The 144,179-nt window shown below is 43.9% G+C and overlaps 3 protein-coding genes and 1 pseudogene across 7 annotated transcripts; 2 read left to right on the top strand and 2 right to left on the bottom strand.

Moving 5' to 3' along the window:
• Positions 1-5,023: 5,023 nt before the first annotated feature.
• Positions 5,024-6,478, top strand: LOC149277436 (zinc finger and BTB domain-containing protein 34 pseudogene; annotated as a pseudogene).
• A 27,921-nt stretch (positions 6,479-34,399) lies between these two features.
• LOC149277434 (ras-specific guanine nucleotide-releasing factor RalGPS1-like) lies at positions 34,400-137,425 on the top strand. Of its 5 annotated transcripts, none has more exons than XM_089502856.1 (19): positions 34,400-34,450; positions 38,608-38,715; positions 39,095-39,145; positions 48,127-48,210; positions 52,142-52,231; positions 53,384-53,476; positions 61,659-61,785; positions 118,663-118,800; positions 120,607-120,700; positions 122,563-122,630; positions 130,438-130,564; positions 131,623-131,774; positions 132,025-132,076; positions 133,152-133,232; positions 134,904-135,009; positions 135,437-135,529; positions 135,776-135,857; positions 136,659-136,750; positions 137,396-137,425. In XM_089502856.1, exons 1-19 carry the CDS (start codon positions 34,400-34,402, stop codon positions 137,423-137,425), a joined length of 1,719 nt encoding a protein of 572 aa, XP_089358982.1. The 5 variants fall into 5 exon arrangements, with proteins under 5 accessions (XP_089358982.1, XP_089358981.1, XP_089358984.1 ...); XM_089502855.1 differs by having other exon boundaries at positions 135,752-135,857; XM_089502858.1 differs by lacking the exons at positions 131,623-131,774; positions 132,025-132,076 and adding an exon at positions 132,078-132,080 and having other exon boundaries at positions 135,752-135,857.
• On the bottom strand, positions 67,318-75,074 carry LOC149277435 (angiopoietin-related protein 2-like). Its single transcript, XM_089502871.1, has 4 exons — positions 74,261-75,074; positions 68,470-68,663; positions 67,706-67,976; positions 67,318-67,517 (listed from the first exon to the last, which is right to left on the bottom strand). Exons 1-4 carry the CDS (start codon positions 75,072-75,074, stop codon positions 67,318-67,320), a joined length of 1,479 nt encoding a protein of 492 aa, XP_089358997.1.
• Positions 137,426-142,527: 5,102 nt separating the features above from the next.
• LOC149277433 (beta-1,4-galactosyltransferase galt-1-like) lies at positions 142,528-143,880 on the bottom strand. Its single transcript, XM_089502887.1, has one exon. The coding sequence runs from the start codon at positions 143,878-143,880 to the stop codon at positions 142,528-142,530; it is 1,353 nt and encodes a 450-aa protein (XP_089359013.1).
• Positions 143,881-144,179: the final 299 nt, after the last annotated feature.

Below are 144,179 nucleotides of genomic sequence, written 5' to 3'. Positions count from 1 at the left end.
TTTACAGGGACGGCATCAGTAAAGACCAAGATCTCAATGTCTCTGTCTTGGGGGAGAGAGAGAGGAGGGAGGGCATGGGAGAGTGTGAGACAGGGAGATAACAGAGAGAGAGGGGTTGGGAGAGACCGGAATCTAACACTAGAGAGTCAGAGGCTGAGATGGAATGGAAGGAACTTTTACTTTACTGAGAGGGCGGTAGATAAGTGGAACAGCCTTCCGGCAGAACTGGTAGCAGGTAATACAGTGGGGGTATTAAACATGCATGGGATAGACATACGGCTCCTGAATCTAAGACGAGACCAACCACTGATTAAGGTTTGAGTCTTTACAGCAGGAGAAACGGGCGACTAGACGGGGGCCGGATGGGGCCGATCTGCCGGCAGGCAGTGGGTTTCTGTAGCTCGTATAGACGGCTGTACGTTGAGTCCGTGGGGAATCCTCATTGGCTGCCACTAACGCTGTACGTCTGAATGTACTTTTACTTCTAGTAAGCACTTTCTCCCCAGTGATACTGTTGCGTAATCCGCCGTCCGTTCGCTGGACAGAGACGCTATTTTGGTTAAATGGTTTGTAGTCTTATTCCGATGCGTTTTGGGAATAGTTTTTGGTGAAGAATGTTATGGATACGAGGTATCGCCGCGCCGTGTGATATATTATGGATACATTAAGGATACGAGGTATCGCCGCGCCGCGTGATATATTATGGATACATTAAGGATACGAGGTATCGCCGCGCCGCGTGATATATTATGGATACATTAAGGATACGAGGTATCGCCGCGCCGCGTGATATATTATGGATACATTAAGGATACGAGGTATCGCCGCGCGATATATTGTTGGTTATGATGCGTCTGGTTTCCACTCCTCTGCGTCCGGTATATCGATTCTTGCTGCCAGGAGTTGTCCGCAGTCTCCGGGTTCGGCAGGAATGGGCCAAGCAGGGGCCGGTGGGGGAGGGGGGAATTGGGAAATCCATATTTCTTTCAAGGAACGGGGAAGTTACATGTTCCCTTTGTACCCGGTCCCTGTGTGTCCGCAGGGGCCGTGAGCTAATAAACTGCCTTCGTGCCAAAGCGCAACCAACCAAAAATATCCCAAATTGCTGTTAGATCCTCCGTCTTGTCTTTGCGTCTCTACCCTCCCCGAGCCTCGTCTCTACCCTCCCCGAGCCTCTTCTCTTCCCTCCCCGAGCCTCTTTCCTCCCCGCTCTCTGTCTTGCAAGCTATCCTTTTAATGCACGATAAGTCCCCTTTCTAGTGAGTTAACCCTTTACAATAGACCTCTGAGGTGAGGTCTCTTCACACAGTAACCTAAAAGAGACCGCTGAGAATCACCAAAGACCCCGCAGATGAAGCGGGAGGGCGAAACCTGAGTGGATTTGCACGGCGCGGGTTTTCTGATTTAGTCCCGGGTGGATTGGCACGTAGCGTCTGAATACTGCTGCTCTGTGTCTCTGAACGGAGAGCGATCTGTTGGTTTTTACATCAGAATCTCGTTGGAATTTGGTCTCTTTGCCGCTTCCTCGCTTTATTTTTTTATTTCAATTGTTTTGCACGAAATGCAGTGACTTTTGTGAAACGCGGCGTTGCGTTGGCAGTAATTAATTTACTCGTTCTGTTTTGAGCTCTGGGAAAAAAATAATAATAATTTGCGAGCGCGGATACCACCGTGCTAATGAAATCCGGCTTTTCATGCGCTCAGCGGGCGAAATGTAAAGTTTGAAAGGCATTGCGTGTTATTCCACCCCGTTACGTTACCCGACCCGCACCGTCTGAGCCCTGATTGGCCGTGCCGAGGCCTGTAAACAGCCCTCCGATGTCGCCTGTCGCGCTCCAAAGTGATTCATTTTCCGTATAAACCTGAGATGCGCCGACAGCCGTCCCCGACAGCCTCGCATCCGAAATCTCCAGTTTGGGGGGGGGGGAACAAACCGTCTGCCCCCTTTCTCTTCATGTCACTTTTATTGGTAAGCGAAGTCAGACTGGATTCCAGTGCCTTTGCAAGTCGTAACTGGTAGAGCTTTAACCCCTCGAGAACCGGAGAGATATGCAAGCATCAGAAACGTTCGCCTTCCGCGCTCAATCTTATCTCGTCCCCCCCGCATCATCCGGTTATATGATAGGCGTTACGTGCCGCGTGTTACCTTTATGACATCACGCGTTTTGGATACACTGTATTCCTGGGTTTTAAAATTAATTTTTTTTTAAAGTTTTCGAGAAATCTGATCGCTCGAAGGTTTGGACTTCCAGCTTTTTATTTGAACGGAATAAACTGTTTAATATTCGGTATTTGCTACCTTGGGTGGTCGCGCGTATATTTACCTTTCAAATATTTTCCCAAAATGTATTTATTTGGTATCAGTCGCCTCTGTATCCCCATAGAAACGGACGCGGCTATATAATCCGGAGGAGGCTTTGGCGGGTATATTGGGGGGGGGGGCAGTAAAGCTACCCCTTTTTTCTGGTGTGGTTTAGACACCCCGGAATGTTTGCACTCGTTGACATTGCACTCGCACGCACCCGATCGGCTAAAAATAAGGTTGTCGGCGCGAGCTGTCGGAATGCGACTCGGGACAATAGACTCCGGCGGGTCGGACGCTGTACAGACCGGCATCTGTTTGCCCGGATCGGTTTGCAAGCAACTCGCATATTTCGGCACGAGGGCCTCTTAAGCCTTCGGAGAGACGAGCCACACGATGGAAAATAACTTTGATTACGGGTTACGTCGGAGACGGAGGGGGTGAATCTGCTAAACCCGTTCACAGGACGTGGCCGCGGCTCCGCAGAACGATCGTAAGTATGGAGTATCTTCTGGTCGCGGATTTAATGAGTGCGTCTCGTCACAATGTCACCGGTCAGCGGGGTGTTCATTAACATGGTGCGGCTGTGTCTGGGGACCCCGACGCGTTTCACACGGGCTGTCATCGTCTCGCTAATTGGACGGTATGGAGGGAAGCGTCTCGTGTGACAGCACGGGGGGGACCACGGAGGGTTACAGGTTAGAACGCAAGTAATTGCCGCAGACGGAGTAACGGCCGCTTCTTTACGTGATATATAAGAGTGCTTCTAAAGTGTCTTAGTTGTCGGGCATTTAGGTAGCAGGCACTCAGTGGCTTCCCCGGAGGTGAGTCAATACTCAACTCAACGGCACGCCTGGAATTTGCGAGGGGACTCCCGGCGAGGAGACACTTCTCCGGGTCGCGTGAGTGGCGTTACGACACGCTCCCCGTTCCCTGCCTGCTTCCCTTCCCAGCCGCACCAGTTTGCCTCCATGTGGGGCTCCGACCCCCCCCCCCGAACGCAATGTCAGTGGGACCACCTACCCACATCCCGAAAAAGAGCCTGTAATCTAACACTGGTCAGAGGCTTAGTTGGATTGTAAGATTTACTTTACTGAGAGGATGGTCGATAAGTGGAACAGCCTCCCAGTAGAAGTGGTAGAGGGTAATACAGTGAGGGTATTAAACATGCATGGGATAGACATACGGCTCCTGAATCTAAGACGGGACCAACGACTGATTAAGGTTTGAGTCTTTACAGCAGGAGAAACAGGCGAGTAGACGGGGGCCGGATGGGGCCGATCTGCTTTCAGCGTCTGGGTCAGAAAGCAGTGATTTCACGTTCTTTTGGCCATGAAGCGGTTAATACGCAGCAGATGAGGGTTATTTAAGTTCCGCGCGGATACATTAATGCGGTGCGAACGCCTGATTCCGCCGGAGCTTAGATTTCCATGAATATCAATGACTGTTCAGAAAAACAACGTTTTCTCCCTTCCTGATAACCTACTTTTACCAGAGAATCTGGGGCGTCTCTGCCCCCGCCGGTCCCGGGGGGGCAGTTCTCGTTTTATATATATATATATAAAGAAATGGTATTATCCGAGACAATAGGCCAATCCTTGAGAGGAGTCGTCGTTCGCTGGTTAGGACGTCGTGCCCCTTGCCATTGTTTCCCGGCGCGCTGCATGCGGTACGATGTAATAAATACATTTCATTCTCGCCGTCGGAAGATAAAATAATAGAATTACTGTCGGGGGGGGGTGCGGCTTGAACTCAGGTTTTTAACCTTCGGCGCTTTGATTATCACCGAAAATCCCGCTTTACTGCCGAGGATTTTCTACGGGGGAATTAATATAATATTTGTGATCACTCGTAATAATAAGAAGACGCTTTCTGCAACAGCCGTCCTGACATAGAAACCTAGAACCCGCCGACAGGACGGCCCCCGACGGCCCCCGTCTAGTCTAGGGAAGGAGTGTCATCCTTACTTGTTACACGAGATTTAACGTAGCCAACTCGCTTTGGCCAATGAGTGCTGACCGTTTTGCCTTCCTTGTCCGCCATTGGCTGCCCATTAGTCTGATTCGGAACACTGGACTGTAGATACGGCGTCTTCTAATATTTGTCCTGGGGTTCTGTTTGTGGGGGCCACACTCGCTATTTAGTCCTGTTGGTTTAATTACCCCCCAAATGTTCATTTATAAGTAGGCCCGTTGGTCGTTTTCTCTCCATTTTTCCCATCATCTTCCCTTTTTTTCCCTTCCCATCTTTTCCTTATTTCCCATTACCCCCTTTTTTTTTTTTTCTCCTCTTTCCTTTCCATCCCCTTTGTCTTTTTCAGACTTTTGTGTAATGTCCCTCTTGCCCGGCAGCGGACGCCCCCGTGCATAAAAAGATTTTACTATTAACATTTGCACATTTTTTTTGTATTTTTTTTTATTTTAATTGGTTTTGGGTTTTTTTTATTTCCGCTTTTCACTGGGATCCATCTACTTTGAGACTTGGATACAATGTATCTTAGACATTGTTCTAGGAACTGGTGGCGTAAATATGGAGGCTCCATCTAATCTTCATGGGTGAAGTCCCTGCCTTGGTCTTAAGAATGGTCAGGTAGACCCGTGGTATCCCCCGGCTCGCTCCGCCAGGCTCTGTGCTCCCACTTGTCTTGTAAGAGGCTCGTCTTTTCGTGATGATTAATGGAGAATTTCTTTTTGTGTTGTTTCAGTTTCCCAAACAGCCAAGATGGACAGCAACAGCTTCATTCAGTTTGACGTCCCGGAGTACAGCAGCACCGTTCTCAGCCAACTCAATGAGTTGCGCTTGCAGGGGAAGCTTTGCGACATCATCGTCCACATTCAGGGGCAGCCGTTCCGGGCGCACAAAGCCGTGCTGGCCGCCAGCTCCCCGTACTTCCGCGATCATTCGGCATTGAGTACCATGAGTGGCTTATCCATATCCGTGATCAAAAACCCCAACGTCTTCGAGCAGTTGCTGCTGTTTTGCTACACTGGAAGAATGTCCCTGCAGCTGAAGGATGTGGTCAGTTACCTGACCGCGGCCAGCTTTCTTCAAATGCAGTGCGTCATCGACAAGTGTACTCACATCCTAGAGACCATTCACTCGAAAATCAGCGTGGTGGGCGTCAGCGTGGAGGACGGGCAAAGCGATCAGAACGGGGTGAAGGACGACAGTTACTTTGCCAACCCGGGAGAGATTTCTCCGACCTACTGCGGCCAGGTGAGACCGTCTATCCTAAGCAGCGACTCCGTGGTCAACAAAGGTCTACGGAACCGCTCTCAAGAAGAAGGTCATTCGGACCGGGGGAGCAGCGGCAGTATTTCCGAACACGAGATACAAATAGAAGGAGAGCCGGAGCACGCGGAAGTGATCCGGGACAGCCAGATCACCGAAGTGAAAGTTAAAGCTGAGAAGGGGGACCGGCCGAGCTGCTCCGACAGCTCTTCCTTGGGGGACGACGGGTATCACACGGAAATGGTGGACGGAGAGCAGGTGGTGACGGTGAACGTGGGCTCCTACAGCTCCGTGCTGCAGCACGCCTATTCGTTCTCACAAACTGCTTCCCAATCTAGTGTTCCCGAGCCCTTCGGAGCCATAAGCAACTCGAGTCCTTCCAGGTCAATGCTTAGCTGTTTCAGAGGAGGAAGAGCGCGCCAGAAGCGGCCTTCCCACGTGGCCGGCGAGATGCGCAGCGTGATCCAGAGCTCGGAGACCGAGACCGCGCTGGGCACGCCAACCTACGAGACCAGTCCTCGAGAGCGCTCCACGCGGGGTTACTGGCATCCGTACAGCGAGAGGCTCATCTGTATCTACTGCGGCAAGACCTTCAACCAGAAGGGGAGTCTCGATCGGCACATGCGACTTCACATGGGAATCACCCCTTTCGTGTGCAAGTACTGCGGGAAAAAGTACACCCGCAAAGACCAACTGGAATACCACATACGGGGCCACACGGATGACAAGCCTTTCCGGTGCGAGGTGTGCGGGAAATGCTTTCCTTTCCAGGGCACTCTGAATCAACACTTACGGAAGAACCACCCGGCCGTGGCCGAAGCCAGGAGCCGCGTGCATTCGCCGGATCGCTCGGAAAGCTACGTGGAGCAAAGTGACGTTTCCGTGTCCGAAAGCAACCTGGACTCGAACGTCGAGATCCACAACTTGTCCACGACGCCCGAATAACCCCCCGCGTGGCCGAGGGGATACTGTATAAAGCACACATCACGTTAATCAATGCATATTTTTTAATATTCGCTTCTTTGGTAATATAACTCTTATAAGCCGAGAGAGAAAAAAAGCTGCCCTTTAACCCTTCGATCTTTGGAAATGCTTCTTACAGAGACTTTATAAAATATCTGGGTGATACACTAAACATAGACTTTTTTAACAGGGCTTTTTTTTTCCTTTTGTCCTTTTTTTTTAGCTTTTAAGGAGACAGGGTACTATTGCACTCCTGAGGAAGCGTATAGTAAGGGACAAAAATTGCTGTTTTTTTTTTTTACGACACACACAAAATCTGTAATTCTCTGAGGGTCGTGAATATCTGTGCCGTCAAGAAAAGAAGAAAACGTGGCCTTTATGGATAGCAACGATGCACATTTACTGGGTTCGTAATAATGAGGCATGTTTTGGGTGGGTTTGTTTGACAACGGTTTAAAAAAAGTGGATCCCCCCCCCCCCTTCATTATTCTTGCCATAAAACAGAATTTCAGGTTTTTAATGTTACCTCCACTGCATTTAAGCTCAGAAGCCGCCATATGATACGAGATAAAGGAGTAGTGTCTTCTTATACGTCCAGAAACTGGCAAAATGCAAACCCAAAATGTCATATTTCCACATGCGTAAATTGGGGTCATGCATCGAGGAGCTTATAAGAGGTTCCCCTCCGTGGACACGCTGTTTCTTAATGTATACTTTCCATATAACATACATAGTACGTGGCATCGTGCTTGTGTTCGAGTGTTTTCCAGACAGGCCTATTTTTTTTGCCCGTATTAAATAAATTAAGCGACTAAAAGTACCCGTGATACATCTAGAACACTACGGGTATATGACATCACCAGTCATAGGCCCATCGATCTCGTTAATATTTTTCTTGGGAGTAAAAAAATTCCAATTCTGAAACTGCCTGATGTTATATTTCTCCAACTCATTGCAATTTAAATGGAAAAAAAGGGGGATCTTAATGTTTTATCTCTGGCCCCCATTAGCCAACCATGTTCCGTGCGTAGAAGTTTTGATTTGCGGTGCTGAATTTTGAATCCTAATTTTGTGGATTTTAAGGTAGTTTCCGCTGTTTACTTTTTTTTGCTGTAGAATTTTCTCAGGCTGACTGTAAGAATTCACCCTACGTGGGGTTTCACGGATTTAGATAACGGGGAGGGACACCCCCTGTTACCCTTCCTCCTTTTCTCTCGACCCCCAGCTCTTCAAACCCGTTAAAAGGGGCTGTTTTTGGAAATACAATTTTGTTGTGTAGTTTAATTATTTAATAAGTTACAAATATCACATTTCTAAGTAATGAAAATGTATTTCTCTATTGAAGGGATACATTTTGGGTCTGTTCTCAAAGCATCGAGTTGAGTTCGGGCCGGCTGACAGCTCGCAAATCTACCCCGGGTGCCATAAAAAGTATGGCCGCTCCTCTGTTTACCGAAAGTCCATGTGACGCAGAAAAATTAATTCAAGCGGAGTTAGGCAGGCGGGCCCAAACTCAATGAGACTTGGTCGGTGACCAACTCAACAGGCTCGACGGCTGGCTCTCATGACCCACTCGGTTGAGACGCTCAAACTCAACTGGTACCATACAACCACCACTCGGGTCAACGGCAGCTCTGCTTCCTATGAATAGGTTGAGTTGGCGTCGCCGAGTCCGGCGGATTGCTTTAAAATGGAAACCCTTACAAATAGACAAATTATACGTACGCTGCTTTACGTAACAAAAGATTCCGATAAGTTTTTATTAGAAAAAGTAATAATTTGGGTACATTTTATTTTTTTTATTATTTTTTTTTTTTTTAGAGTTGTAAAAAAAACGAGCAATGAATAATTTAGAACAGAGCTGCCCCCTCTACACTACGACCGCGTTCACGTTAAACTATTACAAATTGATCCCCTTCCAAGTCTCGATGCTTTTATGAAAGGCCGGCGGACTTTTATTACGGCAAAAAATTTAGTTTTTTTGCATTTACAGTTTTTTACCTTTGCAAAAAAAAAAATGGACATTTGTGGTGCTACGTCTCGGTATATGTCGATACATTGGTTCGTCTTTAATATACAAATGTGAAACCTACTGCTATAACCGGTTTTTAACGTTATTTTATATGCACAAAGACCTCAGACGCACGTCAACACACGTTACACAGTATCATTTTTTTCCCCCCGACCTCTTCCGTTTGCTGTGGTTTTTTGTTTTTTTTTTGTTTCTGTTTTATAGTTTTTTTGATCGCGGCTGGCGTTTCGATTAAGGAGACATATTAGAATTTTCCGTTTGACGGTTTTACAAGCTTCATTTTGCAAAGTTTAAGAGCAAAGGGATATGTTCTGGTATTACGTTTACCAAAGATATGGATTTCAATATTTTTTTGTTTTTATTTAGTTTGTACTGTATTCGGATTACATTTTCATGAAACTTAAGCTTCTCCTTCAATAGACTTCCTCGTGTTTCTTTCCAACTTTTCGCTATCTCGTTCTAAGAATTATAAAGCCATAGAGGATAATCTGTAAAAGTTTTTTTTATTTTACATTTTATGTGTATTTTTGCTAACCTTTGGTCTGTTTTCCTTTTTGTGAAAAATCTTAATTTGGCCTCTCTTTGCCCAGGTGTAGAGTTATTTACCGAGTTATCCGTAGAACGTGCAAATTTGATACATTTTTATTAGAAATCTAATAGATTGCGAGCTTTTGAGAGGCTGCCTGGGTGTCTTGGGGTATAATGTGCCAAATTTGCCCTTTTTCATCCTTTGTATGGCGAATAAATGGAGGAAGGCTGTAGGATTATACCTAAAATTATCGGCAAAAGCTGCATTCGGTGATCGCCTCTTGTCTACAGAAGTGCGGAATTCTTCCCCATTCTGGTCACATGGTCTAACACTTTATCTTCGGGAAGGCAGAAAAGATTCTGTATGCGTTTTGACGCACGCTGACCTCTTCCGTACCGCGTTAAGTCGGCGCATTACACGTCTCTCACTTTCAGGACTTCAGGATTGCTAATTCCATCTAATTTTATTAATTTTTTTATCACCCCCTCGGTTTTTAGAGAAATGTGAAAATCGGCGTCTCCTCTCCCGCCCGTCGCCCTCCTCCTCCTATAAATATTTAACCTGTTACGAGAGACTGTGAAATCAGACATTTTATAAAGTTTATATAGATCGTGGTTTCAATTTTTACGTTTTTTTTTAAGCTCTTCTATAACATACAATTTATTACATTGGAGTATAGAAATATATATTATATATATTAGGAGATAGGATTGTAAATACACTTATTGTTAAGAGCGTTGATTTTTTTTTTTTTTTTTTTTCCCTCTCCCAATAACCAGTGTTCTGATTGGCTATTGAGAATGGCTGTTGACCGCCTACTGCCTGAGTGTTCCAGTCTGATATCACACAAGTTGTCAGACAAAGCAAAGCTAACTTCCATTATAAGCATGTTCATCCAAAGCCTGCAGTTTAATTTGAAGCCAAAACATACACATTTTTCCACATTTTTTTAAAACTTTTTTTTTTTTTTTGGAATTTTTGAAAAAAAAAATAGAATTTTTTTTACATTTTTTTTGGCATTTTTTTAAATTATTTTTTGAATGCAGGCAAATTCTAAAGGGCTGGGACAAACATAAACTTTAGTTAAAGACATATGTTTAACATTTTGAGAGCCAGAGGAAAGCCTCTGTTTTTTGTTTTTTTTGCACACCCTTTTGATCCTCAAATGGTTAATCAGAGTATTATAGTTTTTTCTATTATTATTATAAGTGTATATTAACTGTGATATCGTTTCACCTTCTTTTTCCTAAAACATGGGTTCTCTCAAAACCTCCACTGAAAGGGACTAAGATATGCAACCCTAATTCTATTTTCTAAGGGAATTTCGCCCTTGAATGGTGCTCTTTGACTGGTCAGGATTATTTATTAAATTTTATATATATATGAAAGTATTTGGAAATTTTACTTGTGTCATTTCTTTTTATGTGAATTCAGTTGATAATAAAACCATAGATTTCATATTACTCAGCGACTGAACGAACGTTCAGTAAAGTCATTCAGAATGTTCTAGATTTACATAACGAAGCCGTATTAATGCAGCCACCTTCCCACCCCTCCTCCTGGAAGCATTTTGCCCCCAGATGGTGGAGAACGGGGCTTCCCGGCATCTCTAATAAGCTTAAGGTGATGAGGGGGCTTATAAGGATGTCTTCCAGGGGGCAAAGTAATTGACTCTCTTAAATGTTGAGCTCTCGAGTATATTTGGGGGGAAAACCTTAGAAAATCAAATTTTGTTCTTAAGTTCTATGGAAACAACCTGTCGGTGCCTGCTTTTGTGAATATTAAGCATCCCCCTCAAAAAAAAAAAATTACGAATTTGATATTCGAATTTAGGGATTGAGCAATATTAGGAATTTTGTTTCTAATGCCTCCGTTTAAAATGGCTAAATTCAGCAAAGTGTGAATATTATTTAGAATGGTTTTATGTAAAACTGAAACATTTTGAATGGCGTCCGTTTTTTTCCGCCCGCTCCAGTGACGAACGGATGCGGCAAACGCCGCCGACTCCACTCGAAAGGGCTTACTTGCAATATAAACCAGAAACCTCACAACTCCACACTTCAGTATGAAGTAACTCAAGCTAGCTAGAAATATACTGTAACAACTAATAACTTGCCATTAAGGATTATTTTATAGCATGAATTTTAAAAAAAAAACAATATTTATTCAAATGATATTTTACACTTGTATTGGTTTTATTTTATTTTTTTTTAATTATAATTTTTTTTTTTTCCAGATTTGTGATATGAGTTTCAGTGCTGCTTAATTTGGTCAAATGAATTTATTGCTTGTAAAACAGCTTTTTTTAATGGTCTAAATAAACTCATTGGGGATTGCTGTTTGTTTGTAAATAAAGAAAAAATGCTGCTACAGCAAATCTGCGTCCTGTCTTTCCTTCAAATTCTACTATTTTATTTAATGGTTTTTAATTAAATATTCATATTAAATAATTAAAAATACAATAATTTAATAATATTGTATTTTTTATTTGATATTATATATATATTATTTTTTTCTCTCTTCCCTTTGATGGTATAAACACCAGGATTGGGCTGTTAAGTCATCTTGTGTTAAATATACAAATATTCGTAAAAATATAAAGAAAGGGCTAGACCCTACGCATTTCTAGGTATTATCCTCTGTATTTCAATGAAGACTCTTTATAAGAGGCGTTACAGTGAAACACGTCGGGTAATAGTGCAGCAGAATACATAATCCCAGATGCTTGTTCTCCATTGTGTGTTTCCTTTACACACCCTACCGTTACAAGGCTTCCATCTTTTTCTTATCGGCATAATTATCTAGTGTTAATCTTCTTGTTTTGGTGAAAACCTGGAACTTTACTAGGAGACGTGAGCCTAGCGTCTGCTCATTAATACGTTTCTAACATTCTCCGCGTGGGGCAGGGCTCTGGTGGGGCGAAGTCGTATAATATTTTAAATTAAAAAAAAAAATGAAAATAAAAGCAGGAAAGTTTAGTTTGTTTCTAAAAGCAAGTATTTGATTGGTCAGAATGTTTATAAAGGAGGATTTCTATCACGTTTTATGTTGAAGAATCTCCAAGGCGGATTCCGAGTAGAGAAAAGGAATTTTTACTTTAACCCAAATCCTATAGTTATCAGACGCGGAGTTTAGTGAAATGATCGCCGGGGGAAAGGCGTATCTGCGGCCTCTGTGATTGAAGTCCAAAGGGTGAGCGTACAGTTTACCAACCCGCAGAGAGCAAATATATACCTTGCCCCGCAGAAATATTAAAGTCAAGTTTAAATCCCAGCTGATGGGGGGGGGGGGTGTAACACAATGTAATGTAAGCAGGTTAAAGGTTCCAGGGTCCGTTGTGTTCTTTATTCTTACATATAAGTCATTTCTTATCAAAAAGCCAGGGAAAACATAAATGGAAACAAAGTCACCATTGTTGGTAAATAAGCCCCTCCCCCAGTTTATAAGAGCCATCAAACTACTACGAGGGAAAAAAGTCTAACCCAGTTGACGTCTGGAATAAAAGATTCCGATAACTTTACATTCTTAAATGTGAGAATTATTTATTTTCTGCGACTTTACAGACCCAAGAAATGTCTATCTGCCTTTGTTTCAGGGTCACGGGAGTTCAAGCGGCAAAGGTCAAAAACCAAAGGAGGGGGTGGAGATTGCCACCGCTAGACCAGGGTCCTTGGGACACCTATTGCTTCGCTACGTTGAGCTGCCTCTACCACTTCTACTGGGAGGCTCTTCCACTCATCTACCATCCACTCAGTAAAGCCACTGTTTTGATTCATGAAGTTTTTTAGTTACTATGCAGGAAAAAAATTCCTGGAATATTTAGATATACTGGAACATACGTGTAACACGCAAATCATTTACTCAGTGTGGCCTTGCAGAAATATTTGCTGTGCTCTTGATTCTAAGAAGCCCGCGCCGGTAGTATGGGGGTGAAGAGGGACGCTTTTGGTCATAAAGTCTGCTCCATTTAAAAAAAAATGGGGCTCCCTCCTCGTTTTCAGACGTTTCTACCAATGAAAGAATGGAACAAAAATTGGAAAAATTAAAATTCGTAGAAATCCAAATGCACAAGTCTAATAAAAAGTCGTTAGGCAGCCATCATCCTTAAAACGCCAGGACTGATCTAGAGAGAGAGGTCTCTTAACGAGCTCTACGGCGCCTTCGTGGCTTCGCTACCCGCAGCACGACCTCCAGCCAACTAAAAGGTATAGAAGTGGACCGGAGGATATAAAAATAAGATATAAATGCCCTTAAAATAAGTTATTACTTATTGTTATATATACGTTAACTTACACCATATATGACCTTCAATACCATGAATATTTGCCCAATGTGTAATAATTGTGACTAAACTAAAATGTTATATATATACACACACACAAATCTATATACATGTACATATATATATGAATTCTTCTGTCAGAAACGCATCCGTTTCTAGCTTGCAATCCCCCATTTTTTACACCAGAGGGCACCAAATGACCGGCTCGCCGCTGATTCTGTCAGCAGACGACGATTAGAGCGTTTCATGCTATGGGGCCACGTATTGGATTTTATTGGCCTGCAAAGGATTCTGGGACAGGGTAGTAGGGCATGTGGCTTAACCATTTCCAAATCTGTTTCCTCTGTGCCGGTGGCGGGGGGGTTGGGCTGTTTGGGTGGCTTCTAAAAACGCTGGTGTTTGGCAGGCATTATTTTGGATTTATTGGACCTACGGGAAATCTACGGGATCTCTGGAGAGGCTTGATTGGGAAACCAACGTTAGATCTAACACCAATAAAAATGTATCATATCTAACCGTCAGCCAATCCGGGATCATCATTACAGCGGGAGCGCTGTTCAGACACGCCCACACTGCCTTACCATACCATTTCCCCTCCCATTCCGCTACACAATATACAATTATCTGGAGATAGACCTGCTCCTCACACAGTCAACCCTGCCCATGGATGTTGTTAGCCCCGCCTCCTCATGAAGCCACTCCCTCAGAAGGAGTACTCCAGGTAGCCTAACCTGGGAAGCCCTCGGGTATGTCAAAGGGGGCAATTAGAAGGTATCTCCCTAACTGGCCCATTTATACTACAGAGGCCGCCTCAAGCCCTCACAGCCTCCATAGATTGCCTCCAAGGTGCTGCGAGCCTTTAGGTCACAGAGCGCCGCGGTATGACATCATTTACCACTTCCCTGCAGTGAGTATGGTGATCGTAGAGGGTGAGGCTGGGGTGCAGATATGGGCCAGGCCTAGGCCAGTTCCTAATATAAATACGCCTCCGCTTGTACCCTCCCCAAAACTACTCCAGCAGTACCAGGAATGAACACATACACTTTACTCACGTTTCCATGGAATGTCCACATACATGTTGGCTTCGGCTTCTCAATCAATAACCATTGGAAGTTCTAAAACTTTCCAGTAATTATAAATCCAACGCTAACGATCCGTGTCATAAACGGAGGAGCGGCGCGTTTCGCTTCACTGATTACTGTATTTCGCATCCAGGGGGAATGTCTGACTCACCGCCCCCGTCCCGTGCGGCTGATTGACAGGCGATTACTTCTCCCTCGACAATAGAGATCAGCAGACCCGGCTGAAGGGGGCACTTATTGTAGGGGGCGTGGTTAGAAGTCCTGCTATGGGCGGTGCTTTATCAAGATTTTTATGTAACTAAGGCTTTTAAAGAGGGTGTGTGAGTGTGTAGTGTTAACGTGTGTGTGGTGTCAGCATGAGTGTGTGTGTCAGCGTGTGGCATTAGCGTGTATGTGAGTGTATGGTGTTAGCATGAGTGCGTGTCAACGCATGGTGTTAAGGAGTGTCAGGGGTCAGCCGAGGGTTAGTGGTGCAAGAGAGAGGAGGGAGGGTTAGGGGCACTGAAGAAATACTGCACCCAGGTGCCACTAACTCTAGCCCCCCCCCCCGCTGTTTCTATACACATTATCAGGGATTTTAGGGCTGTAGAACCCCGTGATCCCCTCATACCCAGCAAACATTCTGACCTCCTAGAAAAAGAGGGGCATCAGGGGAGGTAAGAGGGGCATGAGGGCGTGTTCGTGTAGCGGACGGAGGGTTATTTTATGCAGTATAATCACCGCGTTCTGATCCGCACGTTTCCGGGTTCATTAAAGTTTTGGCATTCAGTTCACGGCCGGATACCTTTTTTTTTTTTCCAATTTCTGCCCCCGGGGTACTTGTTTGGGCTCAGACACCGCGTTAGGGAATCCATCATTCACCCTCTCAATTATTAATATTCAGACATGTACCGCGCGGTCACGCATTCCAACGTCATGTTTGTTTTTAAAGGAAATTTTTAACAGTTTTTTTACATAAAATATTATTATTATTATTATTAAATTAATAAAAAAAAAACAGAGAAACCCAGATCTCACTGCACAGTCCCGCAGCCAACACCAAAAACACAGGAACCTGCCAGCAGATCGCCCCGTCCGGCCCCCCGTCTAGTTGCCCATTTCTCCTGCTGTAAAGACTCAAACCTTGTAATGAGTCGTTGGTCTCGTCTTAGATTCAGGAGCCGTATGTCTATCCCATGCATGTTTAATACCCTCACTGTATTACCCTCTACCACCTCTGCTGGGAGGCTGTTCCATTTATCTACCACCCCCATCAGTAAAGCTTTTATATTGCAAAGTGTCCGAAGACATGGTGAGCAGTCACGCTCCAGGGGTTAATTAGTGATTAACCCCTCGGTCACCGGTCGGCCGTAAATAAAAAGTTTAATAAAATGTTTTTAAACAAATTCCGCTTATGTTACAAAATGTGACATTAACCGTTTGTAGACTGCGTGACCTTCGGATCATGCGCAGGGGCAGTCACATGGGGCTCTTTGTTTACTATATACACCCTCTGTGTGTTATATACCCCACTGCAGGGGATTCCCCCAGAGCTGCAACACTGGCAACAAAATAGTTAATACATGGAGGGCAGCCCCCTACTACACTGTGCCACCGTCTTCTGACACTAGGGAGCACACCACCCCAACCCCTGACACTAGGGGGTACACTGCACCCCAACGTCTGACACTTGGAGAATTCACTGCACCCTGACCTCTGACACTAGGAGGGTACACTGCACCCCCAGCTTCTGACGCTAGGAGGGTACACTGCACCCCCAAGTCAACCCCTGACACTAGGGGAGACACTGCACCCCTAACTCCTGACACTAGGGGGTGCACTGCACCACCAACCTCTAGGACCTGGGGGATGACAGCCCCCTCTGCGCCCTGTCACTCTACGTGCCCCCTTGTCCAAGCTGCCCCACCCCCGTCACCCCCTCTGTGACACCTCGGAAGGTCCCGCATCCCCCGCTGACTCCCCTCACTAAGCACCTGCGCACTCCTCCAGACAGCGGGATTTGCATACTCCCTCCCTCGCCGCCCTTTCATTGGCTGAGCCTTGTTTTACTGCCATCTTTCCCGCTGTTGATTGGTCCGCGGGGCTGTCACTCAGGCTGCACCTGACTCTTCCTGAAGTCGGGCTCGCTGTGTCGCTCCTGCCATGTTCCAGCTGGGAATGAAATGAGCAGAAAGGACGGGGGGCCCTGGAGCGAGGGCCACAGCCGGGGGCGTGTCCGCTGAGGTGAGTGAGGGCCCAGGGGCCCATCATTACGTCACATCCTACTCACTACCCTGTAACCCCAACCCTGCGCCTCAAGCCTTACGGCAGTCAGATAATACACCTGCCAATACCCGCCAAATAATACCCCAGTCACTGCACCCCCCATAATACCCCAGTTACTGTACCCCCCCAATATAACCCTAGTCACTGCCCCCAATATAACCCTAGTCACTGCCCCCAATATAACCCTAGTCACTGCCCCCAATATAACCCTAGTCACTGCCCCCAATATAACCCTAGTCACTGCCCCCAATATAACCCTAGTCACTGCACCATACAAATAATACCTCAGTCACTGCACCATACAAATGATACCTCAGTCACTGCACCCCCAAATAATACCTCAGTCACTGCCCCCAATATAACCCCAGTCACTGTATCATACAAATAATACCCCAGTCACTGCACTCCCAATAATACCCCAGTCACTGAACCCCATAATAACCTGCTAATACCCCCTAATAATAACTCAGTCACTGTACCCTCTAAAGATACCCCAGTGAGGTACTGCTCCCCCACATTATACTCCCCTATGTATATCTTTATCGTACGGCAATTCCCCATCCCCAATCCTACCTCCTCCTTCCAATTATACCGACCCCTATCCTAAAATATACCCCCCTCCCATCACGCACGGCCCCTTTACACCCTAATGCACCCCCTCCATAACTGAACCTGCCCCTGTATCCCCAGTCCTGCTGCAACAGCCCCAGTCCCCAATACCCTGCATTATCCCCAAATCACCCCAGCGCGTCGTACACTCCGAGTCTCCAAGCCCATGACAACAACCCCCCAGCAATCCTACAGCCCCCCCCCCCCGGAGTTACCCCCCCTGCCCCTCAGACGCTACCCTCAGGTCCTTCACCTCTTTATACCCCCAGTTCATACGAACCTTCAGATCCTGTGCTTAATGCCCTCCATATCCACGCACACTCTACTGGAGATGCTCAGAATCACCAAACTGGGCAATTCCTCCCCAAATCATACGTTCTTTGTTTAGTTTACATTTCACCAAATAGCCCCTTCCGTGACCCCCCCCGAGCCCCCTCTCCTGCGTTAGAAAGTACGTGATGCCATTTGTTCCAACGGATCTATTCCTAGTAACGATGTTTTAGAGAGTTTGGTGTTAAATCTTGGATTTTCCCACCATTATGATCTTCTAAATATTGTTTCTGTTTCTCTGTAAAATAGTCCAATGCTGGGAAAAACATATTTCTGGGGAAATTAAACAGAACTTCCCCGAATGTTATGCTTTAGAGCGGGTGCGGTTGTCATAGCAACCAGTGGAATGTCCTTGCTGATTTCAGAAGTTTGCACTGGAATAGCTCTTTATTAAAGTGCAGAAGTCTGCCGGTTGCTATGGTGATTGCACCACTTCACATCAAAATGGGTATTTTATCCCTCTGTGTATCGGGGGGCAGTTTCTGTGACTCCCCACCTATAGGTAGAATGTTGGCCATGACATGAGAGGCCCTGGCGCTGAAAGGGTTAAATAGCAATCTGTTTGGGTCGCCGTTCTGTCCCATGATTAAGAATGAAAATGATAGTTAAAGTTTTTATTGGCCCACGAGCTGCAGCCAACCGTGGCTTCATCTTTACTGAAGTATCCCTGCGCTGGTCACCTGTGTTCAAGGTTATATTCTAAATCTGTGCGATTATAGGATGTTACTATCCCAAATCTACATTATAAATTCAGAAATCTAAATCTATTTTTCTCTGAATCTGAATTACAAATTAGTTTCTGTGAAGTAGCGTCACTGACTGTATTATCAGATTGGAAAGATTTCATAAATATTCCTCGGTTTACTTTTTTACCCCAGCTGCCTAATGTTTTCAGGCAGCTGCATATCAACCGTTTGTATGATTCTCGCTCTGTAATCTGACCCCAATATACTAAACCCCCCCGACTCCTTATCATACTGCCTGTGGGGAACAATAGAATGGCTCAGTCTTAATCGCCAAGCCAGACTAATGAAAGTCTATGGAGAAACAGACTTCATTAGCATTGCCATAAAGCATCAGCTCGGTGTGGTGTTTGAGCTGGGAAAGTTATATTATTGTATATTACTGCATACAGCGCTGGGGGGTTATATTACTGTATACAGCGCTGGGGGGGTTATATTACTGTATACAGCGCTGGGGGTAATATTACTGTATACAGCGCTGGGGGTTATATTACTGTATACAGCGCTGGGGGGGTTATATTACCGTATACAGCGCTGGGGGTTATATTACCGTATACAGCGCTGGGGGGTTATATTACCGTATACAGCGCTGGGGGGGTTATATTACTGTATACAGCGCTGGGGGGGTTATATTACTGTATACAGTGCTGGGGGTTATATTACTGTATACAGCGCTGGGGGGGTTATATTACCGTATACAGCGCTGGGGGTTATATTACCGTATACAGCGCTGGGGGGTTATATTACCGTATACAGCGCTGGGGGGTTATATTACTGTATACAGTGCTGGGGGGGTTATATTACTGTATACAGCGCTGGGGGTTATATTACTGTATACAGCGCTGGGGGTTATATTACTGTATACAGCGCGGGGGGTTATATTACTGTATACAGCGCTGGGGGGGTATATTACTGTATACAGCGCTGGGGGGTTATATTACTGTATACAGCGCTGGGGGTTATATTACTGTATACAGTGCTGGGGGTTATATTACTGTATACAGCGCGGGGGGTTATATAAGAATTTGCTGCTATTTGATTTAAGTGATGAGAGGTCTGTATTATAACCCTGTTTGGAGTTCTGACACAGTCTGCAGCCCCCGATGTCCTTTAATTCCGGGGGCAGAACATCCTTGTGACCCCCCCCCCTTTAAAGTGAATAAAATAAGTAAACGCTCTGTTTTCCTTTTTCTCGTGTAGAATGTGTGACAGGTTTACAATCTTTTAAACATTGTAGCAAATTGTTACTTTCTGAAGAGTCTGAATATGTTTTGTGTTTTTTGAAACGTGTTTATTAAATCTCGATATTCTGGATTTAAAGCCTGAATTTCAGAGAAAAAGAAACCATTTTTTGATGAAAATCACGTATTATATTCTTACAGATTTGAAAACGTTACTTTTCTTCTAAAATCTCTGCAAAGCAGAACCATAAACGTTTACATTAAGTGTATTCTTCCAGACGGGGGTAACGCTCGCTTCCATACCAAGAAGGAACTAAACAATGAGGTTCCGGAACACCAAATATTTACGTTACCAAAACCGTTTCCCCAATAATATTATCCTTAAGGGGCTTTATTTTGGAAGCAAAAACAAAATGAATTACACGACGTTCCCCTTTCCTGTTTAAACCGCATGCGACATTTAACATTTCCAGATTGGGATTTAAATAAAAAAAAATAAATGTAATAAAATCTAAATGGTTTCTCCAGCTCCTCCAGAACGTTTCCTGGCATTTTACCCCAGTTGTAGTTTTTGCCCCAAATTTAATGTTTTCAGGCAGCTGCATATCAGCCGTTTGTATGATTCTCGCTCTGTTATCTGAACCCCGATCTACTAAACCCCCCGACTCCTTATCATACTGCCTATGGGAAGCAATAGAATGGCTCAGTCTTAATCCCCCAGTATTCATCACTGTATACAATGGTGGGGGGTTATATTACTGTATACAGTGCTGGGGGGTTATATTACTGTGTACAGTGCTGGGGGGTTATATTACTGTATACAGCGCTGGGGGGTTATATTACTGTATACAGCGCTGGGGGGTTATATTACTGTATACAGTGCTGGGGGTTATATTACTGTGTACTGCGCGGGGGGTATATTACTGTATACAGTGCTGGGAGGGTTATATTAATGTATACAGCTCTAGGGTTTAAGGAGAAAAATATATTTTTAGTCCTGGCTTTTTTTCTCATTTATAGTCTCCGTTTTAAATCTGTCTTCTGATGGAAAATTTGAGTATTTTGATGCCTTTTACTGGGCCAAAGTAAAAAAAAAAAGATGCAACGTTACATAAACATTTGGGGCCTCAGAGGTCTCTTCTTCAGATGGAAACCTGCGTAGTTGTATCTTTCTTCTTTTGGTTCTGTGCTATTTAAGCTGCTCGCTACGTATGTGAACGCCCCCCCCCCATTGTGCGTGTTTATATAACACCATTCAGTACCGAGTTCTAACCGATCCGTAATGAATGATTTAATTCTATAGAATCGGTGGGATTTGGGGTCCATCCGGTATCCTGGCCGGTAACCTGATCGCCGGGGCGGAATATTCTCGCGCTGCGCTGCTTGGGGCTGTCATATAATAGCGTGTGGAGTCACCCTGAACTCTATCCCCGGCTCCTACTGCTATAAATACACACGGCTGGGATAATCATCAGCAGGGACACGTGTGACGCGACACCTCTGCTGCTGCAGCACCCCTTTGAAGGCATTGCTGGTTGTCCTTTTCTTGCAGCGCTGCTTCCAGGGATGGCGTCTTATAGAGCTTTTCCCAACTGGTCCGGTCCAGCAAGCTTAGTCGACGGTCCCCGTCCGAACTTTACCATCTTTATGTGATAATTCTGCAGCCGGATCCGGTTCTTCTAAACCGATGGCCATAAGCAGCTCCTAGGAAGATTCTGCATTCTATTAACCTTTTAATAGCTCATCACCGAGACTCTATCGCAAGGACTAATGGCGGCAGCCACGTGGTTCTAATAACAGAGACTATGGCTTATCAGGACGTAAAGATTTTCTGGATGAAGTCACCTGTTTTCAAGCAGAGATTTCAGCTGTGATATAGCAGGGAGAAAAACACCAATCGGGATGAATCTGCCCTTTCACCCCTGAGATCCTGAGACTGGGTTAAAATCCTGAGGATCTGCCCGTTAGGGAGTAGAAGGGAGACTATCGCCTACTTCATCCTCTCCCCCAGATACCGTCACATATATGAGGCTGTCGGGTTGTCTCAGACCCCCCCCCCCCCGCTCTCACTTCCCGCGGTTTAATGTCATTTTCTCGCCGTGATGTAAGCGATAGTTACTCTAGAGCCGAGGTAGCCGAGCACAGCTCTCATTATCCTAATTCATCGAGAATAAGTAAAAGAACTGTTAAAATCGCATAAATACAGGTTATGCTGCTAATCCATTATTTAAAGAAAATGGTATGTATTTTTTTTTATATTTTAGTGGATTTGTGGAAATGTTTTTCACGCATGGAGTCCCCCCTGTAAAAGAAAACCCACATTAATGTCACATATACCCAGGATTACACCGGCGCGTAAATACAAAGAAAAACAATATGGATTAGTCCATTAAAAGGGACTACAAATCCCATCATCCTCAAACTTGCCTGGCTGACCATGATGGGATTTGTATGCGTTTTTTAATAAGACGGATCCTTTGCACCCTTTAATATCGCAGGTAAGGGCTGAAGAATTTTAAGCGCCCCAGACAGCGATAGATTTAGTGCATTACAAGGCATTGGATCGATAAGGATAATCAATATCACCTCCGATCAATAGTCCCCCGGGATAATTATAGGCCGGCTACCACGTCCACAGCCTGCGGTCGAGTGTTTTAGATTTCCAGCAGGGAAGAAAGGGTTAAACCGATGCCCATTAATGGGTCATAGAGAATATTTAATAATCACATCTGTGCTGTGGGATGCGCTGAATCCGCGCCGGATAACGAGGAATGATTGTTTAATTATAAAAAGAAATCCCATTCGCATCACTCGGCACGAACCAGACGCCTTTTTTTTTTGTCTTCATTACTTTATTTAAACTGAAGGGATTCCTCCTCAAAATTTATAGCATACCATCTTTTCATCTTTATATATATATATATATAATTTTTCTGTAATGCAACTTTCTCAAGGACCCTACTTTTTATATTATAAATAAAGTGAAGTTTTGGTAAAATTTTGGGTATACTTCACAATAATCAAAACCCTTCAAGTTTCAGATGGTTGGCCTTTCTGCCCCGTCAGATCTCCTGGCTGCCTCCAGATTCACGTTTGGGATTTTAACCTCCAGGCAGTGGGGCGACTGTCTCCTCCGTTCTCTTATATTATTTGCCCCTTAAAGACCCCGTAATGAAAATCTGATCTCTGCTGGGTGCCTTCCCAGGACAGCGGACGGCTCCGAGGCGTCTAATCACAGATTGTTAGTGGTAACGGAACCGGAGGCTGCCATGGAACCTCCTTTTTTTTATATAGAAGCCCAGAACCTGCCGGCAGATTGGCCCCTTCCGGCCCCCCGTCTAGTCGCCGTTTCTCCTGCTGTAAAGACTCAAACCTTAATCAGTCGTTGGTCTCGTCTTAGATTCAGGAGCCGTATGTCTATCCCATGCATGTTTAATACCCTTCTAGATATCGTTTGTTACATTTCCCCTTTTGTTACTACCCAAAAGTCGTATTTTATCCACTTTTCAAGAATCTTAACTTTTATTGTAAATTTTTTTTGTTTGTTCTTTAAACCCGAACGGTGAACGTTTCTCCGGATTGTGGGAATTATAGTTCGTTTCCTTCTCTTTTTACTCTGAGAGCTCTATGTACATACATGATTTAAAAAAAAAAAAATCTCGTCCTTAATGGAGATTTTTAGAAACTTCTGAATCTCCAAAAATAAAATGTCTTTTGGGATTGTTTGCATCTGACTCTTTACAAAACCGCAGGGGCCAAAAGATGAGCTCCCTCTGCCTGTCTCTATTCAGCGCCTCCTCGAAATTTATTGTTACAGTCGCCATGGCAACTGGAAAAATGCTCTCGGCTAAGGGAACATGAGGGGGTAGCGGGAGAAGCTCGTGTCTCCTCCGCTGTATAAATTATGGAAACACAAACAGGAGGGGGGATGCATCTCTTTGGCATTACCAGCATGTACATGCCTTCTAACAGGGGTACATGTTGGCATAGCTCCCATGTGTCCCCATGTGATTAGGGACTTGGGGTACATGTTGGCATAGCTCCCATGTGTCCCCATGTGTTTAGGGACTTCTGGATGTCTACTGCTTAGTTGCTGAGAGTTCCCCGAGACAGCTAGAAGGAAGCAGCATAGTTTTTCAGCCAAAGTCGTTCAGCTTTCGGTAAAGATTTACTGATAGTGACAATGGAGATAAGACTCGTCAACTCGGGCGCTTGGATAAAATCTTCAACAGAAGAAACGGTCATAAACATATATGTTTCTGTAACTGATGACCCGATGGAAGAAAATGTTATGCTTAGCTGTACAAAGATGTGTTTAACAATTAGAGCGTTTAGAAGCTCATCAATACTGTCGAAGTCACAGAGCTCCGTGGCCTCCATTGACTGGCGGCCACATGGTCTTTCCAGAAATGACCCCCTCCGAGGCTGCAGAACATCCTTTTCCTCCCAAAGAACCAAAGCTACTAAGACGTACGTGCTGATCGAAGAGGGTCTAAGCAGTTTGGGAAATTTGGATTAGATCGAAGCAGAATCTGATGTCAAGAATATTTCTGGGACTAGATGACCGTTCAACGACCACGACCAGACATGCACAAAAGTCTTCGGGTTTAGGAGTCTCCGATTAGCCAGTTTTTAATGAATTAAGCTTAAATGTGCTCAAACAAGCTGTTACGTGGCGCCTGCGTCAGGGGGATGGGTATTGAAGGACAAGAACTCACATCAAAGGGCGCTTACAGCAGAACAAAGCATCCAAGGTATCCTCACGAGATCCCAGTAATGGTCTCGTTATGCTGGATTTCAGAGTGTTTTGAAAATCATTAATTCGTTTGGTGTCAACGTCCCGGAGATCTTTGTTTCTAGACCCATCCGAGAAATTAAGCCATAAAAGTTACCGTTTTTCACCCCTTCTTTGCCGTCTTCTGGAGCAAAGTGTCTTCTACTCAATGAGTTTTCTTGTTGCCTTGAAGTCAATGATTTTGGACAAAATATTGGACAAAAGTCTAATTTGGGGTTTTCTTGGTTTTCTACGGGGTCAGCATGGTCTTGGAAAGGTTGACTGTGATTATTATTTCACCCCGTGTAACTATGTCTCGGGGTAAGTGGATGCAGGTGGTTGAGGAAAGGGGTATAACTGGGCAGGACGACCGTGGGATCAGCTGCCGTATCTAGCGCCTCGGGGGGCAAATCCCGTCTGTTCCCAGCAATGGCAGTATTTCCAAGTTTTCTGCCATCCCGGAACTTTGTGAAAGAGACCCTAGGAATATTAACCCCTTCATCTCTGTCGTGGAGATTCTATGTAGGGACTCGCTGTAATGGCCCTAATACCGGTCGTCACCCAATCCTTGACTAGTGGTTATTTACACCTGGAATGCGTATTTATTTAAATGTAGTTTTTATGTTACTTTTAAGACGTTTCGTTTGACGGAGCAGAAGGTGTGGGTCGCCCTGTAGACGCGGCGTGGCCGGTTTTATCAGACCGTTTGCGATAAGTGTCAGGGTTTGTACCAGGACACGCGGAGTCCTGTGTGATGTATGACCTGTAGCAAAGTTCACGTCTTGGTACTAGACAGTTGAGCTACGGTTTGCGTGTTACTGTTTGCCAATCGGCTTAATTGTTTTGAAAACACTTGGTTTACACGTTGATTACGGCTGAGATCGGTGGCAGTCTGTGGCAGAGCCAGCATTATCTGATCTAGTTCCTGTCCTGAAGTCTTCTCCCTTTTTCTCCACCGCCCTTACAGAGGCTTAGATGGAACAGAAGGTTTTACTTTACTGCAAGGGTGATAGATAAGTGGAACAGCCTCCCAGTAGAAGTGGTAGAGGGTAATACAGTGAGGGTATTAAACATGCATGGGATAGACATACGGCTCCTGAATCTAAAACGAGACCAACGACTGATTAAGGTTTGAGTAGCGGGCATTGAGATCCATGCGTAACGGACACGCGTTTTACTTAAAGGGATATCCCAGTTCTAGTTCTGCGGTGCGGAATGTGACTTGTTAGACGGCACCGGTTTGGAGAAGACAAGGATCGTGTTCTGGTCAAACTGGTTTAGCAGATTTGCTTCCTGGAGAGTTTTTCGCGGCTGGTCATCCGGGTTTCGCTCATCGACTTAGCTTGCCTGACGTTTCAGACGTGAGATCCTGCAGAGAAGTTTTTATTTAGTGACCTAAAAAGACTTCTATACGGTGAGAACCCGGCTGGAAGCGTGGACTGGGAACCCAGCAGGAGAGGGTCTCACAGCCGCGCTCACAGAAAATACATTATAAAGAAGCCCTCTGATCGGTGAACCTTTTGTGTCTTTTGGTGCATAAGTAACATTTCTGCATAGATTTAGGTCCGTGTCAGCGGCATGTGGATAATTTGAGGTATGGAGGAATGTATGGAACTTTAGCAATGAGGGTGGTTTGCTCGCTGACCGTAGGCAATGATGGTGGCTGATAAGGTTGATAGATAACATCGGCGCCTCTCTTGCTACCTGCACTGTTATAAATAACACATGACTCGGGGCATAGTCTCATATTCACAATGAGCACCATGCGATCGTCTATCCCTACACATTAGGCGGGAGCACGAGGGCCAAAAAACGGCTATTTTTTTTTTCTTCAACTTTGGTCCATTCGGTGTTCGACTAATTTCATTTACTTCCCATTTGGTTCAGAAAACATTGGTGTTTTTTTTTTTTTTTCTTGATCACTCTCACTTTCTTCGAGGAGAGAAGAATGCAGACAGACGGGGGAAGCAGAGACGCTGTAGCGGTTGTCTGAGACGGAGCTTTCTCCTTCACTTTGGTTCATTTTGTTGAGGCTTCCTCCCCCTTCATACATGCGTACGAATTAATGAAATTTACAAAGTTCGTTAGAATTTGTACGAATCCAAATGTGCAAAAAGTGCAAATTCTAACGAACTTTGTAAATTTCATTGATTCTGCTTCACTGCCATCTAGTGGTGAACGTGTGCGACTGCAATTTCCAAAGACATCCGCAACCTTTTACATATATATATATATAAATATATACCTTGCGGTGACACATGTAGTCGATAAGACCTTAGGTTTGGGTTGTCGGAGGCTGTTATTGTAACATTGTATCGTCTGAATGATGTGTCTTAATTCAGGAAGCTAACATTGCGTTGGGTATCGCGTCTTGACTCTATTAAAGGCGAAGTGCCACTTATATTTTGCAGAGCTTTTTGTTTGTGACTTTATTAGCGTTCTCCGACTCATTAAACCTGAAGGTTGAGTCAACACTCAGTGTTACGGGTGGTGGAATGAAAAGGCGAAACTCGCTGCCCAACGCGTTTTCTGTTAAATGACTTTAGGACCCGCGAGGAATGTATCCGTCGGGTGTGTGCGACGTGCGTCCGCTCCGAGGTTACCCAGGTCTGGAAGGACTGCTTGTTTTGTTCGCTCTGTCGGAATCCGGCGGCTGCGTCGTTTTTTCCGCGTCGATGATTAGATTTTCATTGTAATCCCGAGTTAAGACAATCACGGGGGATTTCAGAGTCCGGCTACCGTCCAGACTAAAGAGAGATTATTCTCAGAATGGAAAGAAAGAAGAGGGAAAAAATCTGGAATTATTCTTTTTAAAGTAAATTGAGTTTTTTTGTCTATAATTTTATATATTTATCATGTGATTAGAGACTATTTTACTCTTTAAGGTGTCCGTCTTGAGCCTGATTGCATAACCGTTACCCCTGTTTGTCTTGTTTTCACCTATTTTCTTCTCCTCCTCCGCCAGGTCATAGCTTCCACCACAAATGGCAAATTATTGGGGAGGAATAACTATGTGAATCAGGTCATGATGGACAACTCCAGTAAAATGACATTTCCATTTAATTAACGAACCGTTAAGATCCTCAGCATTTACTAATGAAAGTTAAATGAATGGGGAACAGACAGAGAATAAAGGGATGACTTCCATCCATCTACTCTATCCGCCATCTCTCATGTTTCATAGAAATATAGAACCTGCCTGCAGATTAACCCCATCTGGCTCGTTCTTTCTTAACCAGTCGTTGGTCTCGTTTTAGATTCAGGAGGCTGTTCCACTTTTTTTATCCTTACAAGACAACATATAAAGAAACTCTATTTCCCTGCTGGCTCCGGGTCCGTTAAACGATGTGGTAGGTTTTCGGAAATATTTAGAAATACGCCAGAAATCTGCGGGGCTAATATCCCAGACTTTAAATCTTTTTTCCTCCCCCATCTTTAATGGCAGGCGAGAGGTAAATGGCTCCAGTGTGTGCGGCTCTGCTTACTTATAACGGCTATAAAACCTTCTCCCTGGGATACCCGCAGCGCAGCGAGAGCCGACCTTTAACACCTTCCACGCCTCACTTTACAGACTGCAGTTCCACCGACTCTGCTGAATTTAACTCTTTTACAGCCGGATGCCGTATTCCAAATACATCCCTCGCGCTGGTGGATGCCCCAAACCCTTCCCAGAAATACTACTTTAATCACATAAAGGTTGTTCTCATTCATTCATTTTCCGGGAATGCTCAAATGTCATGTGACACGTACGCAGGCTCTGATAGGTTGATGCTGTAGAAGCCAGAAAATTAGTTTTTTAGGTAATAAAAGCCTGGGAAAAAATAAAAAGAACTCACATCTAACTGAATTGCGTTAAAATAGTATTTCTGATGCTTCCTTTAACCCCTTCCTCTTTAACTCTTAAGGGGTATTTCTCGGTGTCCTGCATGAATTTAGTTATTTATTTTTTTCTCCTGGACTCGTAACTCTTTTCTCATTTAAACCGTTTCCGTGTGGAGTTAAAATGCGGGCGGAGCCAGTGGGCACAGTTGGCGTGTCCTTCCTGGTAACATTGTTACTATGAGGTCATGGCCATCGTAGTTTCTGTCTTTGACCGGTGAAAGGATCTTATCCTTAAGTCATCTTGAAGAAGGAGGGTTCTGTTTACACCGAGATCTGTGGGGCGGAACATGTCTGACAACAAAAACTTGTTTAAAAGGTCTGGGGATTGGTGCTTATCAGTGTGTCTACCGGTGTTTGTACAGGAAACATGTTTACGTGCAAATATATGTAATACACGAGGGAAAAAACATACCTGCCAAGTTTGATCAGTCTTTCTCCCAAAACCCTGTGCCCCTCTTTCTTTCCTTGATGCCCTTCTTTCTTCATCTCTGTCCCTCTGTCCTCTCTGTGCCTCCCTTTTCTGCTCGGATGCCCCTCTTTCTTCTCATGTGTACCTCTTTCCTTCCCCTCACGCCCCTCTTTCCTCTACAATGACCCCCCTTCTCCCCTGATGCCCCTCTTTCCTCTACAGTGCCCCCCTCCTTCCATGTGCTCCCCTCCCCTGATGCCCCCTCTTTTCTAGGAGGTCAGAATGTTTGCTGGGTATGAGGGTATCACAGGGTTCTACAGCCCTAAAAGCCCCAATCGTGTGTATAGAAAACAGCAGGAAACGGCTTTATAAATAAACCCCATTATTCTTCTTGTAGATTCCCCACTCTATTATATTTAATAGCTGCCAAAGGCCACAAATTCACACAAAAAAGTCTTGGTAAATCCTTGTCTTTGTTGTCCAAAAATAAATCAGGCATTCGACTTGTTAAGTAAAAAATATTGAGTGTTAATTTTTCAATGTATCAATAAATATTGGATTGGCCCAATTATTCATCTCATTTTTTTTCTCGGGGTCCGTCAGTCGTGTTTTTAGTGATAAATCACTTGTTTTTTAGTTGAAGATTAAGATCACTTGCCAGCCGTTCCAGTCTTTGAAACCCTTCCGTAACCTTCTCGATTTCGACTTCCAGAGACACTGTCGCCACCTTTCTGGAGGTAGCCGGGTCGGTGGTTAAGACGATGGTGTACAGGTCCCCCAGCTTGTAGGTCACCTGCCTCGTGTCGAGGAAACCTTCGTAATGTCGGATTCCGGCAGTTTCTAAAAAGTCCCTCACCGTTGTTACATCAAACTCTCTGTCGTGACCTAAAACCCTCGACAGATACTCAACGATCTCCTTTTCGTCCAGCAGCTCGTAGCAGGTCAGCGAGTTTCTCGCCTTGATGTCTCCACCTGCCGAGACGTTGCTGCCGTCTGTCTTGGAAGTTCCTTGGCTGCGTTGCGTCTCGAGGTCCCGTCTTGGTTGTTTTCTTTCCATCAAATCTACTTTCTTGCCTGATTTTCCGTTAATTTCCGAATTCCCGTTGAGAGGGCGGTTCCGGTTGGTTTGGTCAGTAAAAGGTGTCTTCTGCTGCCCACTCTGGTCCACAATCAGCCTCCAATCTCCCCCGATCTTACTCAGCCACGCACCGTGGATGGCGAGGTCATACGTGTCCGTGTCGTGATACTCGACTTGCTCTTGCACTTTAGCCACGCAGGTAGCGCCCTGCTGGACCATACCATCTTCAGCCGTGTCTCTCGCCCAGTATACCTGCTGTATCTTCACCACGTGGGCACCGGAATCCCTCGGGGGATTTGCCATATTCTTCCTGTAGAGGGTTGAAGAGAATAGGGTCTGGATAAATCTCACGAATCCCAAATAACTTTATTTTGTGATGTCTTTGTGGCTTTTAAATTCAGTTTTTTTTCCACCCATGACATTATTGAAACACCCAGCAGTTCCTCGGTTAACTTCCATTAACTGATCTCTGACTGCTATGGGCGCCCCCTGGTGTATGTTTGTGGAACTGAAACAAATAATCCCATTTATTTCTGCCTCCTGTTAAAATTGTCAGCGCGCTGCCACCCCCTGCAGGTGGAGGGTAGAACTGCAGCCGGCCGACATGTACATTACTCATTGTGCTTGTAACTGGGTTTTTGACAACTTGAAAGCAATGAGATTGTATCCATAAAATGTTATAATTAAGTGTTATTTTACTATTATGAAGCTGTGAGAGGTCGGAGACTCTGCAAGTTGGCTTACCAATAAGAAAGATAATATAATAATAATTAATACAACTTATTTGCGTAGGGACCAGAGAAGACAAGTGTGTAGCTGCGTCTGTGGCTCACCAGAGCATAATACGGGTGTAGGGCCATAGAGTTAGGATAGACGATTATTAAATCATCCGGATTGGAGGTTTTTGAGTTTATTCATTAATAATAAAATGGTACAGGAGAAGCTCAAAGAGATTAAATCTTCACAATTATGGTTTTGTAGATGAGTTGAAATCTATAGATTATTGAACAAACCTCTTTGTTTTACCTTTTGGAGGAGTTTCTGGGTTCCTTGATGTTCCAGATTAGAACCTTCTGCAGAGATCTGGCCGTGCCTTCTGCAAAAGGGTCTTCGTAGTCCGCGCTCCGTGTCCCGAAGCCCAACAGAAAGCAGAGATCCGTCTTTATGTTTAGTGCCGACGATTAGAAAGCCGTCTGCTGGCTCTTGGGTGTCGGGAAAGTTTGCTTAACAACAGAAAGCGCTTCTTACCTGCAAACCTTGTGTTGTCGGTCTTGAGGTTGTCATGGAGCTTCCAGATACTTCTAAGGCTTCGGGTTCTCGAGTCACTTGAAAGAATAATATCCTCACCTAACCTGCTGAGATCTACTGCAGAATTAGACAGCCCCCCCCCCCTTGTCCCAAATGGATTGTAGCAATTTACCAGGAATAAATGTATAGCTACACACATAGAGAAGAGAGAGAGAAGGGATAGGAGAGAAGGGATAGGAGAGAAGGGATACGAGAGAAGGGATAGGAGAGAAGAGAGAGAGAGAGAGAGAGAAGGGATAGGAGATGAGAGAGAGAGAGAGAGAGAGAGAGAAGGGATAGGAGAGAAGAGAGAGAGAGAGAGAGAGAGGGATAGGAGAGAAGAGAGAGATAAGGGATAGGAGAGGAGAGAGAGAGAGAGAGAGAAGGGATAGGAGAGGAGAGAGAGAGAAGGGATAGGAGAGAAGAGAGAGAGAGAGAGAGAGAGAAGGGATAGGAGAGAAGAGAGAGAGAGAAGGGATATGAGAGAGAGAGAGAGAGTGAGAGAGAGACACACATTTAAATACATAAATGGATTTAATAAAGGACAGGAGGGAATTTATTTCAAAGGAGGAGAAAAGTTACAACAAGAGGCCGGAATCTAACACTAGAGGGTCAGAGGCTGGAAGGAAGTTTTATTTTACTGAGAGGATGGTAGATAAGTGGAACAGCCGCCCAGCAGAGGTGGTAGAGGGTAATACAGTAAGGGTGTTGAACATGCATGGGATAGACATACGGCTCCTGAATCTAAGACGAGACCAACGACTGATTAAGGTTTGAGTCTTTATAGTAGGATATATATATATATTTGTAGGTAATTACACAGCCGCGCTGTGCTGGGGGTAGTTTGTTTCTTAGTGAATTTAAGAGACTGAAACACAAACTGATCCTGTTTTCCAGATCACCCTGACGGCCGCTCGAGACCCTTACAGATGCCTCATCGCTTTCCAGTATAAAGATTTACGATTACTTGCCAAATCACGTCATGGGTGAGTGCTGGACTAGCCCTTTCTGCACCACATATCCGTCTCGCACGCATATCCCCCCCCCCCACAAAAATCACTGCATGTTATTACCCTGTATGACCACTAGATGGTGCTATTGTGAAACAGTACGATAAACAGACGTTCGGATAGCGCCGTTCCCACCGGTTTCTGTGCGTTCGTTCCCCCAGGTAGAATAACACAGAGTATCATTAGCTGAATGTCATTTAATGGAAAAGCCGAGCACGAGCAACTTTATAACTTCGGGGACAGAAATGGGTTAAAAGGGGCTTTCTAGGTTATGATGTATTTGGATTATAGTGGGATGCAGTAAGATAAAGCCTTGTTGGTTTTATTAAACTTTACCGAAATAACGGCAGGAAAAATGAAATTAGACATTAATAAAAATCACGGCAAATATGGGAGAAATGGGCTCCGGAAATCCCGAGGCGCTCTTAGAAGTGGGGTAGGTGGAATTGGGGGGATTTGCCTTTAAATGTACCTCGATGCTGTTAGGAGGGGTATTTGACGCCATGGGGGGGCAGAGAGACAGCTGTCTCATGGCCGGTTTTAGGGCTGGGAGGGGGAACTTTCTAAAAACAGTAGCTGATAAAGTTGCACCTGTTCTCGTTTGGCATCCATGCGCGATGCCAAATGCTGCTCTAGCCTTAAAGGGACACCACCAGGATTTCCATTGCCTTGTTTTTGGTTTAATTGCACCCAGAATTGTCACAGTTCACAAAATTGCCAGTTTAGACCTTTTTTTAGTTTCCCCATCAAGGTGTTTTCCAAATTACTGGAAAAAAAACCCCGAAAGGTTTCCATCAGGCGCGGGTCACTTTATAGACGGACGAATGACCAATGACTGACTAAGGTTTGAGTCTTTACAGCAGGAGAAACGGGCGACTAGACGGGGGGCGCCGGGGGCCGATCTGCTGGCAAATATTTTTTTTCCTCCTTTTCATCTTCTCTCGGTTCCACAATGCGTCGAGCTGTTTAATTCGTATCTGGTGCTCCGCGCAGGGTGATGGACCCTCCGTATGGGATTCATTTATTGGTGTCAGAAGACTGGCGGGATGACGGTCGGGGGGGTCATGTGACTCGCTCGGCTCAGCAGGTCTGCGGGTCTCCTGGTCACATGATCTTCTATTGTTTTGGAGAATTGAGTAACTTCTGGCGCAATAAGTTTATTTTTATTTGTTTTGTTGCGTTTTCGCACCTTGGGCGACCCCCGGATGAGCAAAACAAAGGCTTACCGGCTTTTAAAAATGTAGGAGCGTCGTGATAGGTGGGTGGTGACATCATGTCATGTCCATTTAAATACCCTAGTACCGCCCCTTTTTGTGCATGCCAGCGCATCTTCCAGAAACCGGTCACATTCAGGACTGCCTTGATAAAACCATGACTTTTGGCAACTATGTTACCCGTTCTGGTCTCGTCCCCCACGTTTTGCGTTTTTAGATATAAATCTTGATTTCCGAAGGGGGGGTAAACAGCCGCGCCCGGTCTGCATGCCCGCCGTTTGCCGGTTATACCATGAAATTCACACTGACGAGATTTAAGTTATTAAAAAACACAATTTGAGGCCATTTACCCAATAGGCACCTATAATTAATATTAGCCTCTACCACCTCTGCTGGGAAGCTGTTCAACTTATCTAGCACCCTCTCAGTAAAGTAAAAGTTCCTTACATTACTAAATACATTACCAGCTGTAGATCCGAGCGCCTTATTTTTTTATTTTTTAAGTTAAATTCTATACGTTTGTCGGAGGCCACGGGGTCGCAGGCGGTCATACATGCTGGGGGAATGGTTAGTGTCTGGAAGGCTCCATACGCTGCGCAGACCCCGGCTGGGAATCCGCTATGTTTGATGTATTCATGTGTTTCTCATTGTTACATCGGGGTCTATAATTAAGTCCCATTAACCCTCTATGTGCCTGATGGGAGCCCCGTACATTTTCTTTCCCAGTGGAGTATCTGATACTCAACTGACAACACTTGGAACAGTTTTGGTGGAAAGAAGGAACGACCAAGAATAGAAACCGTTGGCATGTAAGCTGACAGCTCTGCTGAGCTGCTACGGCCGTTTTTCCATTTAGCTGTAGGGAACTTTACCGAGAAGGTAGTAGATAAGGGGAGCAGCCTCCCGGCAGAGGTGGTAGAGGGTAATACAGTGAGGGTATTAAACATGCATGGGATAGACATACGGCTCCTGAATCTAAGACGAGACCAACGACTGATTAAGGTTTGAGTCTTTACAGCAGGAGAAACGGGCGACTAGACGGGGGCCGATCTGGGGCCCCCCGTTGAAAAACTCCTGTGTCTGCGCCACTAACAGCCTCTTTTTATTTTTTATTTCATCCTGCAGGTAATCTCCGTCTGTCATGGTCCGTCAGCGCCTGAGGTCTCTGTAATCTCCCGTCGTCCCCCGGGGGGAGTATGTATAAGAGGAATGAGCTGATGGCCGGGGTGACGGTCACCTCTGCAGAGGTACGCCGAGACGCTCTGAGCCGCCGAGGGCAAACATCGGTAACAAGCTTATTTTGGCCTCCGGCGAGTCCGAAGGTGCCAAGGGAAACGCAAAACTAAAAATGATTTACAGCCGCCATTCTCCCGGAGCTCTGAATAATAATAATATCCCGAACGCCACTGGCTTTAATCCGCTCAGTATTTCTGTATATTTGTATATTTACTTTTACCAACATAGGATGTACTGAGCACCCCTTTTGTACATAAAGGGTTCCGCACAGGGGTGGGCTGGCCCAAGGATGGGGTATGGAGGCAATTGCGCCCATGTTTAAGGGATGAGGGGAGGAAGGAGAGAGTGAGAGAGAGGGTAAGGGTGTGTGTGTGTATGTGTGTTAGCATGAATGTGTAAGTGTTAGTGTCAGTATGTGTGTTAGCATGAGTGTGTGTGTAAATATGTATGCTAGTGTGTATGTGAGTTTCTGAGGGGCAGATAAGGGCCGCTTGGTATTACCTGCCCTCTTGGCACCCATAGGTGTACGCATTACTCTGTAACATTGTTTCCGGCCGGCCGCGTACACTTGCAGAACCGTAAATCTCAACGCATGCATCTAACCAATGAACACGCTTGTCTTTGGAGTCTATGTAAATAGAGGGATGCTTTACTGCTTCTAAAACCCCTGCTTTATCCTTCTTTATTCGACAATAAAAGGGCGAGAAGTCCAGAGAGAACGTTTTCTCCTCTTAATGGCCGACTAGGACCTTCTCGATATTTGAGCTACTGGATCAAAAGGCCCCTAATTTGGAAAAACTCTGTGAAGTTATCCAGAACAGAAGTTTCTCAGCTTGTGCTAGAAGGAATACCGTCTAATCTTATGCCTGAGATTCCTTCGTTCTTGTAAACAATATGTTACTTTTATTTAAATAACGTTTTGTTCAGCACAGCTGCGCTCGGAATGAATGTTCGTTGGGATCCACGAGAGAAACAAAGTGTTCCTCGGAGATCTGGGCCAACTGTTGGCATTAATGGGCAGTAATACCTCCTTAGATGTTAGCAAGAAGCAGACAAGCAAACCCGGCAGGGAAAATTAAAAGCGTAATCATTAGTCGTAAATAGGGCTGCAACTAACGATTATTTTAATAATCGATTAGTTGGCCGATTATTTTTTCTATTAATCGGATAAAAAAAAACAATATGCAAATTTTTTGTTTATTTAAAATAATTTAATGAACTGGATGTTAAAAAACAACTTAAAATTTACATTAACATTCTTATTTTGTTATGATGTAATAAAAAACAATATTTTCAAAGTACAAGAACCCAAACACAATATTTATGAAACAAAATAACCCCAAACATTCTGAAAAGAGGTGGACTATTACTGTTCAAGAAACTTTGCACCCGGCACTTTGCACCCAGCCCTGGCACTTTGCACCCAGCACTTTGCCCCACCCCTGGCACTTTGCACCCAGCACTTTGCACCCGGCACTTTGCACCCAGCCCTGGCACTTTGCACCCAGCACTTTGCCCCAGCCCTGGCACTTTGCCCCAGCCCTGGCACTTTGCACCCAGCACTTTGCACCCAGCACTTTGCACCCAGCCCTGGCACTTTGCACCCGGCACTTTGCACCCGGCACTTTGCACCCAGCCCTGGCACTTTGCACCCAGCACTCAGCACTTTGCCCCAGCCCTGGCACTTTGCACCCAGCACTTTGCACCCAGCCCTGGCACTTTGCACCCAGCCCTGGCACTGTGCCCCTGCACCCAGTCTCCAACTCTGCACCCCCACCCCCACTCTGCCCTGCACCCAGTCTCCTGCCCTGCATCCCCACCCCCTGCCCTGCATCCCCACCCCCACTCTGCCCTGCACTCAGTCTCCTACCCTGGCCTGCCCCCCCACCCCCACTCTGCCCTGCATCCCCTGAAACCCCACCCCCACCCCTGCGAATCGCTCTGTGCCAGTGGCTCCGTTCGCACATCGCTCTGTGCGAAAGGAGCCACTCGCACAGAGCGAACCGCTCTGTGCGAACGGAGCCACTCGCACAGAGCGAACCGCTCTGTGCGAACAGAGCCACTCGCACAGAGCGAACCGCTCTGTGCGAACGGAGCCACTCGCAACTAGAAGAAGGCGGAGAGTGCAGCGCGTGTAGCGGAAGCGGGGAACGCTCGCGGAGGTAAGTAAAAGGAGCCGAGTGCTCCAACAACGAATCGATCACTCGATTAATCGATAACGGAAATCGTCGACAACGATTTCCGTTATCGATTATTATCGATTTTATCGATTCGTTGTTTCAGCCCTAGTCGTAAACCTAAAAAACCCCCAAAAAACTAGGATTTCCCAGCAGATCGGCCTCATTCGGCCCCCCCGTCTAGTCACCCGTTTTTCTTGCCGCGAAGACTCAAACCTTAATCAGTCGTTGGTCTCGTCTATAAAATTATTACAGAAAAATAAAAATGAACAAATATTAACAATAAATCAAATAAAAAAATAATGTACATCAATATTACATTTTTAAGAATTTTTACATATATATTATATAATGTAATATTGATATATATACATGGTATATGAATGTGTTATTTATTATTTGAATTATTGTTTATACTTGTTCTTCATTTTTATTTTTCTGTAATAATCCCCTATTAACAGATTTCTGAAAACAATAAAGAAACGGCACCAGGGGAACATTTTGAACGGTGAATGGATACCAACAATTTTTTTTAAAAAAGCTACTGTTGCTTTAAGAAAGCCAAGATAGGGCAAGGAAAACCTGATTTGATGTAATAAATTTATATTTTCTCTTATATATATATTACATATTTTATGTATGTGTGTGTGTGTGTATGTGTATATATATATATATATATCTATTATATTATATTTCCCTGCTCTTTCATGGGCGTCCGCGTTCTTTCCTTTAGAATTCAGGAGACGGGAATGACGTGCTCTTGAAATGCAGGTAAGGTGTACTTGAGCCGCTGCCTCAGATAAACCTCAGGCTATTGGGGGGGGGAAAAAACCCGAGCTCAATGAATGTCCTATTGACGTATTTTTAAACTGGAGAAAATGACTGTACGGGAAAGTGCAATTTGCCGGTCGCCGCATGACGTCTCAATACAATGTGTCGCTTCACGGTGCCGCCCTCGTGTGTAAACGCACACAGAGATTCACTCTTCCTACCCGAAGACAGCTTTTTTTATCCTAAACATTAAATTTAATGTCTTCCCCCCCCCCCCCCCTATCTTGGGATTGGCTGACAGAGGCTTCATTCTACAAGCCGTCCATCTTGATGTTGCGCGGCTATTTAAACTCTTCCTTTAATGTAAATTCCAGGAAGGCTGCTGATGCAGACGCCGCCATATTGGAAATATTGACGTGGGAATCCATTTTTTTTAATGTGTATTTCATAAGATTTGGCAAGTCGCCTTGTGTTAAACATGGCGAGCGTAAGAAGAACCGCTTATACAGATGGAATGTTGACTCACGCAAAGTTCTTTCGCAATGTCGGCCCATGGGAGCCCAGGTTAAACCAATTTAATACACAGCGCATAATTTAAGCCGGTTTCTAAAGCTCTATTCAGTTTGTCACGAAGGATCCAGCGCTATCGGAATGCCAACATGTCTCGTAATTTATGTGCGAAGATTAACATTTGGATGTCTTCAGAATTCCAGTATTGAGGGAATTCTTTTAATTGAGGGACTCTTTAATGTTTAACATTTTCGGAATCCGTCTGCTAGAGACTTTTTTTATTTTTGCCGCGCATTAATTTGAGAACGTTCTCAAGAATTTATAAAGTCTGCGTAAGATCAGCTTCTCCTACCTTGGTAACCAATAACGCCACTTTTTCACAGGTGCAGTTGAACAAAGCACCACCCCACAATATCCTGGTAGTTTAGCCTTCATAATCCCCCAAAAAACAGGTTCTAGGTGTGTGAGCCAGAATTCCGATACAGCTCCGGTCCTCGTCCAATTGTATCCATTGAAAGTGCTTAACATGATCCTTCTCCATCTGTAGATCCTCAGATTTATAAACCTGTTGAATGATGGTCCTTATTCTAGGTGCAGAACCCCTTTGGGAGAACATTGGGTTGTTGAGGGTGGTGGAGATGCCTTCTAATGTTGAGTGCTGACATGTCGGTGTTGAACCCACCGTCTGATGTCTCCTTCTTGACTTTCAGGAAAGCAGTAGCTCAGACTCTGTGGACGGGCAGAGCTCTGAATACGCCAATAAGAGCTACGATGCCGTGGTGTTCGATGTGTTGAAAGTGACTCCTGAGGAGTTTGCTGTAAGTTTTTATTATTTACTTTTGTATCGATCGACATTTTTCTTCTGTTCTACTGAAGCCCCGAGGTTCTGGTTCACTCCTTCCAGAATTCCGTTAGCATAATGGCCAGGAACACCTTTTCCCAATCCAGTCCCATTATGCCCTGCTGCGGTATTCTGTGGGGGTGTGGGGGGGTTAGTGGGACTCCCCAATCTCCTGTACTTATACCAGTCCCCAATTTGGGTGGCATGTTTCATTGGAGTCCACGCTAAACAAGAGGCTTGTAGAACTTGGGACTTTCATTGTTCTCTTTATAGTCTTTCAAGCGTGCAATGTTTTTTTAAAGTTGTTATTTTTGTAGATTTCACAGAAGGAGTCTTTTTTTTCTTTTGCCTTTCAGAGCCAGATCACATTAATGGATGCGCCGGTATTCAAAGCTATCCTTCCGGAGGTAAGCGTGTATCCCCGCACCCCAAGCTTTTCCCTCTTTGCTTCTTATTGTTTAAAAAAAGTATTTAAAGAGAGCATACAGTCGATGCACTATATTGGGGAACGATTTGTAACAGTATGAAAGTTACACAAATATTTTCTTTACCAATGGGGGAATGGCTTTTCCTACGGACGCTGCACTTCCTGTGAGGTCTTGCAACAACTTCCTGTAGCTTTCAAAACAGAGTCTCTGGAAACATGCCAGACTTTCACTGCATGGTACGTTTAAAATGTTAAACCCAATTTAACTGAAATTAACTTAAATAAACAAATTCCACCCCCAGACCAGAGAAGAAGCTCTGCGATTTAGGTCCGCCTCCGGGGGTCACCGCTCTGCTCTTTATTAAACCCGGGATCATTATATCTGCCCCATTTAGAATTTAATTAGCTGGAACAAACTCTTAAGACAAGTTTTATATTAAAAGTGAAATCAAAAAGGATTCCAGGGATTAGCGTGCCGGATATTTCCACGAATTTCAGTGGCGCTCAGGAACAAATAACAGAAGACATATATTTTTTTAATTTAAAAAAAAAAATTACTTTCTAGGAATTTTTCTGCTGATTTTTATTAAATTCAATGAACATAGAACAGGTAATTTATGGGACATGGCTGATTTAAGATGAACCACGCATATAGCGGTGGAACCGGTGGCGGATTCTGGCCTGGCCGCTTAGCGTTGGTTACCGCCATGTCCTGCGGCTCTGCACCAGGAAGCGCCTTGTGACGTCGCCGGTACTGACCCCACCGCCTCATAGGGCTTTTTTCTTGCTTAATGTCTGTACGCTGCCATAAAAAACTGGAAAACCTTCAATAAAAAGGAAAATTCTATATTGCGGGAATAGAGCGGTTTCAGTGCCGGCTCCGAGGATTACCTATCAGTTTACGCAGTTACTAATCTAATTTAAGGATATTTTCCTTGGTTTCTGGGAAGCCCAGACCTGTCTACCTCTACATGGACCCCCCCTGATTACGTACGGCGGTAACGCGGTTTAACGACCAAGGAACTGGCCAACGGAGACTGTTTAACCAGGCGTCTCTTTCCTAAACACGGGGAAGGTGACATCGGGAGGTACGGGGAAACGGTGCAGACTGTGATTCCGATTTTGGCAGAGATGAAGGAAAATCGACATCAGCAAAACCTCTCGCTGCGGCCGGCGTGTTTCTCGAGGATTAGAGCGACTCATTTTATCATCTCGCTGGCTGGTTTAAGTCAGATGTCTCGGAGGTCCTGCGCACGGCTCCGAGGATGCTTAAAATCCTATCGCGTTACTGATTGGACGAGAGTTTCCAACGCTTTTCAGCCTCTGTGATTGATACTGATTTGATGCGGCGCAGGCGGCGGCGGCTTTCCGTGTCATCGCTATAACACAAAAGCAGGGCTCTGAGCTAATTGATAATGATAGAGGAATTTTATATATTTTATATATATATATATATATATTGCATGTATGTTTTTTTTGTTTGTTTTTTTTTCCAGATTCTGAACCCTTAAAATCTCTGAGCATCGCGTTTCACCCCTCTGACTCTTAAATATTCTACAACTTTCAGCCTGCAAACCCTTGGCCTCCTTCCTCCCCAGCGCCGGTGGAATACAGTAGGGAGCCCTGCAGAGTTCTGATGGACTTCTTAGTGGCATTTTGAGGCCAAGACTCAACAGGGCGAGGGCTCCGTTCAGTAGATATTAGATGAACTTCAAAAGTAGCAAGCTAGACACATTGCATCTTCTGAGACTTCCTAGCTCTCATTTATGTGTCACAAATAAAGGCTTTAGCACATAAAACTACAGGAAGCACATAGAACTTTACAGAAGACTTAGTAGATACGTGGAATAGACTTCCAGTGGAAGTCTGGATACGCATAAAGCTTTCCTAACTTATTAATATGTAAAAACGTGATTCATAAAGGCCAGATGAGACGGGCCAAGCGGTTCTTTTTGGCCATCACCATGTATTTATCTGTAAATGGCCTCGTAATACTCTCCTCTTGTTTTTAATGCCGTAAGGTACTGCGCAGCTCCCGATTCAGCCCATTCTCAGACAGAAGACACCTGGGCTGAGTTGAGCAATGCTCTCGATTTTGAAGATGATTATGAAATTCGGGAATATGTTCCACCATGCGTCTTTTCCTTGTCTACACTTGTTTTTCCTCTTTCTCGGCTCCCATCGCAGCTTCCATCAAGAATTTCATTTTCTGTCAAACTCCGCTCGTCTCTCGTGTAACAGCTGCCATGTTGGGTTAGGAGTTTAGAGAAAGTCTAAGAGTAGGATGAATGCTTAACTCATGCATGAAGGACGTGGATGGGATTCCTGACCCATATTATGGGGAGACACTTGGACCTCATTTTAAAGGTGTATCAAGGTTGGTGTGGAGGTCTCCTAAACCTTTCTGCAGGTCTCGTCTTCTCAGTTGGCCGCTGGGTTGACGAGTCTGTGATACCACCACGGTCCTTCTCAGATTCCCATTGGCTAAGCATGTCTGGACCTCTTTGGTGGAAAGGATCGTCGTCTGCCCTTGCCGTCTAGTCCCCGAACCATTGTGAAACTCGCATAGACCATGAGATTTCCATCACCACTCTTCGGTATCCTCTTCTTTTTATGTTTAGTTCCAGTTGAGAGCTTGACGCCAAAACCTCAAGACCCAATATATCAACTTCCGTAGAGTTTGCCGGAACCCTATAAACCGTAATAATATCTCTTTAGAAACTGCTTTACCGGCCCATGTTAAAGAACAAGAGAATCGGAGTACCTTTTAATCTTCATTTTTTTCCCATGAAAAAAAAAAAAAGAAAATGAGCGCCTGTAAATCCTGCTTAATCCTCTAAACCTGGGAGAGGCTAAAACGGTTTAAGAGTTTTTAATTCACGTGCAAATCATCCCCTTAGACAATAAGAAAAGGAATTCTAACAGTTTTTACATCATTTTTGAAGATTCCCCCCCCCCCCCTTAACCTAAGAGGGCTTACAGATGAAGGGGAAGAAGGAGATGGTGACCAAGTCAGGATTTTTTACTCGGTTTTATCATCGCTTTGTCGCAAAACTTTGTACAGATCACCCTGTCAGGGATTTGTTTCTGTGTGAAAACAGCTGGAACGGACAGTTTTATGAGTGGCGCTTTATTGAAGCAGCCGAACGGGTTTAATAAAGTCTAGCCGCAGCGCACACGAGGACATGTATAAAGTCTCACTAGACGGTGTCTTCCCTGCAGTCTGCCTCAGATACAAAGATGTCATTATTAAACAGGGGGAAAAAAGTCATCCTTATTTAACAATTTCTACCTCTAAAGGAGGCAGAGAAGAATTCCAGCGCCCGCCAGAGTGTATTGTCAAGGGGCCCAGGAGCTGTTTGCATAGACGATATGAAAATGACTTATTTATGTGTCTGCAAAAAATTAGGTGAATATAACATTAAACTCGATTAACAGCCCCCCTCGTCTAGGACTGATATTCTACATAATCAAATAATATGCACTTTCCTTAAATAGAGAGCATATTTTTTTGTAGGTCCGGCCAGCGACCCCCACCTTATCATTAATCCTTAAAAACCTTCACGGCATCGAGTACTCGAGTAATTCAATACTCCAAAGGGGCCCAGGGGATCGAGTCAAAAGAAAACTATTACCCAAACGCCTTGTTTATATCCAATTTACCCCAATTCAACTCCTAATTGGCTTGTTTTTAGTACCCAAGTGCACTACTTTACATTTATCAACGTTGAACCTCCCCTGATATTTCTCCTTATTTAATTAAATCGCTCTGCAAGAAACATTCTTCTTACGATGAATTTGTAACCTTATACAGTTACTCCCAGGTCATTAATATTCAATTTAGAAAAAGCAAGGGGCTTGGAACAGATTATAATTTTTGGTAATTTAACGAATAGACATCGTGTTGTCAAATACTTCAAATATACAGATGTCCTGATTGATAAGTCAGAATGCTTCATAAATATGCTTTAGTCACAAATCGAGGGAAAAAAATATCACTTATTAGGTGGAATTAGGGTTTCAGCATGCGCAAAGCTGTGAAAATAAATAAAAATGATTTTCGTCCAAACGCGTGTCTACTTGCGGTAGAATTTGCATGGATGCCACCATATGTCTTCTTTCCGATATGTATGTTTCCAATATCGCTTTTCTTGCAATAATTGTCATTAGGAAACAATATTTCAGAACGATATTTCTGTACGTGAAGAAAAATAAGCACTTTCCAAATTTCCTGCGAATGTTTCCCTTTTGCCCATCTGCCTGATACATTCGCACCTATTTAATTTTCTATATTTTTCTTAAATTCTGAATAATTTCCACAGAAAACAGAGGCTCTGGAAGGAACCCTCTATCCCATCGTCGTACGGCCAAATATTTTCTTTTCCAGTGACGTTAAGCTTAAAGACACAAATAGTTAATAAACCCGTAAAAAATCAGTGATAAGCCTCACCTTTCAAGTAAATTTTATCTTTAAGCCATAATAAGAGAAAAAAATAAACCAAGTCGGTAATGTTCAGGATCCCTATGAAGGGCAAACATGTTGAGATATTTTTGATATCTCGCTGTAATTCGGTTTTACCTGTAAAATTCCAAGTAGCGGAATTTCGCTCGGGTTGTTTGGAACTCGGCCAATCTCGGGGATTAGCAGTTTTAACAGGTGGAACAAGTAACGGAATCTGGAAAATATACGGTCCTGTCGCAGGAGGTATTCGGGTTGAGTTTATATTTTTCGCCGATGGGATTTAGGCACGGCAGTGCTGGCATGATTTGGTCAGCGAGTCCTCCCGAAGGATTAATGTTTCGCTTGGTAATGAGTATGAGTGGCTCCTTTCCCAGGTTTAGGGGCTCCTCTGGACCCTCATTAGCGTCTATGAATGTTCACGTGGACATCGACGGTGTTGAGTTCAGAAGACAAGCTGATCGAAGTTCGAGGAAAGTACCTTGGAAGCTGAATTTCTGGAATCTTGGAATAATTCCTGGTGTATAATGTGAATACTTTGTATCCGTTTGTGTTACGTGTCAATCCAGCTGTTATTTAGGCCAAGCTAAAGGGAATACGCATGGTGCGTGACACCACTGACCCCAACTCACCGACGATTGCCCCCTCATCCTCTATAAGCTTTCCTCCCAAGACCTTCATTATACTTCAACCTTTTTGCCAAAAACCCAACTCTCACACGTTTTTATTCTTCATTTGGTATTGAAAATAAAATAGATTGGATCTGATTTTTTTTTTTTCTTTTTTCTTTTTCAAGCCCACCTCACGGCCGAGCTACGCAAGCCATAAACTTCGTTAGTTCGCGAGAAGCCCCTGTGGCCGACGTTTGGATGCGGTCGGGTCCAGGGTGGTCATGTGACCGCTCAGTAGCTGGCAAAGGAAAATCAGATTTATAATTTTTTTGTTTTGGAAGACCGCGGAAGGAAAGAATGTTTCCGTAATTTTGCTGTCAAGCCAACGTTTAAACAATATTGTGTGATGCAATTATCTTACTTTGTGAACTTTGGTAAGACTTATTTGGTAAGACAGCTGCATTCCTCCGAGTACAGATATCTCCTGGATCTTTTTCAAAACTGCCTGTTTTTTGTAACTTTTGCCCTTCAATTATTATAATTTTTTTTTTAGCGTTTTCCAGACCCTGATGGCTCTGCTTCCAAATTGAAAGCAAACGTATGTTCGGAAGGGAAAAGATCAAACTTTCTTAAAAATGTTTATTCCAAATGTTTATTCCTCAGTTCTTCTACGGTAGACGGAACCCAATTCCATGTTATGATCGGGGATTTTGGTTATTTTCATGACTGTTTAAAAAAAAAAATGGCTACATTTGTCCAACTCTGAATATGTTTTTCGTTGGCTGCTTTGACGTGCCGTACCTTTACAGCTTATGACATCCCAAGTCCGATTCAATCACCTAGGATAAAACGTATCGCTGGTTTTTAGTAGGAAGTTTCCCTCTTGGGAGAGTCGATTACATACGATAAGTGAATCGCTGGTGATTGAGTGAATTCCCCGGGGTATTAGTAACCAGGCGGTTTTCCTAAAGACACGTGTTGTTAATTTTCGTGCTGTAAGAATGTGATCGGAAAAAGGACAACACGGGGGAAGATGGTGAGAACGGTGACTGGATTCTTAGTCATGTAGGATATGGACTTTATGACACCGAAATCAGAAGCAAGTGGGGTTTTAACGATCTTTTTAATGTTTTGGGAGAGTCCTGCTTGCATTTTGGCTATTGGGATAACCATTTGATGTCAAAGTCTTCAGCCATACTTCCCTTGATGCCCCCCTGATGCCCCTCTTTCCTTCTCTGATGCCCCTCTTTTCTAGGAGGTGAGAATGTTTGCTGGGTATGAGGGTATCGCAGGGTTCTACGGCCCTAAAAGCCCCAATAATGTGTATAGAAAGGATCAGAATGTTGGGAAGTGCCTTGAGCCCCTTGGTCAGATGCTGAAGTCCATCCATCATGATGTCAATGACTTGGGAATATATTTTAACAGAATGAGTATAGCCGCGTGGTCGACTTCTGGTTTTTGACCCCGGTCCACTAGTCATGGAATTCACTTTAATAATTCTACTTTATTTTTAGTAGAGTTATTATTTCCCGGTGTGCGAGGATTATGTTTCTGCCGTCATTCTGTTGGCTTGCTCTCCCTCTCTCCAGTCAGAACCTTTTTTTGGAAAACGAATCCAGGAAAGCCATTTACGAAGAACGGTTCTGCCACCTTTTGAAATGTAAAACGGTGGGAACTTTGTCACATTGTAAATGTCAGAGCCGAGCAAGCAGAAGCGCTGTTGTGAAGATAACGCCGCAAGTGTGTCCGAAAGACTCTCAGACTGTTTTTTTTCAGTAATTATTCTTGATATTTAAATTTTTTTTTTGAGACATTTTTGTACGTGAGGAAAAGCAGCTGGAAAAGCAAGAAAGTCCCAATATGGATATAATTGGACTGGGTTAGGATCTGATACACATTGCATGAACCTCCCCCCCCTTTTCCTTCCAGCTTGGTATGGTCCATGGAGTGAGCCACTTCATGTCAGATGGAATCCAAGTGTCTGCCATTTGGCACTGAAAATGTTAATGGATTTGAAACAAAGTCTCATACTTTCTCCGGTAAAATCCTTCCGCGGATCCGATAAATGGATTTTCCTGGCCTTGTAACTTTTTGAATTATGAGACCCGGTCGTTTTGCAGAATTGCACATATTTTGAATGCGCCGTGCCGTTTAGTCGCCGTGTCCTGAGATGCACTTTCCCTCCAGCGTCCTTCCTTCCCGACCAGAGAATGCAGCCTCCAAAACCACATTTTGATCGAGTTTCCAATCGACAGGTTCTCTTGATAATCGTGTACTGGCTTTCACGTGGCCGCGATTCTCCTTGTCTCTACCCGGCGTCGGATGGAAACCACTTGTCCGTCCAGAATGGAAAAGCCATAAACTCTTGTTCCTTCTTTCTAAGATATTCCTGGAAAAATAAAAAAAAGGGAAAAATTCTGTTTGTATAAAATTTCTCATTAACCAGAACAAAATGTATATTAATCAGGGCGGAAGCTTATGTTTCATTTTAATAGAAAATGAATAGAATAAAATAATTTGCTCAAATCTTATTAATTATGTGACATCACGCGCCTTGCGGGTCCAAAGATCCCATAATCTTAATAACTGAATAATTTATCATTATATATAATAATATGATTCATTAATATCAGTATATTGTAATATATTATAATTTATAATAGCTGGGGGGTATTTCAGGGACTCTCCAGCCGTCATGCAGTTTAATACCTATGGGTGGTCCCTTATAATTTCCATGGTGTCCCTCTTGCAAATGCATGGGACATAAACCCCCCCCCCATAGGCATCTACCCCTTTCTCCACGCGTGATACACTTACCGCTAGTCGGCTCCAACAAGGGCTCGGCGAGTGTTTAGGGGGTCTCACGAAATCCCCCTCGTGATTAACGCCGTCATTGATTTCAAGGGGTGAGCTTTCCCGCCGCTGATTGGCTGCTTCAAGTAGCCAATCAGTGGCACAGATCTCTAGACTACGGTGACGGTGTTTGTCTGTAGCTGTGGAGCTACAGCTTCTCCCTAAGGAATCTTTGTTTGTTGCATATAATAAAGTCCATCCTACCCCACAAGTAACTATTTCTATTCTACAAGTTACAATGTAACGTATCACCGCGAATAAATCAACTGCTGCTCCGGGCAGCTTCAGCGCCATCCGGTGTAACTCGCTCTTCCCATCGCTAAATGTTATAAATCCAGCGCTTTTGGGCAACTCTTCCAGGGAGAGGACTCTGTGTTATATATGAATTTATGTTGAATGTTCCGTCCCGGAATCCATAAGTTTGTTTTTGGGCAGAGAGGAGAATGTGAGTTCTGAGCTGATGAAATATTTGACCGGGAAGCAGACAGTTTTTTGGATCCCTCCGTGTTTGGTGTCTGGAGACGTCTTCCATCGGTTTATCATCAATCCGGAGCGGAGGGGCGACCGCGTGCGCTGCCCCGGCGGGGGGCTTTAAACAAACTACCCACGCTTTCCTCCTGTCTTACCTTAAATATGGAAAATCTTACAAACATTAGGAAAGTCACATTTTCTTTAGAAATGCTCTCTGAGACCTTAATTTAGTAAAAGTAAGTTAGTTTTATCATCATTGTCGATGGGGGAGAGACGTTTAAATACATAACGGGATTTAACAAAAGACAAGAGGAGTAAAGTCACAACAAGAGACCGGAATCTAACACTAGAGGGTCAGAGACTGAGATGGAATGGAAGGAAGTTTTACTTTACTGAGTGGGTGGTAGATACGTGGAACAGCCTCCCGGCAGAAGTGGTAGAGGGTAATACAGCGAGGGTATTGAAACATGCATGGGATAGACATACGGCTCCTGGATCTAAGCGGGAGATCTGACAGCGAAACGCGTGGGTCCCAAATACTGATTTGTGTGTCTGTTCTGTTTGCAGGAACTCGCCAGCTGCGGATGGAACAAAAAGGAAAAACATATCCTCGCCCCAAACGTTGTCGCCTTTACACGGAGATTCAACCAGGTAAAGATCCCTTTCGGGATTTCAGAGTATCAATCACGGGGTGATTCTCAAACAACGGCATCTATAATGTGTCTGATATGGTTAACCCGCTTTAACAAAATAATCCTCAAAAATCTTTCATAACCGTCAGATTATGAAAAATCTGCATTTCGCGTTCATACTTTTGGCAGCTTTGGGGCCGTTTTTTGCGTGCCGGCGCATGAGCTATAAAAACATCTCTAAAAACTGCTAAACCGTTTTATTTTAAATCTAAAGCGCAGACCGGTTCGTATGACCCGGCAAATAATGTATTTCTCCTTTCTCCAGTTAAATATTTATAAGAGGGACCAGGAGAACGTAACTCCGTAAATACTGTCTGGTAAAAACACAAAAAAAAGCTGACACAGAGGTCTCCTGTACGTTGCACACCTTGGCCCCCAGGAGGTCTCAAAGGGCCAGTTACGAGCAGATTTTGGTCGTGGGGCGAATGGAGTCATTGCTTGGCCGCGCGTGTCGTAATCAGGATTCGCAATGGTCTACGGCATGGCGGCTGATCCGCGGTAGGCGTCTAGAACCGGTTAGCCGACCCGATCTGTCTTGTGGAGTATTTCATCAGGCTTAACGAGCTCTGCCAGGGCCGGGCCAGAGGGCGGGGGGGGCCGATGTCCCCGCGTTGGCACCGCTCGGATCTCCATGAAAGCCCCTTTGTTGACGAGCGGAACCTGATCTTCCGGCTCTCTCTTTGGAAACAGAGCTGTTGGTCTGACTTACGCTCGAGACGAATCCCCCGAAGACAGACGCGCCAGTAAGAATTTTCTCAGATGCGGTCCACGTTCAGGTTTCATGGAAAAACATGGGTGTTAACAGCGCGCGGCACTTAACCTCCATGTCCATGTGGCCCTCGCCGCCCTATAGGTCGTACGCCACATTTCATCAGCCGCCCCAACCCTCCAGGCTGTCAGAGCCGTTGGGTTTAGTTGGCCGTAGGGTGGTCTTGCGGGATTTCTCGGTGGGGAGCCAATTTGTAAACGGGGCATTGTGCGTTGGGTATGAAGCGATCCGCCTGCTTTACATTCGCTCGGATATACGCTCCGCTCAGTCACTCCTCTATCAATGCTTTTCTATGTAGCTACAAAGCCGTTGCTATATTAGCTCGCCGTTCCGAAAGAAGCACTTTTTGTAGGTGTTCTATTCTCTTTTTAACTTTTTTTTTTTTTTTTTTTAATTAAACAGTAATAAGGCTGCTCGAACCAATTAACATCATTCTGCGACTTAATAGCGAGACGTAACCTAATGGGGAGGACTAATCATGCAGATCCTGAGAACTGGAAATGAAGTTGGCTGCTCCCATAGAATACACATAGGGTTTCTAATAGTTACATTTAGCTTGTTTTATTTTAGCTTTGTTTTATTCTTTAATGTGGTTCTATCTTCTTTTATATCATGCGTGTAACGTAAGGAAGTTTTGCTTTACTGAGAGGGTGGTAGATAAGTGGAACAGCCTCCCAGCAGAGGTGGTAGAGGGTAATACAGCGAGGGTATTAAACATGCATGGGATAGACATACGGCTCCTGAATCTAAGACGAGACCAACGACTGATTAAGGTTTGAGAAACGGGCCGATGGCTTTGTAGGTTGTCCCTCAAGCTGCCACCCAGCCAAAGTGAAACCCGAAGTAACGGGGGTCCAAGACGAGGCAAAGAGGTTACATTTCTCTTGAAGCGTTTGGCATTAGAATCCCGAACCATTTGCTGGATCCCACCAGAAATCTGGCTCTGTGGTTGGACGGATTAACCTGATTAGGTCATTTTCAGATGGATCCAATTACTTCAACTGGAAAACTTTTATCATGCAGCCCTTGGAAGGAGATTTCACCACCCCCCAAAAAAAAAAAAAACGAAAAAAAATTGTTTGGCTATTTAGAAAAACAGATGTTAAAGTAAACAGCCCGACACCCTGGGACTTGGTTTTTATTCCCAAACAAATAGTTGGTGCTTCGCCAGCGTAGCGGTCTGACACCGATAACCGGAGACACGAATGGCACAAATCCACAAGAAGAAAGGGGCGGCAGAACGCGCCGGGTGCGCAGTCTGAGCGAGAGGCGACACTGAGCCCCGGACCCCCAGAATACCCCTGAAATCAGACACAAGGAGTTGGTTATTAGCGTTGGGAGGTAGTAAGAGCTCCTCTCTGGTAGTGGAGTCCAGACATGGATGCTGCTTAAAGATTTTATAGATATTACAGATCTTTGTACATCACCTGCCGAGTGCCTCCGTTTACTTTCACCAGCTCCCCTTTAGGTCCTTAATCCCTGATGCCCCCTCTCTCCTCCCCGATGCCCCTCTTTCCTCCCCTGATGCCCCTCTTTTCTAGGAGGTCAGAATGTTTGCTGGGTATGAGGGTATCGCAGAGTTCTAATGCCCTTAAAGCCCCGATAATGTGTATAGAAACAGCAGGAAACGGCTTTATAAATTAAGCGGGTAAATAAACCCCTTCTGAATGCTCCACCCTGTTACACAAATAGCCCCACCTGAGCCACACCTCTAACCACACCCATAAAAAAAGTGCCCCTCTTTGCCCATTTAAAATGATAGGAGGCTGCATTAATACATAAATTCCATTTAAATATAAAAATCACAACATATCTAGGAAAACCAGGCGGCTGGAGAAACATTTACGCTCCGGGAGGGTTTATGCCACGTGAGCCCATGAAGCTCAGGGTTACATAATATACCAGGGACCCGAAATTGGCCCCTCGGGCCGTGAAGGAGAATGAACCCTTTGGGGAGGAGGAGAGGGGGGGATGCTGCGCATGTTAATCTGTGGTTGGCTCCTCATCCCGAATATTACCTCATTTTTTTTTCGTACATCGCTTGGAAAAAATGAAAGCGCTGTATTAATGAGCGACGAGGCGTCTGGAGTGTGTAAAAAAAAAAACAAAAAAAAGTGCACTAAGATTTTGCAATATTTAGCATTCTCTTAAAAAAACATAATTTTCACATTAAGTCAAAACTGACATTAACCTTTTACATATCAGGATTATTGATCCAAAATGATCACATTTGCCCCTTTTTTTAATGCGTGTATTTTGTCTCCAGCACCTAATGCATTACACATTTATTTAATTTTTTTTAACACGTCTTTTTGGGGGGGCTGATTGAAGTATATTTGCAATGATTTATAGGCCTAAGCACTTAGTTAATTTCCAAAGAAATTCTATGCGCATTTTTTTCCGCGACTAAATCATGTTTGGTAATCCGAAGATGGAAAAAAAACCCAGAATGACAAAACGTCTTCCTTTTTAAGAGTTGATACATTTAATTTAATTTAAAAAAAAAAAATAGATACTTTCTCTATATGCTGTGCTAGAGGTATTTTAGTCTATTTTTTGTCTTTAATATGTTACGGCTCCTAAAGCCATAGAAAAATATTACTAAATATATTAAAAAATAAAAATAATAAATAAATAAATAAATATATATTATTATTATTATTATTATTATTATCCTTTATTTATATAGCGCCAACAGTTTACGCAGCGCTTAATACAATACATAAATTCAAGGGATATGACAAGACAAGAATTGACAGACTAAGACAAACCGATACATTTGGTGGAGAGAGCCCTGCTCGCAAGCTTACATATATATATATATATATATATATATATATATATATATATATATATATATATATATATATATATTTAAAAAAAATAAAATACTATTATTTAAAAAAAATATTTTAAATCAGCCCACAGACCATTTAAGGTGGTTTTAATAATTAAAATGCAATTATAATTTATAAAATAAATATAAAAATAATAAAATAAGGGTCCCTCTACAGCTCTGCAGATCGCACTGCCCAGTTAGAGGACTTAATACTAAACACGTGTGATGTATATGTACGTATATAGTCCAGGTATATAACCTGATTCTTTTTTGTCGTTATAGGTCAGCTTCTGGGTGGTCCGAGAAATCTTAACAGCGCAGACATTAAAAATCCGAGCCGAAATTCTCAGCCATTTCATCAAAATCGCCAAGGTGAGTGCAAATGGTTCGGAGCTCAAGAGCGAGTAGAGGGTCCGGATGACCCCTGGCCATCATTACCGACACGACGGGCCCACCTTATCATAAATCTATTGGGTGGGAACGTCTTAGAACCTTTCTCCATCGATGGTTGGAGAAGGGGCAGAGAGACCCATCACCCTTTCTGTATAGGGTTTGAGATGTCTACGTGGTCTTTACAACCCAAACGGCGGCCATTAGATCCTTGGGTGGTCCTAGAAGATGTGCAGGATTATCTGCGGAATGCTTTGTGGGCGGGGCATAAACAGGAAGTGAAGAGCGCGAGAAGACCAATGGCGTGAAGACCTGGCACACGCCAAGACTCGTGTTAGGCGCCAGTAGTACTTTTTCTTTTTTTTTATATTATATGCTATAAGGTGAGCAATATTCAAGATTCTATCTAAAGAATTGGAAATTTTGTTATTTGAACCAAAAAAACTGTTTTTAATTTCCTGGTAACATTTTCAGTTAACATAAAACAAGATTATTAACTCCGAGTGATGTATAAATCAATTTTTTAAACAATATAAAATGACAAATATTTAATAATATTGCATATTTATTAAAATATACCATATATACCATAAATTGCATATTTCAGCGTATTTTATGAATGGTGATTTCTTTCTACATCATATCACAGTAATAAAAACCCTGAAAATTTAAAAAGTTATTTTTTAAAAATAAATATTAAAAACAAAGTTATTTTTTTAATAATTTTTTTTTTTTTTAATTAAGAACAAGCTTTAGAATATCTGACCTTTCTGTAGGATTCCACCGATAATAAAATGTATTTAAAGGGTCCGTGTTGCCCCGAGCGCGTTACGGCATCCTCTACCAGACAAGATGAAGGACTTTGTGACCTTCAACTATTGACTGAGAACTATTTGACAACTCTTTTTTTCTTTTCTGGCTAATTTTTCTGCACAAAAATATATAATCCTATCTGTCGGGAATCTTCGCCGACAGCTGAAATAATAAAAATGTGTTTATTCTTATTAAATATCTAAGTGGGTTCTGAATGACCAGCAGAGTATTTTATTATATTAAAAAATGTTAAAAAAAAAAAAAAATTGGGGAAAAATCTTATTATGTTAAGATAATGTTAAATATATGATTTTTTTGCAGAAACTGCTGGAACTGAACAATTTGCATTCTCTCATGTCCGTCGTGTCAGCGTTGCAGAGCGCCCCGATATTCCGGCTCTCCAAGACTTGGGCGGTAAGTGATCGTACAATTTTTTTTTTTTTAGACAATTTACATAATCTGCTGAATTATAAATATTTTACAATGCACAATGGGAAGGAATGTTTATATATAAAATTACAAATGTTTATTTAGATCGTTTTTTTCTAATTATTATAAAATTTGTGTCCATTTCTACACGCGGGGGATTTGTTTCAGTTCCACTAATCCTCCTGTAATTGCATTCTTCCACGTCATGTATTTGGGAGCTGATTGAGGTTCCAGGACCGACTGGCTGCAGAAAGTCTCCGGCGTGTTGTACTTAAGTTTCCTCCGGGGATGGGGGTCCGGCCACGAATCCCCCCCCCCCGAGGTTATGTCCTGATTAGAGCACGGTCAACCGTGATAGAAAAACCTTACACGTTATAGAATTGGACGCATAGAGAAATTGTCCCTGACGTATTCTGGGGATAATTATAATTTTAAGTCTTCTGTTTATCTGCTCTCAGAAATGCTTTTTATAAATCTTTTATTCGTATTAAATAGTTTAATAACGTTAAATGTGGGAAAAAAAAGGTAAAGCGCTCCATCTACGTCCCGTCTCCAGGGGCCGTTGTGTATTTGTAGGACGCCTGAGCTCGGTTTCCGCAGAGCCGTCCTAGCGCGGCTTTACACGCAGGCTGCTGACGGGATCGAGTTGCTGCCTCCAGCTAAAACTTTTTTTTTTTGGGTCCCGTTTGTTTAGTCTAGTGAACATTTGATTAGTACATTTTATGGAAACATATACTAAAACCATATGTGCGAAGACTGGGCTCTGTGAAGATATAGAAGAGCTTCTTTGCATTCCGAGGGCGGAATATTGACAGAAAATGACCCAAAATGTAAACGCCGCTCTCAGTGTCTCACAAGGCAAGGTTGTCTTTTATTTGGGTCGGTTGTACAAAGACAACACAATGTAGAGTGTTCAGCCACCAACAATTGTGGACTACAGTTCCCATTATGCTTTGTCTCCTGGATCGTCTAGCTGGTGATCCACAACAGCCGTGGTGTTTCAGGGGGTCTATCCCAGCTTGTGGGCTATCAATACGGGGGAAAAAACACGCTCAGGCAATCGGATTCATGGAGAATTCTATTGATGTTACATGTATAAGGAAAATAAAAGTGTAAAAATGGAAGGTTTAGGACCAGAGAGTTCCTGTGTTTTCTGTGATCTTTATTTTGTCTTTGAAATGTCTGTTTGTCTAATAAATAAAAAAAAACGGCAGAAATTTAAAGAAATCATTTTTTATGACATTGGTGGAATGAACTACAGAAGACTGGAGCAAAATAAACACAAAATTCACAATAGCAGTTGGAGGAAGCAGTTTTGTGTTGCACCCTTCACTTCCTGTTTTCACGTACCGCAACACCATGCTGAAAAGCTGCTCAAGAGAAGGTGCAAAGGCAAATATCTTCCCCCTACTCAATAAAATGGAGTCAGTGCTTTACGGGCGATGGGAGCCTATGAGTTTACTGAAGCCTGGTGCTCATTTTAGAAACTTTTTTTGGCTAATTGCCTTGGCATGATTTTAATAGAAACTTTCAACCTGCCGGCGGATTGGCTTCATCCGGCCCCCGTCTAGTCTGCCCGTTTCTCCTGCTGTAACGACTCAAACCTTAATCAGTCGTTGGCCTCGTCTTAGATTCAGGAGCCGTATGTCTATCCCATGCATGTTTAATACCCTCACTGTATTACCCTCTACCACTTCTGCTGGGAGGCCTCTGTCAGCATTCAGTATCCCACCCTGCGTAAAAATAATCAGACAGCTTCCATGTTACTCTCTTGGCTTCTCTCCCGGGCAATGTAAATCCAGGTTTCTGGTAGACAAGCTCCTCCGAATGTATGATCCCGATAAGACAAAATACAGCAACATTCCACCGAGAGGAGACCTCAGATAATGCAATCAAGCAGAATGACCTTTAGCTGTATCTTTGTAGGAACGTTTATTTCAGCTCGTAGGCCTCTATGAATGTAATGTCTCACCTTTCAGCTGGAGTATGTAGATCGTGTCCTTCCGTTATGGTTCCATTGGATGGATTTTCTATAAGCACCGTGCATTGCTGAAGCTAGTAACATAGTAACATAGTTATTTAAATCCATCATGTTAAACCCTTCTACCTATCCTTCCTGCTTTCCATCCAAAAGAAGGCAACCCCCCCCCCAAAAAGAACGTTAATATATCATACGTTCAAATAGCGAGTCAACATTTGAAACAAAAGCTTGTGTCGCGTCACCTGGTAGACCGCCGGGTCTCATATTCAATGTTTGGGGCGTGCAGCCCCACCGCCCGTGATATCCAAGCGTGTCCAGACACCGTGGCTGTACACGGATCACGGTATCTGAGAGCGTATCCTCGTTTTAGTTTTCAGGCTGTTTGAAGATGTTGCTGTTCATGGAATGCGATCTAAGTCCCATAAACCATGTGCTTTCTGGGCATTGGCGTCTCTGTCCCAGCTATTAGAAATTTTACAGCTATTATAAAATAACTAGAAAAAAGATGTTACATATGTATAGAAAACAAACACTATTAGATCATGTATGATGTTTTGATACAAGGTCTACTTTGTAACTCGACTAATGACATGATGTCTCCCCGAGCTCTGTAAAGAAGCCACCGCAGAAATTCACTCCAGACTCATCAGAGTTTAAGGAATTTGCGGCTTTTCTTAAACCAGCCCTCATTGACATTTTTAAAATATTCTAAGTAATCTGCAACATGCAGCCGGTCCAGAAGAAGACATCTGACCAGGGGTTGGTTTACGAGGGGTCTTCTGCCTGTAGACCCTACAGCCTCGTCAATGTGATTATCTACAATCCCCAGTATGGTCATTCTTTTAGGAAGCTGGGAATATACAGATAATAAACAGTCCTCCCAAATTATAGTCCATATGATGGTACCTGACATCCTTCGCTAACAAACGGATCGGTTAAGATGCTCTTCCGTCAAACATCTGCCATTTGATTTTTTCCTCCTGACGTTTACAAAGATTTTTCAGGTGCTATGGCAACAGCCTATAAATGTCTGCTTTTGTGTCACGCGGCAATTAAGTATTCTCTACAAAATGTAGCTTAAGGCAACACTTGACGTGATTGATATCCAGCAGTCAGTGGAATAACACCTTTAAGGTCACCAAACGTTGACTCCAGAATCCTTCTTGGAATACGGAATTGCGGTTGATGCTTCTACTAAACCAAACATCTCCTTCCAATGTTCCGATTGTATATCATCAAGTAAGAACATGACCTTGGCTGAACTTCTTCATCAAAACACTCTGTAATTATTAAATTACTGCTGTAGACAAACCCCTCACCTGCGTAAGGGTTTCTGCAAAGTTTTTTTGAAGGAGCGCCACGTGGAAGCACATCAAACCAAGTTCGACTGACGAATACCATGGGTCTTGGCAACCCTTCACCTGTCCGTTCTCACAGCCATCCCTTTTAGCCCTGGAAACGCAGCCATTTTGAGAGCTGTCAACGTCTGCGCGAGCAAAAATTAAGCCAAAGAGTTAAATCACTTCATTGTTTTTCTTCTAAATGTTGAAACTGTTTTGGAAGGAAATCGAATTCTAGATAAGTTTTTGCCAGTTTTTTTAACAAGCACCAGAAGCTTCGTCGTTGGAAGGAAATAGAATTTGTATGTTGATTTTTCTTTGTAATAAATCTGCTTATTTAGATGCAAGGTATTGAGTTTAAAGGTTACGCGATCGGGGAATTATCCGGGACTTTTCCTTAGAAAAGAATACACTTTGGAATCGAATTATCGTTTTCTCCAGCCACTGAGCCAAAGGGCCTGTGGGAAGACCACTCGTTGCTATGGGGCTGTTTGGGGTCAAACTTAGGTTTATGTGGAATACAAATTAGATTTGTGGTTTGTAATATCAAGGTCTCGCTGTATAGATGAGTTTAAAGTAGTTTCCGCAATGAGATCTTGTAAGACCGCGTTCTAATTGGGCGGTATCTGAAGAAGAAAGGTTGGCGGACGTGGACAACAGGTGGGTTTTTAAGGCTAGAAGGATGACTAAGTCGATTTTGTAGACATGATGGGCTTGAGAGGGAGAAATAGGAGAGAGAAGGGTGGCAATCGGAGGCTGGATAGGACACAGTGTGGTGGATGTGGTAGACAGGATGGGAGCACATGGAGGACAGGGCAAGCACTGGAGGGAGGAGAGCTGCATAAAGGGGAATATGGGTATTGGAAATAGGGCAAAGAACATAGAAAAGAGGTTGGTTGGAAGATATAGAAATGAGGCATGACAGAAGACAGTAAAAGGAGGCTGGTCATTGGTGGCTTCATGGAAGACAGAGAAGAGGGCCTAGCAATTGGTGCCAAGATGGAAATGGGCATTGGTGGCTGGACGACAGACTGGATGGAAGGTAAAGAAAGTTGGCTGGCCGTTGGCGGGTGGATGGAAGACGGAGAAATGAGGCTGGCCGTTGGAGGCTGGATGGAAGACGGAGAAATGAGGCTGGCCGTTGGAGGCTGGATGGAAGATGTAGGAAAGAAGAACGGTCAATGGCAGCTGGATGGAGAACTGGGAATTGGAGGCAGGATAGGGAGAAAAAGTTAACAGAAGAACCCTTCTTTTCCCACAGCCTATTACGCTAGTATTGGTAAAATGTGTCCACATCTTCATTTTATTGGTTGTGTTTAAATATTTGTATCTTTGCCCAGAGGCTCTAAGGGGCTTAAAGCAGGATTAATTTTTATAGCATTTTTTGTACCATAAAACATTTTTTTCATTTTATCTCCTGCCACGTTGACCACATAAAGCCTTTCTTGCAACTTGCTGATTATTATCCTTCAAAGAACACATTCTGTGTTTTTTTTCATCCACTCCCTTTTGAAAATGTAAAAAATTATAGTTTTGTATTAAAAAAAATATAGGTAAAATAATCTTATGGGGAACAATTTTATAACTAAATGCATCATTTGAACTCCTCAGAAATAATTCTTCAATCATGTCAAATGTTTCCATCATTTTTGTTGGGAACACTTAATTATCACGTGACACAAATTCAGCCACTGATAAGCGGTTGCCATAGAAACTAAAAATGTTTCTTAAAAGCTTCATTGTTTTAATGTGATTAAACCTTCAGAGGAAAGAATAAAATGACAGATCAACTAGGATCTGTTTGCTTAATTTTACTTTTTAGTTCTTGCTTCCCATTAGGAAAAATGAAATATTTTTCCATTTAAAATTAAGAATTATGGGTGTTGGTTCACTAATATTATACAGTTTTGGAAGTTTTTAAACGTTAGAAGTCGCCTCTCACTGTTTCTCCTTAAACAATCTTAATACACCAATAAGCTGTCACAATGTAGCATATGGAGTTTATTAAAGACATCTTTGGCTCGCATAAACTGCTTTTTGAGATATATTTTTCGATCTAAAATTTGTACAAAAAAGAAAAAGGATAAATAATTTCTGTTTGGACGACGCAAATACTGAGAGCTTTGTTGGTGATATAAATGATGTTTATTGCCCGCTTGAAAAGAAAACCCCAAATATTTTTATTTTCAGGCTCTTCCAGCGAGCGGATTTAATTTTTTTTTTTTGTATTTATTATTGAATTTAAACGAATTTCCAGCTTCTCAATTACAGACCTCCGCATTGTGCTGGAAAAATGCTCTGAAATTACCCCAAGTTTGGGCTCGTCCGCATGGATATATAATCAGGAATAAGAGACGGCGACCGTGTTCTGCTTCTATAGCGTGACTGCACGCAAAACCTCCAGTGCGTTTTATTATAGGGTTCCTCGGCTAATAACACAACATGGAAAAACCCCGTTTCTAATGAGCCTCGCGGAAATATCTGGGGCTTTTGTTTAATTTCCCACAAATTGGAAAATTGGTCTTTGCTGCGTTGTATAATTTAATTGTGGAAGCCGCAGGATTTTATATTTTGATGTTTGGCGGCGGGAAGACTTTGACTGTAGCAGGAGTTACACGTGTCCTCTCCCCGGCTCGCTCCATACGCAGCCTTATCAACCGCTGACCGTATGATAGTCTGATTCCGCGAGGAGTGATGAGGATTCTGCCCTGGCACATTTCCTTGATCAGAAACCCCAGCGCTGTATGCATTAATAACCCCCAGCCCTGTATACAGTGATGTCAGTCGGTGACAAAAACCTGGTTTTATCTCATTTTGTTCCAATAAACTCCCTTTTATCTGTAGATCTGGAGCTGTCAGTCATGTGATATTTTGGGTGACTTTCCCTGCCCAATCACCACACTGAGCTGATGCTTTGTGGCAATGCTAATGAAGTCCGTTCCCCATACACTTTCATTAGTCGGAGAGTCCGACCTCTACAACTGGAATAAACTGAACTAAGTAGCAGATTTAAAGTGATTCACAGAAGCTGAATTTAAGAATCTCTCGCCTCTGCGGCACGCATTGGGTTAACCGGCCCGTTTGCTCCCAGCTCGGGTCTTATATCCAGCAGAAGGACCTTTTCAGGAGAAGTTCATGTTGACAAACTCTTAACCCTGGACGTCTATTTTCTGTTTGATGACAAACACTGACGTGGAATGTAAAATATTCCGTTTTCATCCTTTCATCAGTGGAACTTTTTGTCTTTTTTTCGCCCTTTTTTCTTTGGACGTTTTATATCCTTTTTGTTCACTGAAAAGCCAGCGGCCGTCGCTCTTCTCTGAGCACTTCTGGCCCTGCGTTCCCCAATCGGGTATTTTTATAAATCTTGTCGAGTTCTGTACATTTTTGTCTAAGAACATTTTTAGGCGTGTAGACGCATTTTTAAGGCTTAGCAGGCCGGCAGAGCCAAAAGCTGAGGCAGTGACAGAAAGTTCAATTTTCCGTTCTGCTATTGAGCTTTTCTCTCTCTCCTCGGCACGTGTTTGTAACGTGTAACGAAGACCCGAGCTCCATGTACAAATACCCAAATATCACATGTTACAGCCAGACATTCCTAGGAAACCTGGCCTCCGAGGTGTTAATTGGGGAGCAAAATTCTTTTTTTAGGCAAAACTTAAATCTGCCGTCCCACCTACGCTGCCAGATTAAACATTTTCTAACTAAATGCCGCAGTAGAACCATCCCTCTTCTAACGGTTGAATTCCCAATCCCTCACCCCTAAAAAAAATTATTTAATCAAACAAAATGTCGCCTCATTCATAATTTTTGCTGGCAATCCTTAATTGTCATGTGACACAAAAGCAGGCACTGATAGGTCGTTGCCGTGGAAACAGAAACATTCGTAAACTTCTGTGGTTGTACGTTCCACGGAAAGAATACAATGGGGGTGCAGTTATTTTTTTTAGTGGAACAGCAGCTTTAGAATATATATATATTTTTTTTTTATTTTTTTTTTCATCTAATTTTCTGATTTTATGTGATGAAATGTATTTAATCTAATGTATTCTAGAGGAAAACCCTATAATTTAAATATTAGGCATCAAAACACTGGTTTATATAAAAATTCTTTGACGCTGGTTATTATGTCTCATCTGTCGTTTGTGATTTAATAGTTTGGGAAATTAGTTGAGGGTGGGGAGAAATAATATGTTTTCCATTAATTCAAAAGTGTTTGTGTATCTGTGATCGGACTGTTACTTGGATATATGTCTGTGATATTTTTGCCAAAATACTAAAAAAAAAAAAAAATGTTCTAAAACAAATATTTGCAAACAGATAAAACAGAAAAAAAATCATTAAAATACTTTAGAAATTCAGCTTTTTTCTTGCATGTTTATTGCACATAAATAAGTGTTTTATGATTAAATTTGAATAAAGCGTTACTGTCGACAACATTACACAATTTTACAAGGATAGAAATGGGCTTTAGTGAAACAGAACATTCTCTTAAATATGTCATGGAAATGTTATGTAATCCTATTTACTTTATATGGAAGAATCGCATTTATTGGAAGGATGCATAAAATTGCGTGCTTTTTAATGAAAAATAAATGTGTATTTAATGGTGACGATTGGCCAAAAATAGTCACCTTTTTTTACGTAAGAGAGCTTTTTTTAATAAAATGATCAATGATTCCTGGCAGAAGTCCTTGTTCTAGCAGCGGGTGACTCTCCGACGTCGATTGTCCCTTTAAGACCAGACTGATTATTAAGATATCGGTTTACATCAGTGGGTTATTTTTGTGATGTCATCGAGCGGATTCCATGACACTTTAATAACTGTTTCTCTCGATGTCTCTTGTAGCTTTTGAACCGGAAGGACAAAACAACGTTTGAGAAGCTCGATTACCTGCTTTCCAAAGAGGATAATTACAAGAGAACGCGGGAATATATCCGGAGTCTGAAGATGGTCCCGACCATCCCTTACTTAGGTAGGTGGCCGGCAGAAGCTGGTTCTTCAGAAACGCCTGATCAATGCAATAAAGGCTCTGTGATCCTCGTATTAACCCCGTTGTTTGTAACACGGCCGGGAATTCTCGCAAATATCTTCCTATGCAAGTACCATTATATTGTAGAACTCATGAAACCTAATTGTTGCGTCGGGACCGTTGCTTCATGTCGGCGTTCACTCGTTCTACCTACAGACCTAAGGCTTTCATCAGCTTCTCCTTCTTAAATATAACAAGAGATGGCATCAGCCACATTGTAGCATAATCACCAACAGTCTACCCCACTCTGCCAGGCTGTCCCTTCCTTGTCTTCTTAATGTGAACTTGGTATGATGGTTGGACCTCCATCCTGTTGAGATGTCGGCCAGGTCAGGCCCAAGCAAAACCAACAAGGTTGACAACTGCTGAGAAGTTCCATGCAGAACATGCAGAAAACCATTAAGAAAAAAATGATGCGGTTGGTGTACGACCTCCTTTACTGTCTCGAAGAAGTCGTGGGATTCTACTGATGTCCCCCCCCCCCCCCCCCCGTCTAAATGAAGGGTTTCTGTAGACTTCAAACGCCTAAGAAGGCCAAAAAGTGGTAAAGGTTTTGTTAAGGGTTTCTGCCAAATGACAGCTTCTTGTTTCTGAGGCCGGTAGGAAAACCCTTACATCAGCAGAACCGCGGTAACCCCTGTCCCGTAAATTATACATTTTGGACGGGGATTGATTTCCAAAACAGCAGATAATTGCAGGTTTTGGGGGTTTTCTCTTGTGTGAGCGCCGGAGCTGTCGTAGATTTGTCGTAAATCGTCAGGACGGATTTATTCTTTTTGGTGATTTTGGGATTTGAGGGCGTGGTTTCGTATTGAAAAGCTCTGCGGAGAAGGATTTGTTGTGACCTGGTGTCCCTGTTGAAAGAAACGTGTTTTCCCCGCTGTAGGTACAAGTTCTCCATTCAGGACGTAGAAAACGAGATTATACGTGTCAGCGTAACGAATGATTTCATCTTGATAAGTTGCCTTTTTTCCAGCCACAGATGTTATTGATGTCCAAATCTTCATTTGATGAACTCACTCTTGCGTGTTGTTGCCAATGAAAAAAATGGCTACGGCCTGATACATCGTATCTGCAATTCACAGCTCAAAAGATCTTATTTATGACAGCAGAACAAAGACGCTCGGCTCCTTTCCAAGTCAGGCTGCTCATTCCCTGCGGCTCGTGGGGGTCTCGTAGGAGTCTTGTCCTGCAGAACTTTCCAGAACAAAACACATTTCACGTTTAATCCGAGCTTGACATCTGTTTCCACGCGGGTCTGACGCTTGTCAGATTTCGTGTCTTGGCGATATTTTGTACGATGTAACAAAGAACAAACAACGAACACGCAACATTCCATCAACTTCTTCATCTGAAAACACTCAATGTTTCTAGCTTAGTATACATGTTTTGGGGAAACGCTTTGAAATGATATCGTCTATCGCAGAGTATTGTAAAGAGGCTCTTCTTAGATATCTAAATCTATGTTAATGTCCATGCTCTCAATTGGAACACCGAACAGCCAATGGGAGACGGGCAGGGCAACGATTCCATCTCCCATTGGCTCCTCTCTGCATGCACGATACATTGTATAAGCCAAGGTTATTCTAGAATTATTAATTGTCAAATTCTATATACTTATTAAAACTTAACTTCCTACTTCCAAGTGAATGTTAATACTTAAAGTTTCATAGGTGGGACTGAAAATGCACAAAATCCCAAATTTTGCTAATTTCCCAGATTTGAGAATTTCTGTATCTGTGTATATATATATATATATATATATATATATATATATATATATATATATATATATATATATATAATCTCCCTGAGCAGCTGCTTCTTCTTAGTGCCGTCATCCAGCCTCGCAAAGTTATATTAACTGGTAACACAAAATACAGATCTCTGACTCTCTGATCATTTAAAGTCCTTGACTTTAACAATTTGATTTATTTACAGAAGGCGAAATCTCCTTTCCTCTGATCTAAGAAGACTTGGATGCAGAAGCTTTCTCTCAGGGTTATTACGAGATGTCCTGGGTTTAAAAGTGGGCCAAATCTGCCCCGATCCAGGATATATAGGCTCTGTTGGAAGAATCCACAGCTTGTTGTAATGAAAGTTTTATGCGGGATATATTATTATTATTATTAATATTAATACAATTTCTATTTCTTTTTTTTATTTAAAGTGTAGGTTTATTACAAATCAAATTTTTTTTTTTATAAAAAAAAATGGCTTGAACCTTAACTTATGAAAGGTTCTTCTCCGGAGAGGCACTTCACGTGATAGAATATCTCGGTATATGTACCCCGGCGACGTTAGCCTAAACATTTGCCGGATGAAAGGAAAGTTCAGCATCTTCCTCTTGCTGTATACAAGCTGTTAGTTGGGAACTTGATTCTCCGTTTGGTAGAGTAAGAAGCCAAACAGAAATTCTGGGAACCGAATCAAAGTCTTGGATGGTGGGATTGTCATATTTTAACTCTGTGTTGCTAGAAAGCCCTTTGATATCATAGTCCGAAGACTGCTGACAGAGCCACGTTTGGTTAGTCTTAGCCTTTCTGTCTTGGGTTCCGCGTCTTCTTGCCGGGTCCCGAATGCTTGGCTTGCGCCAGCCTCGCGGGGATGTTCTCCGTGACCCATAATTTTCTTTGTTTTGTTTGTTTTAAAGTTGTTTTTTAGCAATCAGAGACCTTAATAACCGTATCCTTAGCCAACCCGGCCGGATGAATCCAACGGCAATATAACTTACGACCGTAACCCAATAAACGGTTTTCTGTACAATATTATAGGATGAAAAGCAATAACTCTGGGTGCAATTAGAGATTCCGCTCTCCCTGCCAATAAAACACTTTTATAGCTCATTATAACAAGGTCTTCTCTGTGACTTTTGAATAGAAATGATTCTTTGCTCGAAGGAAGGGATGGGGATGAAAAGGTAAACGCTTAATGGGACACAGCGACCACTTAACCGGTTGGCCATGACTGCGTAAATTGTTGGCGCTATATAAATAAAAGAAAATAATAATTCTATAATTTGTTGTCATTTCCAGCCAATATTGCTCTGTAAGATTGAGGGTTTGAGGTTGGCTGAGTGGTCTCATCAATTATAGGAAATCGCCGCTATTTTTGTATAGATTGGGAGGTCTTGAAAACGCTCTTAATTGGAAACATGCCCTACGGCGTCTTCGCGGACTCCATTAAAGCATCTTCTGTTCTCCGGTTGACTACTGAGAACCTCGGCATAAATCTTCCCGTTCCTTCTAGGAAAATCCCAGCTGTCAAGGAACTTGGTAAGTGGCCCTTTAGGGATGAACACAGTAGGCTTTGAAAGTCACCCGATACGTTTCTGGAGACAGGATAACGCTACTTATTCCAGGACTGGAATATTCCGATGAATCGACAGTCTCGTCTCGGGCAGAGACCGGTCCAAGTCACCTACTGTTATTAGAACTTCTCCACCTCCATCGTAATCCGAGACCAACGTGAACGTTCCGATTAATTACCACGTGCGAACTATTACAGCAGAGAGATCGTTTCTCGCCATTCATTAACCTTTTAATAGTCTCTGAATGCTAATAGTATTAATAATAATAATAATAATATATTATTACAGGAAGTTTCTCCTTCGATCTCCTGACTCCCAGCCATTTCTCACCTTGGAGCTCTAAACCTTAAGAATTATCAACAAAAACACAAATTAAAAGCAAGAATTTTTTTTTATTTTTTTCGTACTTTATTTAAAAAAAAAAAACCAGCATAAAATTGCCAAAATGGTGGGAATAGTACTTTTCTGTTATTGCCTTTTTTTTTTTTTTTTTTTTTTTTTTAAGAAAAACAAATCTTTACACTACTCTAAAACATTATTTTCTTCCGGAAAATGTATCGTGGTTTTAAAAACACAGAGGATTTGAACGCAGGATTCAGTTTTACAAAAAAAAAATTGTACCAAATCAGAGCCTCAAGCTGTCCAACATATCAGATACAAAACAGAAAAGATTATTTTCCAAATTTTGTCCAATGTTAGATTTTTTTTCCTTATTATTTCTCAATTGAATCTGCCTTTCAATGTGCAAAATAGGGTAACAAAAAAAAGAGGGATTTCCATTAAAATAGGGATCTGAACCTATTTATTTTTTTATACTAAAAAGGACCGTATATGTTACATATATTATGTTTGCCGAACTAGTTATTATTACTGCATCTTATGGCTGAGCTTCAGCAGAGTTTTCACATAGAGGCCAATGGTCAAAGGAGCCCTTTGTATATCCAATTGTGTCTTTAAGTAGGGTTTCTGTTTTTCTTTTTTGACTCTTTTTGCGTATTTAAGGACCTGGAAAACTTTTAATGTTCCCAATATTCGCCACCCATCATTTGCCTGCAAAGGTGGATAGCAGGGGCCAGGTCATTTCGCCATGGCAACCGGAAAAATAACTTGCAAGAGTGACTAACATTTGTGAATACGGAGAATAATGGTGTGTGTGTTTTGACTGCAAAAATATATATTTACATAAATCTCTAAATACTGTACAGGTAGGGTGTTTGGTTTAAAGCGCGAGGTGTCCTTCCCTGATAAAGGTACATGTGTATCAGAGGTCACGTTCATTGGGCTAACATAAAGATACAGTACAATGAGATTTAAAGCACTTTGAGATCAAACTTCTACAAAAAAAAAACAACCTGTTCAAATATTGATATAACGGGAAATGATTTAATCGCTGACAGCTGGAATTCTGATACATTGATCAGCTCTCCATGAATGGTGTGCAGCTTCACCAGCTATTCCATATCCCAGCTCTTCCCAAAACCCAACCTCATGAGAGGATTTACTGTTGGTGTCAACTATGGGGGTCCAGTTCTCCATTGGGGCAGGTAAAGGGTACTTGCCCCCCCCCCCCAGTCCGGGTATTAAACCGCTTACCTGCTGTACCATAACCATCTCACCATCTCACAAACCCATCGGTTGGAAATCTGTCTTTTGTCTCACTGTCCTGACAGGCCCTCTTTTTACTATTTGGGGGTAAATGTGAGAAATAAAATCTATTTCTTTTAAAAATCTGAAAAATAGACATTTATACGAGTTTCCGCATTTCAGTTCTAAGCTGTCATTGGATGTTTTCTCCTGTGTCGTTGTAACCCAAAGAGTAATGCTACATTCTATTGTTGTACATTCTACTTTATAGTACGTTGAACATAGACCTAGCGGGGCATTGTCGATAGTTACCCCCCTCCACCAGTGGCCGGTGGTTCTGTAAACTGGTTCTGATTTAATGAATGGTTTGTAGTAGAGAGATATATTCGGCGATCCCGGTTTGTCGGAGGAAGCGCGATGGACGCGCCTTCGCGGAAATGTCAGAAAGTGTACGGCGTTCACGGACAAGTCTGTGCAGCTCTAGTAGAAGACACGGTCCTCAAGCCCTTCCAGTACCGGTCGTACAATAGTACCAGCACTGAAAGGGTCTTTCCTTTTCGCGTGACGGGTTGAGTTTATTTTCAGTGAAAAGTGTTCGGATTGGGCCTGATCATCATAACCACCTTCTTTAAAGAGTACGAGCCGCCTCGGAATTCCGCCCAGTAGACGCCGTCTTGATAGCGGCTCCTGTAGTGTCCTCCTCGGTACCAGACGCCGTTGAGGTTGGAGTGGGCGCACGCGTTGTACCACCATCCCCCCTTCTGGTAATGAGCGCAGTTACCTGGAAGAGGAATGCATAGTGAACGAAAGAGGCCAACAGACCAACCGGTTAAAGTGCGTATGAAGTTGTTGATACATTTTAGAACGTTCCAGTTTGTAACTTTGTAACCTGCGGACTGCATTCTATACCATGTTGGTGCACCGGGGTACAGGTGCTTCTCATTCTACCTGCGTGTTCTTGGCCCTTACCTGAGTAAACGTCGTGGTCCCTGTCCAGTGTGGTGAACTGCTTGCCGTTGTGCCAGGTGAAGGAGTCTCCGGCGTTGCCGTTATACCGGCCCAGCCTCAGCTTGTAGTACTCGCTCTCCGGCTCCAGTCGGAAGCTGGCGTACTCTGCAAATACTTTGCGCCCCGACCAGTCCTCCATGGTGACGAGCAGCTTGTAGTTGGCCTGGTTGGTCAACCAGTAGATGTTCTCGAGACCCAGCCAGTATTCTCCGTCGATGTTGCCGAAGCCTTGCTACACGGAGATAAACAGAAGTCGTCTTAACGCGGTTTCACGCTCTACGCTGTAAGGACCATTTCTAGGAGTCTTATCGCCAAGCTGCCCCTTAGGAGGTCTCCAGTGAACAAAGATGTCCTCGTCGCTCATTGGGTGAACCCTTCGATATGCATTAGAAGAAGTACACATCTGTATCATATGTGTAGATCCAGTGGCTCTTGGGATGATTCAGCTCTCTCTGATTTTTAAAATGGGCCCCCAACTGAAAACCCATTTTCCTAATTTATGACCTTTCACTACATGATTAGCAGCATCTCCAATTACTGCACCCAATTGGCCAGACTAGTTTGGTTTAGGTAGAACTTTTGTTCTGTATTAATCCCACCACCCCTGCTGAAAAGGTGTGCCGTGTACTCATTGTCTGAACTAAAAAACTAGATTTTCTAAGGATGCCCATGATGCCGGGGTCGGCGCTGCCACCATGGCCATTCTCGTATCAGTTATCACTTACTTTATAAGTCTCCCAGTTCCTGAAGAAGTTAACAGACCCGTCCAGGCGTCTCTGGATGACGGTCCAGCCGCCGGGGTCGTGCCTCTGGTCACACCACACCTGCATCAGTCTGTTTGTGTTCTCGGGCTTTACTAGGTAAATGGTGCTCGTGTCGTGCCCGTCCTCCATGGCCTGCAGACAATCTTTCCATGGACCTGAGAGCAAGCAAAAAGGAGTCAGCCGCCATGTCTTATCCAAAAACAATACGGAAAGCAGGTGTGTCCGTAATAATAATAACAACAATAAATCCACTTTATTAAACATTCAAACAACCAAGTTAAATACAGAGTCCTGCTGAGAATTGTACGGACCTCCTAGAAAAATAAACACCGTAAAAGGGTAGTAGATAAGCGGAACAGCCTCCCAGCAGAAACGGTAGAGGGGATCTAAACATGCATTGGCATATGGCCCACAACCAAGAACTGGTTAAGGTTTGAGTCTTTACACCAGGAAAACCCGGCAGACTAGACGGGCCGGATGGGGCCGATCTGCTGGCAAACTCTGCTTTTCGCAGGGATAGCAGGAAGCCGCGTGAGTATTTTGGGAAATATCCCATTCTTTGCCCCACGTGCGCCCGGCCACTTTGCAGAAACTACAGGCGATTCCTGAAATTACAGAGTTTAGCAGAACGGCCCCATGGAAAGTCCGAGCTCGCGCCAGAAAAAACATCGCAAAATGAATCAAGGTGCGGGTACAGACACCCGTAAACGAACAGAACAAACCACTAATAATGTTCTTTTCCACGGAGGAGCGAGTTCCTGCCGCAGAACTAATTTTAGCCTCGGACCCTCCGGGCAGACGGTCTGAATCACGTTATACAGCAAAATCCCTACCTATAAAGTCCCAAAACCTCCTAAAAAGCCAGCAGCCTCACATCCATCCGGTTTTTGGGGGTGAATGCAACTTTGTAACAACTTTGTTACTATTTAGTTACTTATTGTAACAATTTCTTACACTTTCCTTTGTATGCAAGACAGTCCCGACCTGAGGCTGCTGCCCACCGGTGACATTTTATAACGGCTGTATTATTAATAAAAAATAATTATAATTAATAATAATAATTATATTTAATTATAACTGAATCTCAGACCCCTGGCCCACCAATGAGTCCTTACAGATGGGACTTTTCTGGTAATCTAGCAAAAATACTAATTATTATTATTATTTATTTTTTTGTTTTATTTAATTTTTGCCTATTATAAAAAATGGCTTTTTGTGCTGAAAATACCATTTCTGCAGGTGAGCCCAAATGCCCTAATAATGCAAATGGATAATATTATTATGGAAATATATGCGAAAAAACCCGCAGGAGGTATTTCCGACGTTTCTCGTCTGATCAGAGGAAGGGCATTAATTCCATCGTCTCGGTTACTTCAGTCCCCCCCCCCGGGCATGTGAACCCCCCCAACAAGCCGCTCGGTTTAATCGCTAAATGAATCCATGATGTAGAACACAAGCCCAGTTACTGTTGCGCTTCTGGAAAAATAATAAAAAGACGCAGCTGGACATATTTGTTCGTTGGAAAGGAATAAAAAATTCAGATAATTTTAAAAAACATTTTAAAATTATTTTTTATAATGAGAAAAAAAAGATGTTTGCGTTAAACTTTACTGGGCAATAATATATATTTAACACATGTTTTATTCTTTAGAATTTTCATGCTTTTTCTTGGTTTTCGGTGAATTTTTTGGGAAGTTTCTCTTGGAAAAAAAAACAAAAAAAACTACCAGGATAATGATGTATTTTCCCTTTGAAATAAAGGAAACGCAAGCAGCTTGTCGTCTGCTTCCCTCGCAAGCGATTATTTCCTTTTAAGAAGTAAACGTTTAAAGATTGTGCGTTGATAGGCGGCCTTTGGAAACAGAAGCCGCCTTTATGGTCGACGACGCGGCCGGGAGTCAGAAGGACAAAACTCTTTTCTGTGCCTCCAAAGCCGAGCGTCCAGAAGGCATGGACGTCCCGGGATTCATTAGAGATTAGAAAGGTCAGGTTTCCATGGATCACGTGAAACACGCAGGGAAGTCGGTCAGCGTAATACCGCAGCGAGCGGCCGCTTGATATCTGCCACCCCGGCTGAATGGGTATCGGAAACAAAAATGGAAACAGTTGTAGCTCAATTTGTTAAAATTTGGGTTTTTGTTTCCAAATCATTAAAAAAACATTACCAAAAAATATTCAATTTCAGCCGTGACCATTCAGCAGATTCCTGAAGTCTGTTCTGATTAAACTGGAGGGAGCAACTTTACATTTAAGAAGGAAATTTAAAATAGGTTTTCATAAATATCGCTCTGTTTCCCTTTTTACCCCAGTTGTAGTTTTTGCCCCATAATATAATGTTTTCAGGCAGCTGCATATCAGCCATTTGTATGATTCTCGCTCTGTTATCTGATCCCCGATCTACAACCCCCCCCCCCGACTCCTTATCATACTGCCTGTGGGGAACAATAGAATGGCTCAGTCTTAATCACCTGATGGGACTCTGACTACTGGAAGTCTATGGAGGAACGGACTTCATTAGCATTGATGTGAAGATTTTTAGGTTGCTTTGCAAATAATCCTAAAATGTATGACCCTCCAGGTGTTCCTCAGCTTATGGTCAGCACCTTAGGGCCACAGCCCTTCTACCCTCCCACAGGCTTTTAGGCTACAGAAAGCTCCGTGTCTCGCTAAGTTTATGCCACTGGAGAGATTTGGCTCACTGCAATTAAATATTTTCCTCCGTATCCAAATTCAAGTAGAGACGCCGGGTGGTTTACTGTTAAAAACTGTTTCTTTATTAAAGCACAAAATATTAAAAATAAAGAATATTACATTTCCCTTAATCTCCTATTTTTATGCGATGTCACCTCCCTTCTTCAGAATGGATTTCACCTTCCCAGACACATACTGTGGCCTGAGATTTGGCAGGGAATGGGTTAAGGCATGAAATTAACGCGATAAGGGCGGCTCTGTTTAATTGCGTTTTGGCTGCTTTGCATCTGTTCGGCCAGGAAATCCATTGCACAGTTTTGGCTCTCGGCCCCGGGCTGCTGTTTGGCAGAATAACATCTGTCGTTCGGCCTCCGCAGGGTGACCTCACAGAACCGAATGCGGGCGTTGATGTTTTGTTCCGTGTTACCCGTTACATTGTATCCACATGTGCAGAAATGTATCCCCGAGAGGACACAGGTGCAGGATATAGTGTGGGAATACTGCTTGGGCTTTTCCTGACCAACACGTTCATATAATTTAACCCGTTGATTATATGTTTTGGGGGGGGGTGGCTAGAGGCATGTATGGGGCGGAGCTTTCTCCAGACTTTTTAGGGGACTTTGTGCCCTATTTCTGGGTATTTGTGTTACTGGGTGAGGCCTTTAGAAGAATAATGGGCTTTATTTACCCCGTTTAGTTTATAAAGCCGTTCCCTGCTGTTTCTATACACATTATCGGGGCTTTTAGGGCTGTAGAACCCTGCGATCCCCTCATACCCAGCAAACATTCTGACCTCCTAGAAAAGAGGGGCAACAGGGGAGAAAAGAGGGGCATCAGGGGAGGAGAGAGAGGGGCATTGGGGGGGAGGAAAGAGAGGGGCACATGGGTTTGGGGCACAAAGAGAGACTAATTTAATAGGGACACATGTAAGATATGCATCATTTTGCCATGATTTGTTGAGATGATGTCACTCACTTCTTTCTGTGAAGTGATGAGAAGTAATGCATGTGAAATATATCCTTTTTATGAAATATTTCTCGTCTCCTTGGTAGGCGTAGTGTTTGCAGACATCTCCCGTTGCCTGCCCGCTCTGGGTCTGCTCTCGCACGTCTCCCATTTATTTCGAGAGTGTGCGCGAATTTGGCCGCGACCCAAACGTTTTACCTTTTTGGAGGCCAGGACCGTACCTGAGAAGGTTTCAGAACATTCCTGCGTCGGGGTTTCTATGGAGGTAACAAAACAAATCCTGCCGCTCGATGGAATGGAGAGATGAAGGCGGCGTGCGAACGGGGGGGGGGAATGTGAGCTCAAGGTGCCGAAGAGCGTCACGCGTTCCAAACGACTACATAACACATCTGGGGAATTCATCACGTGTGTATAATGTTTGCGTGTGTGCTGAGTGTTCGACTTTATGTAGCGATTAAGCACCAAGGATTATAGACCCCAGCCATAAAAATGTAGGGGCCACATTATTTTGTCTGATTATTCTGATGAGCTTCATGTGAATGTTTAAAGGTCCGGTATGGAGTCCTACATGTGTGTAAATGTCACGCGTAACCTTATCGTCCGATTTTGCTGCCCCCAAGACTGTCTTACAGGAGAGAGACGTCTTAAGATGCTGATCGTTCTGCTTTCCCTCGTGGACGGCTGGGCAGCGAGTCTTTTACTTTGTAGGAGGTAGAAGCACAGAAAAGGCTTTACCTGCTAAACGCTAGCAGCGAGAGCCATCAGAAACACTAAGTGCACTTAAAATACTGTGACCGTTTACTTAAGAAATAAATACTTACCCCTCTTTTTTAACAGTTTCTGCCAAGATCCTCGCCTCGCTACTTAGAGTATAATTACGTTGTCTAATTAATTTTGAACTCCGGTTGGTTCCTTGCGACCGATGTTTGTCTTCTCAACAAGCTGAGAAGAATGTTTTCCTCTTGCGTTATCCGTAAGGATAATGGAAAATTCTCCGTGGGACCTGGTAATGGTAAATCCTCCTGCTAAGTCTCCATTCGTCAAACTGTATTACAGCCAGGTGCCCGTTTTTAAGGCTTCCGTGTCTGACGCTCAGAAGTACGATGTTTGACAACTAGCCATCTCGATTAGAAGGTCTCACTCAGCCCATTGCAAGTGCGGTCGTGTTTGCTACAATGTATCCTAGTATGATGTCAGAAGCATCTCCTTGGTGGAAAGACCACCAGCCGTGGTTAAGTATTTCTCTCATCACCTGTGAGATAAGCAGGGACTCATTTTTAGGGTAGGGACATGTCAGGCTGTTAGTGTGGTATTGGGTATGGACAAAATAGGGTATTGTCCAACCTGTGTCTGAAAATCCCTCAAAATAACCCCCATGTCTGAGCGTTGGTAGCAGCTCTGCCAGTCAGCCCGACAGTCACACTAACCCATTGCAGCCAATAACATGCCCGAGGCAACCAGTCCATGCCTCGTTTGTGACAGTCAAAGTATTGGAAGTATTTGGAGTATTTCAGACCGTTATGTCATGCTTCTGCCCCCCCGTCTATATATTAATGCTATAGTGCTATTACACTACAGGCAGTGAAAATCAGCAATAACATTAAAATTGACAATATACAAAATTGACAATAAGATTAAGGTATTGAGGCATATACTGGTACAGAAGGAGTAGAGGACCTGGCCCTAGGAGCTTACAATCACTGTTTGTTCCAGATTTCCATATACCTCATTGGCTTCTCTGTATACATTGCTAATTCCCAGGTCCGCACTCACTCTGAATCTGGAATGGAAGCTAGAAGATATTTCTTTACTCCTTACCTTGGTTCTGGGTTCATTCCTAAGCTTCACTCTGACTCTTCTCTGGCTACCCTGACCTTCATCCACTAATATATTTTCCTTTCCCATAATTAGTCATTAATCACACACAAGGAACAATGACTTCTTCGGAACCTTGTCATTAAACTCTCGTACTTCAGGGACCAGAACATCTTTTTAGAACCTAGCATTGGAACGCGGCTCTTTCCCATGATTCTTACTTAAATACCATTTAGACAATCCTTGGGTCGTTTTACAGACACACACATGAGTTACTCACCGGACGGCTTGTCTGTTGATGTCGGGATGCTGGTGACTGTTGGCATGGTGGGGAGGGGATGCGGAAGGACCTTTAAATTCTGATCTCCTTGAATCTCATTGGTAGATATCTGGTTGTTGATGCGGTTGTAGTTTGGGGGCTGGAATACCTTGTTGGGTGGTTGTTGGGGTGGAGGTTGAGGGATCGGCTTGGTCTGGGGCAACTTCCGACACTGTTCTTCCAGCTGTGTGATAACTATTGACTGGTTACTCGCCAAGGAGGCTAAATGTTGATATTTGTGTTCTAGGTCCTTGTACTTGTTAGTGAGCTGCAACATTTCGGCCGTTTGGTTTAGAACCTTGTTCTCTAGCTGAGAGAGCTCCAGAGCGTTGTCCCTCTTCCTGATAATTTCGTGGAGGAGCTGCATGTAGAGCTGCGTCACCCTGGAGTTCATGTTGCGGCTCTCTTTGCGTAAGAGTTTGACCTCGTTGACGATGCCGCCGTCCACCTCCACCAGCTGCTGCAAGGCCTCGATCTGGCGCTTCTGCTTGAGAAGCTCGCTGTTGAGAACCTCTATCTCTTGCTTGTGCAGCCGGCTTTCGAAAACCGTTTCGGGCTCCTTGGAGTTGACGCAGATGGCCCCGGTGACTTTTTGCTGGGGCACGATGAAAGTGTAGGTGCATTTGTCCTGCGTTTCCGCCGCTCGTTTCTCCCTGTTCATGTAAATAAATTCCTGTTCCGTACCTTCGCTGTTCTCAAATTCCTGTGCCTTGCTCCCATCGCTGCTCCATAGAGACACGGCAAGGAGAAAGAGGCTGATCCTAACAAAAGTCATTGTTCTACGGATGGAATTTCCAAACACCTCGAATTATCTTCGTCTTTCCGCTTCTGGAAACAAAAGAGACAAATTCCCAATTAATACAATGTATATAGGATAACACCAACTGTCCAGCATGAAGCCCAACGCATGTTCTCCCATCACGGAAGGCATTGCCACGGCATTAATGTTCTAATAACTGTGCTACATGTCCATACTTTTGTATGGTTTCGGTAAAACCAAAGCCAAAGTAGCAGGTGTGCCTTGGAACAGTCAAAGACATGTCTAGCCTTTGGTGGTCCAATAATCTCGACCGGCCTGGCTAATTTTCGCTTTGAAGCTAACCAAGTGCATGCGCCTGACTTTTCTGGCCTGGCGTGGTCAGGATGATGTAGCTGGTTATAGACACAATGTTGTTATGTAACCTTCTAAGGTCTTTGACGACCACGTTTGTTACAATTAGTATCGAGAAGAACTCTTGAGTCGATGTACCAAAGAGAGGTCCTATCAGACTGGATAGATAGGTTCCCCAAGTTGAATGGCTCCCAACCTATCTGAACAGAGGGACTTCCCAAAACAAGTTCACCCATTAAGGGTAATTGATTAATTGCCTCCAGCAAGGTGGCTTTTGAAGAGAAACCCACCCTCCCCGATCGGACCCTGTCTTTGCACAGGAATATATATATATATATATATATAAATTTTCTATAACATTAGCGTCAATAAGTCATCAATACCCTATTGTTAGGCAGGTACGGCTCCCGTCCCAGACTTGTTTGAAGACCGCAGATAAAATGTTTGCGACGTGATTTTGAAATTCCGTCTGCTCTGAAATTTATAGTGTGGGAAAAATTCATCAAAATCGCCAATGAAACGCTGCGGAAGGTTTATTTATTGATGTCACCGTGGGGCTGTTTTTACTGAAGGCAACGTTTAGAAAAAACAAGATCGTCACAAAAGGCCCATTCATCACCGGCGCGGCGAAGGTTTGCCTGTTTTTTTTGGAAGTGTTTGGGCTACAATGAAATCTTTACAATCAGGCACAAGGCTGACACAATCTCTAACCTCATCGTGTTAGACCCTTTGGCTTCTGCTGGTAACATAAACGGGAACTCCGGCCAACTCCTTTTTTTTTTTTTTTAAGAATATATTTTTCAGAATATTGCGCTGCTTTCTTTTTTACCCCAGTTGTAGTTTTTGCCCCCATAATATAATGTTTTCCGGCAGCTGCATATCAGCCGTTTGTATGATTCTCGCTCTGTTATCTGATCTCCGATCTACTAAACCCCCCGACTCCTTATCATACTGCCTGTGGGGAACAATAGAATGGCTCAGTCTTAATCACCCAGCCGGACTCTCTGACTAATGAAAGTCTTTAGAGGAACAGACTTCATTAGCATTGCTGTATACAGCGCTGGGGGGGTTATATTACTGTATACAGCGCTGGGGGTTATATTACTGTATACAGTACTGGGGGTTATTACTGTATACAGCGCTGGAGGGGTTATATTATGGTATACAGCGCTGGGGGTTATATTACTGTATACAGCGCTGGGGGTTATTACTGTATACAGCGCTGGGGGGTTATATTACTGTATACAGCGCTGGGGTGTATATTACTGTATACAGTGCTGGGGGGTTATATTACTGTATACAGTGCTGGCGGGTTATATTACTGTATACAGCGCTGGGGGTTATATTACTGTATACAGTGCTGGGGGTTATTACTGTATACAGCGTCGGGGGGTTATATTACTGTATACAGCGCTGGGGGTTATATTACTGTATACAGCGTCGGGGGGTTATATTACTGTATACAGCGCTGGGGGTTATATTACTGTATACAGCGCTGGGGGTTATATTACTGTATACAGCGCTGGGGGTTATATTACTGTATACAGCGCTGGGGTGTATATTACTGTATACAGCGCTGGGGGGTTATATTACTGTATACAGTGCTGGGGGGTTATATTACTGTATACAGCGCTGGGGGGGTATATTACTGTATACAGTGCTGGGGGTTATATTACTGTATACAGCGCTGGGGGTTATATTACTGTATACAGCGCTGGGGGGTTATATTACTGTATACAGTGCTGGGGGGTTATATTACTGTATACAGCGCTGGGGGTTATATTACTGTATACAGCGCTGGGGGTTATATTACTGTATACAGCGCTGGGGGTTATATTACTGTATACAGCGCTGGGGGGGTTATATTACTGTATACAGCGTCGGGTATGAGAGTGGTTGCTCAGCTCTACTGTCCCTTTAATAATCTTTTAGTTACTGTATTAAGTGCCCCTTTCCAGCATAAAATCATTAACTTTATTTTGGGGTGGAAATGAAGTGTTTGCTTTTTCTTTGCGGTGCAAATTGAGTTAAAGACAAGAATCGCATTAAGTGGAAAGTGATTTATAGGAAGATTCCCAGAATGCCGCGCTGCGTTTACGAGGTCTGTCGGGATTACAAAGCTGTCGACTCATAAGAGGCTACGATCCACCGCAGGTAATGTGTGAGTAATCCGGGTTACCGACGGCAACCGGGGGGTAAAAAAAAAAAGAAATAACAGACGCGGCGGAAGCCATTTCTTAATGATCTCAAGAAACAAAAATTAGGAGTTTGGGGGAAAAAATGCGATTCTAGAAAGCGGCAAAACTGAAATGAAAGAACGAAAGACCGGAATCTAACGCTAGAGGGTCAGAGGCTGAGGTGGAATGGAAGGAAGTAGATACGTGGAACAGCCTCCCAGCAGAAGTGGTAGAGGGTAATACAGCGAGAGGCTTGTGGCTCGTAAATGAATTCTCACATATAGGAAGGAAGAACCTGAAGTAGCTGGAAATAAACTGTAAATGACTTTATATTACATCCTTTTTGCTTAAAATGCTTTTTAGTGAAAAGTCCTATTTTTGGCAGCGGCGGCCCCGATATTCTGTGTTCAGTCGCAGCCGTAAATCTTTACCGTACTGAGAGAGTGCCGAGTATACCGCCGGCTCGATTCATGTCGTATTAAACCTTCGTTATAATAAATTACCAGGCATTGGGGAGAAAACATTAACTCTGCAAAAAATTAAATAAAAATATCGTTTTATTCTAAAAAATTAAAGAAACGTGGATATCGTTTTATGCCAAAGGGGTTAAAAGCAACTTCCTGCGGAGAGGTCATCAAGGAAATGCTGCAGCGTTCAAGTGCCCACCTTTCAGATTGATGGATACCCCCCCATATGCGTTTGCCCCTCCCCCATCAGGGAACACCGTGGGCCAAAAATGCTCCCATTGATTTAAATGGAAGGGCTTTCCTGACACTAATTGGCTAAACCGACCAATCAATGGCAAGAACTGCCAGTCCATGGAGGAGGAGCAGCTGCTGCAGCAGGGCTGCAGCTTCTATCTGAAATTCCTAATTTTTCCTTTTAGTTTTTAAAGAATGTATACATTCTTCTCCGGGGGGGGGGGGGTTGGGCAGTAAATAGTCCCTGTAAGATGCCGCGGCTCATGGCGCATGTTCCATAGATCGTGACTGATGCACAGAAAGGGGTATATTTGTTTTTTTCATATAAATTCCGTCTTGCGCCCGGCGGCTGTACGATCCCCGCTGCTGGCAGTGTGCTCTGAAAATTAATTTCCTGGGGCTCAGCGGTCCCGTCCTCAAGAATTTAGATGGAGATTCCGGGGCGTTCTCTATGTTAAAGGCATTCGCTATGAAAGCAGTTTGGGCGTGCTGTCGCTATGGAAACACGCAGAACGCCAGTACAGATCCATGCGCGGACAGCAGATATTATAGCGCGATAATAAAAATTAAGTGCTGTGCACCGGAAGCTAAAAAAAATCCTCAAAATATTAAATTATATTAAAAAACCCAATATCAGTATATTTTAAGACTCATGTTTTTGTCTGCCAATCAGACACAGGATTATGATGTCATACCAAGGGGCACACACGATTTTCAGTTGTCTTATATTAAAAGATTTAAATCAGCCCCATCTTAATCACATAGAAACCCAGAATCTGCTGGCAGATCGGCCCCATCCGGCCCCCGTCTAGTCGCCCGTTTCTCCTGCTGTAACGACTCAAACGTTAATCAGTCGTTGGTCTCGTCTTAGATTCAGGAGCCGTATGTCTATCCCATGCGTGTTTAATCCCCTCGCTGTATTACCCTCTACCACCTCTGCTGGGAGGCTGTTCCACTTATATACTACCCCATCAGTAAAACAAAACTTCCTTACGTTACCTCTAAATACGCAGCAGATACTTGTGAATGATACACAGACTCGGGGATACTTTTTGTTTACTTTTGTTTGTTTGGTGAAGATACATTGTAGCCGATATAATATACTATGCAGCGCTGTGACAGTAAAGGGGGATTCATTCCCTGGGGGTCTCCGGTGACGCGCACGCTGATGACCGGGGGGAGTCTGGGTATGTAGATGGATCATTAGGGTAGTAGTACTTGCAGGCAGCCGATATAAAGCGATTCTCCCGGGGGGAGCTTTTATTTGCTTTCTTTGTAAAAAGGCTTGAAATAAGCGCGCAGGGACTGTTTACAATGAAACTGGCAAATCGTGTGCTTTTGTCCTCGAATAGTTTGTGATGATCGCGGATTGTCTGGCGCGGGCTCCAAAACCGAGCGAATGAATCACGGAGCCGCGCACGTGCTGCTTTGAGGAACGGTGAGCGGGGGGGGGGGTTTGTCTGGCCGGGGTTTTAGGATTATCTGCATCTGGGTGCTAAATAAATACCCCTCGATATGTCACATGACCAGAGAGGGGCAGTTTTGTTCTAGGGGTGTGGCTAGAGGTGGGGCTGTACCCAGGCTGTGCCTTTATACCCTATTTGTATTTGTGTAACTGGGTGGGGCATTAAGAAGAATAATGGGGCCCGCATTATTATTACCCCAAACTCAATATTTAATCGGGATCAAAAGAAAGGACCGTGCTATGGGTGGCAGGGAGACTGCCGTGTCCTGCATTTTTCAGTCTTGATAAGAAACAGCGAATTGTAAATATTTGTTGTTCTCTTTTATTTCCCATGGGAAGTTCCGAGGTTCTAACGCAGGGACCTTGGCCGGCGGGGCCGGAAACCAGGGAGAAATGTATTAAGATATTTTGTGGTTTCTTGTTGCTTTTCTTCACCCGAGTTTTCCCAACCAGTCCTGTGGATGTCCCTGTTAAATATATATATTGAAAAATTCTGATCCGATATTCAGTGACCCGTGGAGGGGTTGTAGGGTGAGTGCTGGTCCGTATAGCGCCCCATTGTCCTGCTGAGCTGATAATGCAGTATAGATGAGGATTGAGTATCTGCTCAATCTAAACAATCAGGGGTCTTTATCCTCTATCTCTGCGGTACAATCAGGGGTCTCTATCTCTGCGGGTCGCTGCCTCTGAATCACTGAAAGGAAAGGCCCCCTGGATGACAGATGACAGACCACCAGAAATCTGAGACATATTTGAAACCCTGCTTCCCAGAGACAGTTTGACCTTTGACACCGGAGGTTATATCAAGATAAGAGAGGTCTTTGGATACATGAGAGTTTGGGGCGAAGGTCAGGGAGGAGAAGGCTGGGGGGTCCCAAAGACTCTGCTATCCAGAGGGGTTCTGCCCCCTCCCGGCACCCATAGCCAGCAATAGACAGCCCCTGCAATCCAAGCCGGGGTAGTTGGGAAATCGGCAGTCGCACGTTCTGGCTCTGTAATGAATTCGCTCTTTTGCCAAAATAAACTCCGCATCGAGCCGCGGTCTCCCTCCTATCTGCGGCGGAGATACCGGCGAGCCGTGGCTGCACCAGACGTTCCGATCGTACGGATCCGGGTTTAATGGGTTGAATCCGCGTCGATTCCCCATTCCCTGCGTGACAATCACTAGAGCAACAAGCACTAATCAGATCGAAAGCTCCCAGCACTTTTCAATAGGGCTCTGTGACAGGGCCAGGCTAGCTGGCTCATATGAAGTTTAGCCGGGTCACGGAGCACTTTTGTGTCCGGTTCTGTATACTGTGACCCGGTAATATATTATATTGTGTTTATTGTGTAACCGGCCCAGAGACTGATGTGGCTTCAGCCCCAGCCTTCAAAGAGACGATCCTATAATCTGGCTGGGGCTCTTAATCAGCCAACACAGCCCTGTCTGCCCAGACGGCACCCGCACTACAGGGGGGATAACACAGGTGGGGGAACTCATTGTATTCTGTAATCCCCTCACCTGATACATCCCCTGTATACTGATGGGATTTGTGAGGGGATGTGAGTGATGGGATTGGGGGTTGGGTTCGGTACACATTGCATTGAGATTGTATAAAGTTCTGTGTGTTTGTAATAAAGAGAGTTCTTCTTGGTTTGCTACGAATGGTGGTCTGGATGATCCGTGGATAGCTGAGTGCGATCCGTATGAGGGACTGACTGGTGATTCCTCAGCCCTCAAACAGGGGTACCCAGCCTTGGGTACGGTGACCCTGTAACAGGCTCTCTGCGCCGTCTGTATCTGTTTTAGATTCTAGGTTTGGGGAGTAGGGCTCTCTGCGCCGTCTGTATCTGTTTTAGATTCTAGGTTTGGGGAGTAGGGCTCTCTGCGCCGTCTGTATCTGTTTTAGATTCTAGGTTTGGGGAGTAGGGCTCTCTGCGCCGTCTGTATCTGTTTTAGATTCTAGGTTTGGGGAGTAGGGCTCTCTGCGCCGTCTGTATCTGTTTTAGATTCTAGGTTTGGGGAGTAGGGCTCTCTGCGCCGTCTGTATGTGTTTCAGTGCTGTTGGACCAGTGTTAGTAGATACAATGTAAATGAGGAAGAGAACCGGCTTCATCGCAGGTTAAATAATCTCCGCGTCCAAATGCGAGCCGCGTGTTAATTGGAAAGTAAACGCCGTCTGGGTGAGTGACAGCCCTCGCAGTTTGTCCCCAGCATTGCTCAGATTCTTTAGCCTCGTACTGAGAGTCCTGCCGCAAATAGCCTTGCCGGGGGCGGGGGTCCCCGCGCTGCCCTCAGGCTGGCTTTTTCCTTGGGATTTGTCCTTAACCACTTAAGTCCCGGGACAGGGAATGCCATTCCCCCCCCGGCACTCAGGGGGTTAATTGTTTAAAAGACCCACAAGTCACTGTGCAAGGCTTCCTACAACCCGTGTGCTAGTGGACTCCTCGGGTTGCCATAGCGACAGCAGCATCACTTGGATGAGCCATTTAACGCTTTGGATGCCGGCGCAACCCTCTGGCACATAAAGGGTTCTAGTTACATCGACCCGGGAAAGTTTTATAAATAAGCCAACCCTGAGCCGATCATTTCAATGACCCATAACCTGCCCCATTTACCCCAAAAACCGCCCCTTCCACCCTGAGATTCCCACTCATTAAAAGGAGAATAAGCCCCACAGCGGAGCACTGGCCCTGACTTACTAACTGTGCCTAGAGGCTCTGCCGGAGGTGAAGGGTTAATGACGTTTCCTCTCACCTGTTCTTACCGGACTCTCCCAGTCCTCCCCGGCGCTAATTGCAACAAAAACATCGGTAATTCGCGTTCGCACTCTGCCTTCCAACACTTAGTAATCACCCTACAAAGCAGTAGTCAATACCTGGAGTGTCTTACCTGCCTCCGCTGGGAGAGTTCTTTGTTCTCTTCAAGCGCAGGATAAAACCATTTCTTTAATTGTTATTTTTTTTTTGTTATTGAAGCAGAAAGTTCCCGTTTTCCAGAAAACCTCCCAAGCAAAAAAAACAAAAAAAAAAACTTCCAAAATCTGCCAGAACTTTTTCTTTTCTTCTCATAAAACAAATAAATCAATTTTCCTTCTTCTCCTGCTTTTCTTTCTTTTCGCTGATTTCTCTCCTGCTACTTTGTAACAGTTTGCGGGGGTTCAGTGCCTTCTCTGCCCCCCTCGCTCCGGACGCCGGTTACCTGCTCTCCCCATGCGCTGCGATTCTAATTTCCAGAAACCATCTTCTCTTTCTTAAGAGCCTTATTTGAACTTCAGCCTCTCTTGTGGTGAAATTACATGCTGGGGAAAGGGGGGGGGGGGCAAAGGAAGGGGGGGGGTAAAAAAAGAAAAAGTAAGGGGAAAGTTACAAAAAAAGAAAGCCCTCTGGTTGGACGAGACGTTTTTCCATCCACTCCCACTGAATGCTGAGAGATCCACCAGCAGGAGATACCATCCGAGCGCCTGCCTCCCCCCCTGACCACAAACACTGGGGGCCGGCCGTATCAGGACCTTAACATGATGATGTCATTGCTCATTTGGCATGCAGGACGCCCGCCCCTCGGTTTCCTGGCAAGCCGACTGAGCCCATGCTAGCGTCGACCTGCGCGATGAAAGATATTTAGTTAAACCCTTTTTTTTCCCTCCCCAGATTGTCCTCCTGGCACTCGGGGGGTTAACAGAGTTTTATGGCGCTTTAAGCCACGTTAGTAAAGAGAACACCCTTTAGTAAATGTCTGGAGCACATTAGATTGCAAGCTTTTGAGGCAAGCGAGGTCCCTTCTGCCGGCAGATCATTTTATCTCACTTTTTTTGAAAAGCGAGGTCTGTGAATGAAAAATAACGCGGCGTCTAATATTTCTAAATCCGACTATAAATATTTGGGTTATTTTGTAGCCGGTAGGAGTCCTCGGACTGATAGATCCGGGCTTTTTATTTCCAAACAAAGGATTGCAACATCATTCATCATAACAACCCAGATAGTCTCGCACGGTTTTTCCTCCCCGATAGGAATCTGTGTCGCTCTCTTGATGCCGTTTTTTTTTTTTAGATTCCCCTTTAACGCCCGTAACTTGTATACGTGCCGTTTAGGCGATGAGACTCGTATGCGTGTAGACGATACAATGAATCTGTTTCTTATGTTCTAGAAGGAGAGCCGCTATTGATCCGAGGGTTTGTGGACCTTTTTTAAATTATTGATAAACTGGATGGAGGGAAGTTCTGGATTTGGTCAAATCCAGCTCGGGGGGGGGTGATCAGTGGAGGAAATACTGGTGTCCCGGCTCCAGATCCGTCGAAATTAGCTGCAGCCGCGATGCGCACCTGACGCACCCACACGGGAGCTTATGCTACGTCTCTAACGGTCTCCTGGCGGAGGTAGATGTTTTATTTCCAGTTTCCACGACCCTTTTTGGTGACAGCGACAGGGTGGGGGGGGAGCGGAGGTTTGAGTATCGCAGAGGAGAGGTCCTGAAGTTGGCTTTGTTTGCGTTGTAACTGGGACAGGTCCTTTAAACCATCTCCTTTCAAGCGCTTTAATCACTTAAAGGAAAGCATGAAAGCCGAGGGTCCCTTTACGTTATTCGCGGTGTCCACCTAGCTAATCTGCAGACCCCCCCTTCGTATGTATTTGACCCTGCCCCCCACCCTGGGGAGGGCACGGGATATACTGAACACCAGTCAGCCCCAGCACTCAACGAAAACTGCGGCTGGGGGGGATCTATTGAGACCCCTGAGTGTTCCCCCTGATTTTAATGATAACGCTTTCCTGCCACTGATTGGTTGGTTGGTTCAAGCAATCGGTGACACAAATGTTCAGATCACAAAGCGGATTGGGAAGCTGCAGCTTGGTTTGTTCAGGGGGCTCCATGAGTATATAAAAAAAAAAAAGAATAAAAAAAAAATTAAAAAGTCATCTAAAGTTTTTCTAAACACTCGATGAGGCGCGTCCTGGGGTCCTGTAGACAAACCTTGCAGTCCGGCCTAGCTACAAAATCTAAAGTCCGCGTCAGAAATGGATGGAAACGGGAGCCGTGCCACCAAGCACATGCCTATTCTCCAGCTCTGAGCCTAACCCTTCTAGTTTTATTCTGAAGCCTCCATAGCGTCCCTTTAAACAACACTTTTTACCAAAATCCTTGCCTTTTCAGATCATTTTTTTTCACTTTGTCAGGAAGGTATGGCTCTTTACAGCGCGGCTGATCTCATGGAAGACGGAATGAATTCCCCATTGTAATCGGGGTTGATAGTAACGCCTAATGCTTCTACAGATGCTGATACTTTGCTGCGCTGCGAGTGACGTCCCATCCTCGGGGAGTTATTCCCTTCCCCCGGTTTCAGCATCTTCTGTGCCAAACGCAATCTTAAAGATTGTAGAATACTCAGCGATTTTTCAGAAAGTCCACGTTACACACAGCGTATTATAATTTGTGTCCTTCAAATACGTGGCATGGCTTACAATTCTAATCTTCCCAACAGCCAAGGAGATCTTTATCGTGCATGAGGTTGGAGTTATAATTAAACTCTCATGTTTGGTTTGTATATATACAATAATGTCCAATTAAAAAAAAAACCTAAAAGATTTAAATGTAAAGCCCCAAAACACAGAAGAAAAGGCTAATTTCGGGAAAGTTCATCTTTAAGCTGCAGCTAGACGATGATGAGTGATAGGGTTAAGTTCGACAAATACCTGTTTTTTCGCGGGCCCTTGTTAAAGGAGTTTGTGCGGATGTCTCTTTTTGAAGTTCTCTTCTCACCCCTTTGCCCAGACTCTCTATTGACAAAGGGTGGATTCGTAGATGATCTCCCACTTGAGATTTCAAAGAAAAGAACGTCCCTCAAAGGAGAAGTTCTCCCTTCATCCAAGGTGGGATTTCTGGTAACAACAATTTACCGAATGAACATTTAAACATAAGGTGTGGGGGTCACCTAATTATCCTCACAATCTCAGAGAGTTCCACCTTTCCCCATCCTTAGCCTTTCTAGTTGTGGTGGCCTTTGATACTTTGTTTCTGGTTTATTTTGTACTTAAAGACCAACCAACCAGTTATAAAAAATATTACAGTTTATTAAAAAAGCTCCTCTGCTGAAAATTAATTTCAATAAAGGGTCTCGTAAATCTCCAATTTTGTCCAACCGGCGAGTGTTACTTGTGTAAAGGGTAGTCCCTTTTTGGAAGCGCAGCAGTTGGCCGTGTCCTCTAAGTCAGGGGCTTGTGTCAAACCTAAAAGTCTTCATACCGCGCTACGACAAGAGACACGATGAACCCTACCTCACTGTTTTGACCCTTTTTGAGATTAACGGTGGAGCATTAGATGAGGTCCCAAGTGTTGGAATCATTATGGACCAAAGATGTTCCGTAGAACGTCCCGGTGATTTCCCACCAATGTCCTTGTGGACCCAAAGTTCTATCGCGGAGTAGACTGTTTCCGGTTGGTTGGAGACAATTATTGGTTCCTGGCTTCTAACAAGAACATCTAATTACCTGGAATGCCGAGCTCTGCGCGTATGTACAGTATACCGGTGTTCGTGTCGGTTGATGTCCGCCGCGTGCGCCCTTTCCTTGTTCTTCTTAGGTTTTGTTTATTTTATTCCGTCAATTCTCTAACGTTTTGCTTGTAGTTACCAAACCTGGAAGCAATCCATGGGTGTCTCCCACAAGCCGCAAACTCATCCTTCGGTGCAGTTTACGTTATTTAATCAGAGCTTCGGCTTCTGTACTCAAGGATTCCATTAAATGAGCCCTCGGGGCCGCGTTCAGCACAGTAGTCACACAGAAATGGGAATATTTTTCTAAATTAATTAATTTAGCCATCGTGCGTTTGTGTAACTTCAGATCCGTCTCTTAATACAGACTTTGTCGTCATGAAATGTCAGTCCCGTCTTCTCTTAGCCGTCTTTAGGTGTCAGTCATGGTCTGGAGAACTTGAGAAACCACGTTGTTGCCCTTCTTAACCCACTGGGCGTCTTTCAGAAATTATTCGAACCTTACCATTCAAGTTTTTTTCCCCAAAAAAAATTCTATTAATTAAATGCAATCCGCGTATTTAAAAAAAAATGTTTCACGCAAACCACAACAGACGTGGCGGTATTACATCAGCTGCTTGACATCTGTCGGCACCTGCCTGCTGAATGTTCACCCAACACATTGTTACCTGTGGGCTCAATTTAGTGGGAAATCACTCATTTTATTGAGCCGCGTTCAGGTCTTCCCGCTCCCATTCGTCACTCCGGGAGACCGACCGAACCCATCTGTTTTTGGACGGAGAGATTCTAAAACGTTTCAAGATTAGATCTGGATACATTTGTCAAGTCTGAGTATAAGACCCCATGAACGACTTTGATGTCCACCATCTTGACCTCCAGATACCTCTCCTGACCTGTAGTTTAACATTTCGATGTACTAAGAATTAACAAATAAAAGTCATCATGATTCATGTTTGTCCAGGTTCCTACAGAATAACCTGACAATGGACCCGTTGCTACATCTCAAACAAAGCGATAGGGTGTTCCCCGACGTGGCACCGTGGTTGTGTTGTCTTAGCTGGCATGCTAGGTCATGCCCGCCTGGCACAGAGGACGCCTGGAGATTTCAGAGATTAATCTTCTCATGCAACTTGTGTTTTTTACGAGCTCAGCTGTTATTCGGTCCTCTTAGAAAATCGCTTGTGTTTCGGCGTCTGGTTCTTTGAGAATATTAACCATAATTCCCTAAAAAACAGTAAACTCGGAATTTCTTCTGAATACGTAAAAGCCGTACATCTCGGTAGACTTCTCCTGGTGATTGGCCATTACCCAGGATCCTTTGACTTGTCACAAGCCTTGAATTTTGTAACATTCTATAGGAACCGTCCAGCGGAATGTTAACGTTTCCTTATTGTCTCATTCAGAGGCAGAACTTTCTCCTGCTTATATTCGATCAAGTTCAAGCCACGTGTTATACCCGTGAACAAGATATATAATATACGAACGAATAGCGTTTCTGATGGTCTCCTCCGAGCTGCAAGGGTCTCGCGCCAGTCGCAGGAGGCAAGCGGTGGGGTGAAAGCCCAGCTGCCATGCATGAGATTGTCGTTGGCACGGCCATCTGGGAAGGGTTTGGCTGCTAAGGCGAGGAAGTTTGGCTGCCGCTCGGTGTCAGAACCTCGTGTGAGAGACGACTGAATGGATCGGAGCCTGGAATTGTTTGGGCAATCCTGAGAAAATCTCCGGATGAATCATAGTAATGATTTCCAGAGCTTGCGTTATGTACCCAAAAGTTTGCTGCCGTGAACAAGAAATATTCACAACAGAAATAAGAGTTCTCTTGGCTCATCAAGAGAGACCTAGCCAAGAACGGCTGAAGTCCTCAATATTAGACAGCCCTTGTAATGACAAGAGTTTAGATCTTGGTGTCATGGGTCAGTCACCGGCCGGCTATGACGTACAGCAGTTGGATGCATGTTACCGGTCGCAGCCTCTGATACCTCTCTGAAAGCTGAGGTCTCAGCAAATTATTTCCCCCCTTGATACAGTAGCATTTTGTAAAGATCAAAGAAACCGGGGGAATCTCCCAAACGCCGTTAATTGCCTGTGAATTCATCCCGAAAACACGACCTTTTCATCCACTCGAAGTAGGGATACAAAAGGACTCGAGAGAGCTTCAGGAATACAATGCCCTCTAAGACAATGCCGTATAATAAAGAGAGGAGAGCTGGCAAATGTGTCTGTAATTAATCAGACGCGGGGTTCAATGGATCAAAGAGAGTAAAAACACGAGCGATGACACTGGCAGGGAAGGGTTAAAAATTGCTTCTAGCTTGGAATTCAAGAGCATGGGATTTTAGCTTTTTGGGTTTTTTTATGAGTCGATGGAATTGCATTTTCCCCACCAGTTGTATTTCCATCAATTACCTCTTTTGTTTCTTTCCTGTTAGGAGCCCAAACTCCCCCAACCCCGGCTTTGTCATGTAGACTCCGTGGGCATGACTCGCTCGGGTCTGCGCCTCTTGCCAACTCACGGGTTCAGTGGTGAGACGCCTTTCAAGCTCTAAATTGATTGGCCGTTGGAGGGAAAATTACCCGAGGCTTGGTCTCCAGTTAGAAAGATTCGGCAGACAGAACGGGGGGAGAAACGGCAAAATAACATATTATATATTTCCCACTGTGAAACAGCTCAGCAATTTCAACGCCTCGGCTGCACTTGAAATGAAACCGACATTGTTAATTTATCTCCTGTAATATAATTTCAGTGTTTTCCCGTATATGACGACTGCCAAAAAAAGTTATGTAGAAAGGGTGATAGATTACAGAGCAAACATTCGGGGTTTTAACATCAATAACCAAGTCGTCAAACGGGGAGGACGCCTTCCATCATTTCGGGCTGTTTCGGGATAACGTGCTGTGAAATGATTGTTACCCGCCCGGGACATTTTTCTAGAAAGCTCAGATTTAATTTAACATTTTTCAATGAAAACTTGAATTGGGGCACACAAGGCTGACTGGCTAATTTCTCACTTTTTAATAGATTCTATTTTGTTTTCGGTAAGCGTCTTCGGTAATATGGCCCTGGTGAACGTTCTCTATATATCTAGGTAGGACGGTGTCTTCGAAGGTCCTATCTTCAGGTTATTTTGGCCGACCGTACAGCTGCTCCTCCATTCCATTTGTGATCAAGGGCGGACAACTGGGTTCCGGACCGGAAGCGACGGCAGGGTTATCCGGACCATAACCTGGGGCTTTAGAAGGGTCTCTGTGACACAAAGAGGCCTGTACCTTCTTACTGAAGCTCCTAAGATAATACGGACTGTAAGCGGGGCTCTTATACTTTTTATATGTTTTCAGGACAAATGTCAGAGGTTTGGCTGAACTGAAAACCGGTAAAATTTTGTAACGCTTTAGTTTTTAGAATTACCATCTGGTTACTTTGTATCTGAGATTGATATTTTCCAGCCAACATCAAAACCATTAGATTGTCCTTTCCGTAATACAAAGCGTCTTATAAATAAACCTCCCCGCTTCGAAATGTGTTCGACAAGTCATGACAAAGTCAGCCGGGTGATCAGTGCGAGCGGCTGGGCGAGAGCCGTGAAAACGTTCTCCGGTGAGTCACGATCACTCTGAATCATGCACGAGAAAATAAAAAAAACGTTCCTAGGACCCCGATAAACGAACCAGCGTGAGGCTTGGTATTAATGACGCTTACTGACCTCTGACCCTACCTGTCGGAACGCGACGTGTTCTCACTGCTTGCAACTTTTATTATTATTTTTATTCAAACCCAGTCTGAGAAAGAAAAAAAACAAAACAATTAAAATGTGTTTTTTTAAGTTAATTTGGAAGGATTTTCTAGCAGTTCTTTGAAATTTCTGTCCCCAGTTTTTGTGAGTTTTTCTCACTTTGGTTAGAAAATCTCACCGGCCGCGTACCTCTCAGAGGGGTGAGACCGGCCGTCTTTATATAGATTTCACTTTAAACTCCACGCAGGAATGTGAGTTTTTTTTGGTCCAATCCGTAAATTGAATGAATATATTTTTTGAGAATACAACCGTAAAATTAAATATTGTCCCATTTCAGATTGTTATCCTAATTTCTACATCTATATACAACATTTCATTTTCTTTTAAGCATTAATATTAAAAATATGTACGTTGGAGCCGCCATCTTGCTTCCCCAGTATACGGTTTAAATCGCCTCCTCACCATCAGATATCTGTGATAATAGCGTTACGGAGGGACCTGCACAGCTGGAAACGTGACGGGTCCCCAGTTTATTTTGGAAAATTATCAGGTTCCCCCATATCCTGTCCCGCTGACCTGTACTTCCTGTCTGCATGGGGTTCGTTCATCTGATGGATTTCCATTCCCCTAGTATCGATATGAGATATGTCATTCCTTTCGGGAGCCGTCGTGATTTTTCTCTAGAGCAGTGATGGCGAACGTGTGGCACGCGTGCCGCTGTTGGCACGCCGAGCCGTCTCTGTGGGCACGCCGTGACTACAGTCATACACTGTAATCACGGCGTCCCGCGGAACTACATCTCCCACAGTTCTCAGTGCTGAGCGCCGGGCGACTGGATATGACGTTTATATCCAGCCCCGGCGCTCAGCATAAACAGCTGTGCGCAGCCGCACTGCACAGACTGCGAGCGGCAAGGACAGTTAGAACGGAAGAAGCAGACAGGAAGAAGCAGAAAGGAGGAAGCAGAAAGGAGGAAGAAAAGGTAAGATTTGTGGAGAACCAAGGTGGGTGGGTGGTTGATTATTGGGGGGGTCTGATGTGGAGAACAAAGGTTGTGGGGGGGTCTGATGTGGAGAACAAAGGTTGTGGGGGGTCTGATGTGGAGAACAAAGGTTGTGGGGGGTCTGATGTGGAGAACAAAGGTTGTGGGGGGGTCTGATGTGGAGAACAAAGGTGGGTTGGGGGGGTCTGATGTGGAGAATGAAGGTGGGTGGGGGGGTCTGATGGTAGATTTGTGTGTGCATATACATATGGTAAGGCATATGTATGGGCACTTGGGCAGGCATATATGTGTGTGTGTATAGGGCAGCTGTGTATATGTGCGTTTTTTTCTAAACTAAAACCTCGTTATTCAGGTTTAATTGCAGTGTTGGCACTTTGAAAAAAATAAGTCGTTTTGGTTTGCAGTTTGGGCACTTGGGCTCAAAAAGGTTCGCCATCACTGCTCTAGAGGTTCGTGAAACGTGCGTGAATCTTATCAGGGAATAGATTTAAAAATAAATATACCTTATCGTCTGGGAGACGTCTATGGCGTGAAATGTGTAGGAGAGCACTTGAAAGTGTCAGAACTGGCTCTTTGCATGCTTTTCATTGTGACGGTCAAGGTCACGGAGCCCACGAGTCGACCTCAGCGACTGTAGAGATGCTGGGTCCAAGGACGCCCTTTCATCGGGGAAAATAGACAGCTGCTGGTCGCCTTTGGGAGATGTTTATGGTGCTGAATGTTTAGGAGACCACTTGAAAGTGTCAAAACTGGCTTCTTTGCATACTCTTCATTCTTACGGTCAAGGTCATGGAGCCTGCGATACGATCTCGGTGACGGCAGAAATGTTGGGTGCTTTTAACAATGGCCACACCGTAGAAGACTTTCCAATATGAGCTCTGTGAGTACACCTTGTGAATGAAACATGTGATGGTATCTTGGACAACCCAAAACTTATTTTGAGATTTAATACCAAACTTTAGGAATTATGTGTATTGACGCAGTGAAGATACATAAGGATTTCCCTCTAAAACCTCTTTACTGTTTTAAGGTGGTCAGAAAACCAATTATGTTGTCTTTCCATCCAGGGGGTATGGGGGGGGGCAGGAAAACTCCTCCATTAGGTTTTCTGTTTTTATTGTAAATAAGTAAAACTGGAGACATGAATCTCCACGCTATCCAGTTGGGCCTCCAAGCTTTCTAGTTGGACCTCCACGCTATCCGGTTGGACCTCCAGGTTTTCCAGTTGGACCTCCAGGTTTTCCAGTTGGACCTCCACGGTCTGAGAGTAAAACATGCATTCAAAATGTCAGCTGCATCCAAATACATTTTCTAAACATCTTCTGTCCTTTATGAAAATTAAAATTCCTCCCAAATATACCCTCTCACCTCTCTGAACACAGGAGTCCAATTTATCACGCTATTCGCAAGCCTCTGCTGTCCTTTTCTGATTAACATTCCGCTGTCCGCTCTCTCCCACGTATTTTCACCCAAACGTCAGCTGCTGCATTCATCTAACTCAACGCACCTCATTTATTTTTCCCATTCTTTTTCCAGAATCTACATGATTCCCACTCATTACTTGTATATGTCATCTAGAAGAAGACCAGATATACAGAGCGGTGAACAGGGTCAGGGGCTCCCTCCGCACATAGTTAGGTGGGCTATACCTTGGAATGAAGAAGAGACATCTGAGGTCCTGAAAGATAATGTAACTTTTACATTCTTTTCTATGTTGACCCAATAAAAGACTCAACGTCTGACCCTAAACATTTCTAGACATCCAGCCGGGATTAGCCCATCACAGCTTTGGGTGACTTACTAATGGCGCCAATAACGGCCCTTATGGAAACCTTGACTTATCAGGAGGTAAAAATATTCTAAAGGAAGTCACCTGTATTCAAGCAGAGATTCCAGCTTTGATATAACCATTTACCCTGACACCCTGACATTGGGGTAAAAAAACCCCAGAAAATCTGTCCATTCATACAAAGACCATAAGATTGAAGAGCTTAGGGGGCAACCCCCTGCTGCCAGGTATGGAGGCTCCCAGGTAGGATTATGGGTATTTCTGGAGGCGTTTTTGAATGTTTTATGTCCATTAAGAGAATGGATTCCAGATCTGCAGGCGAATGGACTGCATTCCTAACCCTCGTTTACTGGCCTCTTGGCCGCGTTGTCATATGTATGTATTACGTAGGTTATGGTATTATTGTTCTGCGGAGACCGGGGCGCTCCGTGTCTGGCTGTGGTCTCCATGTACAGGTGACCGGGATGGTGTCTGGTACGATCCTTCTCGCTCTGCCTGTCCCCTCTGCCACGTATGCACAATGTTCGCGTGGAATAAAATCCGTTCCGTCTCCTTCCCGATCGCCCTTCCTTCCTAGAAGTGACTTTATTTTGTCTGTCCTCCCTGTGCCGCGGGAGTCCCGGAATTCGTGTCCGGTACCAGCTGTTAAAAACATCCATCCGTGGTTTTTTTTTTTCCGTTGTGCGGCCGCCAGCTTGGGAATCCGGCGAGAGAGCATTTTATGGCAAAGAATGTAACCTTTTACGAAACACACGTGAATATGTAGAGCTCATACCTTACATATTAATTAACCAAATGGTCACCCTGCGTAAAGCAAGGCCCGGGGATACTTTTTGTTAAGCAGGAACATTTAAATTGGTCATTTTAACAGAAAAAAATAACGTGCAGAATTAAGAAATAATAAAGGTTATGTAAAATTTGGGACCCCCTAACGCTTCTGGTGTTTGAATTGGGACCCCTGTTGGGGGTGTAGCTAGATAAGGAAGTGGGCAAGGTCAGAGCAGGAGTGGGTGGGACCAGAGGCTTGGCTGCTCCGCCTGCTTTGACCTGAAGAACCCCCTCTTGCCTGCCCAGTCCCCCTCTTGCCTTCCCAGTCCCCCCTCTTGCCTTCCCAGTCCCCCCTCTTGCCTGCCCAGTCCCCCTCTTGCCTTCCTAGTCCCCCCTCTTGCCTGCCCTGTCCCCCACAGGTTAATACGGTGAGGGAATTTAAGCATGCATGGGACGAGATAAATGACTGATTAAGGTTTGAGTTTGTAGAGCAGGAGAAACGAGCGACTAGACGGGCCGTCGGGGGCCGACCTACCAACAGGTTCCTGTGTACGTATAGAAAACATGCAACATATTTATAAGAACGTACTCCGACCTCTGCCCTGTGCTTAACCATCCAGTATATGGCAGCGTTAAAATCCTTTCTGCCTCGTATACCTACACACGCACACGCACACACAGACACGCACACAGACACACACAGACACACACGCGCATCTCCAAAAATAACGTCCCTCCCGTTACCCATTTTACGTCGTCCCACATTATCCGCTCAGCTGTTCCAACGGAATTCCTGGAATCCATTTTTTCTCCGTGTAACTGAATTTAGTTCGCCATCAGTCTGCAAAAAAACCACACGTTTTGGGGCTTATATTGAACGTGTGGAATCCACTGGAGGGGGTTATTACTGTATACAGCGCTGGGGTTATTACTGTATACAGCGCTGGGGGGTTATATTACTGTATACAGCGGTGGGGGCTATATTACTGTATACAGCGCTGGGGGGTTATATTACTGTATACAGCGGTGGGGGCTATATTACTGTATACAGCGCTGGGGGTTATATTACTGTATACAGCGCTGGGGGTTATATTACTGTATACAGTGCTGGGGGGTTATATTACTGTATACAGCGCTGGGGGGTTATATTACTGTATACAGGGCTGGGGGTTATATTACTGTATACAGGGCTGGGGGTTATATTACTGTATACAGCGCTGGGGGGTTATATTACTGTATACAGGGCTGGGGGTTATATTACTGTATACAGGGCTGGGGGTTATATTACTGTATACAGCGCTGGGGGGTTATATTACTGTATACAGAGCTGGGGGTTATATTACTGTATACAGCGCTGGGGGGCTATATTACTGTATACAGCACTGGGGGGTTATATTACTGTATACAGCGCTGGGGGTTATATTACTGTATACAGTGCTGGGGGTTATATTACTGTATACAGCGCTGGGGGTTATATTACTGTATACAGCGCTGGGGGTTATATTACTGTATACAGCGCTGGGGGTTATATTCCTGTATACAGCGTGGGGTTATATTACTGTATACAGCGCTGGGGGGTTATATTACTGTATACAGCGCTGGGGGGTTATATTACTGTATACAGCGCTGGGGGTTATATTACGGTATACAGCGCTGGGGGTTATATTACTGTATACAGCGCTGAGGGTTATATTACTGTATACAGCGCTGGGGGTTATATTACTGTATACAGCGCTGGGGGGGTATATTACTGTATACAGCGCTGGGGGTTATATTACTGTATACAGCGCTGGGGGTTATATTACTGTATACAGCGCTGGGGGTTATATTCCTGTATACAGCGTGGGGTTATATTACTGTATACAGCGCTGGGGGGTTATATTACTGTATACAGCGCTGGGGGTTATATTACTGTATACAGCGCTGGGGGTTATATTACTGTATACAGCGCTGGGGGTTATATTCCTGTATACAGCGTGGGGTTATATTACTGTATACAGCGCTGGGGGGGTTATATTACTGTATACAGGGCTGGGGGTTATATTACTGTATACAGCGCTGGGGGTTATATTACTGTATACAGCGCTGGGGGTTATATTACTGTATACAGCACTGGGGGGTTATATTACTGTATACAGCACTGGGGGTTATATTACTGTATACAGTGCTGGGAGGTTATATTACTGTATACAGTGCTGGGGGGTTATATTACTGTATACAGCACTGGGGGTTATATTACTGTATACAGCGCTGGGGGGTTATATTACTGTATACAGCGCTGGGGGTTATATTACTGTATACAGCACTGGGGGTTATATTACTGTATACAGCGCTGGGGGTTATATTACTGTATACAGCGCTGGGGTTATATTACTGTATACAGCACTGGGGGGTTATATTACTGTATACAGCACTGGGGGGTTATATTACTGTATACAGCACTGGGGGGTTATATTACTGTGTATATATATATATATATATATATATATAATAAAATATATATATATAAAAACCATATAAAATATCTTTGTAAATAGACCCAATTAGGTAATCCAGTCTGTTCTCAGCGCCAGTTAATTTGTAGAAGATAATCTTCACCTCCTTCCTCTCCCGATCAGGTTTGAGGTCCGCCGCGCGGGTAACGCTTATCGCAGGCCCGAGTACAGGAGATATAATGTTACCCTGTGGATAATCAAATCAGAAGGGGGGGGAACAATGCGTATCATTCATAGCTCGCTAGCAGGTAGCCGAGGCGCGGGGGGCCGGGGTCTTAATACTCCGCTTGTTTGCAGTCAACTGCGTCGGCCAAATTATCTGCCACTAAAAAAACTCAACTACAGCCCAATTATGTTTTGCCAAAATTCAATGTTTGTTGCTTTTGATTTATTTACATCCCTAGGGGTCGCTCTGTTTTTGTTTTCTTGGTTACGCGCTCACTCGGCCCCCGCAGAACAGAAACGGGGCCAGAAACGTCTAAGACTCGATGTCAGAAAAGAAACGGCCGATGCGGCCAACGTCTGATTCTCTAAATTGAAATGTTTACATTTTCACGAAGTGTGGGCCCCTAGGACCCCCATCAGGACGAAATTTAGGATCGAGTTCCCCTATTGAAACCACGTCTGTCTGAACGAGTCGCTTCATTACTGCGATCGGCCCCCGGGCTTTGGAATATTACGTTAGATTAATTAAAAAGAGCTTCACAACGAGTTGTTTGTCCCGGCAGAAAGCGGGAGGTCGGATCATAGTAGTTATTTTCTATTTTATGGTCGCAGAAATCTTTCCTTACAACAAAAAAATGTCAAAAAAGGGTTGGACGGGAGATTTCCCGTTGGAATCGGGGGGGGGGGGGGCGTCAATTTAATTCAAATGCAAATCAAATGCTTTCAGGATGACATCCGGAATTCTCTGTCTGCGGGAATTCTGAAAGATTCTGTATTTATTATTATTATTTTATTATCCTTTATTTATATAGCGCCAACAGTTTACGCAGCGCTTAATACAATCCATAAATTCAAGGGATATGACAAGACAAGAATTGACAGACTAAGACAAACCGATACATTTGGTGGAGAGAGCCCTGCTCGCAAGCTTACAATCTAGAGGCCAATTTGCAATCTGTTTTTTTTCTTTTACAGACCCAAACAGCTACTATTTTTTAGTAAAAGGAATATCTTGAGCAGGTAGATATGGCCCCCAAAACATGTACATTTCTGATGCCTTATGGTTTGTGTTATATTATAATGATCCCTACAGATCCAAACAATAACCCCAAGGACCGACAAGGACAGGGGCATTACTGACCCAACGGTAACTGAGGGGGGGAATTTAGAAGAATAATCCTGCCTTTGTGGGTATATATCCTGCCACTGTGGGTATATATCCTGCCGCTGTGGGTATATATCCTGCCGCTGTGGGTATATATCCTGCCGTTGTGGGTATATATCCTGCCACTGTGGGTATATATCCTGCCGCTGTGGGTATATATCCTGCCGCTGTGGGTATATATCCTGCCGTTGTGGGTATATATCCTGCCGCTGTGGGTATATATGCTTCCGCTGTGGGTATATATGCTGCCGCTGTGGGTATATATCTTGCGGTTGGGGGTATATATCCTGCCATTGGGGGTATTTATCCTGCGGCAGGTGCACAAGAAGGTTAACGCAGCGCCTGTTAGTAGTTTAGTTTCGTCGGCCAGGATTGGGGAGATTAGAGCGACTGCAACCAGATACTTTTTTGTAAGTCCGCAGATGGTTTATGGTGACAGGTAAAGGTTTAAATCAGTGATTTTTCACCCTTTATGAAACCCAGCTGGAATAATCATTAAAAATAACATCCATTAAAGTATATATATGATACAACAGGCTGACCAATCAATGACCTGGACGTGCAGATACAACGGGCTAACCAATCAATTACCTAGATGTGCAGATACAACAGGCTAACCAATCAATTACCTAGATGTGCTGATACAACAGGCTAACCAATCAATGACCTGGACGTGCAGATACAACAGGCTGACCAATCAATGACCTAGATGTGCTGATACAACAGGCTAACCAATCAATTACCTGGACGTGTGGATACAACAGGGTGATTAATCCATACCTCCATGTTTCTGTAATATGACAGGCCAACCAACCTTTACCAGAGACACTTAGTATCGCTTGTGTTTACTGGGGCAGGAGGACCGACCAGTGTCAGAGTTCGGGGCAATAATAGACGGGAGAAACAATAACGAAGAAGAAGAAATATTTGAGTTATTAGAGTAGTTAAGTTTTTGGTCACTTTACATTAAAATCAGATTCCGTTAAAGGTATAGGATCACTTTTTGTGAGCCTTAAAATGTAATGTGACGACCCACCTGAAGCTGCCCCCCCCAACAGACAGATTTTAATTCCTTTCCCAATAATTAGACCCCCCCCCCCACTGGCCTCATCTAATTCCAGCTCCGGAGCCTCTAACGAGGGAGGCTGGGAACAGAGACGGGCTGTACGCCGCTCCGCTACGGAGCTTTAATCGCTCTCGTGCTAACAAGGGATTAATCCATGCCAAGTGCACTGATCTGCAGAAAAAGTCTCTCTTTTTTCTTTTTTTTTTGTCGCTGGCGCATTGTACTTTCAAGAATACTCACTCATGCACCAGCGCTCTCTTTTCAGGCTGCGCGCTTTGTTTTTGGTCTCTTACAAACACAGGCATTAGGCCGTTTTGCTTGTTATTGTTAAGGTCTGGTGACCTTGATTAACCATACTCGATACTGTCAACTGTCCGCTTCCACATACGGCTTGATTACTCCAAGTGAGCGGGACCGATATGTACCCCCTTATCACTCGCTCACCACGTCCGAAATGCAAAAAATGGTACATGGGGGCCTTCCAACCAACTGACAAGGATGGAAATATTCATGCCATGTACACAAAATTGAATCAACTCTATTAACCTACCAACTAACGGAAATATTCATGCCCTGATACGTATCTTTGTTTCAACAGAACAATACTATATTACATCATTTTCCCCCTCTAAAATGCTTGATTTTTTTTTTTTAGAAGAAAAAATTGAATTTTTTTTCTTAGCATGAACACTATTACCCTAAAAATAGTTGGTTTAAGGTTGGCTCCTCTTCAGCCGTGAACTGAATAATTGGTTTCTATAAATTGAATTAAAACATTGATGGACTTGCTGTCTACATGCGGTCGAGTAGATTCTAAATTCTACTCCAGCAACTGGCAAGAAAAGTGCTGACACGGGCGCTATCATCGTGCCTTTGTTTTTATTCCTGTACTAATGTAACGGAGTTAAATCTCCCCAGCGTCACGGACACTTTCTCAGAGAACACGAATGTTAGAGTCATTATGGCTTCAAAGAAAAAAAAAATTCTGCGAGCGGCTCAGGAAATCAAAGAATAGAAATGAAGGATGAGATGTTCTAAGGAATCCGTCTGGATCGGCCCATCGCTCGGGTTCTTGGACGTCTTCTCCTGGGTTCTACCTTATGGACTGTGACCTCCACCATGTCTTTTTGTTAGGTCTTTCAGCCAAGTAACGACCCAACCTATGAGACCCCCAAAGTTTAATAGTCTTGGCTCTTAAATAGATGTGGATGACACGAGTGCACCAATGTAACGACGGTATGGAGTCATAAAAGATTGAATTCGAAGGAGGTCAGTGTCTATCATGTTCGGTATTTACTGACCACCATGAGCTGCTGCATAACTTCTTGGGAAATCCAGCTGTCCATCATACTTCCATGACTCCAGCCTTTCAGAAAATCGCTTACCGCTCCGAGGCATGATTCTGTATCATCGTATGTAACAATCGGGTTCCGTTACATTGTTATAACATCATTTATTGATCGATATTCATAAGTCGTTGGGTGAGCATGTTGACCCATCAAGTAGTCCACCTTCGGGACAGCAAACGGATTGTTGAGCCAAAAAAGAAAGTCCCCCCTCCAAATACTGCAGTGATTACATTGTATTTCCACTCACTGGTCAGATAAGACTGGCGCTGGTCGATGTTAACAAACTTAGAACGGAACATATAAACAGACATCCCTGTCCTTTTCTGGAGCGAGCGATACACGGACCCCGCGGCCGCCTCGCTCTCTCTCTCTGCATCTCCCTCGTTAGACAAAAACAGCTGGCGTTTTAATCAAAGTGAAGGTTTAATAAGCATCTCGAGAGAAGGAAAATAAACAAACCCCATATAGTCCTTAAACTGTTTACTTAGGAAAGCTTTAGGGTCCCTTCCAGAAAGTCTTTTAAGAGGGTTTTTTGGGCAGAGTTTCCAAGTTGACCTCCGGCAACGGCTGTTGTGTTTGTGTAGCAGGCGAGGGAATCTTATTGCTCTGTTTTGTGCACAAATGTACATTTCACGCCAATATGGCACAAGCATGATTGATGGAGGAAGCCTAGAGGAGCTATGCGGGGGGGGGGGTAAGAAACAGGAGTGGAAGTGTCTGCTTGAGTATAAGTTGCAGCACATGGCTTTGTGGTGGGTTGGCACAGCCAGTGGTGGTTACATATTTAAATAGGGAGCCCCATATGCAAATGCAGGTGGTTAAGCTGTTTAATGTTTATTGCAATTGGATGTTACCCTGGCCTGGTAGCTTCAAGTAAAACAACGTTCTTCCCGCATTCCATTTAATGGCAAGGTGGACCTTATCTACGTTAGTTGAATGAAGAAGAGCGGGGTGCAGCATCTGTTACATTGTTGCATGTACATCTAGCACAGGCTTGATTAACCCCTATCTATACGTCCAGAACTTTAGCCCATAAAGACCAATGATGGCTTGTGCGCTGAGAACGTTGAGCCTTGAAGACTCTGTGCCGTAATGGCACGTCCTACATACTTACCTTCAGTGTCTCTGACTGATCTTCTGTAGGAGGTTGGAAGCCAGACGATAATATTTAATACTTGGATTCCGTGCCGTACGCAGAGATAGACAGACTGATTACAAGTACATGCACAGCTGTCGGTAACCCCATCATTAATAATGTTTTAAGCGGAAAACCTTTCCTCCCTGACTGTCCTTCCAAACCATAGTGTTTTTTTACTCGTTTTTTTTACAATTCTCTTTCTTTATTCATGAATTTTATTACGGAAAAAGTTAACCTCTGACTGCTGAGATCAAGCACAGTTTTGGAAGTGCGTCCCTGAGGGCGAGAGATTTCTTTTCTTTTCACATCAGTTAAAACCCAACTTGTCACAGTTCTGGCCAAAAACCGCAAGGCTTCTGGGGTAGATTCTGCTTCTGAGCTAACATACAAAGAATGAGGTTTTTGCTTTCAGCCTTCGAATGCCCAGTCCTATTTTTCCACAGGATAATAGCAAATTAATAACTTGGTTTTTTTTTTTGTTTTTTTTTTTGGATTTGCTGCAATATTTCCCCCTTTTTTTTCCAAAAATTAAGGGAAATCTTTGCAGTACACCGTGTGCTTTTCTGTTCTACTAAAGTCAGCATAATCATCCCTCCGGTGCTGGAAACAGAGCTAAACTTTTACACTTTACAGTAGGTGAGAGAAATCTCTCGCACCCATCTCCTCGAGACTCCTGGAGAAATAAACCAATAAACCAAAAAAAGACATTAAATATTATATTATGAATGTAAAATAAATCGAGACAACCTCTGATACAGCCTGAGCTTGGGGTTTTATGAAGTGGACCAGATTAAAGTCTGATTCAATTGACCATGGCTGAACCCCTAAGGAGTTGACCTTGTGGAGTAGACCTGATATTGTTATCAAATCCCTGCTTGAATTCAGGTGACTCCATAAACCACATTTTCAAAATCGATGGCAATTCTACATTCTGTAGATACATTAGAATCTTCTGATAAAGTTTCCAGCTACAATCCATCATTTAGCTCCGTTCCAGAGGTGGGTAGAGGGTTGGACTGGTGATGGCAGGCCTGGTGTATGTATTTATTATACCTTAGAAATCTTAGATCTTTTAATAATTGTGAAAAAAAATATATAACGAATAGGCACTTTCAGTGATTTGGCTGCAACCGAGCGTGATTCCAACGCTATGTAGTAAACTTGTATTTTAAAAGGATTTCTTGCCTTTACTGAAACATTTAATATTTTCCCCAAGATACCCCAGAGTCATTTGATTTCAATCCTTAGCTCGTTGCCGTTATTGATGGTTAATGACAAGTCGTAATGTACTATTTTGATTTACCGCTCGCCATATGTAATCCTAATCATGGAGAGGACAGGTGGGCTCTGCTAGGAAGCCTTGTAGGGAATACTCGGATAAGTAAAGTATAATTTGTATTTTATAGGAATGATTTTCTCAGTAGAGGGAGGCAATAACTTATCGTTTGCTATCGTGTTCCAGGCTTAGTTATTGGATTCAGGCAGGTCCTTCCAAGTCAAGTAAAGTCCGCTCAATTGGATCGATTCACCAAAACCTTCCAAGCAAAGTCTTCATTGATGGCCGACACCAAGCCGGGGGCTGAAGGCTGCGTGCTATCCCAAACAGAGACAGATATTTTGGGTTATGGAGCTTACGAGACTCAAGTGATGATCCTGAGAAGTGGATTCCTTCCTGGAGAAGATATACTAGATCTTCTGATAGCTATTGAGAGGAGCCAAGCTTGGAAGATGTCATCAAGTTCAGCTGCAGAATTTACCAGAATCTTGGTGGGAAATTTGTCTATAGAGACCGAGAACACTCAACGAGCTCAAACTGACATCTGTAAGCTCTGTGGGCAAGTGCTTTGTACGTGGACCTCCTGGTTGAAGAACAGATGGAAAAGAATTGAATGAGCAAAAGACAGAGGTCCAAGTTGACATTTGGAATGAAGGGAATTGTTTCATTGATAGATACATTGTTACAAAAGCATCTTTTGATGGATTTAATGAAGATATTGGTTTATTCTCAGAAGAAGGTGGACCTTGGATGGAACTTCTTGTTGCTCCTGTCCCACCATGCATTTTTTCCAGAGCGATGGCGGTGATCATGTGCCAAGCGAGCCATGGAGCTAAATCTGTCCATCCAAGTACCAAAAGAAACAATATTACCGTTTACACCTCAGCAATTTAACTCATTCTGACAGGTTCAGCTGCCATGAATTCTCCACTAATCAGGAATAAGCGACGCAGAGCAATTAAAGAATAACAAACCTGATTTCTTGACGTTGCGGACCGGAGAGAGAGGAGAAAATCATCAGATCGTTTCTGATTAATTTTCAGGAACAGAAACACTTTTTTTTGTGGTGGAGTCGGAGTTATTTAGAAGAAGTGTCACAATAAGAGTAATTACGATGAAGAAACGCTATTTTTGTTTGTTTTAATGGTAAATGAAACCTAAAAAGGATAAAGAAGTCCCAAAATGTTTTGTCCGGACTTGATTTCTGCGAAGAAACCATACGGATTTGGGTATGTCTGGTGGCCCACGGAACTTTCAAAGGAGGAGAAAAGTTACAAGAATCTAACACTAGACGGTCAGACGCTGAGATGGAACGGAAGGAAGCTTTACTTTACTGAGAGGGTGGTGGATAAGTGGAACAGCCTCCCAGCAGAGGTGGTAGAGGCCAATACAGTGAGGGGATTTAAACATGCGCGGGATAGACAAACAGCTCCTGAATCTAAGACGAGACCAACGACTGATTAAGGTTTGAGGTTTCAATAGATTGTAAGCTCTTGCCTTCACTTATCTTCTGCCATTGAAATTCCCTGGTAATAAATCTCGGGGAATATGTTCAGAATTACCGGTTAACGATAAACACTAGACAAGTAGAACAGCGTTTGGTGGGGGGTTTTTTTTCCCGATGAACTTTCAACCTATTATTTTTTTGTAATTTTACCAAAAAACTGAGCTCATTGCATGATAGGGTTTCCATCTGTACGTACGATGAGATCATCACTCATAAAAATTCCTATATCGTGCGGCAGCATAATAAGACGGCCGACCTACGTCAGTTAAACGCAGACTATATTTCTTTTTTGTGGGCAGTTTAGAGGCCCCGAGTGATCGGATGAGATGTTGCCTTGGGGGGGTTCAGACCAGACAGTCCAAATCAGCTGATTCAGAGACCCTTTAAACATTAACCCTTTTATAATCACAAGCATTTCACTAATGGCAGCAGCCAAATGGCTCTAATGAGGGTCCTTATAAGAGCCATGACTTGTCAAGAGGTAAAGATATTTTGAATGGAGTCAACTGTATTCAAGCAGGGACTCCGGCTGTGATGTAGCAGGGAGAAAGGCACCAATTTGGATGCTCAGCTATCATTAAATCAGAGTAAGATATGAAGGAGTTGGCTCCAGAATCCCGAGAACCTGCCCATAAACCCGAGATGGACCTCGAGAATCTCCCCATTCACCCCAAAACCATGAGAATTTGCCTGATATTCCTCCGAGACCCATTCACCCTGAGATTGGGGTAAAAACTCTAAGACTGAGCCCGACACGTTCCAGGTATGCAGATAAAGCTACACCAGTCATATTGTGAACCCCATTTATAGAACATGCGCCACTAATATTCAAACTCTCCATAATCAGGTTTTTATGCCGATTTCATAGTAGTGGCTTTTTATGCTGGGGGGGTAACAGCCGCTGAAAAACGTAAACTGAGATCAGGAATCATCCGCTTGGACGGAGAGCGGTTTGAATGTGAGAGCGAAGCTTGCCGTGAGCTCATTCTTTGGACCGCGTCCTGGTGGGTTCAGACGCTGGAAGAACATTTTTTTTGCACAGTAGCGCATTTTAATAGGAAAGTCTTAACTCCTCGAAATGTTTGCCTTGGCTCCCAAGCAACTCTCCTCCTGCCCCCGTCAAGGTATATCTCAAACCCCCGTGCCCCCAGAGGAACATTCCCCGCTTCCTCTCCCCAAACCAATTCTACTTTCTTTGGCTCGCGCGGCGTTTGCTACAATTCATCATTCCGCCTTTTGCAAAAGAAGCGGCTTTTGGAGAAATATCTGTTCCTTTTGAAGAAAAAAAAAAGGAGACTTTAGCGAAATATCCCAATAATGTGTCTGCCTTCTGTTTAGTGGCTGTTATAAACCCAGGTGGTAAGTCCCAGCGTGTGCTCCGCAGGCGGGTTTCAGCGGCCGAGCTCTCGCCTTTGTGGTCGCTGACAATGAACTCGCCGCGTCAGGATAATTCGCTGACTGCTGCATTTTTTTTTTTAACCGGCGTCCCACTTGGAGAGCGGCTCCTAATACTCCACAAACCCCACATATAAATCATACATCTCGCAGTTACATGCATCGCCCGCGTTACAGGGAAGTCTTTGCAGCCTCAATAAATTACCTTGTTTATTTTATTGGAGTTTCTTGGCATGACGCATTTCACAGCCCCCGTCCGGCCCCCGTCTAGTCGCCCGTTTCTCCCGCTGTAACGACTCAAACCTTAATCAGTCGTTGGTCTCGTCTTAGATTCAGGAGCCGTATGTCTACCCCATGCATGTTTAATACCCTCGCTGTATTACCCTCTACCACTTCTGCTGGGAGGCTATTCCACTTATCTACCACCTTCTCTGGTGTAGAACCCATGACAGACATATATTGTCCTTTTTGTCAAAAGGGGCTCTGAAGAGACAATTTTTTGGATACAATGTAATATGACGATGATATGGTACAATACAGTTTTTTTTGTTAAAGATGAGTTGTTTTTGTTACATTATGTCAATGTTTCCAGGTGTCTCCATAGTAACGGCAAATAAGAAAAAAAAATCAATTCCTAAATGAGCTATTTTAATATCATTTAATGGGTGTTACTTCCATATTTAAGGAAATGACTGATCGTTATGAGCCAAGCCTTTCCATCACACGGGATTTTGGAAAGCCGTTGAATGCAAAGTCACCATGGGGGCTGAAGCGGACCCTCGCTAACCATAGAGGCTTTCCTTGGCTCCCCCTCACTTATTAACTAAAAACTCAGAATTCACAAGTACTAAAGCAATTACGGAACGGCAATAAATTAATTATTTTAGGAGTTAGAAGCTTTTTTGGAACGCGTTTCATGGTGAGTTCCGAAAACCACACTCGGATTTTTGGTCGCTTCCTTTGCCAGTTTAACGTTCGGTTCACATCCTGGAGACTTTAATTCTTGCCCAATTGTTGACAGAAGAAAAGCACACTTCAGAGACGTCGGTTCAGGCAAATCCCTGAAGGACACGTTAAGAAAATATTGCTTGTTTCTGAGCAAAAGTGGAAGCCGGCGATGAAACGAGATCAGACCAAAGTGTCCAAACCAGGTTTCAGGACAGAGGTTTCCCCGTCTTCTGCTGCCATGAACGGGGAAAGGGATATTTTTTCTATGTGACCCTGCTGGTCGGCCTAAAGTCTTTTTGTCTGAATCTTGGCCAAACTGGGGATTTTTTGCTTATCACCATTTTGGAGTAACCATGAAAGGTTCTCATAAAAAGCAGCCTAGACCTTGGGGGGGGGGGGGGGGCGATAAGTAGGCAGAAGGATGAGGTTCTTTCAAGCCCGAAGATACTTCTGCTAGGTCAGATGTAGACAACATTAAGAAGAACCATAGGTGAGGCTCACGGATCATGTTTTCTATAGTGGTTACATTTTCTTAACCATCAGTACCTGGCTATTACCTGGAGTTATGGAATAGTAGAATGTTAAGGACGTGTCCTCTCCATTCTCCGTCTGCGCAATGGAATCGGGGAATTCAGAGTTTGAGGGCCACCTTTTAGCTTTTTGGTTTTATAAGTTTAGCTGTCCTAGGCAAGATCAGACAGAAACCTCATCCTTCATGCATGAAGTGAAACCCTGCCACGATCTGGTTCTTCACGTGCCTTTCCTGATGACATCAGCTGGATCTACACGCTGGGATTATATCAGTCAAACCCTGTAGAACTTTTATGTGTCTGAAGTTGATATGGCTTTAGGAGGTTGAAGTACATTTGGATCCATTCTGTGCACTGGGGCATTGGTAGCCATAAGGAGGACCTCATGACTCGAGGCTTCTCTTCTTCTCACGAAGATATCTTTGTTTCGGAGAAGAATACCTTTAAACCCTTTTTTAAAACTGTATTTGTTATTTGCCGGTTAGCCAACCGATTAAATTCTACTTGGGTTTCACCGAAAAGCCCCAATTAGTTTTTAATTGGAGAAAGACCCAGAAAGCGGCTAATTCCCGTTTAATGATCTCTCGCCTCTACGTTACGACGAGGAGAGCGGTCGGAACCCGGTGGAGTTTATTAACATATCTTTACCAAGGAGAAGGTCCAGCGGGGTACGGAGCGTCTCGATGAGCTCTCATAAATATTCAACCCAAGTTTCCATTGGTGGCGCTGAGGGACGCGTCTGGCGTTGCCAAGAGGGGCCGAAGCTCCTGCCATTATCACTTCTTAACTCTTCATGTGCTGTTCTTTGCACAATAATGATGTAATACGGCTGCTTTTGAACCATAAACAAACATTTTCTATTGCTGTCATTAGTAACAATGTATTTTTTAGGTCTTTTTTTGGGAGGGGGTGCAGTAGGGGTCCTCGTATCGCATGTTTATTACAATGTTTACTCCGTCAAATAGGAATCTCTGGATGAGGGATTTTGGGACATGATGTGACCTTAGAACGTTGTAATAATAACCAAACCCAAGCCAGGGATTTCCAAACAAAGGAAACACAACAACTTGCACGGGAAAGACGTTCTTGCGGTTTTACTACATGTTTTTTTGATTTAATATTATTTTTTGTAAATTTTATTCCATATGGATCTTAAACGCTCGCCGACAGCGTGCGTGGAACCCATTACCAAGGGAAAAAAATAATCGGCGTTTCTAGAGACTATGAAAACCATATTTTTGAACATATGGAATACAGGTTAACTCTTTAAAGCACCGATGAAGAACCTGGTAGAAAAATGGGTTAAATCCACCCCCAAATAGTTTTTTTTAGGGATTGCATTTTGAAGCGATCAGCATCTTCCAGTTTAATCCCCCTAACAATCGGTTCCTGCCGGGATGAAGGGCAGGAGGCATTGGTGGGAAAGAAATGTTTTGCCAGCTTTTAAAAGCAAAACCCTCCTGTAAACGCGATGTTTTGACTCAAGAATCAGCGGCCCCCCGACGTCCTCCAGAATGGAAACGTTCTTTCGGGTTTCCAGGTTTTTAATCCGTTACTGTTTTCTCTTATAAAAGGAAAAAGTACCTGTGCGCTTCCCTAATCGTTATTACTGAAAATGCCATTAAAATGAGTGTTTTTTGGTTTGTTTTCTTAGAATTCGCTGGGATACAATGTAGACGCTGCAATCATGCAAAAAAGGATTTTGTAGATGAAAGCGTTTCCTACATAAATTTAGTAGGAAAAGCTAAAAACTAACCTATTTTTAAGAACTTTTGGGTCATGTGTAGGAAGGACATTTCTGAAGCCATATTCTAATTGTAAAGGCAGGGTTACCATGGAAACCAATAGAATGTTGGTGCTGACTGCTCCGTATTTAGATGCTTTGCCCCGTGATGGCTCGATTTTGGCCAGTGGGTTTCTCGATCCCTATTGTCCCTTTCCCCGGGTGCCGGGCCTTGACCTTTATTAAATATTCTGAAAAGTTATTATCACCTCATTAGTTGAGGATTAAACTTCGCTCACTTCACTGGGTTTGAAAAGCTTTGCCAGATGACATAATGCAGCTCACGATGGACGGCGAGGCTTCGCACGTCCCGGGTACAACCTTTCGTGACTTAAAAGTCTTTCGTGAGCAGAAAGTACAAAAATATTCCTTTTTTTTTTTTTTTTTTTTTTTTTTATTATAACGTTTAATTTTTAGAAAATAGAGAATTTTTTTTTACCGGGTCTGGATCTGTTTTTTTTTCGGCGTTGATTTCGGAGGCTTCTAATAATTTATTGCGGGTGCCTGTTATTGGTCCGCATGTCCCTTGTGGGCCATTGTAGTAGTTTGGCTGGATTAGTTTTGGGGGGCTGCCCGCCCCTTGTTTTTGGTTACAGCCTGGTTGGGCATATGAGAGATCTGATCCAACAGGGAATCCGCAAACATCCACCGAAACCAAGACCCAACCTCTACTGAAATCTAATCCATCCATATCAAAAGTGTTTGACCCTTCCCAGCTCCCGTCGAGTGGCTATCCTGTGTATATGCCAAAATGGGAGAAAGGTGATCTTTTATTGGGCTCGGAGGTCTCTCCTTCAGCTGGACCCGTCTCTCAAGAAAGAGAGATATCATCGGAGAGTGCGGCACCTTAATGACTCTTAAATAAATCTGCCATGTGATTACCGGCAGACGGTATCTCGATTTCCTATCAGTATTCCCTGCGCAGGTATCTCCGGAAACATTGTTACAGCGGTGACTTCTAATCACAGTACAAAGCATGACTTCACTGATTAAATCCGTGTAGAAATGCTTTACTGATTAAAACAGGTTTTTTGAATTATAATGAGGTGTGGGGGGGCGTGGATGACAATTTAGAGCCGGAGGTACCTGAAACGAGTAAATTTATATAAAAAAAAACCCTCATATTGGAAAATTGATCATTTTTAAGGAGTATTTGCTGCGGAACCCTTTTGGATTCTGAGAATTCCATCTGAGGTTGATCGTGGGGTCGGAGAACCTGTTAAGTTCAGCCTTGGTTTTCCCAAGAGTTCCAGGCTTTAAAATTCCAGGCGATCTTCTGCAAACCATCACAATAAATCTGAGGAAGATACAACTTTGTTCCTGTCCAATAAAGAGGGTTTGGCCGAGACTTTTGTTCCTCGGTTTGACAAGTATATTTTCGGACGTCCGTTCTGCGCGGTATGATTTATTCCACGGATTTAATAGCCCCGGCTTAGCTGTAAATTTGAAAACCATGTCCACTCGAGCGTTGCTTTGCCCTCTGTTAATTCAATCGTTTGCAGCTGGAGCGGCGGACGCGGCTTTTCATGTGAAGTGGATTCTTTCCGCTTATAAAAGTGAACGTTTTACTGTACCCGCTACAGCTGCTTAGACCACAAGCGCTTCCTCTGTTTTTCTACGAATGGGCCAAAAAAAGTGCCTTCTGAAATAATGATACGCAGAGTCCATCAAACCACAAAACAAAAAGCCGCTGCCTCATCTGTGCGGAGAGGTGCTCGGTCCGTACGATTCCCGGGACTTTCGGACAGATATTGGGTAATTATTGAGCGATCTCACTACCGTGGTGTTTTATCAAATGTCCAGATTGATGTTCTCAGCGGCCATCAACAAAGGCTGAGTAGCCAGTGTGTTAAAAGGGTAACAACGGCAAGTAGGATAGGGGATGGTGGGTGCTTCCAGCTGGCCGGAACATCTGATGGAGCTCCAAGTATCTTCTACTCTGTTCAAGTGATGGAAAAGTCCTTCATTTTACTACTGGAAAAATATACAGAAGAAGGGTAAATCTCAGCAGTTATGGATCCAAAAACCTCTTGTTATTTAGGGTATGCTGTTATTGATGTTGTTGGGGGTCTCCGTTCCTCGTTCATAAAATGAAGTTAGCTTGTAAAATCTTCTGTCTGGTCCTAAATTCTGCATAAGTACGTCTAACTCCCAAACAAGTGGAGCGTTCATACTCGGGTAGTCCTGGGTATGTCTAGACTCATAGGCCAACTTAATTCAGCATGCCAAGGGAAAGGCTTGCCATAAAGAGATAGAAAAATACTTGTGTAGGTCAAGGGACTACTCCATCCTTCTCCACTACATCTCCATCATGGGGCTACGAGCTAACATAAAACAAGGACATTTGATAAACAGTTTAGTTGTGTGCCCCCTAGAAATTACTTGGGCTCTATAGCCTCCATTACTGAACAGTGAAGAAGACAGCCGTGAGTGTTAATCGTTGTCGTCCTTATGACCCGGAGCCCCATTGGGATTGGGACACATGGAGGTGTCACATCCTGGATGTTGGTCTCTGTCTTGGAAAGGAGCCAGAATGAAGACTCTATCAGATCAAACGCAAATCCGTGTTCCGTAGTTCCGTGCGTCTTGTAATCACAAAGGGCAGGATACGTCAGCTCTTTCCTAATCCACCGGCGGTCAGTCGTGTTTAGATTAATCTCATCTCTCCAGATTTACGCAAACAAATGCGATCAGAAGCTGTGATGATTAATCCGCTTTGAGCTCTTTGAGGACGAGGAAGATCTGTAACACATACCCCCCTGGAGTCAACATTCGCTCCCGCACCCACCCCGAGATCGGGAAATGGAATTAACAGGTCGATGAGGCTTGACCCCAGGCTAATGTCAAGATATTGCCAACCAAGTGCCACCAGTAAGAGATCCTCTCGAAGCAGTACTGCTTCCATCAGTCTTACCTTGGCAGGTTTCCATGAGAATCTCCTTTTTCTTACCAAAATTAACTTCTGATATGAAGTCAAGGAACGTAATGGGATATGAATTAATAGCCCTTCAACCATGAGCCATGGTGGCTTCCTTATACCTCGGGGGGGAATTTATAATTGGAAGAACCACTGGTTCCTCTTTAAGCATGGATGTTCCTCGTATCCCCCGTGTTTAACCACCCTTCGCTGGAGTGGAATTTTCTTTGAAAAAAAAAAAAACATTTTAAGAAGAACCCATGTTATTCCTTAAGCCGTTGTTTCAGTGACCACCTAGCCAATCATTTTTCTTTTTCTTGTGAAAACAAATACTAAGTTTCAAGTAACATTTGAGTGCGTATAATTGAAAGGGGAAATCTGCATTATCGCATGGGCAATCAGAAACAGATGGGTCATTCAAACATGTTAAGCTGTCAGATGGGGTAAGAGACGGTCCCTGATTTATTAATCCCCCCCATATCCTGTGACCCAATGTAATCGTGTGACCTCATTGCCATTAAAGAGAGCGGGGGGGGGGTTGTTTGGAGAATGATCTCAGCTTCCTGGAAAAGAGAATTAATTATTATGTATTTAATTCGGGAGACAAATATCTCATTACTTTATATTTAAATGACTGTGTGGCAGGATTTAATGCAGCAAGACATAGGGGGTCTCGTCTACTGAAACTCTAATTATTTGGCAATCAGCAGAGCTCCGGTGGTACGGGGAGTGGGGAATGATGTTCGGCGTTAAAATGGAACAACTGAGCCGAAGTTAAAATGCTTAAAATGAATACATTTTTTTCATTTGAAGTTTTCCCCATGAATTACTTGAAATGTTTTTGTTTTTAGCCAAAATTGCAGTGGGGGTGGGGGGAGGGTTAATGCTGATTTGGTTCTAAAGGAAAAACAAAGTTTCAGTAATTAGAAAGCTTTTTGAAAAGAAAAAAAAAAACGGTATTTTTTACAAAAATATACTAAAGCAATTTTCTTAAATTGGTTAGGAAATTTGGGAATTTTTTGGAAAATCATCCTAAAAGTTTATTTATAAAATTGGGACACGTTCTAGTTTTGAACAGGTGGACAATTAATTAGAAACACCTGCGTTGTGCATGATGTCATGGAACAAGACAGAGGAACGTTGGTCGATTTGGAAATTAGAAACAAACAAGAAACGCCAAGAGAATTTTCTTTAAAAAAAAAAAAAATTAGATCTTAACAAAATTAGCACAATGTTCCGATGGATGTTTTTTCTACATTTATTTCTCTTTAAATACCTAATAATATAAATTTATCTTCTATCCTCTAACATTCACCGGTTGCTGTAAACCAGTTGTTGACTTCCAAGATGGTTTAACTCTTTCTACCGGGACAAGTGCCATTTTTGTTACATATAATAATTTATTATTTCCTTAACTTTTCCCCCCCAAGATTATGGATCTGTTCTATTATTATTATTATTATTATTTCTTGAACAACACAATTCCGTAAGATTAAGAAGTAAAAGCCTTGACATTTTCCATGTGTTTACATATGCTCTAGATAAACACATTCCTTAAATAGGCCGCAGAAATTCGGGGGAACTCCTTTCGGATGATCTTCACTCATATCCTGTGTTTTGGATAAACAGATAAACATCGCAGATCTCCATTACATGAAGCAATGACAATATTACATGTTTGCAACTTCTGCACGTGGTTCTCGTTGGCTCTGGACATCTCGATAGTTTTCTATAAAACCAAAGCTTAATCTGGCACGGGCTTGGGTTGCACTATCCGTAAGGCACCTTTACTGATCCCAAAATTTGTTTAAGTTTACATGTCCCAAATTAAGAGATTCGAAAGAAAAAAGTAGCCAGACTATGAAAAAAGATAAATTGTGGGGTTTTTTTCCCAATCAAGTTTTCATATCTTACGGAAACTCCCAAATCGATGGGTGATAAAGAGAAGAAGTGGCCAAATTTCACATTATTTTATGGGTGCTGGTGTAGAGTCTGCCCGTCCAGTTGGTTTTTATATGATGTATTAGTGCTTCATTCATTCGTGTCTTCAGATCCTCTTGGTTTGCTGGATAAAACTAGCAGATTGTTGTTCCTCACCCTTGCGGAACCATTTGACTTAGAGAACGTTACTAGGGTCACCTCATCACATAACGGACCTAAACTGGCTAAGCGTGTACCTAACGCCACGCACAAGAAACTATTTTAATTACATTTCAGTTCCTTCTTCGTATTTTGGATGTGCTCAAAGATTGTACAGGCACCATCTTGAATGATCCAGGACTGTGATGTAGCAGGAGATGAAGATCTTCTGTGATGTCCATGATGTTCTTCTTAAGTAACTGAGATGTTCCTTCCAAGCACGAAATCTTTGACTTTGGTTCACATTCACTGTCGAAAAATGCACCGCAAAGTCAGCCGGCGAAAAGAATAATGATGGGCAGCCGCCGTTCATTCATAATTATGAACCAGGCCTCCCAAAGCATTGAAGAACCTGACACCTTCTTCCCATCTCTGGAACAAATTCCATGTAATTGATAAAATGACGAGGCTTCGTTGAGTGATAAATCACCGTCCTTCGGTTGGGGGGGGGGGGGGAGATGAGTCGCTCCCGTATTATCCAAACCATTGTTTATGGAATATTTCAGGCTGTCATGTGGAGTCGTTCTGATCCAAGCTGGTCTTCAGGAAGACACATAGACCTCCGGTCCCCCGTACTCCAGTCCGACAAAGAGCGATAATCCCATGGGGAACCCAAGTAACTGAGCCCATTTATATAGAGACTGCTGTAAAACGTCACTGCCTTTCAGTCCTAAGTAAATACGAAGTTTAGATGAAGCCATCACGGTGCCGTATTACAAAAAATACAATGGATACGACCTAATGACTGATGCTTCGGGCCAGCAGAAATGATGTTAATCCGCCGAGTTCAGATGAAGTCATTGCCTAGTAATAAAATGGAAATATGACCCAATCCTCATGTATTGAATGAACATTCCTGATTATTGGATGCTCAGTAGCCCTCTGCACAAGGTTATTGTTCCTATGAGCATTATGGGGGCTTTTAGGGCTGTAGAACCCTGCGATATCCTCATACCCAGCAAACATTCTGACCTCCTAGAAAAGACGGGCATCAGAGACAGGCCAAACTAACCAAGGACACTTGGCATGTATGGCTGGGTATATTCCTTTACTTTGTGCACGTTTCTCTTTTGTTGTCGCGTTTAGCCAGAGCGCGCCGTTGTTTAATGTCAGTTGTTTGTTCATGCGCTAATCTGACAAAGCTTTCTGTTTACACATCAGCGCCATTAGTCCCGTATACAAAGCCACCCCACTTCTAATTTAACAAAACCGCAGACTATTTACAGATCCGCTTTCCAGAAAATCCATTTTTTGTGAAAATTCGGTTCACGTTCTGAGAAAATGATTAACTTTTATTATCTTGGGGTTTGAGGAACCCAGACGCTAAAACGCAATAGGAAGTCTGTCCATCTGTGTATGTTTTATAACTGATGTCAGACCGCAGCATGTAGAATAACCTATTACATTAAAAATACCCGTTAAAAATGAGATTAGCAGCTGTATACTCTGATGCGCTTCTGCTTCCTTTTACCGTAGAGTTGGCGGTATCGCCAGCCGCCGGTGACCCACAGCTATATAGATGTAAGAGCCCCAGCGCCAAAAGATTTATTCGTTAATCCACTTAGAGGTAACGCCACCTGCAAGCCCTTACAACGCAGATCATAAATCACGCTAACCTACTTAAAATATCGAAACGCGCAGATTATGTAACAAACAGGAAAAAGCCGACTCTGAGAGGCCGTTATCACGTTGATTCGTTCAATGGCCCCATTCAGATAGAGATTTTTTTTCCTCCCCAGTGAAATAGTTTTAGTATGATTAGAGGTGACCGTAATGTATAAATGGAAACATATGTGCATGCATGTCGGCAATATAGTTTTAACGGGGTGGGGGGGAATTAACCTTTAAAATGCCAGGGTGGGTGACCGGTACATTGGCTCGTCGCCCGTTATTTAGGAGAAATGCAGATAAAATAACCTTTCTAATACTTTTTTATAATAGGTGAACATCTGCGGCCTGTTAGCAGACTAAATTTCCCATAATCCTAATGCTAGCTGATGAAGAACACATTAATTTTTATTTTGGAGGGGTGTGGCTGGAGGCGGGGCTTTACCAGGACTTTTCCTGTGACTTTTGCGGAATGTTGGTAGCTATTAGTGTAACTGAGCGGGGTATTTAGAAGAATAATGGGGTTTATTTACCCCGTTTAATTTATAAAGCGGTTTCCTGCTGTTTCTATACACATGATATGGGCTTTTAAGGCTGTAGAACCCTGCGATACCCCAAAAACAATTTTTTTCCCCCTGTTTTTTTCTTATTATTTATTGTTTTATATAGCGCCGTAGCGCTGATTCCTAGCATTTATAGACATGTGGCCCGGTTCCTGCAGTGTTTGGGGGTTCGGGGGATTCCGCGCTTGTCGTCCCTGGAAATTCTGAGCGTTACGATCGTAATTCCCAACGATCTGGTTCCCAGCCGTAAACCCCGAACGCCGATCATAAAATAGAGCGGGAAGACTTCCAGACATACGCTGGGATCCTGAACGTTTGCTTACATCATAACGCCGCTTCTGGAAGCCATTATCCTGGAAAGCGATTCATTGGGACTCGTATGTTCATCAAAGCCGAGCTAATCTGAGCACTGGGCTCCAAGAACCTTTAAACACATCTGTCAGCCGTATAAACATTTCACGCTGCGTCCGCGTGTGCGCTCCGGCGTATTCATCGTTATTTACTCGCAAGCTACATTTCCTAGAAAAATCAGAAAATCCTGCAGAATATTGGAAGAAAACATCGAAAAACTAGACGGAGCAAGTAAATCAGGAGACCTGTGAGACTATTCGCGAAATTCCGAGTAGTGCCAGGGTTCCAATGTTTTATTTAAGTCTTAATTGAACATATGTGTTATACATGAAAGTTACTTTACTGAGAGGGTGGTAGATTAATGGAACAGCCTCCCAGCAGAAGTGGTAGAGGGTAATACAGTGAGGGTATTAAACACGCATGGGATAGGTGTACGGCTCCTGAATCTAAGACGAGACCAACGACTGATTAAGGTTTGAGTCGTTACAGCAGGAGAAGCGGGCGACTACACGGGGCCCCCGTCACACGACTAGGCTAATAATGTGGTGGTGTTTCAGAGATGAAATGATAAAAGGCGGAACCCCAAGAGCTTACAATCTGAAGATGTAGATGGTGGTTTTTCTTGTGCATAACCCAAGATCATACAGGTCGAGTGAGGAAATCCCTTCCTTTGCTGTTTGATTATTTCTCTTGCCCCGTACCTTGGGGGTATTTAAAGGATGTGCTTTGCGAGGGCAAATTACCACCCCAGCTGAGTGTTAAGGTCCTCGTTTCCTTGGGGCAGATTGTCTAGGTTCAGGCCACCTTTACTTTGCTCAGGCGCGATGTAACGTCTGTAACGCTGGCTCCCTTTCCGTATAACCTCCGTGTCGCCGTCAGCGTATCCGTCAATCAGGTGGCCTCCTGGCTGTTGAGTTACGTCTCTGTCTCAGAGAGATTCCTGATGTTCTACTCGGCGCCGGCGTCTTATCTGCCTGGGGCTCCCTTTTACAACGTGGAATATGACGGCATTCTCAGTGTCTGGAAACATTCTTACATAGAATCCTGCGTGCGAAAGAGTTCTAGAGCTTGGCAGCAGATAGAAGACCATCTTTTCGAGATAGACCGGAAACGCACCGACGTAGGGTCATCCGCCTCGTGCTCGAGTTCTAGAAATCCAGAAGCCCCTTTTTGTTTTTTCTCAAGGAACGATATCACGAACCAATCAAAATTCAAGACGTATCGGCTTCATAACCACGGAACAGTAACCTTTCTACTTAAATTAAAGTTACATTTGTTTCATCTCCTGGGGGTATTCATTTCACTCGCCCCCCTTTGACTCGTCGCGACCCCTAGAAGGGTGAATACAAAGAGGAATGTGCTGGGTTTTTTGGAAAGTATTCGGATTTATTTTTTTTGATCCAAATCAAGGCTTTCAGTGTCCAAATATAAATATAGACAGATGGGGATTTGCTGTAGAAGTGGACGCTGGTAGCCGGTGGAACCGTACATCCTGCGGCGAGCTATTAATAATCCCGCGGAGGGATAAGGCAGGCATTTGCTCAGGATATAGTAAAAGCCCCCGATGCATATGTTCCTGACCGCAAAAAAAAAAATTTGTGTTAAGCCGAAAAAGTACAAATTTGTCAGGTTTCAACAGAAATACCGGCTCACACCTCCTAATAGACTCTGAACTAACACATTCAGACCACAAAGTTCACCTTGAGGTTCCTTACGTGGAATTTTTTTTTTTTTTTACATTTATTTTTCCTTCGTGCAAATGGATCTAGACAAGGCTGAAAGATGTGCTTGATTGATGTGCGGCCTACGGTTCCGGCAACGTGGCTTTACGAAGGGGGGAATGGGAGGACATCTGATGTCTTGTAGAACATCAGATTTCATCGGTGGTCTCTCGGTATGGAGGTCGACCTCTCAAAATGGTAACATTGATGCAACTCAGCTGGAGAACACCATTCTCTGGACTTTTCCACTTAAAAGTGCATTTTTGGTGTAAATAATGGGAGGCCAGCATTACGCTTTACAACTAGCTGGAGAAGCATCACGGGTGCCTCGTTTTAAGAGACATGGACCTCCTCTAAACCTGTTAATGGCATGAGAGTCATGGGAGCCACGAACCTCATCTATACCTGTTAAAGAAGAGACGTTTTAAGAGCGAGCCATGTGGACTTGTAGCCTCCATTTTTACGTTCTTGACTCAGTATTTGGCTAGTAAGGCAGGTGTGGGCCTGTATTTAGCGATACGTCTAATAGGAGATCCGCTGTCTATGGCTGAACTCCATTAGCTTCGGTTTCACAATTTGTTGAGTTAAAGCTGCTTTGGTTGGGGTTGTAATCCTTATATATACCCCCCCTCCCCCTGTAATATAGACCCAGCTTTTTTTATTATTATTATTTTATTATTTTAATTTTCTTAATTTAATAATTAATTTTTTTTATTTTAATTATTTTTTTTATTTTCTTAATGTTTTTAATTCAATTTTCTTGTATTCATTTTTCAAGTTGTCTTTGGCTCTCGGTAAATTACAAACGATTCCAGAAGGTTGTTGCATAAAACGAATCTGTACGATGTAACGTCAATTTTACGATGTAAAACAAAAATGATGTAAAAAATTCCTTCCCCATTAAGCCCCATCACCTTGCGCCTCTTACGATCCCCCAAACCGTGAACGGTCCAATTACTGTTGTTTAACCCTTTGTGAGTATCATCCAGGTATATTATGGACGTCTCTAACATGTTTGATCTTTTTTTTTTTTAGGCATCTACCTCCTGGATATTGTCTACATTGACTCTGCGTACCCGGCCACCGGCAGCATCATGGAGAACGAGCAAAGGTCCAACCAGATGAACAACATCTTGCGGATAATCTCAGATTTACAAGTCTCCTGTGGTTACGGTGTGTATAAAAATCCAAGCGGGGGGGGGCAGATTTTTCACCGTTTTACCCTTTATAGTGTAAATTTGACTGCCGTCTGGCTCGGTTGTTACATGGCGGCGTAAACATGAATTTTAATGACAATTAATTCAGTTTTTCCCGGTTTCCATAAATAAAATGTCCAAAAAAAGCCCATCTTTCCGCGTTCCAGTGGAGTCCTGTGAGTCAGTGGAGTCGGGGGAACGGAATATTAATGTGAAATTCCTCAAGGCCAATAAAAGTCTTATTTGAGGTGGAAGTCTTGTGAGGTATACAGCCTTGCAGTGTCGTCTTAAGAAGACTTTTATTTCTTCTCTGACATAAAACGCGTCTCCCGCAGTGTCTTAGATCTCAACGTCTCTCCATAGACTTTCTTTACCCAGATGTTCCTCCTTGAGAGCGAGACGGGCTGCGATTTATCGCGTCTGTTTTAGAAGACAATAAGCCAGCCTTTTAAGAACGTAAAGTGAGTTAAGCGCGAGCCTCAAGCCCAGTATGAAAAAAACACGCCAAGGAATGAAAACTATTCTTCGGGGAGAAATAAAGTGAGAAGAGAAACTCGCTCCATTGCCGTATTTCTCTTTATAGTGTTGGGTTTTTTTTTTCTGCTTCCCCATGATCCCTCGGCGGAGAATGTATCGGAATCCTCCCGTCAGCCCAAGCAGGAAGTTGTAAGCCACTTCCTGTTCTCTCCCTGTGGCAGCCCAAGCAGGAAGTTGGAAGCCACATCCTGTTCTCTCTCCCGTCAGCCCGAGCAGGAAGTTGGAAGCCGCTTCCTGTTCTCTCCCCGCATTGTTTTAGTGGACGGCGCATGAGCCTCTAGCACCAGCGTTTGTTTCCAGCCGCGCAGGTCCCTCCGTAACGCTATTATCACAGATATCTCCGGGCGAGGGGGCGATTTATACCCTGTGACAGCTCAGCAAGATGGCGGCTCCTGCATACAGCACAACAGGGAGGGAGATTAGTTTGTTATATAACTACCCCCTGAAAGTATATCTCTTACTAAGTATCTGGGTGCTTATTTATCTAAATACGGCTCATGGTTCAGGCTCTGGAATGGTTTATGGTTACTCCTTATCAAAAAGAGCTGGCAAACCGAGCTCCAGACCTGTATAAAAGCTACTCACAGATGTTCCCAGACCACAAAAGTCTCTTGTTTAAAAGTTTCATTTGTGCAAACAGAGAATTCAAGACACATCGACGTAACGACAGACTGACATAAACACCGAGCGACCCGCACAATCCTCTCCTCACAAGTCACGCATCGGGATGTTTGGTCAGGTGCGACCGAGGAAAGGACGCGTTTGTGTAACCAAGAGTGCAACTGTGACGGACCCACCAGGAGGCCGCTACCTGTAACCACCTCCGCTGATAAACTGGTGGCCCCTCCGGCTACAAAGGCCATAAGATAATGGTTAGAATGCCGGGCCGCTTCACGTTCTAGAACCTTCTCCGGAAAGAGCCTTTATAAGGATGGCCGCCGACACGTTATGGGCGAAACGTGTTCAGCACGTAGACCTGAATGGGATCTGACGTGAACATGCGCCGGGTCGCTCAGACTAAAAGAGACCGCAACCAACGCGGCAACATCTGAATCTCATTCTCCCCCAAAAACAGGAGTCAGTAAGACCATTCGTCAAAATACAGAGATTCTCCCCAGATCATTCCCCCGTGGAACGTCCGTCGCGGTTAATAACCGAGTCGAGATTCATCCTCGTCGGGGCGCCGGGTCTCTAAAGATAATTGGGTCGGTTATTTCGGGGGCTAACGATCCTCTTTACTCCGCAGACCACCTCGCCACGCTGCCCCACGTGCAGAAGTATTTAAAGTCCGTCCGTTACATCGAAGAGCTGCAGAAGTTCGTGGAGGACGATAACTTCAAGTAAGTCCCACCGCGTTTCACGTAATCCATATTGTTGGGTCCATGACTAAAGCTGGGGGCCGGGGGGGGGGGGGGGGCTTGTTACAGGCTTGGCCTGGATAGCGTGGGGAGGAATTCTATTAAATGTAAGTCTGCCTGCTTCAATTCATTATTTAAAACATTTTTCAAATGAACATTGAACCCATAGAGTTTTCTGAATAGTATATGAGAGCAGCGATCAGTTTTTAATCACACGCCCGCTCGAGATCTCCTACGTCGAATGGGAGACCACCTGAGACAATCATAGAGCTTTCTTTGTGTTACGGTATCGCATCAGCAGTTCCCCTTAGTACTGTGCTGGAAAAATGTTTAGAGTACACCATGTTCATCGGGGGGACCAAGACCCCCCCCCCGATGAATACCTTCACACACACACAATAACCCCCGACCGCTACCGTAACGTGTTACCGCAGTCTAACCGCTAAGCAACTTGGACTGTCGCATCTATACCTGCTGTGTCCCAGAAGAAGGATGGACTCCATAAAACAGAAAACTCACTCTTTGATTCTAAACTCATTTATTGTTAAGATATATAAAATAAAATACAATTGACTTGCTGACGTACTATTACCTCATGGTGTCCCGTCCTGTGCCGCTGGACTGGCCAGGTACACGTGTGGCAGTCTCAGAAGGTCCTGGGGGAAGAAGAACGGGCTCAAGAGGCAGATGTCTCGTAATTACACCCCATGACTGGGGTTAATGCGTCGTCTGAGGATCCGATCGAGAAACCACCAATGGCAGAGAGAGCTGGAGGCAGCCCCAGACCCGTAATTAATTACCCCGAGAAAACCTTTTTAAATACTTGGGAGATGAAATAACTGTTTTTGTTTCCCATTCATGTTTTTTTGGACAGAGCCATTTACATAATTAAAGGTTGTTAATAAATGTTTGTTTAAGATGTTGACTTTTTATTGTTCCCACAGTGGTTTTCATGTTTCTCTGGTTGACCAGACCCCAAATTGCTTTGTGGCCCACCCACATGTGTTTTGTAGCCACTCTGTCTGTAACGTACATCTGGACAGCCTCCGTTAGAGGAACAGTCCTAGCATTGTGGACACTGCGCCTTGATGTCCAGTTCCAAGGATAATTTATACCATTTTTATCATACAAGATGATCCGCGGAGCAGATGGGAGATGAAGCTATTTTTTTTTTTTAGTTAGTTGTGTTGAGTTCTCGGCTATTTTTTTTTTTTACTTAGTGTTCTTGGCTTTTTAGTTGTGTTGTGTTCTTGGCTATTTTTTTTGTTGTGTTCTTGGCTATCTTTTTTTTTAGTTAGTTGTGTTCTCGGCTATTTTTTCTTTTTAGTTGTGTTCTCGGCTATTTTTTCTTTTTAGTTGTGTTCTCGGCTATTTTTTCTTTTTAGTTAGTTGTGTTCTAGGCTATTTTTGTGGTTAGTTACGTGGCTGCGCAATAAAGTTTTGGGGGGAAAAATGTACAGTTCTTGAAGTCGTCAGGATTTCCTCTGCCCACGCAGACCTGTCCCAGCGGAGGTTTCAACTCGCCGTATTAAAAAAAAGACAGGAACACGGGAGAAGGAAGGGCGGCCAAGTGTTTAAGACTCGTCCGAAATTAGGAAAATAAACGTTCAGGTCGTAAGGACCAAAACTTTGGTTGTTACCAGCAGAGAAAAAAGATACCGAGTCGTAAAACCTCGGTGGTCTCTTTTTTAAACTGCAGAAGGGTTTTCTGAGGTCCCGGAAGCTTTAGTGATGTTGCATCTTTTTCTGAAAAGAAATCAGCACCACATACCTAGAACTAAGTAATCTCCATGTTTGTGTGCGTTCGCTGATAACATACATTTCCCAAACGTTTTCTTTTTCAGGCTGTCGTTGCGGATTGAGCCGGGAAGCAGCTCTCCCCGCTTAGTCTCCTCTAAAGAAGAACTTGCAGGTACTAACATTTTAATTCTTAAAAAGACATAAATAGGAACAGTTTGAATGTAGAGAACATCACTGTTGGGGTGCGGCTGGACCCTGAGATCCTCAGGCCCTCGTAGGACCATAACTGGTTAAATGCGCTTCTACTGGCCGGGGCTCCCTTGGTGGGTCTTTCTAAAACTTAAAGGTTCCACGGGTTCTTTCAGGTGTAGAAAGAGAGAACCCAAGATCTTGACCAAAGATTTGTAAATCCCCTTCGATTAGACCTCTGGGGAAAGAAGAAGGACACCAGCGGCGGTCGGGCGGTCAACGGGTTCCACTAATCTACAGAAACCAAGGATACTTTGTGGAAGCACATTGTAGCAAGAACAGAAATATTACTTTTCATTGGTTGTAATGAGTTAACTTCACGTCTCCCATATTTCTAGAAGAATCCGCATTGGGTGTTGTAGCCGGACCCAGGGGTCTACCAGGAGGTCCCTGGCCATACCTTCCTCGTAGTGTAGCCGCTCCGGGTCTTGTAGTAAGTGTGCTCCTCGAGGGGGAAAACGTCTCCCAAGGAACCCTTTACCACCAGTAACAACACACCAGTGAGCGGGACGAGTGACACGTAAACTCAAACTCGCCGGCTTGGTGAACCGCGGGTAGAGTTATATGTATCGGGATTCCGGTGGCTTGCTGGAGGAACCTGTTTAGGATCGAGCCTTCAGAATAAGTTACTTTTGCTATCATTCTATCATTGCTCCAGCATTCTAAAATGTTATTTTTGCTCTGAGCTTAAATTCTGGGTGAAGAATGCACAGTTCAGCTTTTTCGGTGCAAAAAAAAAAAAAAAGTTTTAATCGGGTTTATTTTAAAAGATTTAACAGAATATCTTTACTGAACAGCGCGATCACATGGGAAGAAACAGGGCATTGTTCGAGATACTAAAATTTCCATCTGTATGTGTTTTGGCATTGCCGCTGCAACCCAAATAAAAGGGTTTTATAGAACATATGAAAGGCTCGCTGCTCGTACGCGCTGGTTTTTTGGCAAAACAAAGGCACTTTAGACCACTTAGGAAAAAATGATCAAGTTTCACAGTTACATCCTGCTCAGTGTTTATGCGAAATAATACATCTCTCCGCCGTGTGCATATATATGTGTGTGTATATATATATATGTGTGTGTATATGTGTATATATATATATATATATATATATATATAAAGATTCCGGGATAACATCACTTGTATATATATATTGCTTTGTAGAAATAGTGTAAGGTGGAAATGCCGATTGCCAAACCGTTGGCAACATGACTTTCCATTGTTCCTTGAAGAATCATTTTATATAGAATGTTCTGTTTCCCATAACGCAGAATGTTAATGTATCGTTTGCTCGGATACAATTTTTTGAAACATTTTAGCACCTTTCATAGAGTTGGCCGCGTGGACGTGTAAGTGTTACGCGGTGTTGTGCCGAAGGCTCCACGATGGTGGCTTTTATAGAAGTGAAACACCAGGTTTTGTAAGACGTTGAGTATCTCCTAGACATGGTCTCCACCCCTGGAAACTTTCTATTCGGAATGAAGCCAGTGAACGTCATAAATAAAATAAATTCACGAAGAAGAACTGTCTAAAGTATGGTTTCGACGAACCACGGAGGTAGTCTTGTAGACGACCCGGAAAGGAGAAGACTCGTCATGAAGACATAGAGATCAATGTCTTCTTCAGGTGTTGGGAAAAACCCATAATTGAAGAGGACAGTTAGCCAAGAAGACCCAAGAAACCACAGGCCAGACAAGACACCATCAGCCTGCCACAGGACACTTAATTGAGACGGCGTGAGAGCTGCCCACACGACCGACAGAACACCAGTACTTGGCGAGTTGCGTCACCCGGGGTAATTATACAAAACTTGGCACCCAGAGCCTTTGTCTGGGTTTCGTTGCTGTACGGTCAGCTTTGTGCTCTCACCACTTGTGAAGACTCAAAGGCGGCCAACGTTCCACCTCGGAACCTTCTCCACATTTCAGCTAATAAATGGTGGAAAGATATTTGAATAAAAAAACGGCCGAACCCCAAATATTGAGTATTTTGCGGGAACGGGGCCCGCCGGGCCGCCTCTTTAAAGCACAACGAGGTTAGCTTTGTCTCAGTTTTAGTTTCGGTTTCCAAATTTGTTTCCGACTTTGAAAATTATTAGCGAAGAACTGGTCTTTATCAAAAAGAAGAGCTTATTGAAGGTGACGCCGGCCGCCGAAGCTGCAGGGAAAATCCTGTCAAAACCTGTCAAATGTCAATGAAATCATTTGCGTTATGTTTTGGGGGAAAAACAGGCTAGTCTGTCAGTCACAATAATCCCTTTTATTACCCAGAAATCTGGAGCGGACGAGGCTGTATCTGGAATCGCGTTCAGGTTTAACTTTATCGGAATATCCATGTAAACATTAATGGAAATGTATAATTAATACAAAGCGGGCTTTGGTTGTGGCCGTCACTGAAGTGGAAGACAGATCGGGTTTCTGAAGGGGGGACCACTTGATCTATACATGTTGCTGTTGCTGGCTGTACAGTTACAGCTGTTTAATGTATAGAATGTATAGGTGACGTTTTGTTCTTTTATTGAACTCGTATGATATCAGCTTCGTGGGTCGTCTTAAAGTTTTCCAGGCGCTCTTCACCTGGGAAGGACAGGGAGGGAGAACTGTGTGAGCTGCATGGATGATGGGAGTGTTAGGGTGTGTGTGTGTGTGTGTCTTTGTCTGTGTAAGTATATGGCGGTAGAATGAGTGTAACTGTATGGCTGTAGAGTGGGTCTGTGTTACTGTATGGTTAGTGAGAGTGTGCGTCAGTATATCTTGTTAGTGTATGGTGTTAGAGTGAGTGGGGGTTAGTGTATGGTGTTAGAGTGAGTGGGGGTTAGTGTATGGTGTAAGAGTGAGTGGGGGTTAGTGTATGGTGTAAGAGTGATTGGGGGTTAGTTTATGGTGTTAGAGTGAGTGGGGGTTAGTGTATGGTGTTAGAGTGAGTGGGGGTTAGTTTATGGTGTTAGAGTGAGTGGGGGTTAGTGTATGGTGTAAGAGTGAGTGGGGGTTAGTGTATGGTGTAAGAGTGAGTGGGGGTTAGTGTATGGTGTTAGAGTGAGTGGGGGTTAGTTTATGGTGTTAGAGTGAGTGGGGGTTAGTGTTACGGTGTTAGAGTGAGTGGGGGTTAGTGTATGGTGTAAGAGTGAGTGGGGGTTAGTGTATGGTGTAAGAGTGATTGGGGGTTAGTGTATGGTGTTAGAGTGAGTGGGGGTTAGTGTTACGGTGTTAGAGTGAGTGGGGGTTAGTGTATGGTGTAAGAGTGAGTGGGGGTTAGTGTATGGTGTAAGAGTGAGTGGGGGTTAGTTTATGGTGTTAGAGTGAGTGGGGGTTAGTGTATGGTGTAAGAGTGAGTGGGGGTTAGTGTATGGTGTAAGAGTGAGTGGGGGTTAGTGTATGGTGTTAGAGTGAGTGGGGGTTAGTTTATGGTGTTAGAGTGAGTGGGGGTTAGTGTTACGGTGTTAGAGTGAGTGGGGGTTAGTGTATGGTGTAAGAGTGAGTGGGGGTTAGTGTATGGTGTAAGAGTGATTGGGGGTTAGTGTATGGTGTTAGAGTGAGTGGGGGTTAGTGTTACGGTGTTAGAGTGAGTGGGGGTTAGTGTTACGGTGTTAGAGTGAGTGGGGGTTAGTGTGTCTGCGTGTGTTTTGAAGGGGCTCTGGAGAAATCATTCACCCGGCACACGTTGTGTGTTTCTGCGTGGTATTTATTTCTGTTTACCGAGTATCGCGTTGAGCTGAGGCTCGTCGGCCGTCGGGTTAATTTAAAGTCGTCGACGTGGTGTAGGGGCAGCGGACGGGATCGGTGTGACTTCTGCCGTCCCAGACCCCCCCGCTGTTCTGTATTTGCTAAGCGTTGTGGGATGCGTCCTGGCCGCCGGTCCATCAGGACCTCTGTGCTGCCTCTCTGTCAGGAAAGCTCGTTAGAGGCAGCATCGTGGTTTGCCGGCTTCCTTTTGCCCGATCTCATGAATTCTCCGTCTGTAATCCGGCTGCTTTTAAAAAAAAGATGAGCCGATGAGGTCATTACCCGGGGTGCGCTGAACAGATAGATCTGTGTTTATTACCACAATGCCCGTTAACCCTCTGACCACCAGACGGTGCTGTCACGGTCGCTGACTAAAGCCTAGAACCCAAATATGTAGAGATCTGAGAGATGATGAACCATTTTTACATGTAATGTATAACATACATAAATCATGCCAGTTCCGCTCCAAGATAAGGTTAACCCTTGCATGTTCTTTTAGCAACAAAGGGTATACTAAGAAGGTAACAATATATCTACACAATAACTAGCAAGTTACCCAGATATAGTACTAAGTAATACTAATATCATAAAACACCACACTGAGCTGATGCTTTATGGCGATGCTAATGAAGTCCGTTCCTCCATACACTTGAATTAGTCAGAGTCTGGCTGGTGATTAAGACGGAGCCATTCTATTGTTCCCCACAGGCAGTATGATAAGGCGTCGGGGGGTTTAGTAGATCGGGGATCAGATAACAGAGCGAGAATCATACAAACGGCTGATATGCAGCTGCCTGAAAACATCATATTATGGGGCAAAAACTACAACTGGGGTAAAAAGAAAGCAGTGCAATACTTATGATCTTATAGTAGGAATAAAAAACAAACGGCGGGAGATCGGCTTTAGAAGAGGTCACAGAGCTGCTCTCGTGGCTGCCGGTCGTCTTCCGCGTGCTGCCTTAGAGTGTTCGTGCGGTTCGTGAGTTCACCGACAGCGCGTTTCGCAGACCGTAGGGACGTTCTGACATCGGGTGATTTGTGGCAGACAGTAAATTAAGATGAGACAATCATCGTCTGGCAGGAATACCCGGTATGATGTCATACTTACAGCATGTTTGGTATTTAAAACAAAATCCAAATTTTCCACAAAAACACTTTGCCGAGTGTGGAGTTGCGCAATTTGTTGAGCTCGTTGCCATAGCGGCGGATAAACAGTTTGCCTGTTTTCAGCTAATAAACAGCGAAACGCTAAATTCCTCAGGGCTTCCGAGTGGTGATTTTTCATCGAGCGCCCGTCGGCGTTGGCGCTGCTGCGTGTTTTCATGTTCACGGTTTAACCTCTTAACGCTGCTTATTGCCTTTAATGACATCATGAGGCTCGTTAATGACAGAAAGCGCTTCTCTCCTGAACGCTCCATGAAGTCAATCGCTTCCCATTACGGGAGTTTACAGAATCCGGCTTTCCTCGAGCAAAACAAGTCACGGCGGCTAAAATTCATAAGCAATGTAATTGGAAAGTGTAAATGTGAAACACGTGTGACCATTGGAGAGCAGCGTTTGGGCCACAGCGCCTCATTAGATTGTAAGCTCCGGGGAGCCAGACCCTCCACGCCTTCTGCCTCTGCCTGACAATCATTTTAACAAAAAAAAAATTAACCAAATGCACCCCAGGTGACGAGAATTCCACCGCAAAATTAAACATCTCTCAACCCTCTGCACTGAAAGGGTTAGGTACCCGGTCGGGGGGGGGGGGGCAATAACCAACCAACACCTCCCCCCCCCCCTGACCAATTCAACTGATTACTTTACAAAAAACATCATTTATCACCCAGAAGGTTTTGTTGACCTTGGAATTCCCAGCGGACATTTGTCCTTTTTTTGGGGGGGGGGGGGGATAATTATGACAATTATTGTAGAAATGTAAGCTTTGGCAGCGTGTTCGCGCATGAAGGAAACCGCGTATTTCTGATGGCGGCGCGGGATCTGAAGCCTCGGCAGTCCACACTTCCATTATTCTTACACTTTTGGAATGGGCCAGGAGTTTATCCTTTCATCGTCTCTTGAGAAGCTACCAATCTCCGAGTGTGAAGGCTCCTCGGCTCTGCGCACCGGGGCGGCCCCCGTGTTCAGACGACGATCTGCACGCCGGTTTACCAAGCAGTGCTTTCTATTTACTAAAACCTGAGATTTAAGACCCGGCTCCTTCAGGGGGGGCGGGGGGGTGGTTAACGTCGGACCCTCAGCTTTTTGGAGGCTAAGGCTTCATTCGTTGACATTGGGAGGTTTCAAGATTTTTTTGCTTTATACAGACTCACAATCGGTTATTATTTTTGGTTAAAATCCCAGCATTTTGGACCAGGCCGTATTTCACAGTCGGTTGAGTAGTTTGGGTAACGCCAAATAATCCTGATTACCTGATTTAATATCTGGAACCAGAGCGAGTTTCCTTTTAACGCCACAATTAGCCGGCGTTAGGAGGATTTAAATTCATATTTAATAAAAAATGATAATTTTTGGATGGGGGCGGGTCTCCTAAACATCATCCAAGTCGTATCTTCGCTTGGTAAATAGGACCATATAGGAAAAATAAATCGGCTGATCATCGGGGGTCTTCTGATCATCGGGGGTCTTCTGGTACCTGAGACCTTGTTGAGTGTCATTTGCTCTCCTTAACGGAAGTTGAGTGGACGGCTTGGTTGAGTAGATCAGCTCTTTGGTTGCAGTCCTTGGAGACCTCGCCCTGAGTCCGGCTGGAATTGCATCCCCGACTCGGCTTCTGGAGCTCGTTCTTTACCCCCGGATAGAAACGAAGTCTTTCCCGGGAAGCCATGAAGTGCGGGGGTCTCGATAACGAAAGGGGCTCATTGAGATCATCGATCCGCGAAGACCATGAATGCCGACCACGTAACAATGTTTCCAATGCGAATGAATCAACGGAACGCGACGCAGGAGACATTCATTGAATAGAAATATCCTGAAAGAGTTCTGCGAGGGGGAAATGCCCGCTCTCTATACTGGGGGGTCCAGCATTATAGACCTCTAGAGTGTAAGCTCTTGGGTGCCTCTTTTTGGTCCGTTGGATGTCTCTCCAGCTCCAGGCCGAACTTTCAGCAAATGCGTGTTTCTGGAAACCGTCTCGCCCTTTCGGATTTCTTTCCTATCGCGGCTGCCAGAGTGACTCACGCACCGAGTGTGAGAAACGTGCGAGCGAGCCAAGACCCCGGCCCGGCCGGCCCCCCGTCACCACGGTGACGCCGGCCCCCCGCCACTGCGGCTTCACCGGCCCACGGACATCCAGGAACCCGTTCGGCCTCGGGGTCCAAAACCTCTCTGTATTTAAACCGATTCATCCCGATCCCTCGCTTGATATAAAATAACTATTTATTAATTTGCTTATATTTACCCCCAAAATATTATTCCGGCAAAGATACTTTGTAGACCACGGGGGGTCTCAGACGTCTAAATAAACCCCAAAAAAGGTTTTTTTAGAAGAATATATTTGTTTGTTGTGTGAATGTACTGGAAGGAGCAGATCCGGTGAAGCGATCCGATGGTATTTTAACCCTTTAAGGTGACGGCGCCGGTAAGACGAGTGAAGGCCTCCGTCCAACACTGGAACTCAACACCGCCGTAAAACAAAAGCTTATCGAGGCGCAAAGAGCAGCCGGTTTGACCCAAAATAATTGAAAAATTGGGACCTGGCACGGATTCTGAGCCGCCGGCAGAAACGATAGCTGGGGGGGGGTCCGCGTTCAGTGGACGAGGCCTCAAATTGTTTTGGCATCGGGTGAGACGACGATATCCGAGCGAGAGGTTCGGGTTCCTCTTCTCTCTTTAATAAATAAAACATAATTTTATCATAAATAAGAAACCTTTTATTGGGAACTATAAAGCTGAGACCCCTTGGGGGGGCACTGGGGGCAGGCGTCGGGGGGGGGGGGAAGGTGCAGCTCTACGCTTTTTTCTTATTATCCTTAAAGATAAACCCGAGCCGGTTCCTGTCTTTTTAGGTCCTTCCGAGGTGACGACGACAATGAGGTTCAGCCGGAGACCGACGTGTCCTGACGCTTCTGTAGCCACCAGCGTCCCGACGCCCCCCGTGTCCAGACATCGCAAGAGCCACAGCCTGGGAAACAAGTGGGTGAAGAGGCTCGGGGGTTTGGGTGAAGAGGCTCGGGGGTTTGGGTGAAGAGGCTCGGGGGTTTGGGTGAAGAGGCTCGGGGGTTTGGGTGAAGAGGCTCGGGGGTTTGGGTGAAGAGGCTCGGGGGTTTGGGTGAAGAGGCTCGGGGGTTTGGGTGAAGAGGCTCGGGGGTTTGGGTGAAGAGGCTCGGGGGTTTGGGTGAAGAGGCTCGGGGGTTTGGGTGAAGAGGCTCGGGGGTTTGGGTGAAGAGGCTCGGGGGTTTGGGTGAAGAGGCTCGGGGGTTTGGGTGAAGAGGCTCGGGGGTTTGGGTGAAGAGGCTCGGGGTTTGGGTGAAGAGGCTCGGGGGTTTGGGTGAAGAGGCTCGGGGTTTGGGTGAAGAGGCTCGGGGGTTTGGGTGAAGAGGCTCGGGGGTTTGGGTGAAGAGGCTCGGGGGTTTGGGTGAAGAGGCTCGGGGGTTTGGGTGAAGAGGCTCGGGGTTTGGGTGAAGAGGCTCGGGGTTTGGGTGAAGAGGCTCGGGGGTTTGGGTGAAGAGGCTCGGGGTTTGGGTGAAGAGGCTCGGGGTTTGGGTGAAGAGGCTCGGGGTTTGGGTGAAGAGGCTCGGGGGTTTGGGTGAAGAGGCTCGGGGGTTTGGGTGAAGAGGCTCGGGGTTTGGGTGAAGAGGCTCGGGGTTTGGGTGAAGAGGCTCGGGGGTTTGGGTTTTATGTTTTTGTGAATTTTTATTACGAGGGCTTTTCCTGATTATTCTGTAAATTGCCCCCTCTCCTTCGGAGAAAGATGATTGGTTGCTGGGGTCTCGAAGGCGAAGGGACCAAAAGCGGGTTCAGGACAGGTTTTGCCCCATGTGCCCCTGAACTCCACTTTGCTGAGCCATTAATTCTGCCCCCTTATGGGGTGATAAGCACCTTATTTCTGTAACCATATATCCACTTTGACCTGTTTCATATCAAAATGTGCCCCCAAAAAACCCACCCTTTATAAAATAACCCCAGTCCCTCCTCCTCATAACTAATGCCCTTGGGGTCACCTACCACCTCTCCCCGGCTTCTCTCCCCAGCATCATGTGCCAGTTCAGCGTGGTGGAGAGTAAAAGTGCCACCTTTCCATCGGAGAAGCAGCGCCACCTGCTGGACGACAGCGTCATGGAGTCGCAGAGCCCGGTCCGGAATCACACGCACACCTCTGTCTTCACCAACGGCGTCTCCGTAGGTAAGCACCGGCGCTCTGTCCAGGGGGGCGCTCTGTCTGGGGTGGACCTGTTCGGGGGGGGGGCGCTCTGTCCAGGGGGGCGCTCTGTCCAGGGGGCGCTCTGTCCAGGGGGGCGCTCTGTCCGGGGGGCGCTCTGTCCAGGGGGGCGCTCTGTCTGGGGTGGACCTGTTCGGGGGGGGGCGCTCCCATTACCGCTGCGGTGTCCCCTTTGCTTGTTGCATTCTGATCAGGGTTTTTTTGTGCTTTTTAGGGAGCAGCGAGAGCTCTGAGTTCGGGGAAGACGTCTCTTCCGTTCTGGACAAGTAAGTTTCGCCCCCAAAAAAGAACCAAAAACTGCATAAATCCAATTATTAGACGTTATTTCTGGGCGACCCGGGCGAGAAAGAGACTTCGGGGACCGACTCCTAATCTCCCCAAAGAGACCTCCAGACAGTCAGGTTTTGCCCCGTAATCTGCCTCCCTCACCGAGCTGGCACAGACTGCCAAATGCCACCTCTGCTGGGGTGCCTGAGTACTACCCTCTCCTTGGGTACCTTCAGCCCTAATGGCTGTAGCAATGGCAATGAATAAACTGCCCTGCGTTGGGCTAACTGCCCCCCCTTAATGGAGGACGAGGGCAAAACCAGGCGAGGACAATAAAAATGATCATCGCTAATTATTTTTTAACCGAAAGAATTCCTGACTTTTGGTCAGAATCCCCCGTGTTGGACCGATAGCCTCTGAAGCACCAGTGAGATTCTCCCCTGGGGTTTCTCTGATGCCCCTTTAATGGGTATTAAGTCACGATGTCCCTTTTTGGGCCAAAAAAACACTTTTTGACACCCCCCCTTTGCCTCGTGTCTTCCCCCCCCCCTTTTGTCTTCCGTTATGTACTCTTTCCCGGTCTTTAAGCAGAAATAGTGTTGTTTTGTGTATTTTGTTTGCTAACAAAGTGTTGCCGCCGCGTGCAGAAAAGCCGAGCCGCGTTTACACAAACGTCACGGAACGTTCCGAGAATTCCAAAACTCTATTAACACATTCAAGAAAGGTCTGTGTGGCTTTACTCATCACACTAAAGCACCGTGGATTTCCCCTGATCGCGCTTCAAAGCACGGGCTGCGTGGCCCGAACGCACCGGGGACAGACAATAGTCTGCACTTTGGAGCGTGATTAGGAAAACCCCTAACGGGCTGCACTGATATCAGGAAAGAGAATCCACACTTCTTATTCCACGTTTGTCGTGCCCTGCTTTAAATCAGGTGCTGTGTTTAACTCCGCCTCCTGTGTTATACATGGAGACGTATTTTCTCGGTTCGCATGTATTTTTTTGGAAGGGGGGGGGTATTTTTTCCAGATTTTAAACCCAGTTTTAGAACTCATGTTTAAATTTGCAAACAGGGGCCGGCTGTATGCCACGTTGGGGCCCAACTGGAGGGCCCCGCTTCGGAATTCCCCCAGAAGTCGAAGCTGTGTTTACAGGTACAGTTAGGTGGTGGGTCTCGTAGAGCGCGATGTGCATGCCGCCCGGACGCCGCGTACACGAAAGACGCTCGCGGGAAGCTCCCTCGCTGATTTTATTTCTATTAAATCTCTCGTAGCGATTCTTTGCTTTGCGCTGAAGCTCTTGTGACTCTCTGAGCCAATCAGTAGCCGGGTTCATAAATTTAGCGCCCACTAAATGCCGCATTGAAATATCACCGAAAATCCAAATCCTTCCTTTATGTCACTGGAAATCCTTACTGCCCCGGGTTATGTATTTGTTTAAAAAGGCAAATTATTATAAAAAAAAAAAAAGAAACAAAAAACATTGAAGGTCCCGCATGAGGGGGGGTTATAAACCAAAAAAAAGAGTTTTTATCGAAGAGGGAAATATATAGAAATAACGTTTTTTAGTGGTTGGATGGGGAGGTGACGATACATTGTTACTAGTGGGTGGATTACCTGCTTAACCCTTTGAATGACAGGGAGTTTTTTTGGAGGGGGGAGGGGGTCTCTGAAATCATATTTTTATTTATTTTTTTCCTGGCTAATAAACATTATTCCTGATTTTAACTCTTGCTTGCCCGCGCTCTCAGCTGGCGCTCTGCTTTTCACACCGTGTAGCCCCAAATTCACACTGTAGGTGCCCTTCCCCCGCTGCTCAATCCTTAAATAAATGATAGAGAGGGAATAATTCGGGGCCGTGGGCAGGTAGAGGCCGAATCCGATCCGTATCTAATAACAAACATTATTATATATTATATGTTTTATGTGAAAATATTGCAGTTCCTTCAATGGCCACAAGATGGCAGAACCAGAGCCGCGCAGAAGTTGCTCTTAACCCATTCAGCACCAGAGGGCCGTGCAAGGCATTGGTTAAGGATGTTAGGTTCGCCTTCATCAAAAGTCCCAGCTGGCCCCGTGGCCCCAGAATTAAATGCCGTACCCCGTCCGAATCAGCCCCACCGCCCAGCGACAAAACATCCCTAACTCCGTGTGCCGCTGGCCATGTTACCTGTCTGTGTGTTGTCTCCGCTGTTACGTTGTCTTTCCGTATAAATCAAAGCACAATACATTAATGTAAGGAAGTTTTACTTTACTGAGAGGGTGGTAGATAGGTGGAACAGCCTCCCAGCAGGGGTGGTAGAGGGTAATACAGTGAGGGTATTAAACATGCATGGGATAGACATACGGCTCCTGAATCTAAGGCAAGACGACCGATTTATTTGCATTTCACAGACTTGAAACGTTTGAACGGAGCCGAGTCTTAGAATCAGAAGCTGGCCAAATCAGGTTTTAAGAATTGGGAGGAGTAGTGGATACAGTGCACCGTGTATCTCCCCAAGCCTTAAATTAGACTCTGGGATTGTTAGCGCAGTCTCTGTACCACCCGCCATTTTCTATTTATTTTGCAGCTCGACGCGGTCCGAGAGGGCGAGTGCCTGGATACAAACGGCCGCGGCGTCTGGACGGTGAGAACCCGAACCTACGAAACGCCACATCTATTCACTTACCGGCATCTATAGGATATCATAAAGTATACCTCCCAAGTGTCCCTGCCTAGCTTGCCCAGTCCCTCTTTAGGCACCAAATCCCTGATACCCCTCGCTCCTCCCTCTATGCCCCCCCCCGATGCCCCTTTTAACCCTTACATGCCTTTTGTGTTCACAGCCCCACCGGTGCCTGCAGCTGCATTTTGGGAAGCTCGTCAGGAGCCGTCGCCATGGAAGGACCTCTGAGGAGGAAAACTCTGCTTAAAGAAGGGAAGAAGCCGACGGTAATTCCCGCTGGACTCGCTGAACCGGCGGGTGTGATATAAAGCTTCACCAGTAGAGGGCAGCCTTATAGTACATTTTATCGTATTACACTAGGTTAGCCTCTACCACCGCTGAGAGGCGGTTCCACTTATCTAGCACCCCAAGCATTCTCTGCTGCCGTACACTCCAAGCAAAGCACACAAGGGTTAATTTACTATGGGGCAATAGTCGGTTATATAGTATAAGGCGCCAACTTGGACATCCTTGGAGAAGATACTTGATGGGAGAAGGGCTCTTGTGTCCTCAGGCCTTGTGAGGTTCTCCCCGAGTTCAGAAAGGTTTGAATGACCCCAAGGGTCTCAGGACACCGTCCGATATGGACCACTACGGTCTCCATCTTGGGCAGGTCTCTAACTTCCAGAACCGTCGTCTCCTCTTCTCTCGCAGCTCTCGTCCTGGACCCGGTACTGGGTGACTCTCTCGGGATCCACGCTTCTGTACTTTGGGGCAAAGTCCATAAGAGGAAATGAAAGGAAAAGCGTAAGTGTTGGCGAGGCTCCGCTCTCCAGTGACCCCGAGAAGACGGTACAACCTTAATCAAACGTCTTAAAAGTTCAGGTTCTCGATATCACAATAAACGTTCTAGAGCCGCGAAAGGAAGTGAATTCGGTTACTTTCTGAACTTTTTGTTTAATATTTGAACCGTATTTTGGGGGAAACGCATTTATAAATTGATAAAACTTTCTTCTTAATTCCTCGCAGTACAAGTCCACCCCCAGTAAGAAGGTGTCGGTATTGGGCTGGATAGTGGTGCTGCCCGACGATCCGGAACATCCCAATATCTTCCAGCTCAATAACCCAGATAAAGGTAAAAAAAATCTCCAAAAACAGATAAATGACACTCCAGAAACATCATAAAAACCTGCGTGTCTGTTAATAGAACCGTAACCTTTGACCCTAAATGAAATATATTCAAAGCAAGAAGTCTGTGAACCCCTGAGGATGTACGGAATGGAATGTTCGTATGACGCGTGCATTTTAGTGGAAAAAAAAACTTATAGAAGCGAAGAACATTGGAATTCACGGCACAAATTTAAAAATTCATTGTAATTGGATAAAAACCCAGCTCTGAATATCAAAAACCAATAAGAATAGAGGTTACAAAATACGCGCGTTTCTGCGAAAATGACTCTCTAATGAATTTAATACAAAAAGTTTGATTGATAGGAATATACGCTATTTAAATAAAAGATACAAATAATAAAAATAAGTAATAGTAATAATAAAAAATTATAATAATAAAGATAATAAAAGGTAATAATAAAAATAATAAATAGTAATAATAATACAAAATAGTAATAATAATAATAATAAAAATAAGATATTAATAATAATAATAAACATAATAGTAATAATAATAATAGATAATAATATACATGTTACATACGTGTTACAGGATGCCTGGGACGTGTAATAAACCTCTTATATATTATGGGCTGCTGGCCCCCTCTAGTGGTGAAAGTTGGAATCAGTCCTTCACGGGTCTATGGCGGTTTTCACATGGTGGTCGTCTGCCACCGACGGGTTGTCGTACCGAGTCAGTTATGACTTCATAGATAGTTGTCGGTTCGTGTTTCCGGGGATGACGCGTCTTCTCCCTGCTTTTCAGGTAATGTTTACAAGTTCCAGACCGGCTCTCGGTTCCACGCTATTCTATGGCACAAACACCTGGACGACGCGTGTAAAAGCAGCAGGCCGCAGGTACGAGGGTCGCGCACACGGCTGGTACTGACACCAGCTTTGACGCCGCCTAAACAGAAGTTTGGGAAACATTTCACGGCAAATTTTACACTTTTTACAAGCAAATTTTAAGAGGAAAAAAAATTTAGAAATTATGAGCTTTTCAAGAAAATTGACGTTTCCAGAGCGATTGTTAGAAGAACGAGCAGTTCGGGTCATCCAGACGTACGATCGCCGGAACCCAACTGATAGCAATAGTTTCTTCATTTAGGTTCCGGGGGTCGTTATGTTTTGTTTTAACCATTTGGAGTTTGGCACGGGGTAGGTCACCGGGAATCAGGGGCCGATACACCAGGAAACAGCCCACGTACCCCGGGAATCAGACCCCTACTCCAGAAAATATGACCTGATTCTTCTAGGAATGGTTACAATGTTGGTTAACCTAGAACCCGTCAACTGTCTGCCTCCCCGTACCTTCAAAGGCTTGTTATATTTTGTTTTAACCATTTTTGCATGTGACACGGGGTAAATTATTGGGGATCAGGGGCCGATACACCATGAAAACAGCCCACGTACCCCGCTGTCTAAGAAACATATTGCATGATTTTTCCAGGAATGATCGTGATTTTGGTTAATCTAGAACTCGTCACCCGTCTCTCCTCGCAGGTCCCCACTAATCTCATATCTTTCGAATGAACTCCCGGCCTGTTTCGGGAATTTGAAGTGCCAAATCCTGCGATACGGAAGCAGACGGGAAGATTTTCGAGGAGCAATATGTTTGCTGCAGACGGACCTTTTTCTACGTTACCCGAAAGTCCATGAATTTTAAAAAGTAAGATTTTAGCGGAGCCGCCGGAGCCGGTTTCAAGTCTTTTGCACTTAAAATGTCGGAAGGATCAGCCGAAATAAAACCTGAGGTCACCGGACAATCCTGAGAGCAGCGTGTTGGGTAATTTTTTCCTTTTTTTTGTTTTTATTCTTATTTTTAACATTTAGGCTGCTTTGTATTCTAGAAAAAAAAAAAGAAAAAAAACTTACTGGCCCATGTTGGGTTTGAAATTCCGACAAGACAAACTATTAACAGTGTTATTACAAAGCGTCCATCCAATGAACAACGTTTTCTAACCGAAGTGCACTGATTGGCCCGGCGGCTGACTCAGAATTTTGTATAAAAAAAAATTATAAAAAAGAAAAAAACAAGCATTTTTTGGGAGTCTTGACGTTGTGAGACCATTTCCACAAACATGTATTTTGCCACAAACACGTTTTTTTTTTTGTCAATGGTAACATTCTTTTAATGTCTAATTTTATTATTTTTTGCTCTAAAAAAGGTGAAGGGGAAGTTTTTTTTTAGTTTTTTGTGATAAGTTTACCTTCAATGTAACAAATACGTAAAGTGTTTTTACTTTTATTTACTACATTAGTATGAGAGAGTAGGGGCTGATTGTACCCATTGGAGGTAAATATTCTTTATCTCACTTTTTTTTCATGTGTATTTATTTATATTTTAAACGGTTTGGCGTCCTGCGGCCCCCCGGACAGGTCGTGAACTATGAGCCAAGAGCTGCAACCCACAGCTTTTTACTGACTGCGTTTCACTCTGTAATTTATTTTAACTATTGTTGTGACCTCTCTGATAGCGGAGGCCGTTATCATCGAACGTGTTTTACAAATTATTACATAATTATATTGAATTTTTTTATTTTAAAAAGGGATAAAACTCTAATATATTAACTTAAAAAAATTTGGAAATTGAAAGTTGAAGTTAAAAATGAAATAGTTTTAAATTGTTTATTTGCCAAATGATTTTTGGAATTAGAGGCCAAGTTTATTGACTTTTTTTTGCTCATGATATTTCAGTTAAATCAGGGATATTTCAGGTCAAACAGAGGCTGCCCCACTTAAACTTTAATTACACTTTAAACAGACAAACCTGAGCAAAAACTCGTTCTTTTTTCCCTGACAACAGCCAATCAGAGGTCTGAGTTTGTGTCACGTGGCAATTCCCTGAAAATTAATGAATAAGGCAAAATTTTAAACAATTATTTTTGGGAAGGATTTGAAACCGCGAGTAATGATGTTTCTAAAGCTAAATTTATTTGTATACAGTGATAGCCCCCAAATAACTGATTTTTTTTTTTCAAAAAATGTAGCTTGAATCTAAATTTAAAATCTAAATTTCCCTCCTGTGTCAAAAAGTAACAAAAAGGAATCCTACCAAATAATAAATAATTATTTATAACACTAAGATTTCATTTTTTTATAATAGTTTTGAAATTCTGTATCGACCCAAAGCTTTGAACTTTCAGAATAAATTCTATCTAAAATTGTTGTGATGAATCAAGTAATTTTTCCCTTTTTTTTTTTTTTCTTGATTCCGATTTTATTTGGTCAACAGATTTTAATTGTCAGTATTACCATATATGGGTGCGGCGTAGACAGGAAAGAGGCGGAGTATGTGAATATTTTTTAAAATATTTTTTTTAAATGCAGGTTTATCTGTATCCCACAATTTGTGGCAAAATGTTACGATCAATTATGGCCGCTGCGTATTACGTCACCATTTTAACCCATTACACATTGTATCATTCTCCCATTGTTTCCGATTTAAAATATCGTGTGATTTTAGTTATTTTTTTTTCACTTGTGATAACCGCTGCACTATTTTTGCGCCGCGTCTTTGCGCCGGATCACTGCATGCCACTCGTGATTGGATAGTCCTAGACACGTGACTTTGAACGTTAACCTCGCACAGGAATCTTCATTTTCCGCTCTGTATTTTGTTATTTCCGTCTTGTAACAATTATTTCTCTAACTTGCAAATATACACTAAACAAACTAATCCATTTTATGTGAAATTTCACTAACTTTATATAAAAAAATGTAAAAAAAAAAAACGCAATTGGAATATTGTTAATATTCTGTAAATTATTAAACGGTACTAGTAATACGGCTCGTGTTTGTGTTTAATTAATGAATTAATAATAAATTATAAATTAAAAAAAAAAGGGTTTCTTAGGGAATTTCTCATCTGGAAAATACAGCTTCTGGGAGGAAACAATTAACAATATTTACCTGCAACAACCTAACGGCGCAAAGCGAACCGCCGGCAACGGAATGTATTTAAAATTTTTGGTTTTCTTCTTTAAAATGTTAACTTTTATAAAAGCTCACAATTAATTTCCATAACAGGGCATCATCTATCTGAACGTGAAGCTTAATATTCCCTGCATCTTTATAACATCTGTATAGGACGATCTGCTTTTGTTTTGTTTTAATGCAATTTTTTAAAAATAATAATTCAGAGGCTGCTGAAAAGTGCTTAAAATATTTAAAAAAAAATAATAATAATTAAAAAAATATAAATATAAAAAATATATATATAAATTAAATGTGTGTGTGTATATATATATATATATATATAGTATCTCTGGTTATAATAATGCCTGCTTACTGTGTAGCGAGATACGTTGAGTGATTTTGAAACGCTTCCCCATCACATGTAGAATACGCACGTCTGTCGCTGTAAATGTGTTCTGGATTTTGTCCACCAGGGGGCGACTAAACACCATCATATACAGAGATTTTTTTTTAAATTCATGATTTACACAAAATCTAATGATTCACTTATTTACTGAACTTGAAATCAGACACCGGCCCCCTTCTTCCCAGAGATAGATGAAAGGGCACATGGAAAATAATTAACGGCGAACATACTTTCCTACGTTCAAAGCAGGATAAAGCTGTTGACTGGGGATGGGGCAAGGAACGGTGTAATAACACTGCAGAATCTTTATTACTAATCGATTCCAGATTTAAACAATTTGCATTAATCTATAAAATACAAAAAGTCAAAATTTAGTTTTAAACAAGTTTGCCTTTTTAAAGATAATTTTAGTAAAGCTTCAGAAATCACCGTTTTGCCCCCTGCTCGATCTCTGCCCGAGTCATAAAGAGCCCTACAAAGATTTTATATCAAGGTTAATAAAATTAAACAATTTAGCCGATGGTGTGGGGGGTTAATAGTGAAAAACAGAATTACGAGGGCAGCCAAAGCCCCGGGGGCCACCGCTGGTTAATACAATAGAATATATAGACCCCTTTTTATGGTCCTCTGATTAATGTAAAGCTTATTGCACATGGCAGGTGCTTAAGGCTTTTGTGGCGTCTGCACAGCGGGTATTTTTAATGGCTATCGATCGGTCTCCATTGCTGACCATTTTCTGCTCTGACCTACGGAATGAGTCAACAGCCGGGCAAAACCATTACTCGCTCTAAAAAAAATTAAGGAACGCGCTGCGGAAATTCAGAAGCGGATTGGACTGAAACCATCGTAAAAGACTTTGGACTTCTCAATTCCCGAAATAGAACGGTACAGAGTGCAGGAAACAGACCACGAAATGCGCTTTTAAAACAATGTGTAAAATACCAAATTCCCAGTGATTTTCTTTGTAAACACAATTGAAGATAGAAAAATAGAATCTGCCGGCGGATCGGCCCCATCCGGCCCCCGTCTAGTCTAGTGCATTTTTCCTGCTGTAACGACTCAAACCTTAATCAGTCGTTGGTCTCGTCTTGGATAAAACTACATTAAACCTTTGAGTTTTTACCTCCCAAGTGCATTATGTTACATTTATCAATGTTAAACTGCAGCTGATCCTCTGTGGATGACCCGAATCTCGGCTGGGGGTTTCCTGCATGGTGTCACATTAAATCTTATTCTATAAATTGTTATATAAAGAATAATAATTAACACACTTTGACCTGGTGCTGGGGAGAGATTTGTTTAAAATGTGGTGGAAAAGAGATGAGCTACATTAAGAATAATTCCCAACATGCATCTGGCTGATTTCTGATTGGTTGCCTAGACATGGTATTGAATAATTAATACAATTCGCCGGGTAAAGTATTACCAAATATCCAATCAATTAAAAGGAAAATTTCAAATAATGGGTGAAAACATCTTAAAAAGTTCCGATCCAAAAAAAAGACTGTTTTCCCAGATTGTTCTTTATTGAATAACCTCAACAATTTAAGGCCAACTTGGTTATATCAAAGTATTTTATTAATTTGTATCCAAAATAAATGCATACTTTTAAGTTTATGCATATTTTTGAATTTATGGATTGTGCAAAAGTAGCAAATCATGGATTTTATAGAATACGGATTCGGTAAGAAAGTAATTGGCCTGAAAATGCAGTATTTCATATAGCAGACTCTGTGGCTGTTCTAACGGAGGATTGGGGGGGGGGGTTGGCCGATGGACCTTCAGCGCAACACCAATCGTGCCCCCCCCGTGCGCTTCCAGTTGTGTTAAATTCCTCGTGGGCAGCCGACATATACAGATAAGCGATTCCAGCATCTTGTGGTAAATATTTACAAACCCATTCGACTTATCAGTGATCCGACTTACATGGCAAACGAAGAAATTGTTATTTGTGCAACGAGAGCAAAAAAAAAATATGTCAAATTTTAGTCTAATTGTCAGGGGCAAATTCCCCGCTGGGTAGACTAGGTCCGGAGTTCTGCTTAAGACATGGGGTGTGGCTTAATGACAGTCCCACCCACTCCTAACCACGCCCTCCTCATGTCCCGCCATGCGCCTCTCGGTTCCTAAAAAGCAAAAAACTTGTTTTTCCCCGATGAAAGCGAATAATCAGTCGGCGCGCACTAAAAAAAACCTCGTTAATATCCTTAAAAAAAAAAAAATCCAGTCATACTTTTCAGTGCAAAAGAGAAAAAAAAAATCAAAATGTACCAAAACCAATCATTTCCTTGAGGCTTTTATTCCGGCTCGTTCATTGTCTGTGGTTTTTCGGAATAGTTTTTAGAAGGCCGACTTTCTGTAGCACTCTGTTGACTCTCTCAACCAAGACGTTTTCGTATTTCGCCATGATGTCGTCTTTAATAAGCATGTCCTCCCCCAGGTCTTTTTGTTTGGGTTGCCGGTAGTGACAAAGTCGGGCAAAATCGCTGGGCACCTGGTACTGTTCGCCGTAAAAGTCCAGGGGAACGTGAACGGAGGTTCTGACCACGTCTCTCGGGTTGACGATCATCTTCGTGGGGTTTATCTCGTCGGGCGCGTTGGGTTCCCGATAGACGTGCTTCAGAATGTTTAATCCCGGAACGGAGTTCCATTCCTCGGGAGTGGAAGGGTTCTTTTTGTCCTGCAGGGCTGTCGGAAAGACGTGGTTTTCGAAGACGAAGACGCTTACGGAGGGGTTCGGCTGCTGGAGGAAGTCCATCATTTCACGCCAGTCTTTGTGTATGGTGGGTAGGATGAGTTCGTCGATGTCGTTCAGAGAGATGTATCTGCTTCTGTACATGTAGCGGTAGAGGCAGTCATTCAAAGCCGCCGTCTGCCCGTAGTAGTGAAGTTCTCCTGGATGCTCTGGGTAATGCCACCCAGACGACACGTTCAGGAACGAAGTTATGGGCCATGAGATCAGTTCCAGAAATTCCTCTTTCATGTAATGGGCCATTACTCTTCTAATTAAAGGACTGGAGTCCGTGTGATAGATAATAACCTTCTGGACCCCTAAGATCTGATACATCTCCATCGACTGAATGAACTGCAGGACATTGTTGTAGGATCCAAACATGGCGGAGATACACATGAGGAAATCGTATTCAAACTCCACGGGCGCTTCGATGTTCTTGATCTGTAAGACGGTGGCCAGCGGCTCGCCCTCTCGGTGTATGGAGACATATTGGGGGATCCGGTCGCCTTTCAGATCACAGAGCAGGTCGGCGGTGCCGTACGGGAACTCAAAGTGATCGCTATGGATCTGGAGGTCGGCCAACGCGGTGCCGTTGGTCTTGTTGAAGCAAAAGTCGCAGTACAGGAGATCCCGCTCGTACCTGTACGTAATTCCAATGATCCGGACGACGCTGCTGCCTCGCAGGTCTAGGTAGGCAGCTACGAGATACGTCTGGCTGTCTTTCACCTTCACGATGGTCTCGCTCGACCTGGTGCCTTCACATGGTCCTTCCTCTAACTCCTTCGACTGGAGAAATGGCAACATGAAGGTGCCCCCTGGCAACACCGTCTTGACCAGGACCACGATATAGATCATGTAGAGCACCGTGATGGTGGAGAACAAGAGCGATAAAACCTTGCAGACGTTTTTCAAAGATATAAATGCCCTCATTCCGGATCAGGTCAGCGAGATGCACCTGGGGGGGGTCTGCTGCCATCCGACATTGATGTGTCCCGCTCTACAAAAACACAACGAGAGGCTTCGGTAAGCATAAAAAAATATCTTTCAAACAGTTACAAGTACATCGGATCGAAATGTTTGCCCCGCGGGGTCATTAGGATGTTCCACAAGTCAGCCACCTCAAGGAAACGTTTAGGAAGCATTTTTTTTGTAATTCTTTTACTAATTTTGCTCCATTTTTTTTTCTTCCAAAACCAAATAGTGGATTTTCTTACATATTAAGAAATATG

This window comes from Sceloporus occidentalis, unplaced genomic scaffold (genome assembly GCF_023333645.1).
Source record: "Sceloporus occidentalis isolate IW3139 unplaced genomic scaffold, rSceOcc1.0.p SCAF_214, whole genome shotgun sequence".
Lineage (NCBI taxonomy): Eukaryota > Metazoa > Chordata > Lepidosauria > Squamata > Phrynosomatidae > Sceloporus > Sceloporus occidentalis.
Note: the sequence above shows the minus strand (reverse complement) of the source record. Positions and strands in the feature narration are given on the sequence as shown.

Bases quoted from the DNA above. Each gene is read 5' to 3' on its own strand.
- LOC149277433 (XM_089502887.1), bottom strand. From the start codon at position 143,880: ATGAGGGCATTTATATCTTTGAAAAACGTCTGCAAGGTTTTATCGCTC.
- LOC149277434 (XM_089502855.1), top strand. From the start codon at position 34,400: ATGTATAAGAGGAATGAGCTGATGGCCGGGGTGACGGTCACCTCTGCA. The intron at 130,565-131,622 runs GTGGGTGAAGAG...TTCTCTCCCCAG, and splicing joins AGCCACAGCCTGGGAAACAA to CATCATGTGCCAGTTCAGCG. The intron at 131,775-132,024 runs GTAAGCACCGGC...TGTGCTTTTTAG, and splicing joins CACCAACGGCGTCTCCGTAG to GGAGCAGCGAGAGCTCTGAG.
- LOC149277435 (XM_089502871.1), bottom strand. From the start codon at position 75,074: ATGACTTTTGTTAGGATCAGCCTCTTTCTCCTTGCCGTGTCTCTATGG. The intron at 68,664-74,260 runs GTGAGTAACTCA...GCTTGCTCTCAG, and splicing joins ATCAACAGACAAGCCGTCCG to GTCCATGGAAAGATTGTCTG. The intron at 67,518-67,705 runs GTAAGGGCCAAG...TTCCTCTTCCAG, and splicing joins GGACCACGACGTTTACTCAG to GTAACTGCGCTCATTACCAG.